The 144179-nt window shown below is 37.8% G+C and overlaps 1 protein-coding gene across 2 annotated transcripts; it reads left to right on the top strand.

The window, feature by feature from the left end:
* Positions 1–26261: 26261 nt before the first annotated feature.
* On the top strand, positions 26262–101057 carry cttnbp2nl.L (CTTNBP2 N-terminal like L homeolog). 2 transcript variants are annotated; one of them, XM_018246608.2, is made up of 5 exons: positions 26262–26409; positions 54370–54478; positions 85849–86079; positions 91673–91780; positions 98735–101057. In XM_018246608.2, exons 2-5 carry the CDS (start codon positions 54380–54382, stop codon positions 100199–100201), a joined length of 1905 nt encoding a protein of 634 aa, XP_018102097.1. In that variant the 5' UTR covers positions 26262–26409; positions 54370–54379; the 3' UTR covers positions 100202–101057. The 2 variants fall into 2 exon arrangements, with proteins under 2 accessions (XP_018102097.1, XP_018102096.1); XM_018246607.2 differs by lacking the exon at positions 26262–26409 and adding an exon at positions 26438–26660.
* The last annotated feature ends 43122 nt before the right edge of the window (positions 101058–144179 follow it).

Genomic DNA, 144179 nt, shown 5'->3' with positions numbered 1-144179 from the left:
GATGTTGCTGGATAACCCCTTCCAACATGCCTTAACTTAGATAATATATTATATTACATTATTCTGGGAAAGAGGCATAAGAGGAAGCAGACCCTGTGGTTGCAGGGGGGCCCAGGAGTATAGGGGGCACAGTAAAGCTTTAATTAATGAGCATTTTCAAAAAACCTTAGTAGAATAGGTCAATTTACCAATGTTTTGGGCCCTAAATGAAATTTGCTGTGGGGCCTAGTAACATCTAGTGTCCCCTAGTCTACATTCACTGTTCTGGGATATGTAGTCCAACAACAACTGAGTAAAGTTTGGTTGGGCAGTTGAGTACAGCAGGTTTTACTACCCCTTAAGTGCCCTAGAGATTGCTAAAAAAAATCACAAACCATTGACCTAAGCGCATGTGGGAGATACAGTGCTGTAAACTGCAAGCTTTGAGTTAATTTATTATAGGAAGACATGAAAAAACGGTCCTATAGTCCTATATCTTGTTACATAAATTGCATTTTTCAAAAAATCAAGCAAATTTAGCAAGGTAAGGTAGTCCTGAAAATAATAATTTTCTTAAGTAAATATTTTATGAATATTCTGCAATGTCTAGTCTCACTTAAACTTAGTGAGACTATTGCTGAGCTACAGGAAAGCATTCATAATCATAAAATTAAATGCAGCATCAGATGTTTCCTCTCTGCAGGATATTATATTTAGACTTGGGATGCCTGTCCTGCAAATACTGTTGCTCTTTTTATTGACTTATTGACTTCCTGACTTCCGGTCTTTTGTTTTCTATAGTGGGCTGCAGTAGCATTATTCTGGTGTGAGGAATCCTCCTATGCTTTTTAAGATATGGACCTAGATTGTTATATAGAGATTCATTTCTTGATTGTTCATTTAATTTTCTTTATATTATATGTTTTATTTCTTAATATAACAGGGGACATTCTGGTAGGACAACCCAGTAAAATTATTGAACTATCCACAAATTATTGTATAGACTGCAATGTTTGGAACTATGAATGAACAACTACTGAAGCTGAAGGGCACCAGTAGTAGATTTTTTTGTACCTAATTTAGTTGATCTGTTATTATTATTTTTCTTGCTTCAAGATGAGCACACCCAAAATCATGCTGTGTGCCATTGCCGTTAATGGGGATACTATAAGGTAAATTATTTTTCAAGGGATTTGCAATTACTTGGCTTGGGTTACAGTATACTTAGGGGCTGATTTATTAAATTTTGAAAATGGGATTTTTCTGGCATTGGTAAATTCAGGGCACAAAATCACAATCAAGACTTTTCTCAAACAGTTGAGATGAAAGAATATAATTGCAATGCAAGATCTATCAAACCTGTTGAGATGCCTTATAAGTCAAGGGCCAATGTATTTTCAGCTTTCAAGCTTTATTTTTAAATAAAACCAGTTGGAATTTCATCATGTAAAAATCGTGACAAAATATGATTACACAAATAATTGGGGTTTGTCTCCATTAAGTGCTTTACACTGGAAAACCAGATTTTTAATAAATATCCCGTTGAGAAAAATCTTGTGAGAAGAACAAGATGGATTTCTTATCTTAAAAGCCTCAAATCACAGTGTATTAATGCAGGTGTACACTTATGGAGCTTTATAGATAATTAAGTTTACTTTCCCATTATTTTTTCACTAAATCCATCAGCAGTCTGGTTATGGCCACATTTTCAGCTGTTGCATGCTGCATGAATAATTAAGCTGATGTTACTTTTTCTATTAATTATTAAGTAGCATAGTTATAATTTTTATCTTTTATTTTCATTTAATTGTGAAATCTACCTATGAATTTAACCCTGTTCTTTTTTTTTTAATCTCTTTTATTTTAACATTTCAGTAAAATAGGTACAGTCATCGTCTTCATATGATGGTACATAAGTTTAAGATGACCATTCGAGTTACCACTTTAGCATTGCAATTTGGGGGAAGGGGGAACTTTAGTACATAAAAACAGAATAAAGAAAAAAAAACTACAATAATTAACCCTGTTCTTTTAACCATGTCCTTTTCCAAGAAAGCATATTAATAGCACCATTCAGTGTCGGACTGGGACACCAGGGGCCCACCCAAAAACCTTTGATTAGGGGCCCACCAATTAATCTTAGACCAGGGGCCCACTCTTAGTACTATTATTCTTCCTTTCCTCACTCATCTTTCCTCCTTTTGTTTACATATTATAATCTATTATTCCATATATTTAGCAACTTTGTTCTCATAGAAATAGGGAATGGCCATGAAATAGGTCAAATGTCTAGCAGCATGAGGGCCCACTGGCACATTGGCCCACCAGGACTTTTCCTGGTATCCCTGTGGGCCAGTCCTAACACAATTTCAGCATTTATATTTTATTTATTATCATTTTAACTGATTTAAACAAAATGTTTATTTTAATAGGATTTAAAATATATTAGTATCATTCATAAACATCTATGCCTCCACTAACTAATGAAGCCCCAGCTGTAAATATGTTAAATGTAAACAATCTATGTTGCAAAGTTGGTCCAATTTCTAATTACTTGGCCCATGACTGTTCCTGTGCTTTTATACATTTGGTATCCAGACACAGATAAGTCCAAGTAAAAAATGAATACAGGTATGGGATCCATTATCTAGAAACCTATTATCCAGAAGACTCCAAATTACAGGAAGGCCACTTCAATAGACCCTATTTTAATTAAATAACTAACGTTTTTAAAAATTATTATCTTTTTCTCTGTGATAATAAAACAGTACATTGTACTTTCTCCCAACCAAGATATAATTAATTATTATCGGAGACAAAACAGGTCTTTTGGGTTAATCTAATGTTTAAATGATTTTTTAGTATACTTAAGATGTGGAAATCCAAATTACGGAAAGATCTGGAAACCCCCATTTCCGGAGCATTCCGAATAAAATAAAAAGCAGAGAGCTCACACCCCTAAGTAAATACCTTTTGTGGTATTAGGTGCTGCCATGAGTCAAAATTCATATGAGAGACGTACCAGCAGCACACTGAAAAATGTAAATATACAAGGTTTATTTAATCCCAAACCATACAGAAAAAGGGTAATGTTTTGGGCCACCCTGGCCCTAGTGTTGTAGTCCCCCAACACACATTTAAAATGTCAGGAAGAGGCTTGGAAAAGTACGCCACCCCTTCCCATTAGTGACATCAGAGACAAAGCTGCAGTAATGTATATAGTCCAATCCATGAAGGTGAAGTCCTAAAAGTCCAGTATGTGGTCATTTGTAATTTGACCAGTCCAAATGTTCAACATATTCCATAATAAACATTATAAAATGGCATCGTGACATTAAAAAAAAACCCATCTTTTTATATATTGAAACCAAATACCTTACAAATCATAACTATTACCTGAGACACCTCAAGCTTCCTGAGACACGTTAATTATGCGGGAAATTATATCGGCACTCAGGGTGTCTTTTTGATTCTAAAAGGAAGGCAAGGAAGTTTTAGTTATATGTATTAACATTTCTTCATTGTAATAAAAATACCTGTGCGGCGGGGTCGCCTGCCGCGCCATGGGCGGGGACGCCCGTTGCATGCTCCAGTCCCTGCGCCATCTTGCTCCTCTAAGGGCGCGCACGCGCGCCTCCGTGTTTCTTAAAGGCGCAGGTGCGCTGGCGTGATGACGCCAACGCGCAATGGCGCCAAATCCAAAAAGTATAAATAGTGTGAAAGGGCTTCCAGAGTTTGCCCGTAAAACAACTAAGTTCTTTTGGTTTCCTGAGCCTTGTGCGTCTGTCTTTGAAGTCTGATCTGATTATTTGTGTTTGACCCAGTCTGCTTCCTGACAATCCGACAATCTGTATCCTGACCTTTGCCTGCCTACAACTCTTCTGCTTAACCCTCTGTTTGATCACCCGGTTTGACTCTTTGCCTGTTTGACAATTCTGATATCCGCCTGCCTCGACCTAGCCTGTCCGACCATCCTTCTGCATAATCCTTTTGTACTGTGACCTTGGCCTAACTGACTCTAACAACAGTTGTGCCCCTTTGCCTGCCAGAACTCCTCGCCTTGCTCCTCTCGAAAAGTCCAGGTGGCATCTGAGTATGCTGAGGGCTCCTTCCGAAGCCGAAGGCGGTCACACTACTGGTGAAGCCGAGCCGAGACCAGGGAGCTTGGCACTAATTCTGGTTTAGGGTGCAGACCGTGACATTATCACGGGCCATGGAAGACAACAGTCACGAAGATGCTGCTGCTCCTTCCGCTACTACTCCTCCAACTACCACTGAAGCGCTCCTTACTACCTTGCTACAGTGCTTGGAGGATCACGAGCGGAAGCAGAACTATCTCCTGCAGGGTTTTCACAACCTAACGAGCCAGCTGGAGACTCCGCAAGCTCCTCAGTAGCTACCTATTCCTGGTTCCTCTCCGCCTATGGGTTCTTCTGCCATATGGGGTAACTATGCTAAGCCCCACGAGCCCAAAATTGTGTTCCCAGAAAAATTTAGTGGGGACAGAACAAAATATTTCATTTTTAAAGAGGCATGTAAATTGTACCTTAGTTGGGGCGTGGCTTGCCACTGAGCGATGTGGCTGTGTTTGTGAGAAGCTCCGCATGTTCGGCACTGTAAGAGGGCTATAACCGCTCGTTAAAGATAGGGAAAACCGGTAAAAGCAAACCGGATAAGGAGAAAGCACCGTCCAGATGTCAGACCTTGTCCCAGCAAGAACTTGCACCGCTGTTTGTGCGGAAAAAAACGGACCGCGCACTCTCCAAGATAGATAGAGAACAGTTTGCCGATATGGCGCACGACTCCTCGGATCCAGATAGTGAAGGGGAAGGAGATGAAGAGGTAAACATTCAAACTTACCTTGCTAACCTCCCCTTTCGATCAGACATTAAAGAAATGTTGCAGAATATGACTGCGTCACTTACAGGTGAGCTGCAAGAAATCAAAAGGGACATATTAAACATGGCAAAACGCACTGATGATTTAGAGACTAATCAAAACAAACTTATCCAGAATGACCTCTCGCTCCATTCCCAAGTTAACACCCAAGCCCGCATAATTTCAGACCTCCAGCGACAGATGGAGGATTGGAAAATAGAGGTAGAAGAAATAATATTAGGGTGAGAGGCCTACCTGAAACGGTCTCTACGGAAGAAATCCTCCCTGCCCTGCTACAAATATTTAACAGCATACTAGGCAAAGACCCAGACGCTGCAATAGATATTGAAAGAGCACATAGGGTGCAGAAGCCAAAAGCTGCCCCTTTGAATGCCCCTAGAGATGTGCTATGCTGTCTTAACAGCTTTAGGCTCAAAGAAGAGATTCTGCTCAAAGCAAAAGACATGCCTTAAAGCTATTCCAAGATGTCTCTTTGATGAAAAGAAAATCGCTCAAACCTATCACTGACATCCTAAGGGAAAAAAGCATCCCATATAGATGGGGATTCCCATTTGCTCTCATCGTCAATAAAGATGGAGGCCAAGAACCCCGACACCAACGAGCTCTTGGGACAGATACGCTTCACCAGTCGGAGGGGTCAAATGAGTTCCACGTGGCAGTCGATTTGAAGGTCCATACTGATGTTCACTTTTTGGCCTTTTTTTGTCAACATTTGGTTTGACTGTTATTTTCTGGACTGATTATACAACAACCTCGTTCGCTCCCTGGATACGTAACGTATATAAAAATGTTGTTCTTGTTGATGTTATAAGTTATATAACTCTACATATGTTTACATTCCTGTTACACATGAGGCTTATGCTTTCCCCATGGTCACTTAGATGAGAGCCCCCAAGTGCAGACGAGACTTTCCATCTAAGCTCTTACCGGCCCTGCCGTCCCTCGGCTGACAATCTCTCCCCCACACTACTATGCCAACTGTTCTATCAGCCAGAAGGAAAGCTTTTTCCTGGTTATCTCTGGCTCGGCCTTAACGAAGTTACTATTCCCCCACTTTTCCCTCTACTTCACCCTCCCCATTCACCCCCCCCCCTGTTGGACAAGGGTTATAGCAAGTAATTCAATTGTGAAAAAGGTTTATGAGACTGGGATTTTTGGTATGTTTTTGTTAATCACGATACAAAGGTTTCAATATGGAGTGTAAGACTATAAGCTATAATGTTAATGGATTAAACAATCCTGTTAAAAGGTTGCATGTTATTAATGAATGTGTCAGGTTAAAAGCAAAAATTGCTTTAATACAAGAAACCCACTTCAAAGAAGGTAAACTTCCTCATTTAAAATTCAAGCATTATCCTATTATTGCTACAAGCAATAATCCGATCAAAAAATGTCAGGACGTTGATTCATAGAGACTTACCTTTTGTTCTAAAGGATCAATTGAAAGATCAGGATGGGAGATATTTGATCCTAAAAGGTAAAATTGCAGATAAAACCATTACAATAGCAAATGTATATTCCCCCAACTCTGATCAAATACAATTTTTATGTAAATTTCTGAATACCTTAATGGTATTCGCAGAGGGCATAATTATTCTAGGGGGTGATTTTAATGTACCCCTAAATCCTTTACTTGACACATCCACTAAGAAGTGCAATGTACCCTACAAAGGATTGAAAAGAGTCAAGAAGGCTCTTAATGATATCTGACTGGCAGATGTTTGGAGATGCCTGAACCCTCATACCCTGGATTTTTCTCATTACTCGAAAACTCACCAGAACTATTCCAGAATAGACTATGTGTTTATTTCTCACAGTTGGCTTCCATACTGTAAAGAAGCATCTATCTCTCAGGCGACCCTATCAGACCATTCACCGGTCACAACTACTTTTACACTCCCTAATTCCTGTAAACCAGAGTTCAATTGGAGATTAAACAACTCATTATTTCTCAGAGAAGAGAATAAAGAGGAAATCCGAAAGATGATAGAATTGTACTTTAAAGAAAATGACTTACCTGACACCAATCCTGCGATACTGTGGGAATCCCATAAATGTGTCCTTCGGGGCCAATTGATAGCCCTATCTTCTAGAATTAAGAAATCCAGAGAACTGAAGGTTAAGACATTATTAAAAGACATAGCTTCTTTAGAGCAATCACACAAACGATCTATAGCGGTTAACACTTTTAAATTACTAGAAGAGAAAAGAATTCAGTATTCAATACTCTTACAAAGCATACCTGAGATGCAAACAAAAAACATATGAATTGGGAGACAAAAGCACAAAGCATTTTGCCACTATCCTTAAAAAATTACAACCCACTTCATTTATTCCGGCCATTAAAGATAAAAATCAATCAATCTGTCATTTAACGCCTCAAATCGCCCAGTGCTTCCAACAATTTTATCAAGATCTATACGGTTTAGATAACCCCAATTTACCAACCAATCCTAGAAAGGAGATAGATAAATTTATTAAAGAAGCTAACCTTCCTACTCTGACCCAGACACAAAATCAAATACTAGAGGACCCACTCACCCAAACAGAACTTTTGGAAACAATCCACTATCTACCCACAAACAAATGTCCTGGCCCAGATGGTTTCAATTCTTTATACTATAAAATATATTATACAGAGTTGTCACCTTATATGCTAACATACTTTCAATCTATTGACAATCACAATCAATTCCCTGACCAAGCTAAGGATGCTCATATTACGGTACTTCCCAAACAAGGCAAAGACACCTTAAATTGTGCAAGCTACCGGCCAATTTCCCTAATTAATGTGGATATCAAAATATATGCAAAAATAATTGCCAACCAATTAAAAAGTATTTTACCCCAATTGATTCATGTAGACCAAGCAGGTTTCATCCAGGGCAGAGAAGGTAAAGACAACACCTACAAAGTTATTTCCTTGATCCACTATGCAAGACACCATAAAATTCCCTCAATGATTTTGACGACTGACACCGAAAAGGCCTTCGATAGAGTATCTTGGAATTTCCTCTACCAAACTCTGAGAGGCTTTGGTCTAGGTGAAATTCTAATTAGGAGAATCTCTGCTTTATACCATGACCCCACCGCCAGAGTGAGAGTTAATAATACTTTATCCTCCCCGATACTAATTAGAAATGGCACCAGACAAGGATGTCCCCTCTCCCCTATACTCTTTGTTTTAGTGATGGAGACCCTCCTGGCCCACATAAGAAATAACAAAGACATAGTGGGTCTTACCATTGGTGAATCAGAACAAAAAAATCGCAGCCTTTGCTGATGACTTACTGCTATTCCTAACCAAACCCATCCTTACTCTCCCAAATATCATGCCCCTACTATCAAGATTCGGTAAATTATCCAACTTCAAAGTTAACCTCAGTAAATTGGAAGCATTAAATATTAATTTGTCTGACACGGTGATAACAAATATATCACAAAATTTCCCCTTTAAATGGGCCCCAAATAAAATAAAGTACTTAGGGGTCCAGATTACTGCTAACCTGACAGATTTCTACCAGATGAACTTCCCCCCTTACTAAGTAAGTTGTCCGCCCAATTGAATTCATGGAAGACCCTGGGCCTCTCCTGGTTTGGCAAGATCCAAGCCATCAAGATGTCCATAATACCACAGGTTCTATATTTGCTGCAAACACTACCTATTAGGATTCCTAAGACATTCTTCTCACAGGTTAAATCACTTTTCAACCAGTTTATTGGGGATAATAAAACACCAAGACTCAAACAGGAACTACTTACCTTAACGAAAGATAGGGGTGGCCTAGCCATGCCAGACGCTTTCCTCTACTGTATTTCGGTTCACTTGGTGCAAACTTTCCATTGGTACCTGAAACGAAAAGACAAACTATGGCTTAATGTCGAACAAGCTATAACCGACATACCATTAAGTAATCTAATATGGTCCCGAAAACAGAATGTTCTGAAGGATGTCTGCTCCCATCCTACGGTTATGCCAACCCTGGAGATATGGTACAAATACAGTAAGGCCTACAAGTTGACCCACCACTTCCCGAATTTACAACCCTTGTTACGTAATCCTGACTTCCCTCCTAGCCTAGAGCCCAGAGCATTCGACAGATGGGGCGTATTCGGAAATAAAGAAACCAAACTCTCAGATTTCTATAAGAATGGGAAAATCATTAACTTAGGTGACATCCAGAAGAGATGGGGTAGCCACTCGAGAGATGTTTGATGTTATAATCAGTTACATAACTTCCTCACTAAAGGTTATCATAAAATATACCCACTACAACCTACTGTCTGGGAAAACTTTCTGGAACTTAAACTCCCATTTTTGAGACCTCTATCTCAAACTTACAAACTACTGCAACAAAACAAAACGTATTCTAGTCTCAAATTTTTCGCTCAATGGGAACGTGAATTGGATATTACCCTTTCTGAAGCTACCAGAAATAAAATAATGTTGAATGTACATAAAACATCTAGGGCTTCTAGAATAAGGGAGATGAAGTATAAAATCATAACGAGGTGGTATTATGTACCAGCCAAGCTGCATAGTATCTTTCCTTCTTCCATGGATAAATGTTGGCGGTGTGGAGTAGGTGTAGGGACATTTAAGCACATCTGGTTCTCCTGCCCGAAAAAAAAACCCACTAAATATTGGGAACAAATTTGTAACATTATATACAACAAATACGGCCATGATGACCATACTTTGTTATTATTTCACATTGATAGTAAATCTAACAGACTAATACCAGATACCCTTTCAAAACACCTAATAAGAGCAGCCATATCTTTGATCCCTAAGAAATGGAAATCACAAGATCCTCCCAGAACCTGTGAATGGACCAATTTAGTCAAAGAGACCAGAAAACTGGAAGAGATAACTGGGTTGATACATGACTCACTGCACTGCTATAGAACAACTTGGTTGCCTTGGTTAGAATTTTATAACTTGTTGTGAAGCTCTTTTGTTATCTACCATTGCTAGGGATGTATTCCCCAAGATACTATGCATATCATTCCCAATTTAAGATGCAACTGATGTATATGAACCTTGTGTAATGGAAATACGACTTGTTATTAACCCTGTGCTTATTTTCATGGTTGTGAAATTGTAAATTTTTTATTGTCCTTTCCCCCCTTTTACCTTCCTTTCTTTCTGTACCCCTCTTGCATCCCCCTTTGAAAATTCAATAAACAGAGAAAAAAAATTGTACCTTAGTTTCTTTCCCCACTCCTTTGCAACGGGTGAGGAGAAAGTAAGGTTTATCATGACCCTGCTTCAGGGTGATCCCCAAATTTGGGCCCTCAGACTGCCAACCTCTGATCCTGCTCGTTACTCCCTCAATGCCTTTTTTAACAGCATGGCAATTCTTTACGATGACCCGGATCGTGCATCTACTGCTGATATTGCGATTCGTAAGTTGCACCAAGGGAAAAGCGATGCGGAGGTGTACTGCACTGAATTCCGCCGGTGGGCAGTGGAAACTGGGTGGAACGATTTGGCTCTACGGAGTCAATTCCGTTTGGGGTTATCTCATTCTGTAAAGGATAGTCTGGTTAATTACCCCCAACCTTCTAACCTGGATGGTATCATGTCCCTCATCCAGGTAGATAGAAGGCAAAGGGAGAGAAGGGATGAGAGGAGTACTAATATAAGATCTAATGTGGTGACCAATGTAAAATTTCCTAACCCCCCCAGGTGCGCTAAATTCAAAAAGTATAAATAGTGTGAAAGGGCTTCCACAGTTTGCCCGTGATAGAACTTAGTTCTTGTGGTTTCCTGAGCCTTGTGCGTCCGTCTTTGAAGTCTGATCTGATTATCCGTGTTTGACCCAGCCTGCTTCCTGAGAATCGGAAGATCTGTATCCTGACCTTTGCCTGCCTACGACAACTCTTCTGCTTAACCCTTTGTTTGATCACCCGGTTTGACGATTCTGATATCCGCCTGCCTCGACCTAGCCTGTCTGACCATCCTTCTGCCTAATCCTTTTGTACCGTGACCTTGGCCTAATTGACTCTAACAACAGTCGTGCCCCTTTGCCTGCCAGAACTCCTCGCCTTGCTCCTCTCGAAAAGTCCAGGTGGCATCTGAGTATGCTGAGGGCTCCCCCCGAAGCCAATGACGGTCACACTACTGGTGAAGTATATATACATCAAATATACATCACAGTATGTACAGGACTCTGACCCTACCTCTTAGAAAGGGCAGAGGGGCACGATTTATATTTTCCCTTTCTGCCCATGATCATCATGAGTTCACAGAGCAGACAGAAATACCTTGGAAGTAATAGATGAAGGCAGAAAAAAATAAGAGAGATCTGGTGTCTTAGCATGTATCCCAAATTACAAAATGTATCACCAGAATAGAGAGAACTGTAACCCTACTGTAATATATGTAAACATCCAGAGTATTCATTTATGTCCCATATAAAATGATAGTTAACACTACTGTTAATAATTTCTCTTTTTCACTGCACTTGTTCCAGGAGTAATGATTTACCATTCCTCTTGTAATAGCACTTAACGACAGACAGATAAGTCTGTTTAATAAGCTTTCAAGACTGCAGAGACTCGAAAATCAAAAAGGAGGAGGATAAAAGTCTTATGGTAGAGTACAATTACAGTGAAATCACCTGAGATCAATTTATAAAAATGACCACAATTACTGTATATATTTTCAAATAAAAATATTCTGAGCTTCAGAAATAAATGTTTAATCTCTTTTACAACCACCATACTCATAATATGCACATTCATGAGTTTGCATAAATACAGTGGAATAATTTTTGTGGCCTGCCGGCAAAAATCACCTGTGCAAAAAGATTGCCATGTGAGTGACATGTGATTTTGGAAGTCACCCTCACCCTTTTACCATTGTTTTTTTTACTAAACTACACAGTGTACATTGCATGTAATCCATTCTCCATATAAAATTATGTATTGACCAATAAATATATTTTTTTGTTGTAATATCGGTGTGTAGGCAGCCATATTAGGTTGTTTTGCCTGGTCATGTGCTTTCAGAAATAGCCAAAACTTCACAATGGAGCTGCTTTCAGTAATATTTCTCCAACTCAATTTAACTGAAAGAGTTGCGACTTGAGTTAGCTGGACTTGGATTTTTACTATTGAGTGTTGTTCTCATTTCTACCACTAAGTGGGGCATGGGAGCATTTTTTGCAGTGAAGTAAGGGAACTGTTATCTGGTAATATCAGTAAAGAGTTGCTGATGTTTATCAGAGCAGAAGTCACATGACCGGGGATACTTTGTAAACTAACAACATGTCTAGCTCCATGTCAGATTTCAAAATTAAATCTAAAAAAATATGTTTGCTCTTTTGAAAAATGGATTACAATGCAGGATTCTGCTGGAGGAGCACTATTAACTGATGTATGTTTTAATATAATTTTCTCCCATGACACAATCTCTTTAAGTTGATGTATTTTGTCTGATTAAAAGCAGCTTTTTATTAGTGTAAAAACTGAAAGAAAACAACTTTTTTACAAAATGAGAGTGCACTGATGTATGTGCTCTTTTGGAAGTTAGGATTACTGTGTTTGCCATGATTACAGCTTTCAGATGAAAACATTTGTCCAAAGCACAATGTACTTTCCTGAAATGCTAGAAAATGCCAATGAAAAAACATTATGCCCTCCACAGTTTTACATAATAATGTAAGATATATACAAAAAAAATTATATACAGTATTTGTGTAAATTCAAAACAAAATCCTGGTTGTTCCTAGAATTATGGGGCCATCTGCTGGTTCAGGTTTATGAAATCATATGGGTGGGTAAATATAAAATACTTTTCAGCTCTTATAAAGATGACTTGGTATTTATGTTTATTTGAGTGTCATTTATCAGCTAAGGAATAAACATATACAGCAAAAATGAAAGTTGTATAACTTTATAAGAGCAATATAAAAGTACATCCTCCTCAATGGAATACAGGCAATGCTAAACTAAATTAAACTAAAAAACAGTTTTTCAAGGATTTTTCAAATTCTTCTCAGGATTCATTTTGTTATTATGCTAGCATAATGAATAAACTCATTCACCACTCATAACAGGCCCATAACATTAACTAGTAGAAGGCAGGCTACTTGTACAAAAGCTTTGGTTGTTGTGAGGTGGTCGACCAGAATATTGCTTGTACTTTCGAGACATGAACTTTATCTCATAGCACCACACAACTGCAATAAAGCTATGTTTAAAGGGGTGGTTCACCTGTAAGTTAACTTTTGGTTATACAATGGCCAATTCTAAGCAACTTGTCAATTTTTCTTAGTTTTTTATATTTTTTTTTATAGTTTTTGAATTATTTACCTTTGTCTTCTGACTCTTTTAAAATGGGGGCCACTAACCCCATCTAAAAAACAAATGCTCTGTAAGGCTTCAAATGTATTACTATTGCTACATTTTATTACTCGTTTTTCTATTCAGGCCATCTCCTATTCATATTCCAGTCTCTTATTCAAGGCAATTTATGGTTGCTAGAGTTATTTGGACTATAGCAACCAGACGGTGGAAATAAATGAAAACCTATGGCAAATTATCTCAGAATATCATTCTCTACATAATACTTCCCAATTAATTCAATGGGCAATTCTTTCATGCATACCCCTTTTTGTTATCATATAAATGTATCATAAAAGAGATGGTTCACCTTTATTTGTTTTTTTTCTTCTGACTGTTTCCAGCTTTCAAATGGGGTTCACTCACCCCACCTTAAAAACAAATGCTCTGTAAGGCTACACATTTACTGTTATTGCTATTTTTTAATACTTCTCTTTCTATTCAGACCCTCTTCTATTTATATTCCATTCTCTTATTCAAATCAGTGCATGGTTGCTAGGTTAATTTGGACCCAGACAACTAGCCTTTGGAAATTGCTAACTTAATAAAAAGTTTAACTCAAAAACCGCAAATAATAAAAACCAATTGCAAATTGTCTCAGAAGATCACTCTCTAATAAAAGTTAACTTAAAAATGCTGTATTTTACAAAGAACAATGTTATAATGAACAACGCTACCTTAAATTAAACCTCTCTAAAACTGAAATGGTTCTCTTTCCTCCAACTAACACCAGTAGCATCCCTGAAGTATCCATCATAGTTAACAATTCCACTATCACCCCCTCTCCCCAGGCCCGGTGCCCTGGGGTTATCCTAGATTCTGCCCTGTCATTCACTCCTCATATCCAGTCACTTATTAAATCATGTCACTTCCACCTAAGGAACATTTCCAAAATACGATCATTTATCACCCAAGATGCTGCCAAAATTCTTATTCACTCTCTCATCATATCGCGTCTAGACTACTGTAACTCTCTTTTAATTGGCCTCCCCCTCCAGAGACTGTCACCTCTCCAGTCCATAATGAACACTGCTGCGAGGCTCATACACCTCAGCAACCGCTCCTCCTCTGCCTCGCCATTCTGTCAATCACTGCACTGGCTTCCATTACCTTTCAGAATCAAATTCAAATTAATGACACTGACTTTCAAAGCACTTCATAACTCTTCCCCACCCTACATCTCTGAACTCATCTCTATATACTCACCCACTCGCTTACTACGCTCCTCTACTGACCTACTACTCAACTCTTCTCTCATTACCTCCTCACATGCTCGCATTCAAGACTTTGCAAGGGCTGCACCCCTCCTCTGGAACGCTCTCCCACGGTCTGTCCGACTTTCTCCCAACCTTTCTGCTTTCAAGAAATCTCTGAAAACGAACTTCTTTCGAGAAGCCTACCCTCACTCTGCTTAACTACCAAACGCAACACCACATACAATACCACATTTCTCACCCACTTAATTCGATCTTGCCAACTCCCACACCTTGTGTATTACTCCCTTCCCTTTAGACTGTATGCCTATGCATAGGGCCTTCCTCACCTTTTTGTACCTGTATTGATTGTGATGTTTGTTACTCCATATATTCTATGTATGTAATTCATGTGATGTAGTTGTATAATCACATTTACTTTACAGTGCTACACAATATGTTTGGCGCTATATAAATACATGTTAATAATAATAATAATAATAATAATTAATAACAATAATAATAATAATAATATATGGAACGTTTTATCCAGAATGCTCGGGAGCTGGGGTTTTCCGGATTTTTCTGTAAGTCAGATCTTCATACCGTCTACTATAAAATCATGTAATCATTAAATAAACCTAATAGGATGGTTTTGCTTCCAATAAAGATTAATTTTATAGTAGTTTGGATCAAATACATGCTACTTGTACTTTTATTATTACACAGAAAAAGGAAATCACTTTTGAAAATTTGGATTATTATTATTTATATGGATAAAATGGAGTTTATGGGAGATGGCCTTTCTGTAATTCCGAGCTTTTTGCAAAACGGGTTTCCGGATGAAGGATCCCACACCTGTAGTAATAAAATATCACCTTGTACTTGATGGTAACTAAGATGCATGAATCCATATCAGTTTCAAAACAATCCTAATGCGTCAATTTAATGATTAAATGTTTTTAGTTTCTGTTTTTATCCAGAAAACCCCAGGTCCTAGAGGTGTAACTACAAAGGAAGCAAACCTGCCTTCTCCACAGCAGGTTTGCTGTGGAGCAAACAGCTCTAGGTTCATTGGACCATTTAGGCTGGACCGCTGCCACAGAGTGGTTAGCATCACTTTACTTCATAGGAATTGTTTTCCATAAGTTAATCAGATGTTGCATGCGTGCATATAGTTTGAATGGCTTTAAATCTTAGACATGGCTATGAACAGTTGACTTGCAAATGGTTAAAGGAGCCCTGATATGCTTACTAATAAAACAGGATCACATTTGGCTTATTAAAATAAACACACCCTTTATACTTTGTTTGCACATCTTTCTTGATTAAAGATTGATAACATTTGGACAGGCTAGGAATTTTCATGATGCAGCACATCGCAGTCTGGGTTTGACCTACTTAAAATGTGGAAATGATTTAAAGGTTCTTTTTTTAATATGAAGAGAAAACCAGATCTGACAGTTCCCTTCTGCTGACTTCAACTGCTGCCAGTGACTTGGTCCAAGTCATTTTTAGACATCTTCACAAAGCAAATTCAGCAGCTTTGAAGGCCAAACAATCACAAACACTTTTTCATTAGATTCTTTTCATTTAAAATTAAACAGATTTTCCTCACAAAAGATTTCTTTAAAAAGGGCAGCCATAACATTTTCATATACCCATAAGATCTCTGTTTCCTCATATTCAGTAACACGTACTGTAGTTGCAGTCTGTCAGAATTTTTACTTTTTTATTAATCAATGATACATTTCTAGGGTATTTTGGACAGCATAAATGTGTCAGCTCTTTGGCAATGCATTAAGAATGAATCAGAACACGATTAAGCATTGGGTTGCGATAATCTCTATAACTATGGAATATATATATATATATATATATATATATATATATATATATATATATATATATATATATATATATATATATATATATTTATATATATATTTATATATATATATATATTTTAGCACAAAATGTTAGTTGGAAACAGTAAACAGTAAAAGCATGCGTCTACAAGTTTAATTAGTGACTAAATATGCTGCTCTAAAAAAGCCATTTCCCTCCAGCTCTAAAAGGAACATTATAACCATTTTAATGCAGGATGCATATCTGCACATTTTATACTTATGTTGAAAAAATATGTAAAAAAATCATAATTTTAGCTATAGTGCTAAAACTTTAGTGCATTTCCAAAATAAAATGGTGCAGGGAGTTATATAGAAACAAATGACCTTTAGTGTTTGACCTTGTTTGCCTTGCTTTGTAACTGAGATGGACAACTGTAACGCGCAGTGATTAAGAATTTGGTTAATTTTATTTTTAGCAGAACTTTTTTTAGTTGTTAATGATGTGCATAAAAAGGATTCCCTTTAATTCTGTAATAATAACACAGTACTTTCTACTTGATCCAAACTAAGATATACTTATACTACATTTCCTGTGGTATTTTAACCTGAAAATGCAAAAAGAACTAAGGATATGATTTTTTTTTTTTAACGTTTGAGCCCTTTCAGTTTGGTAAGCATTAGCGAAGTATGAACAATTCAAACATGGTGTTTTCTTGTACTGCAAATCATTGAGTAATTTCAGTTGTTCATGTATTACATACTTTTTTGTTGTGTGTTTACAGTTTGTGCTGATATACATCTTACTTTTTAACACTAACTAGATTTGGAACGCCCAGGGATATCGGTTTGGGGCAGCATATACAAGATATATCATTTGTATATAATATACCATACTTGGTCTCGTTACTACAGGATTTTGAGACCGTAGCATAATGAATGAAAAAATATTTTGAAGGAAAACTAATTAACTAAATATAACTAAATGTGTTCAGATTTGTCATTTTATGAAAATCAGGCAAATGTGTTTGAAATGAATCATTTAATATGAAATCTAGTTGGATCACATGCAAATCCCATAAAAAATCCCAGGCAGAAGCATTGAGAAATGAATAATTTAAAATCAAATCTAGTTGGATCACATGCAAATCCCATAAACAATTCCAGGCAGAAGCATTGAGAATGAGTTGTATTTGTTTGTAGAAATTCTGGGAGTAGTTGACCAGAAAATGCAGCTACAGTTGCTCTTGTCACAGTCGGAGCAGATTTTTTAAAAGTTTCATTTACCATAGCATTTTATTAGTCATTATACAAAATGGCCACCAGGAGGCATAATACATTGTGCCAAAGTCAGTTTTGGAGAACTTTCAATTACAGATTTGCTAATAAATTACAATTTAATTCCTTTATAGTAAATTTTTTCTTATTAAACTAAATGTGGATGTCAGGGTTTTCCTAGACACCTAGAAACAATGCACACAGCTGCAAAGTCCTCTCTGCATCAGGCGGCAGCAGCCCCAAGGTAATGATTGGAGTGTAGGGAGCGGGTCTGGGTCGGCAGGGCCCAAAAACGCCAGGGCCCACCAGGTTCTTTCCTGGTTTCCTGCGTCCACAGTCCAACCTTGATATTCTGCTCATGTCCCCAATGTCTCCAAGTTAGTACTCCACTTCTTATTTGCAATTTAATAGTGACAAATGTCATTGTAAACATTTTTGAAAGTTTATAGTATTTAAACTGGCATGTCTGCAGCGTATGTAGCATACAATAATGTTATCAGCATACTACAATGTTATTCAGGCAGGTTCCATTGTTTTTTATACTGAAATATCATTGCTAGATTCTGTAGTAATGTCTAAGAATGGTAGCTCTCGGGTACCAGAGTTGCCACCTCCCAGACTGTGACCTTCCAGCAGCTGATGGACTTTAAACTTGTGTGCACAGTTTTTAAAAACTATGTCCTCAGGTCAGAATTTTCATACAAAATTCTCTGTTGCACCACAATCTGTTGTGTGCGCTTGCCTCAAAATGTGAGTGCGAGCACAAGCGTACACCTTAGAGGGAACACAATTTGTTGTGTGATGCAGTTTGCTACAGTTGTCAGGCAGTGGACAGATTTTACTGCAAGTCCATTCAGAGCTTTCTGGATAACAGGTTTCTAGATAATGGATCCCATGTCTGTTGTACTCTATGATATCTGCTAAATCTAAAGCATTACAAGGGTTATCTTCTAGAAAGGAAAAGGGAATGAACTGATGAAAGGTTCAGGTTCTCTGATGAAGGTTTTGGATTTAAAGGTCACAACACAAAAAAATACAATAAACAACAATGAAAAACAATGTTTTTATTATAAGCTCTTCTGTGCAGGCTCTCTTTAACTCTTTTATCATTTATTGGCAACTTTGTATGTAAATCTGTATGTTCAATGTAAATGCCAAAAATTGCTGGCATTTTATAAATATGTGCTATCATAATAACATGCACCTTTATTTTCACAACCCATCAAACAAATTATGGAAGGAGAAAGGTTAATTCTTATGTGAGTGCAGGTACAAAAGTACAATAACTAATTATAGAATATGGGCTGATTCTTCACAGAAGTTTAGACACAATGCATTACCAAGTTTATACAGTGAGATGGAAATTAATTTATGAGACATTGCAGTACATCATAAGCTACTGAGGAAGCAGTTGGATGACAAATGTGTATATACCCCTTCTATATACATCCTTTTTATGTTGTGTATGTTTTTTTTAAAAAAAACAATTCAGCATTGTGGGCTGGAGTAGTTTGGAGCATTTGTCCAATTTAGGCATTGGCTGTTTAGGGCTGGTCACTTTACCTATGCCGCTTTACCTGCATTTAAAGAAGGTATAGAGATCCACATTAGTTAGCTCACAACCCATGTATTATTATATATGATACCCCCATGCATACATATTTCAACAAAGTTTAAGAGTGTAAAGGTGGCCATAGACGTTAAGATTTTTCAACCAATTTTCGTGTGATCTAACAAACCTGTTAAATTATTGGAAGGTTATTGGGCACCGAACGATCATGCCTCTAATGATTTTCATCCAACATTGGTGAAAATCAGTCGGTCCAGTTAGAACATTTTCATTGGTGGCAGTTAAATGTTTCCATTGTCCAAGTGTTTGCAGGGCCAAGCAGGCAGCTACCCAAAGTTCCCTAGCTTTAACTAGATGATATTGCTTGAAATGGTATTTTTCGTTGACAAATCGTGCATTTAACGATGGTTTCAGTTTCTACTATAAAGAAAAGATCTTTTAAAATCTTAACATCTATGGCCAGCTTAAGAGTAAATGCACCAGAGCACACAACTGTATATACTAATACATTATTTTCTACTAATTCATATTTCACCTCCAACTAAGTGAAATACCATTTCACTAGACCGAATACAATAAATCCTCATCTCAACAAGCCACCAAATAATGTAATTTAAAGCAATTTTATTTTTTATACGGCTTTAGTTCCTTCAGCTGTTCTTTACTCCTCTCTCGCCTGGATTGCATTGTTTTAAATATGCAGCTTTCTTTCTCTATTTGGCTATGATACTCACAGCAGGTTTTGCCCACCACAATTTTTGGCTTGCTGCAAAGTGAATAAAATTTCCCTGTACTGCCTGTCATGGTGTTAATTGGTAATCAACTACAAGCACCAGTACTAGTTTTTTTCAGCTGTCAAGGACTAATCTGGCCTTTAAAGTCTGGCACTTTATTGTAATTGCACTGTAACACTGTAGAAAAATGCAAGTGTAAATTTCAGTTTATGGAACACTGAAACATGCTAAGCAAAATTCCAGAAAAAGGGAGTGGTGGGTTTCAAGCCATCCATAGTAGTGGTGATTGTAGTGGCGCAGAGGGGTAAGGAGGCTTGTGACCAACCAGCAGTGGGATGGGATGGTGGAGCAACGGACCTTGGGCAGTAGCAGAACTTGGCCTGGCACCTGGCACTTATATGTGCTGCCACTACAGGAGTGCAGGTGCAAGTTTCTCCTCTCAGAGAACAAACATTTTTAAAATTAGAGTTCATTACTGCCTATACCTAAGTACCATTTGGGCACAAAATGTGTAAGACCGTAGACTGTGGGGGTTTGTATATTTAAGAGATGTTATAATAAAGATATTTTTTACTTTTTAAGATTTTTGGAGTGCCAAATTAATGTGCATATTTCTGTTAGGGCAACCCATTGATACTGGGGCTCTTTCTGCACCCAGGTGCTCATTTACTACAGCACAAGTTATCCTTCAGCTTTTCATAATTTGTTATTGCTTCACGTTTGTAGCTTCAAGTGTATATTCAAGTATACAGATGACTATAGCCAGCTTTCTGTAATAGCAAGCAGATGAATCAAGCAGGAGAAAACAAGATCATGGACAGTAGTTATTGTATTGTATTGTATTAGCGAGTGAGTGGGCATTCCATCAAGTACAGGGGAAGAACGGAAAAGAGGGAGATAAATGTGTATTAAGTTGCTGTGGTTCTTTTGATGAGGATAGAAGAATTTAGTGGGGCGTATATGGGAGCAAACACGGATACTGTATATCAAGGACCTGGGTGTGATTGATATACCCTGATACTAGCAGCAGGAGTGAGGTAAGGTAATACATAAATACAGGTAAGAGGAAGATGGATGACTGAATTCTTTGGAGGCAGGCCTGGACTGGCAATCTGTGGGTTCTGGCAAATGCCAGTGGGGCTGCTGTAAGTTGCCATAGACACTCTATATTTATTGAGCTGGTGGAGAGCTGTTTTGGCCTCTATGTTTGAGCCTCTGTCAGTGATGGACTGGCCAACCAGGATACCAGGAAAACTCCCGGTGGGCCCAGGTGTTAAACATTTGGCCTATTTCATGGTCATATCCTATTTCTATAATGCTAAATATAAACAATAATAGTTTATAGAATGTAAAGAATAGAGATGAAAAGAGGTTGAGTGAGGAAAGGAAGAATAATAGTACTGAGAGTGGGCCCCTGGTCTAAGGTTTTTTGGTGGGCCCCTGGTGTCCCAGTCCGACACTGGCCTCTGTGTACCTAAAATGCCAGGGCCTTTCAGTCCAGACCTGTTTGGGAGATTGCTAGATATTGGGGCCAGGGACTGTAGATAAGCAAATGCCTGGGTACCTGAGTGGAGATATGTGGGAAGAATAGAGGGGATCGGGATATTTTAATGGCGCAAGGGAGTAAGTAAGGAAGACTGCATAAGGCAGTAGTGGTCCTGCTCATCCAAGAGATGAGATGCATATGATAATAAGTGGCAAGTGTATGAAAATGTGCAGGTAAAAAATAACAGCATAGCAGGGTAAAGTAATGAGCAGGTAATAGTAGGCAAAGTTAAATGTCTAGTATTATATGTTCATGCTAGGTAATTAAAAGAAATACAAACTGGAAGTTGTCAGTAATGGGGGGGGGGGCAAAGGCTACAATATAAAAATGGCCCAAAAATACAACTAATTTATATACATGAATTTATATTTATGAATTTATAAACAATATTTTGAATATGAAGGCTAACAGGTACAACAATCAAGTAGTAAATATATGGTTGCAATTACAGAACTCATGGTGTACCTCTATATTTAGGACCATATTTATTATGCTGTGCTAAACCAAATTTGCTGAAAAACAGTGTAAAATGCTGTGTAAGATAAGTGGCGAATTTATCAAGGTGTGTGTAATTTTTACGCCATGCGAATGCCAGATTTGCCATCAGACGTCACGCTAAGAAAAAACGCATAAAAATTGTTTGTTTTTTACACAGCATAATACATATGCCCCTTAGAGACTCAAACTATAGAATTTTTAGAATGTAAACCTACCACCCTGCAAGTGACTGCAGCCAACTGCTGTGAGGTGAGCCTTTCAAGACTATGAGCAACTCAAATGTGACATCTGTTGGCAGAATCAAAACGACACTCTTTTTTAACAAAGGTAACCTGAGACAAAAGTTAATGCAGATTTTGTCTGGACACTGTGAGAGACACTGTGAAATAACCCTGCTTGCATCTGTATGAAAGGATAGCATCTGCTTTCACTCGCCCTCCCTGTGACAAAGTAAGCTAAGCCACAATAGCAGAGGGAGGGGCTCTAACTCCTGTCCTGAAAGAACTCATAGCTGTAACTGATACACTAAGAGCCAAAAGGCCATATTTGCGTCTAGTAGGCAATATTAGAAGCAATCTTCTTAGGTCTGACCCTGTATGAATAAATATTTATTTATTTATTTATTTATTTATTTATTTTTATATGACTCTTTACAGAAATGATATAAAACACTACCCCTGCATAGCTTTCAATCTTAAGTCCCTGTCATATTTACACCTGCCTGTATAATTTAGAGATAAAAACAGAACACGCAGAGAAAATCCACACAAGCATGGGGAGAACATACAAACCAATAGAATATGGAGAAGCCACACACCACACACTCCCAAAGGTTCTTATCCTGGTGCCCAGTGATAGAGGAATCGGCAGCCTCACAACAAGGGTAAGAAGAATTTCACCGGCACACAGGAATTGTAGTAGCAGGGCAAGCCCTTGCAATTTTATTATGCAGTAGTGCAACGTTTCGGGGTCACGCCCCTTTGTCAAGCAACATACAAACTCCTTACAGATAGCGTCCTGGCTGAAGTCAGACCTCGGACTCCACAACTGCACGGTAATAGTGCCAGCCAGGGGTGCTGCTAGCATGAAGCTAGATGAAAAACATAGACAGCAAAGATTTCTATGCTCCTCAGCCAACAAAAAGTTGCTGATACAACTTTACACTCAACAAAGCCCCCCCTTTCTCTTATATACATCTGACATTAATTTATGCATAACTTTCTTTAATAAATTTAGATAAACATATTCATGTAGTTAACGTTTTCATAACTACAAAAGCATGGGAGTATTGATTTTGCTTGAAAAAAAAAAACACTTCAAATTCCCATTTAATTAATAAATACAGATATGGGACCTGTTATCCAGAATGTTCCAGAGCTTGTATTTTCCAGATAAGGTTACTTCCTGTAATTTGGATCTTGATACCTTAATTAATTATAATAACATATAAACATTAATTGAGCTTAATAGAGTGTTTTGCTTCCAGTAGGGATTTATTATATCTTAGTTGGGATTAATTACAAGGTACTGTTTTATTATTACAGGTAAAAGGAAATAATTTTTAAAATTCTGAATTATTTCATTAAAATGGAGTCTATAGGAGATGGTCTTCCTCTAATTCTGAGCTTTCTGGATAACAGGTTTCTGGATAACAGATCCCATACCTGTACTGTGCAATGGATATCACAGAAAAAAGGATACATTTAGCTGTGTGCACTGACAATTATATGTGTTATCATGTATCCACATTCCTTGGGGATTCTACAGACAGCATGGGGAGGAAGCAAATGAGTTTATCACATTAATAAGGAAAGTTTTCCAGATGTTGTCAATGCAGAAGCAGCCTACAAGGAGGTGAGGAGATATTAGCTGCTAGTTCATAATTTGTAGAAGACCTGTGGTGATGCCACTCTTATGTGACCTGTAATGTCACTGTCACACATTTTATATTTAAAACTATAAGCAGAAACAGATTTAGAGTCGCTGCCCAATAGGACACATGTTACATCAGCAGATACAGTAGTCTGCATATGTGGTGGTCTATTTATTACCACGCTCTGAGCTGTGTGTTCATGTTTGTTTTATTGGGGGGAGGGGCAGTTGTATTGTGTATGGCTGTAAGACTTTAAAGGGATACTGTCATGGGAAAAAAAGTTTTTTTCAAAATGAATCAGTTAATAGTGCTGCTCGAGCAGAGTTTTGCACTGAAATCCATTTCTCAAAAGAGCAAACAGATTTTTTTATATTTTAAATTTTGAAATCTGACATGGGGCTAGACATTTTGTCAATTTCCCAGCTGCCCCTTGTCATGTGACGTGTGCCTGCACTTTAGGAGAGAAATGCTTTCTGGCAGGCTGCTTTTTTTCCTTCTCAATGTAAGTGAATGTGTCTCAGTGGGACATGGGTTTTTACTATTGAGTGTTGTTCTGAGATCTACCAGGCAGCTGTTATCTTGTGTTAGGGAGCTGTTATCTAGTTACCTTCCCATTGTTCTTTTGTTTGGCTGCTGGGGGGGGGGAAATGGAGGGGGTGATATCACTCCGACTTGCAGTACAGCAGTAAAGAGTGATTGAAGTTTATCAGAGTACAAGTCACATGACTTGGGACAGCTGGGAAATTGACAATATGTCTAGTCCCATGTCAGATTTCAAAATTTAATATAAAAAAATCTGTTTGCTCTTTTGAGAAATGGATTTGCAGAATTCTGCTGGAGCAGCACAATTGATTCATTTTGAAAATTTTTTTTTTCCCATGACAGTATTCCTTTAAAGGGAGATTTAGGCATATCAGTATGTGAGTGGGGTGGGTTAGGAGCCCTTAAATATGTAAATGGTTGTAAAGAGTTGGGGCAGTGTGTGGGACCCCTAGGTATCAGTATGGCCATTGGGGTAGGGGAGAGTTGAGAAAGTGTGTGGGGACCTTAGGTAAGTTTATGGACATAGGGATGTTTGGACAGTGTATTAGGGCCCCTAGGTATGTGTATGACCATGAGGACAAATCAGGTAGTGTGTGTGACCTCTCTAGGTATGTTTATGGCTGTGAAGATTTAGGGCAGTGCTTGTTCAGTAAGTTTATGGCAATGGTCAGTGAGTAGGGCCCCTAGGTATGTGTATGGTCATAAGGGATGTTGGTGCAGTGTTGGGACTCAGGTTTGTTTATGGCCCTCAGAAGAGGAAATTGTAGCATCCACCTCATTCACATAAATAGGGTCCACACACACTGCCCTCCCCCATGGCCATACACTACAAAGAGGCCCACAGTTCCTCCTGCACCATCATGCTCATACACATACCTAGGGTCCCAGCACACTGTACCAAACCCACCTCATGGCCATACACATACCTATGGGAGCTGCAGTGCCCCACACTCCCCTAACCCCCCCCCCCCACATGGCTATAAACTTTTTTTGGATTCAGACACACTGCAACATCCACACATATACCTATGGTTCTCAAACACTACTACAAACTCCTATACAGTCATACACATACCCAGGGCTGGACTGAGAGTCAAAATAGGCCCTGGCATTTCAGGTACAAAGAGGCCCAATCAGCCTACACAGAGGCCCAAACAGACCCCACCAGCCCACTAAATACTGACTTTCTATGGCACTTTATAGCAGCCCTTCTGGCATTTGCCAGAACCCACAGATTGCCAGTCCGGGCCTGCACATACCTAGGGACCCCACACTGCTCCATCCCCCTCACAGCCATTCACATACCCAGGGGCTCTAACTTACATGGGATCCGCATAAACCACAACCCCACAGCAATAGCCATACCTGGGGGTACAACACTGTGGCCACTGTGGTCCAGGCACATGATGTTCACACATACCTATGGTCCCCAATAACCCCTAGAGCCACACACATGCCTAGGGGCCCAACACAGCCCCAGCCCTCCTATGGACATACTCAAACCTTGGACCCCTAGGTTGTGCCCACACAATCCCCCACTACCATACACATAACCAGGGGCTCTACACACTGTCCCATACACACCTACACAGTCATAAACTTACATAGTATCCCAAACCTCTGCTTAAAACCTTCCACGGCAATACACATATCTCGGGGTGTGATTCTACACTGCACCCCTTAGTATTCCTGTATTTCTATATTGCACATATTCTTTATTGTTCTTCCAGCTAGTGATAGTAAATGATACTGTTCCTTTATACATTGACAGTAAAGTGATACTGTTTCTTTACACTAGGAACTAGATTCAGCCTGCAGGAGACGTTACTTTTAGTCACATTGTTCCTCATCCCCGCCAGCAGGCTCCCTCCAGCCCACGGTCTGAAAGAGAATACACCGAGCCAGGCTTGGCTGAGTGCAATGAACGCAGCCTATCCCATTCGCAGCCCAATCCCTAAGGGTGAGCAGGAGAGCCAATCCGCTGCCTGTTTACATTCTGCTCTGAAAAGGAGAGGGCTGTCCTCAATGAATAGAGTTGGGAGGAAACCTTCCTTGGAGTCTGCCTGATTGTGTCCTGTTCTGCAACAAAGGAGAAGTGTAAGTGACAAAATCTTATTTCCACGAGTGTCGGGAGGCTTGTGAGTGGGTTTTGGGTGGGAACATAGAACACTGAGGGGTTAGGAGGCATCAGGAAGCATTTCTTTTTCACGGGGGCCTCTCAAGGCTGCTCAATACAGCTGTGCTTTGAGACCGTGCTGTTGGATGGTTGTGCTCAGACGCTGCACATCCTTACAAACTGCATTGCAACTGCTGCTGCCACTTTCTCTTTGTGCTGTTGGTGTGCCTGAGTGAGTAGCTTGACTGGCCAAGAGGCCACACATCTGTGTGTTGCAGTAATTCCAAAACAAAAGATGAATTGTTACAAAAATACAATTTTGCTTAATGCTTATTTTTGTGCTTAGACTGTTGGTGCTTTAGTGCAGCAGAGATTGCTTTTCTGTATTGTCATGTTAGGTGACTGTAACAACTGCCCAGCCTGGTCCTGCGCTATAGTTCCCATTAGGCACCTAGATGCCATGCTTTATCCACTATAGGGCTTTAGACTGCACATTTAGTACACAGATGTGTTTATGAAATATATTTACAGGATTACATATACAACAGAGCCCCCGTTTTATGTATGTTTTTCAGGGGCCCAGAAAAAATGTTGTGAACTCCATTAAAAATTGGTGGGACCACTAAAATTCAGGAAAACTTAAAATCAGTGGGTTGTTGAATTGAGGTTTTACTGTGATTCTGTGTGCTCAATATATGAATGTGAATGGCATACAGATGTGTTATTATTGTATTTATTGTACCAACTATTCCCATTGTGTTATGGCTTTTCAGAAGTTTACAGTACATTAAAAGTCTTAAATATAGAACTCTGTAGAATTCAATTTTTCAGACTTCATGTACATCTGGTAGAATGTTTCTGGCTGGAGGCACCTATGGTCACATCTATAAGATTGTAGTCATATACACTGAATTTTATTGACATCGGATTATTAACAATTAACTTGTATTTAAATAGCACAAGCATATTATGTAGTACTTTAAAGACAACGCTCATCATTGGTTCAGTGGTTAGTGCAGTTGTCTTGCAAGCTGGTATCCTCCAGTATTCTGGGATCCTTTGATTCTGACCTGGGCACTAGCTCAACTTTGCATGTTCTCCCCATGTCTAAAAGGGTTTCCTCTTGCACTCCAAAAACATACAGGCAGGTTAATGTCAGCTGCATGAGGAGCCAATAAAACTACCTGTATGTATTTAGACTTGAGAGAAAACTCACATAGACATGGGGCACACATAGACATTGGCCTGATTGGCTTTAGCTGCAGTATTATTCATTGCAACACCGTGTGATTTCAGAGTATGCATTTGCATTTGTTTTGTGCTTTCTTTTTTATGTAATCCCACACCCAGAAACTGCAATGAACGTTAACAGAAGTCAGTGGCTGTGATTTCTCTTTACATCAAGAGAGTGAAGTCAGATCTGAATTTTAGCTCTTGTGAACAACCCAGTTGTGCATGAGGCATTAAGCCTATATATATCTATAGAATCAGTTATCCAGAAAGCTCAAAATTACAGAAAGGCTGTCTCCCATAGACTCATTTTATACAAATATACAAAAAAATTGAATAGAAAAAGAAAGCATTAGTATGTGCAAAACACAAAGAATGCATACTTGGAAATCACAAAGGCAGGCGTCACCAACTGAGAAATTAGGGACAGGAGCTGCAGCACAGGTTTGTTATGGGATGCTGTGGGGAGGCAGGTGGGGGCAATTCATAAAATAGTTTAGTGCTGGATATTATATTAATTTGTTTTTTGACATATTTAATACATTTCGGAATCACGTTAGAGTCTACCATATTAGAACAATTATATATGGGAACTGGATGTTCACTGTATTTGACTTAGGGATGAACCACAGTGGCCATGCCGGCATTCTTGGCAGCAGCCACTTATTTTAATGGGAAACATGCTGCTTATAATAGACATTGGGGCTGAAGTGGCAGCACTAGGGCCTACCATAGGCAAGGTGTTATTGGAAGTGGTTCTCCCTGGGTGAACTATGGTAGTTAAAAAACTCCTTGTGTCATTAGCCTTGTACATTCACTAGTAGGTGGTTGGCTTTGAACATTTTCAAGTTTCACAGATTTAAAAAATATCCTGAGTTATCTGGGGCTCTAGATTACCCCATCTGCTTATACGTGATTAAAAATAAAGGGGTTGTTCATCTTTAAATTAACTTTTGGTATGAAGAGTGATATTCTGAGACAATTTGCAATTGGTTTTCATTTTTTATTACTTGTATTTTTTTTCCTTTAGCAGCTCTCCATTTAGCAGTTCAGTAATCTGGTTTGCTAGGATCCAAATTACCCTAGCAAAGATGCATTGATTTGAAATAGAGACTGGAATATAAATAGCAGAGGGCCTGAATAGAAAGATGAGTAAAAAAAGTAATGATAACTATAAATTTTAGCCTTTCTGAGCATTTCTTTTTTTAGGTGGGGTCAGTGACCCCCATTTTAAAGCTGGAAAGAGTCAGAAGAAGAAGGCAAATAATATAAAAACTTTAAAAAAGAAAAAATTATGGCCATTTGATAAATTGCTTAGCATTAGCCATTCTATAACATACTAAAAGTTAACTTTAATGTTAAAAATGTTATGTCTGCTAACTTACAGCAGTTCTAACGCATTTGTCTGCCGCCTTTTTGAAGATGGCCTGAACGAATGCAACAATACTCAGACCTTCTTGACCTTGGGTCAGTTGGTCTGATAAGCATAATATCATTGTATGGCCACCTTTATACTGCCATGTTGGCTAAGGAATCTCACATTATATTGGTGTAAGATTAAAAGAGGTTTATTTTGTTGAGAACCTCTAAATCTTATAGTCGATGTACTAATTGTTGAATGTTATAATAGAGTAAAGTGTGTGTTAACATTCAATTTGGCTCTCTTCCTGTAATTTAGAAAGCACAGAACTAGTGGCTTTTGATTTGTGACATGCACACCATAATTATGACTCAGATTATTGGAACTGTCTCACTACAGTGTAAATATTATAGAATATATTTGTTCACAATTTTTGTCCATACATGCCCAGATTACAACCATGCTGTCTGAGAGGCTGGGCATGAATGTAAACGTGGGGGGTTGTTTTTACTGACCATCCTGCAATCCTGACAAATCACAGATCATCTGTTCAAAATATAATCTTCCAGTGCACCATGTTAGCAGGTGCTTTGTGCGTCTACAGATGAGGAGGTGAAGAAGAGCAGCAGATCCTTTACACTTCCTGCAGTTCTGAACAATACAATTTGGCCATTCACATGTGTGTTTAGTTGTAGGTAATCTGTCTGTTCAGCATACAATAAAAGCAGTGCTTGGCCACCTTTGCTCTGTACTCCTTTTATATCATTTCTTGCTTAGTGTTGTTACTGTCAAAGACCAAAAGGGTATAGGCTTCAAAATAAAATAAGTCAAGTAAAATGCAGATTTTCAATCTGTTTAAGCACTGCATAGTTTAGGATTGGATATTTTTTGATTGTTTGATGCTGAGGCTTTATATAACTTGTTTTTAAACTGCAGAGCATGGTGGGGTAGCATGAAGTCAAGTTAGAAAGAAATTTAGGCTGCTTTCTCTCAGGATTATTATGTCCACTTGCACTTCCCCTTTTTAAATTTAGCTGTTCAATGCTTCAAATGCACAGTAACCTAGTTTGCATGGCTTATCTCCATCTGTAGCAGGTATTGAACTTGTCTGATGCTCACACTGTCTTCCTGTTGCTTTTAATAAATGTTTCACCTCTATGGCTACAGTGCTGAAAGCAATAAATAATGTGGCGTTCTCCAGAGTAAATGCTTATTTGTTGCCCTGGATATAAGTGATGTTTCGGATTTATCCGAAACCCATGGTGGTTTGAGTGGAAATTTGGCCAATGATTATGGTTGGGTGCGGGTCAGATTGGGGTAGTACACTTCTCCACAGCTCCCAAAGATTCCCTGTCTTGGGACCAGAGGCGCATACAGAGTGAGAAGGTCGATATGGGTTGGGCGCAGGTCCTACAATGGCAACATTTTGCTGGTTAGTGTGGGATGCAGGTTAAGGTTTTTGTGGGTTATGGTGTGATGCAGGTTGGGTTTTTCCTGACCTGCAAAAACTGGTGGATACCCTTGGGTGACTGTTATAGTATTTTATTGCATGGTTATAACTAAAGGGGTGAGATGTTTGAGCAAATATTGGACTGAGAAGGAGATGGCTTATGTAGAAGCTAAGAACAATACAGCAATATGGATGGAATGATACCCACCTTTAACCAAAAACAAAGGGAAAATAATAATCTTGGTATAGTTACCCTTAGTAGATACAGAAAGGCATATAGGAATAGCAGCTCTTGTCTTTTTAAAAACAACACAAATCACTATTTCATGTAACATACCCACCCAGTAAGTTAGTAGTTGCTTTATGCGCACTAGCACCAAAACATATCACTTTTACTGCCAGTTAAACATTTATTTTTTTTAGTGTATAATAATGTGGCAGGGAACTTTTGTTAAAGGGCTTTAATATTGCTTGAATTTTGCAATAAAGAGGCTGTGCACAAACATTTTAAATTGTTAAAGATTTTATATTTTCTTGCAGAAAGTGTCACAAATCCATTATTATTTGAGTCATTCCATTATCATTCAGATGGTAACATTAGAATGTACAAGAATCTGTTAATAATTAGCATGAGTGAAGGAGAAAAAATCCCCAGGTATAGTAAAAACATTTCAGTAAAATCAAAGTTAGTTGACTCTTTTCAGCACCAGGGTTTTGGTTGAGATCCAGCCAGGGCACTTTCTGCACAGAGTTTGTACATTTTCTCATAGATTGTTCATTTTGTCCAGGCATTCAGGTTTCCTCTTACAATTGAGAAAATAACAGTAGCACGGATTGGCTCCTGATAAAATTGAATGTAGCTCAACTAGGGAAAGGGACTGATTAGAATTATGAAAATATGTTGCTGCTTTACAAATAGAGGTCATAAAATTACTCAAAGTATATCATGGATAATATTACTATGTTAGCTCTTCACTCCCAGAACAGCCCATGCAGCTTGAAGAGCCAATTAGGCCTTGCTTGTGCTTTTACATCACTCAGCACCCTTAGCTACAAGTCATAATCTTTCAGAAATGACATGTATAAAATGATGACAGATCCCATAATGATCTCAGATGTTTACTCACATGAGAGCAGCAGCATCAGCTATAGTTACTGCTGCAATCACTTCTCATAAATAATGCCTTACATATCGAACTTGAACCTGGGCAGTAACCCATGTGAACTAAATTATATTTTTACTTTTATTATGCTTAGGTTTATCACTTATTGGTTGCAGTATTGGTCCAGTATTATTAAGGAGTCTATGAAGTTAATATTATATGCATTACTGAAAGACTTATCCATAATAAAGGATAATGTGACCCTAACTAAATGACTTGATTCCCTTGCAGTCCTCCACCAGTAACTAACTGCAAATATGAGTATACTGTACAGCCAAAGTTACACTTGTGACATTACATATGTACTAAAAGTACAGGTATGGGACCTGTTATCCGGAATGATCAAGGGCTGGGGTTTTCCAAATAACGGATCTTTCCATCAGTTGGATCTTTGTACCTTAACTCTACTAGAAAATCAAGTAAATATTAAATAAACTCAATAGGCTGGTTTTGCTTCCAATAAGGATTAATAATATCTTAGTTTGGATCAAGTACAAGGCACTGTTTTATTATTACAAAGAAATAGGAAATCCGTTTTAAAAATTTGGATAAAATGGAAGATGGCCATGGGAGATGGCCTTTCCATAATTCTGAGCTTTCTGGATAACAGATACCATAGCTGTACTAAAATGGCTACCTGTTATGGGATTTCCAAACTGGAGTCTGCAAGTTTATAGCACAGTAAAACATCTCCCAAAATCTGGAAATGCATCTTGCAATGTATCAAATGAAATACAGTATGTTACCCGACTAAAACGTGTCAGGAATTCTAACCCATAATACACTTGCTATTCCTGGACTACATCTTGCAAAGTGTGGCATGGAATTCAGAGTTGTAGTTCAAGTATAGCTCAGGGACTACTGTACAAAGGCCCTGTGTGACCTCTGAATTCAGTGATTCAAATTAGCTTGTTTCACTAATGATACACTCAATTTTCTTTGTTCAAAATTTCTGCGCATATGGAACTTTAAAGGAGAAGGAAAGGCTAAAATTAAGTAAGCTTTATTGGAAAGGTCTATATAAATACACCAGTAAACCCTCAATGTAATGCTGCTTTGAGTCCTCTGTCAAAAGAAACACTGCATTTCTTTCCTTCTATTGTGTACATATGGGCTTCTGTATCAGACTTCCTGTTTTCAGCTTAAACCTCCAGGGCACGGCCTTGAGCATGCTCAGTTTGCTCCTCTCCCCCTCCCTCCTCCCCTCCCTGCTGTAATCTGAGCCCAGAGCTATGAGCGAACAGGGAGAGACTCAGGCAGGAAGTGATGTCACACAAAGCCAATATGGCAGCCGCTATCCTAAACAAACAGAGAACACTTCTAGAGTTTTTTTCTCAGGTATGGTAAAGCATTCTGCAGAATAAATATAGTGTTATAGCTTGCACTATTGTGGCTAATCTATTGACATGAACTGCTTCAGTAGCTTTCCTTCTCCTTTAAAGACTGAGCCTTAGGAAGAAAATACACATACCTCACACATGGACATTAATTTTTCTTCAGTTAAGCCACAGCCAATGTGATATAAACAGAGAAGGTCTGTATGAATACACACACAGTAAATTACTAGAAAATATGCTTAAACTAAATGCTTCAGCTAAACTCAAGAACTTCTTAATCGTAGGCAAAATGTAAACTGAAAATCACGTGTTGGTGTTAAAGTGCACGACTGCAGTTGCCTGTAGACACCAATGAGATCTTTACTTTAATTTGTCTACGGATGATAACTAATTGTTTATTGATTGCTGCTGGTAACTGTACTGTTACAGTTTAGCACCTGTTACTAAATTAGTTTTTTGATGTGTAAACATGAGGGCAAAAATAAATCACAATTCATATAAAGTGATTTTTGAAGGAGCAATAGAATTTTTATAGCGATGCACTAAACTTAACTTTCGGTTATATTATACATTTTATTGTCTGGTCATGTATTTTTCCACTTCTTCCTTATCCTAATTTGTTTTTGCATATGCAAATTATGGTTAAAATTGAATATGCATTCAACCAACCTTAAATTTATTATGTAGATCTATTAATGTAATTTAGTTTGTACCATTTGTATGTGTGTATACACACACGCACGTGTGTTTGTGTGTATAGACGCTTACATTAATGCACTGTATGTGGGGGAAGAGAGAAAGAGAGAGACTCAAATGTTCGGAAGAGAGATAGACTTGAACATTCGGGAGAGAGAGACTCGAGCATTTGGGAGAGAGACTCAAACGTTCGGGAGAGACTCAAACGTTCGGCAGACAGAGACTCAAAACGTTCGGGAAAGAGAGAGACTCAAACGTTCGGGAGAGAGAGAGACTCAAACGTTCGGGAGAGCGAGAGATTCAAACGTTCGGGAGAGCGAGAGATTCAAACGTTCGGGAGAGAGAGAGAGACTCAAACGTTCGGGAGAGAGACTCAAACGTGCGGGGGAGAGAGAGACTGTAACGTTCGGGAGAGATAGAGGGACTGAAACGTTCAGGAGAGATAGAGGGACTGAAACGTTCGGGAGAGATAGAGGGACTGAAACATTCAGGAGAGAGAGAGAGAGAGAGAGGGACTAAAACCTTTGGGGGAGAGAGAGGGACTGAAACGTTTGGGAGAGACTCAAACATTGGGGAGAGAGAGACTCAAATGTTCGGGAGAGAGGCTCAAACCTTCGGGGGAGAGAGACACTCAAACGTTTTGGAGAGAGAATGAGTCTCAAACCTTCAGGAGAGAGAGACACTCAAACCTTCAGGAGAGAGTTAAGAAAAGACACAAATGTTGGAGCGGGAGAGAGAGAGAGAGAAAGAAAAGACACTCAAACGTTTGTGACTGTTGCTCACTTTAATTACTTTACTTTAATTTGTATTGCAACTTTTTTTTGCTTAAAATGCAGTCAGAAAGCAGCAAAAAGGCATGAATCTTGCACCCATGCATATGAGCTCTAAACAGTGATGATTCCATCTTCATCAAGCAGCTCTCCCTTCTGCTTATTTCTAAGGGTGTTGCTTAATATGTCTGAATCAGGAGATGTGGGCACCTCGCACTGTTATTGCTGTCAAAGCCATGGTGAACGTGTTTTAAACAGCAGACGTGTAGCTGTCTCAACGGGAACAGTATATTCTGAGTCACAGGCTATTTTTAGAGGTCTGATTACTGATGGTTTCAAATACTCCTATACATCACAGTGACACATACATACAAAGCAGTACATTTCAGTTTCCTTCTCCATGAATACTCTCATGGTTTTCTTGTTTTCTATACTTGACTTTTACAATACAGGCTATTTTAACTCTTAAAGGAAAACTATACCCCCACAATTAATACTTAAGCAACAGATAGTTTATATCAAATTGAATGACATATTAAAGAATCTTACCAAACTGGAATATATATTTACATAAATATTGCCCTTTTACATCTCTTGCCTTGAACCACCATTTCGTGACTCTATCTGTGCTGCCTCAGAGATCACCTGACCAGAAATACTACAACACTAACTGTAACAGGAAGAAGTGAGGAAGCAAAAGGCAGAACTCTGTCTGTTAATTGGCTCATGTGACCTAACATGTGGTTTGTATGTGTGCACAGGGAATCGTACGATCTCAGGGGGCGGCCCTTATTTTTTAAAATGGCAATTTTCTATTTATGATTACCCAATGGCACATACTACTAAAAAAGTATATTATTATGATAATGGTTCATTTACACAAAGCAGGGTTTTACACATGAGCTGTTTTACTCAGTATCTTTTAATAGAGACATACATTGTTTGGGGGGTATAGTTTTCCTTTAAGCTGGACATACACGCGAAGATCCACTCCTTTGTCAAAGTCCCAAATGAGGATCTTTCACCAATACAGCCATCTTGAGGTATGCAATATTGGGCTGATCCTAGCATGAATATGAAATTTCTACTATGCAGGCTGTGAAGACAGAGACTGCATCAACATGCTGACGCAGCCCTCCATCCAACAGCAAAGTCAAAAAGCTTCCCAATTGATATCTGCCCTATTGTTGGTTAGATATTGGTTAAGTAAGTCTGTTGGAGTGTCCCATACACTGACAAATTAGCTGCCAACTCTAAAATGTTTCAGCTTTTACATTTTATCTATAAATGTAAGAACAGGAAAATGGTTCTCTCTTCTGCGGCAGGAGTAGACTCCTGTCTGCTATTTTATGTAGTTCCAATCTGGTTAGAGGATAAACCAGTGTTATGAAATGGATCTTTTGTATACCAAGTTAATTATATATTGCTGAATTGTATGGCCTGACTGGTTTGTGTTACCATGCATGTCACCACACATAGAAGTGGCATCTGAAGAATTTATGCTACAATGAAAGTTCTGTTGCTTGAAAAGGTGCCATTATATCTATATCCTATTACAGTATATATATTGTTCTTTTTGCATTTCAAAAAATGTATAGACATTATTTTGAATTATTTTATAAAATACATATATATAAAATGAATACACAAAATAATCAGGTAAAATTATTTCTATACATTTTTTTAAATGCTTGATTGGCGAAAAGAACAATTCATGGCATGGATACCTTCAGCAAATAGAGAAGTGGGGTAGGTTTGATCTTTTACTTATTACAGATAATAGCACTTTATGTTCCAGAGATGTAGAATATAAAGGTCTCATCTGCTGACACACCATCCACTCACTGTGAAGATACATGGCATTTTAAATGTGGACCGCCCAACTAGAGTTCAGTAGCATCACAAAACAGTCTGTTGAAATTGCCCCCCAACGTGCCAAAAATAGTCAGATGGTTGGGCAGTATTATTAATGAAATTGCAATACTGCATGAACTAATTACATTAAGTGGGCATTGCCTGGGTATATGGAAGTCAGCATTGCCTATTTATCTTAATAGTGGCAACAATAGGGTAGGACTTTTAAGGGTCTGCTCACACAGGGAGATTAGTCGCCAGTCGACAAATCTCCTCTTCTTCGCGGCGACTAATCTCCCTGTGTGGCCAGACCCTTAAACACTACAGTTCTCTCTCTGAGAGGACAGCAGAAATCACATCTGTGCTATAACACAGACAGAAGGTGAATCTCTGTGGGACCGTTTAGGGACATCATTTACATTTTAACAAACTAAAGACCTCCTGTGACTTGTAAAAAAAAATTTGTCCTGGGGCCTTTGCTTTTGTAGGTTATTTAGTGACTTCTGTTATCCTTATAAATTAGAGTAGTTGGTTATCATAAGCATACCTTTTTACATGTGGCATGTATCAATACTGTTGAGTTCCAAGATTATATAGTCCACACCTATATCTATTTTAAGCACTGTATATAAGGGGCATTTTTAACAAAATGTGAGTTTTGATTTAAATAAATAAATACTCACCCACGCTTTATTCATTCCTATGAGATTTTTGTACGAGTATTTATCAAATAGTTCTAACTTTCATTCATTGATAAATATGCTTCTAAGAATCCCATAGAAATGAATAGAGCATAAAAGTTTACATAGGGTTAAAGGTCATAAACCATTTAGCCAAATCACTAAGAGGGATAAGCATGCCTTATCTTCTGTGAAATAATAGGATTGCTTGTTTAACTGCTTCTTTACCACAAATTCCATTTTTGGATACCTAATGGTATGTCCATAAATTCTTGGTCTATAGTCATGGTGTATGTTTCCAGTTGTAGTGAATTTGTGAGCAATTTTGGACATCTGATGGACACCGTATGTCTTCATGCTAAATATAGGCTTGAATGGATTTCTGAATGTTTATTTTCCCTTGTATTCCTGAATGACCCAGAGTCTTAGGGTTGATTTTTCCATTATGTATAGAAATCCTCGGGGGAGAGACTATTTATGTTTTTTCTCTTTATTTTACCATTCTGTAGAAGTGTCACAACAGGGACAGTTCTTTTAGAATAGTTTGAATCCTGTTTTGCTAAATCTAACAGTTATTTTTAGATACCAATTCAGTCCTTTGATGCGTGATGTTGAATTGATATTAAAAATATCTATGAAGGCAGATTTTTCTCTTCCTCTAGGAGAAACCTTAATTCTATTAAAGGATAAATAAAACATGGAAAACACAGCCAATTGCTTGTTATGGAAATCTTACCATCAAACCCTAAACTCTACAGTATTATTTAAAGTGATACGGTCACACATAATTGCCTCCTTTAAGTAGTTATTAAAAATAAATATATGGCTAGGAATGCAGTATTTTACTAAACTTACTGCACCAATCAAAGGTCCAGCATCTCTATAACAGTAATGATGTAGACCTACAAAGCTGTACACAGGAGTTCACCATCTTGGATTTTGTTAAGAGTCAGTGAAACTGCACATACTCAATATGCTATGGGCAACTGACGAGAAGCTAACCTTAGGGCTCTTTGAAAAGCATCAAGCAAAAAATGAGGTTTTGCCCGTCATAGAAGCTTATGCTATAGGGCTGTTTATTACATGCCAGTGCGAATTGCACTGTTTACTGAGCTGCCATGTAATGAGAATCTGTACATAATATAATCAGCCTTAAATTTTGAATTTTATATTCTATATATTCAGTATATTGTGAGTCAGTACCTAAACTCAGATGACAGCACCACAGAGCAAGTGCAGTGAATCAGCAGAAAAGAAGATGGGGAGCTAGTGGGGCATCTTTCAATGCACAGATCTTCCCTGCTAAAAGGTGGTGGTTTCCAAGCGCTGTTACAGAACCCCAAAACACAATGTGTAGCATTTCTACCCTAATTCTTTTCTAAACCTTAATTCTTCTTTTTACTCATCTTCTTTTTTTATGTTAAATTAGATGTTCAGACTTCATATATTTATATAGTTTATAGGTGCAATGCATACAATTACGTTGACTAAAAGCTGGCCATATACTGGAGTATCCTCTATATGGTATTTGTCCAATTGGCCGCAGGCCAAACAGATAAATTCTGTATGTGTGACCTTACGCATGCATGGCCACCTTCTATTGCTTGTTTATTCGGGCTGACAACTTCAATGCAACTGCAGGAAGTGTAGAGCAGATGTAGGCTTTTCTTCTCTTAAGTACCATGCAATAGAACCATGCAAGCACAAAACATGCTAATAACTGAAGAAGAGACCCAAGGCTTCCCTAAGCCTGCATTTTGTAATCTATAAAGTCAATAAATAAAACATTTTACTAAATGTAGGAGTAACAAGGAGAACTAGACCCACACATCACTACAGAGCTTCATCCTGGTGGCACAAGGCAGCCCTGTCCTTATGTTAGGAGTTAAATAAAGGGCACTTTTGAACCCTGCTCCCAGCAGTGCTCCATAATTTGAGCAGTTATGAAAAGTAGCTTTGTGCCTCTTATTACCCGTCTCTCATATATACAGCACTGCCAAACACAGACAGTGCTGTGTTCATGAGGATTGCAGCACATTTCAACCTGCACTCAAAGATCAGGATACAAACTGTAAAAAATGTGGTAGTTTGTGCTATTTTTTTGTACCCTGAGCACCATCTATAAATGACGCCTACAACATTTTCAGCAATGCAATGTTTGCAACTAACTAGTAAATGGTACTTGCTGTTTGTTTGCTGTAGATGACCTGTTGCACACTTTGCAACTTTTTACTTCATAACCCTAGTGTATTATATAGATAATATAACTTATATTTGCATTTTTTCTGATTGTATAATGTACTCTCACAGCCAGGCAGTGGATTGATAGCCCTTTAAACTGGGAAGGCAGATAATGTAAGAACAAACACTACAAAAATGATATCTAAAGACCAAATAAGAACTGCCAAATTTATAACATTTAATTTAAAGGATATGTTCTCCTTTTTCAAACTCCTACCAAAGTGGTATAAGAATTACATTTCAAAATCCATTATTTATCAAAAAATTATCCATTAATATTATTAAGGATTAAAGTGCAAGCTTAGGGGTATCGGCAGCAAGTCAATTTTCTGTTAGGACAATATGGGCTAGTTTGCATACTTGGGCTGCACTCATTCACTCACACATCATCAAACTCATAGTGTGCTGGACAGAGGCATAGGGAATGGGCATGCAGAGTTACAGATCTCTGTGTTTACATGGTGAATGAGGGGGATCAGCGACCCTTTCAACGTAGGAGTAAGACCAATGGCACTTAGTGGTAACCAGGGGCTTTAATTATTAATCATATTTAAAGGATCCATTTTGCCACATTAATGTATTTAGAAACTGCTTATTTTGCTAAATCCCACAAAATGGTGGGGCTTTTTAAAATGTGAACATTCCCTTTAAAGGTGAAGGTCCCCTTGCAATAGGAACAATTTAAATAATGTTTGTTCAATAAAATGCAATCAATTTGTAGGAGTTTGGTTTTAAAAGTATATGTCAGAACCCTAAACTTTTGTAATATTTTATTTGGTTGTTGACCATTGGGCACCAATAAAATTAACCTTAAATACATAATGGTTGCTGCTAGGATTGATCCATCATTGCTAACAAACTAGATCCATTTTATGTGTTCTCTGAGCCTGTTATGCACAAGTGGCTTCAAGCTTGTAGAACTAGAAACATTTTTCTCTGTTTTTTACAGTCAAGCTACATGATATATGAATTGTACCATAGACTGCATACCGAGGGGACAATGGAATTGTTTTTATGCAGAGGTATAAAACTTTAAAATCAGTGCTTTTAAAGCACTTTTGTATTTTATGTATTTTCTATATTTAATAGTTGTGTGAGTTTTTGCAGCTACTTTAGACTAATATCAGTCTTTCAACTCACCAGCTGCCATTCAGATCTGCTGTTCAAGTTGTGGTAGGGTAACTGACTATTAAAGCACTGTCTCTCCAGTAGACCATTCTCTTTTGTATCTTTATATTTTAAAGCTGTGCTGACACTGCTGCTTCCTCTAGCTCAGCACAGCTTTCTAAATCAACGGTGGCAAACTATCGGGTCCTGTCAGTGTACTGACATGGAATCTTCATGCTGACTCAAGTAACTAAAACAGACACTGAAAGTTAACTGTGCAGAGTGGCATCTGTCGGATAGGATATCTGTGTTGTCAGTTAACCTTATAGGCATCTGCGCCATAGCTCTGAATCGGAGCTGCTAAGCCGAAAGCCTAATATTGTCAGTTTAAATATGCTAATATCTCAGAAAACACAAACATTTTAAACGCTAAATAAGTTGCAAAAACACTACTAAGTTTGCATAAGGGATTCTCTACTCAAAAGCAGTTCTAAGCATCCTTCCAAAATACCCAGTATACAAGAATTAAACATTTTTTTTAATTATTTATAAAATGTAATTGCTATTGAAATCAGTATTTCTTTATCAACATATGTGAAACAGTGGCATCTAGTAGGAATACAATCATAAAGAATGTCATAATACTTGCTTGGCTTTACCAAGTGATCCTTCTAGATTTGCTTGAATGCCAAATACCTTTATGAATGGATAATTGTCTATTGTATGGTATCTTTAAGTAATATGCTTCTTTGAGGCTGTCTAGCCTATTTTTGCATTAGTCCCAAATCTCAGTGGTAAGGCAGGTGTTACCTCAGTGATTCAGAACAGTGTGGGCGGAGGTGTGGAGAGTTGGCATTGCTTTCCTTGTAAAGTCCTGTCCAGTGATGCAATATAATGTTTATACCTCGGAACTGAAACTTCAGATCTGAAATGGAGCCAAGTCTGAGGGCGGATGTCAGTGACGAGACACAGGGTGCGACACATATGGTTCATTGCTTCTTAATCTCTGTCACCATAGCAATAAACATATGTATTTTGAATGTATCTGTACTAGCCATTTAAAAATGGGAAGTAAAGTAGAGCTTTTGTTATTTTGAATCATTGGTCCTTTAATTTCGATAACTTTAAATTCTGGCAACCCCTTTAAATGGCTAAAGGCATTTTCGACGCTGACATATACATGGGAGAGTACTCCTGATCTGCTTCCTTCCACAACCAAAGTCAGAAAGACACAGCATATGTCTGTTTATTCACATATGAGTATTTTGGTGAAAATATACAGGTATAGGATCCGTTATCCAGAAACCTGTTATCCACAAAGCTCTGAATTGCGGAAAGGCAATAATCCAAATTTTTACCAATGATTTGCTTTTTTTCAGTAAAAAAAACCAAAGAGTAGCTTGTACTTGAGCCAAACTAAGCTATTAATAATCCTTATTGGAAGCAAACCCAGCCTACATGATTTTCTAGTAGACCTAAGGTACCAAGATCTAAATTACAGAAAGATTCGTTATCCGGAAAAAAAAACAGGTCCCCAAGCATTCTGGATAACAGGTCCCATACCTGTATTATATTTGTACACAAGGGCACAGAGCTTTTTGGAGGGAAAGAAAGTGGATTGTCATTTTCTCTCTCTCGCCGGAGATGGATGACACCTTGTCTCACAATGCCCTTAAAATTTTCCGCTAATCATTTTATACCCACCCAATTTTAATGCTGTAATATAATTATTTCAAGATTAAGAACATCCTGAATTCATCAAATCAAGAGACAGCAATTACCGGCCCACACATTATCTAGTGTGGTCAACTTTGTATTAAAAGTTAATTTCAATTAATTTGCTTTAAAAAAAAAGAGGCATCCAACCCTTTCTCAATCTGCAGTAGAATCACTTCACTTTTTGTCTACAGTGACCACTTTAGTGCTCGCTGCAAAAAAAAAAAAAAAAAAAAAAACTCCTCAAAAGGAAGCCTCCTTTTTTATAATTTCAAGGGTCATCAGGTCCTGAAAAGTTTAATGATGTACAGGTATGTATAAAGCTTCAGTGAGTTTATTATGGTCACCGTCTCACAGGTGATTGAAGTTTATTGAACCAGCGTTTCAGTGTCAACAGAGACCTTTATCACATGACACCCTGAATTTCCTCTACTCTATTCTAAATAATCTTAAACTTACCATCCTTAATGGTAATGGTTGTTTTCAGATAGAGCACCAGAAATAACGACTTTTTCCAATGACTTTCTATTTTCTATGTGTGACGGTTTTTCTAATATTGAAGTCTAAAGTGTCATTTCTCTCCTTCTGAAGCAGCTCTGGGAGGGGGGGCCAAATTCAATGTAAAAAAAAACTTCGACATTCGATATTCAAAGTCGAAGTATTCCAATTCGATGGACGAATTTTGAAGTTTTTTCTACTTCGGAATTCGACCCTTGATAAATTTGCCCCTTGATGTCCTTTAAATAACAGATATCTTGAAAGTTAATACAAGTGAAGTACAGAAATAACTAGTATATATCCCCTGGCTTTTGTTGAATTATAAATAGGCTTGGGTGAATTTGACCCCCTTAGTTTCGCCAAAAATTTGACGCCGGCGAAATGTCAGCGACGTCCATTAAAGTCTATGGGAGTCAAAAAAAATTTTGACGCATGGCGTAAAGCCATACAAGTCTATGGTCGTCATTTCCAAGGCAAAACAAGGCGAAAAAATTTGCCAATTCCTAATTTTAACTCTTAGCAGCCTACACTCGTTTAGGCTTTTAATATTTGCTGTGTTAAGCCCATTTAATACAAGTGGACAGAGATTAGTAAAGCTAGTTTAACTAGTTAAGCAGGCTCAGAGGATCAATGAGCTACATTGAAGTGAAATTGTAGGCCCATCTCAGTAAGCATTGTTCAGGTATGCTATTAAAATAGTTTAGGAAACCAAACAATACAGGTACAAAAGTACCTAATCTTCTCACGGGAATACCCATTATATTTATTACTGAAAGCAAGGCATTAACAAAAATACACAATAGGAATGCACCCGGTGCCGTTTATTTACATGTATATTTTACCTCACTTTTTATGAGGTGATAAGTAGCTGTAAAACTGTGCAACCATCAACCCATGCATATTAGTTGACAGCAATGGGCATTTACTAACTTATTATAATACATGTTTGGCAGTGAAAATATGCCATAGGAAATATTCTTTGTAAATACCCCCTGGTATTTAAATCATTAATATGTTGCATTTGGATTAAGACTTGTAAGGTACCTGATGCCACTTATAACTAAGAATAAGGAATTACAGCTGTTGTTTTTTTTTTGTTTTTTTAGAAACCTTATTAAATTTATGATGAAGAAGTTTTAGTCAGGGTATCTATGTTATTCTTATGTTTCCTCATTGAAATCAGAATTTCTTTATACTGTGAACTGGTTTTTCTTGCTGGCTTTGGCAAGATCTGATGTCCTACAGGAGGTCTGCTTAATGCTCAGCTACAAACCCTAAGCTTCGGGACCCACAAGGAAGCCTATGGGCAGATTTACTCAGATGGCAGAATGATTTCCAGCAGTTAAAATGTTAGCATACATGCTACAAATGTTTAATAAATCCATATATTTATCAGAGTTCTAAGTAGTTGAACACCACTATGTTTAGCTGCAATTCGAGTATTATGCCTCCAACATGTCACTCCGTGATGCAAATTGTTCCAACTTGTAAAACAAGTCTAAACAAATGCAGAACCTTTATAAATTGACCCCATGTCTTCTACCTACACAATTTTTTTGACTCATTCAGAAGTGTTTGTAAAATGTCAGAGGTCCTCTGCACTCAACCCATTATCAATATATTTAAGACAGAGACATTTTGTGCATACTGCTACTGAAAAATGCCTTATCCTTTAAACAAAACAGGGATTGTTTGTCCATATATTGCAATATATTTAAGCTGGCCAACTACGTCATCTGATTCATTAAGAATTCTATTGCTTCATTTTACAAAGGGACTAAGTTTTACCTGCAACTTACTAGCTGCTTTCAAAGTAAATTTCCCTTGTTTGTTTATACATTATATATATATGTATCACTGCATAAGCAAACTCTTAACAATCTGGTATTTGGAGTATCACTGATAATCAGTCCCATAGTTTGTTTAACACAAAGGCTGTTTAATTTGGCTGGAAGAGAGAGATGCTTGTCATAGTTTAAATTTCTATTATATTTAGATTGTGTATACAGCTCTTCTTTCTGATGCTGCACAATATTATAACTGTCTTACTTCTGTCAGTATGTTTGTGTTTTAAGGGTGTTACCATAAAAGCTCACATTTAATTGTATCTGAAAACAATATGTAAGGTTTTGTAAAGTTGTCTTATTAAGGGGCAAATGGATGTACTTCTCCTTTGAGAATGTTAGGCTAGGGCCAAACTATACAACTCTTGACCTGTGAAGAAACACAGGCCAAGAATCTGCTGCTCCACTGCTCCTCATCTGCTGCGCTGCCTGCACCTGGAATCTATAGCGCCACTTGGGTTCAGGCAGACATGGCGGATTTTGGCACTGACTGAGACGCAAGATTTTGCATTTCGCACTAGAATCTGCCACGTCTGCCTGCACCCGAGTGGAGGTAATGATGTGTATAACGATTTCATCCTAAGGCTAGCCCCCGCGCTCCTCTCTTGCTGCATTGGCTGTACCCAGAATCATAACATCCGCACAGGTGCGGGCAGACACAGTGGATTTCTGCATAAAATGCAAAATTTCGCCTTTTGGAGCCAAATACACCACCTCTGCCTGCACCTATGCAGAGGTAATCATCCTGGGTTCAGGCAGCCGAGCAGAAGAGGAGCAGCAGATTCTCTGCCTGCGTTTCTCTGCAGGCCGAGATCCATATGGTAGTACCTACTTGATTTTACATTTTTTATGCGTAAATACAGCAGTCATAACTTTGTGGCTGGGGTTTCAGATATAGGTTTAACATCAGAGCATCAGTTAAACATCAATTATAATAAGTTCATCCTTAGGTTTTAAACTGGACTGTAATTTTCAAGGCATCAGCTGGATTTACTGGAGATGGTTAAAAAAGGACATACTAAACATGAACTGTGCCGTTTCTTCCACAAAATACAAAACAAACACATGCTAACTGTACCTTACTGTCCTGTGTGGGGATTATATCATATGCATTGTATGTATTTTATCTTCTTTTTAGTGTTCTTCTCTAGTCTATTAAACATTAAACCTTCCTGAACAGAATAATGGTTGGGAAAAGACAGCTACATGACGTTTTGTGGCCTCGGGCCATGTACTCCGTTTACAAAAGATCCTGGTGTGTGTGCTCTGAGCTTTTAGTAAGCTGAGTGGAAAAGGGCCCCAGGAGATCAAAATTACTTAGAAAGAGGTAGAAAAGCAGAGCAGGAAGGCTGTGTGTGTGCTATTAGCCATAGCAGCTTGTGTGAAGGCTTATATTTCAGGTGTAGGAGGGTCTTGCCTCGCATGGAGCAGTGAGTGGAAAGTAGAGTAATTAGTTATAAATGAGAAATGTGTTATTTGAGGCATAAGGCTGAGCTTCCTGTACATTTTATATTTTGAAACTTTAAAAGCACAGCAACCTCTGTATTCTTGAGGGATCGGGCAATTCCTGAGAATAAGATATTCCACTGCCAACAGTGGATAAAATAGCAATTCGTTATCCCGACTTGGCAATTAGACAGAAGGATGTTATAATATGAGACAAAGAGTCTTTTTAAATGGAAGCCCCACTGAGCTTCTTGGCCAGGTTAAAACAATGTTAGGGAAAATGTATCTTTTAACAAACAATACATGTATTTCAGTCAAGTGCTGCCACATATCTGTGTCTAGTAATGATCAGAGTCCTATCAAATATAGTATAACTGGCATACAGCTCAGTGAGCAGTTTTGTTGGATCATTGTGTTAATATCAATTTTAATAAAAAGGCTGAATGTTATTGCACATTCCTTCTAATGAGAAGTTGCTAGAACTATCTCTGTTTACATCCGCAGGATACTTAGGAACAAATTCCACATACAATTTCTGCTTTTCTAACCTTATTTATCGGGTTATACAAACACATACTGGCAGATGAGCACTGCCGTCCTTTTCATTCCTATGATAAGTTTTTATTGTAAATGGCAAAACATGGCTGAGTAAACATACAGGAATGTGCTGGTATTTTTGTGTTTTATTTTGATTTGGAAGGGCTGCTTATCTACCTTGTCATACCAGGCACACAAGCAATTTCTCTGAGACTTATATCTTTCTATCTCTTTTTAAAGATTGTGTCATTTGTGGGCTTATGGCTAATGGCACACAGAGGTGCTGCACTATATCCACTCCTTCTCGGTGCCTTAGCGCACATACAGAGCGGAATATAGAGTTGCAATGCATACGCTTGTGCTTTTGCCCCAAAATCCACTCTCTACTCTGTGTATTTGCTCACAGGCTGATGCCAAGCATGCCAGTGCATCAAGTAGAAGGAGAGGATGGGAGCACATAGACATGGGTGAAAAAATACTGGTGACCTTCCCTCTGTGCCATTAGCCTAAAGGGGCAATATACACTCGCTTTAAACATGAGCAAAATAAAAAGGACTTGTGTAGAAACTGTATTCTGTCTATATTTTAATTACAAATATATATGTATATATTTAACATACTAACACTAATAAGAGCAAAAGAATAATTGCTTACATTGTACCTATTTCCCTTTCCCTAAATAAATATATATATATATATATATATATATATATATATATATATATATAGCAAGTCCAAAAACTGGAGCACACTCTTCAATTAAGGCAACTGCCCAGGTGCTGGTTAAATTACTAGCTTGTACATATCTCCACAAAAACCGCACACATAGGACTTGTTAGTGCAAAAAATGAAAAAATGTTTTATTCCGACGTTTTGGTTCACATACTGGAACCTTCCTCAGGTGGGGTCCCTAAATATATATATATATATATATATATATATATATATATATATATATATATATATATATATATATATATATAAAAACTGGAGCTGGTGCACACGGCAAGTAAGAGTCCAGTGCCAGTTCGTACAAAATAGTATAATACCTCCAATAAAAACCGCACCAAACAGGTCTTTGTTATTGTGTCAAAAATCAAATTTATTTATCGACGTTTCAGCTCTGTAGGTCGAGCCGTCTTCAGGAGTAAGATGGCTCGACCTACAGAGCCCAATGTTGATAAATAAATTTTGATTTTTGACACAATAACAAAGACCTGTTTGCCGTGGTTTTTATTGGAGCTCTATCTATCTATATATATATATATATATATATATATATATATATATATATATATATATATATATATATATATATATATTTTTTAGGGAAAGGGAAATAGGTACAATGTAAACAATTTATTCGTTTGCTCTTATTAGTGTTAGTGTGAGTTGTACAACCCCTAGTACTAACCACTCATTAGTCTGAAATTTGGAAATTAGGATAGCTGACATACGAGTGGAAGAACTTGACTGGTTTGCCCAGAGTCCTGATCTCATCCAAATTGACACTTGTGGAATGAATTGGAACGTGGACTGTGAACCAGACTAGCTATCCAACATCAGTGCCCAACCTTACTAATGATCTTGTGGCTAAACGAAAACTAATCTCACAAGCAGTGTTCCGACATCTAGTTGAAAGCCTTCCCAAAAGAGTAGGACTTTTTATAGAAGCATATAGAGATTCAACTTTGCAATAATACCGTAACCTGGGTTTAATAATGAGATCATGGACAGGATGGTATGTGGATACTACTAGTAATATATTGAATCTTGCAACTGGCATTTGCTTTAAAGAGCAGCTAAGGGACAATAATGGTAAAGATTGACAGTATTAAGGCATTGGTCCTTTGGTAATGAAGCTCCACAAAGACAAGGAAGATTATGTAATAAAAGGTGCAACTTTTGCTTCAGGTCTAATTACCAATAACAAATTTTCAGCAAGTAGCATTTACAGGTCTCCTGTTTAAAAGCACCTGAGCAAACTGCCTATTTTATTACATATGGTGGATTTTTTTCCAAGGGTCCCCTTCATTTACAAGGCCACTAAGTTGCTTGGTCCCCAGTTTACCTGGTGACTTCAAGTGTATTCTCAAATTGGTACATATGTTCTAGTAGGTCTGGACTTAAGTCTAGGCTTAGGTCTGGGGTGTCAAGTTCACAGAGGCCCAAACAGCCCCTCCTCATATGCCCAGTAAATAGTAGTTATCTATGACATCTTATAATAACCCCTCTGGCATTTGCTTGGATCCACAAATTACGAGTACAGGTTTGTGCACTAGTTAGTTAATGAAAGTATTATGACCACCACTGTAAATTATGATTAAAAAGGCCTTAATAAAAAAAAAATGCAAAAGCCCATTCCAGTTGATCTAGGATGGGTCCTTGTATAAATAGTCTGTGAAAAATTCTGTGAGGCAGATATAAATCTCTTCTCATCCTGCTGACTTGAGTTTGTTTTAGCAATACAGAATACATTTATCACCTTATTACGAGGCAGTGTGATTGCACACAGCCTTGCCAGTCAGTTTCTACCATAAACTCAGTCAGGCCTCATTAAGTTTAATAGAGCCAGACTTTCTCAGGTATCCGTATGTAACACTGTGTTATAAAGTAAGCTTTCGGAGCTTGTGCCATCCTGACAGCATGATAATCATAATGAATACTGATATGGAGTGTTAAAGCGGAAACCGCAATGTTGTTGAAAAAAAGAACTCATCAGACAACATTTATTCTGTGACAAAAAATAATATTTTTTAAGCAGGGTGCGTTTTAACTTCCATGTGAATGTGTTCCATTCATAGAGAGTGATGGCAGTGTTGATTGGCTCCATTTAACAGGGCAACATAGAAAGGCCATTGTTGCTTGTAAAATTAAATGAAAGTTTGCTATTTATATGGGATGCACCATTTTGGTTGAATGCTTGCACTTTTGCTGCATTTAATACTTTATCAAAGGTCGATTTTTTTGAGCTTTTCTAGACCTCGAATGAACTCACAACTGGAATGGTTTCTAACGTAAGAAAAAACTCCAATGTAAAAAAAACTCGAATTCTTTTTTTATATTGGCAGTGAAAGACACCTTATTGTGTTCATGGCATATTTGAATGTTTGGATTCATACATTTCTTTAAAACTTTGCTATATATTTTGTGTAAGACTATCAATAATATATAGTTACATAGTTAAATCGGGTTGAAAAAAAGACAAAATCCATCAAGTCCAACCCCTCCAAATGAAAACCAAGCATCCATACACACACCCCTCCCTACTTCCACACAAATTATATTTACCCATACTTATACTAACTATAGACTTTAGTATCACAATAGCCTTTGATATTGTCTGTCTTAAAAATCATCCAAGCCATTCTTAAAGGCATTAACTGAATCCGTCATCATAACATCACCCGGCAGTGCATTCCACAACCTCACTGTCCTGACTGTGAAGAACACAGTGTCTAGTCTGAAGGGGTGGCCTCTGGTACGGTGATCCTCTTTATGGGTAAAAAGGTCCCCTGCTATTTGTCTATAATGTCCTCTAATGTACTTGTAAAGTGTAATCATGTCCCCTCGCAAGTGCCTTTTTTCCAAAGAAAACAACCCTAACCTTGACAGTCTACCCTCATAATTTAGGTCTTCCACACCTCAAAGCAGTTTAGTTGCACGTCTCTGCACTCCCCCCAGCTCATTTATATCCATCTTAAGGACTGGAATCCAAACTGCACTGCATACTCCAGATGAGGCCTTACCAGGGACCTATAAAGAGGCATAATTATGTTTTCATCCCTTGAATTAATCCTCCCTTTTTTATGCAAGACAGAACTTTATTTGCTTTAGTAGCCACAGAATGACACTGCCCAGAATTAGACAATTTGTTATCTACAAAAACCCCTAGATCCTTCACATTGAAGGAAACTCCAAACACACTGCCATTTAGGGGCCCATTTACTTAGCTTGAGTGAAGGAATAGAGGAAAAATAGTTTGAATTTCGAATGGTCGAATATGGCTACTTTGACCATCGAATGGGCTACTTCGACTTCAAATCGAACGTTTCGAACTAAAAATTATTCGACTATTCGACCATTCGATAGTCGAAGTACTGTCTCTTTAAAAAATTCTTCGACCCCCTAGTTTGCCACCTAAAACCTATGGAGGCCAATGTTAGCCTATGGGGAAGGTCCCCATAGATTTCCTAACAATTTTCTGATCGAAGGAATATCCTTCGATCGATGGAATAAAATCCTTCTATTCGTTCGATCATAGGAATAGCGTTAAATCCTTCAACTTCAATATTCGAAGTCGAAGGATTTTACTTCGGTCGAATATCGAGGGTTAATTAACCCTCGATATTCGACCCTAGGTAAATGTGCCCCCACGTGTATAACTTGCATATTATTTTTGCCAAAGTGCATAACCTTGCATTGATCAACATTGAACCTCATTTTAATAAATAATATAATATAATAGAACACGGGTTACCGGCTCTGCATTTCTGTTACCTCCCAAATGCTTGACCATGAAGGATTATACAGTATGCAAGTTGATAGCGTTTACCTAAAATAGAGGTCATATCGAGCTTTATAAATATAGGGCAAGTTGTATGTGGTTATATTTATTTAATCTCAGATGCCTTTTTTGCATCATTGTTCTTGAAATGTACGATGTGACCTCAGTACAACCCTCCTGACCCAAAGATCATGTAGCATAAATATGTGAAAATAAATACAGCTATGTTGTTAATGAGATATGTGCATTAAAGATAATAGTATCTTATTCAAAATTGCCGAATTAATTATGTTTCTTAGCCCTTGTCAATATAAATAAATACATATATATATGTGTATAAAAAATTATTGTATGTATAACTTTATTACACATATGCACTATACGTAAAGCGCTACATGTATATGCTTTATTTTAGAATCTTACAATGTCAATAAATAAGTACAAAGTAGGAACAAGGACCCTGCTCGTCAAGCCTACAATCGGAAAGTCCTGTTTATCAAAATTTGTATTTGTGTCTTTTTTTTTCTTATTTTCGAATAAACTCACATTTTAAATAGACAATTTTTAGTGAAATAAGCTAAAAAAATGTAAAAACTCAAACAGCTTCCATTAACTCATACATGGCCTTGCAAGGGACATCACATCTCATTAATCTACCACTGGGAATCAGAATTGTTGATCTGCAAAGCAAATGATGTCTGTAGCACTTAACTTGGCAATAACAAGACAAATAGATAAGAACAGCACTAAATTATGTGAACAGTTTACAAACTAGAGATACTGTGTATGTATATGGCAGGTGCACATAGACATTCAGATAGTGTTTTTATTTATCTGGAATTTTCTGTTTGTAAATAAATACAGCTAAGTATCTGATCTCACATGGAATTGCTAACTATATTTTATAACTTATGGTCCTGGCCACACATAAAGTTATGTGTAATGCTTTTTGGCCTTCATATAAATTTGACATAAACAGTTAACGCATATATATATGGAATCATGTTATGGGGAAAGATATATAAGTAGGTTTCATTTCATGAGTCTGCAGTTCACTAATGATACATATTTCATTTGAATGACTTTAAATAGGTGCTTCTTAAAAATAGAAGAAAATACTTTTGAACACCAAATGGCTTTGTAGCTAAACCATTTTGTTTTCTTTTAGGAAGTGAGAATATGATCATTTTAACATAGCTAGGGAGCCTGTATACAGACACTTAATACTCCTAATTCAGCTGATCAAAAGCAGAGGGGAGACCATAAAATGTACCAGTTGCTAAAATATAGTTTTGGGGCACTATTTGATATTGATTTTATTATTATGTATCATACATATATTATATTGTATACTATTGTATGTATGTATAACTATTCTGAGATTATTGTACCCATTACTGTAAAATATAATGTTATTGTAAATTACTGAGGAGTTTCATGACTATATAGTCATATATGATCTACTCTATTTTGCAACAGGGGGTACTTTTTTTCAGTGAGTCACAACACAAATGACATTATTAAGTACCAACTAAAGCTGGTGATTTTACTAAGCATTGTTTATAAGGATATAATTTACAGGATAGTCATGGCTCTGAAGACTGGTTCAGAGTGCAAGTGTCACGTGTGTGTGTAAGATATATAGTGACTAAAGTACCCCCTCTTGTAAAATATAAGGATATTATAAGTTACCGAGGAGTTTCATGACCATATAAAAACACGAGGCCGAAGGCCGAGTGTTTTTATACAGGTCATGGAACTCCGAGGTAACTTCTAATATCCTCATATTTTACAACTGGGGGTACTTTATTAATTATAATACACAAGTTTCAGTGAGTCATGTGACAGAAATGACATCAGAACTCACCATTTATAACTGATGACATCAGAACTCACCGTTTATAAGGATATAATTTACAGGATATTCATGGCTTTTGTGTATTATATATAAATATATATATATATATATATATATATATATATATATATATATATATATATATATATATATATATATATCCAGATAGAAGAATGAAGCAGCACACGATTCTTTGCAAAAGTGTATATTACAGATATAGCATCAATACAGCTGTATTGATGCTATATCTGTAATATACACTTTTGCAAAGAATCGTGTGCTGCTTCATTCTTCTATCTGGATATTTCTAGTGGGGACGTGACGGGGTCCCCCATAGGAGCGTGCACCGAGATCAACCCTGACTACACTATTGAGAGTGCTGGGGCGCATTTCGATACTATATATATATATATATATATATATATATATATATATATATATATATATATATAATATATATATATATATATATATATATATATATATATATATATATATATATATATATATATATATATATATATATATATATATATATATACGCACGCACGCACGCACACACGTACACATACACACACACTGCCAAATTATTTTTAACAATAGCAGCATATGGCATAAGTAGTTTGTATATCTTGACTCACATACTTGATGTTACATGGACTATATGAAGTGTTGTTTTACAACATTTACTCAGCAGGATTGCAAACTGTATTAATAATGAACGTAAAAATTTTGGCCATAAGTGCACATTTCTTTATTGTAAATGTAAAGATCAAAAATTTTACGTCCTGGACAAGATCTGGATAAAATCCTATGGGACACGAAATGTGACGATTTGGCTTTTCTTTTATCTCTTCATATGGTGTACTGAGAGAATGCCACTCCCTTGCCTTGGTTCTTACACTGAAAGTAAGTGCCCTGGAGTGGGATTATCGCTTCCCCAAAATCAACACAGGCTATAGTAGAGGGAGGTGGAGTCTTACAAGACCATTTCCTTTAATCCTTCCCAAATATTACTAGAGGTTTATTAGTAATAAACCTTTCTGAAAGCTTGGCAAGGTTTCAAAAAAAATCTAACCTCTATGCAATTTAAAAACCTTTCACTGACTATACCTTGCCCCACAGTTGGCAGAGACATGGAATGGCAAATATAGTAATATTAATATCAATACAGGGAGTTCTCTAGTAACATACACCCAACTTACATACAACTCATACTTACAAACAGATGCTATTACAGTAATGTACTGAGGTTTACATGGCCTTTATTAGCATTTAGCTTTAATAAACTACCTGCCCCAATCCCCTCTTGCATGTGTTGTCTACTGCAAAGGACAGAAAGGTAAAAATACATATACACAGAAAGGTAAAAATAAATACTATGTTAAGACAAACATCTGTCTTGTTGCATTTAGTAAGTAAATGTATATGTTTCAACTTACATACAAATTCAACTTAAGAACAAACCTACAAATCCTATCTCATACATAACCCGGGGGCTGCCTGTATTTAAACACGTAAATAATATAAGGTTACAAGTTACCTATTAAAATTGTGTACATACCTCCACAATTTGAAACAATTGAACAATGTTATTCTCATTATTTCTACAGCTAATGTACTTTGATTTGTGCTTCCTTTATTTAGTGGGGACACAATGAACCTAGAAAAGCTAAGCAAACCAGAACTACTGACTCTGCTCAGCATCTTGGAAGGGGAGCTGGAGGCAAGAGATCTAGTCATCGAGGCAATAAAGGTATGTAAAGGCTTTCTGTCAATATAGTGGTCACATAGACTAGATGAAGAGGTCGCAAGAACATAGACATAGCTTCTTAAAGGGAAAAATAAATCCCTGTTAAAGTCTATGTTTTATTTATTTGTCATGGCATAGGCTATGGGATAATGTCCTCATTATGCCCAATTTACCTTTCTAGCATCTTTAAAACCATAGTCTGTGTTGTTGCATTGCAGTGCCACATCCTTTGCCACCCCCCCCCCCCTTTGCCACATCCATTGTAATCAGTGTGTCTGATCTCACATGGAATTGATAACTATATTTAATAACTATTGGTCCTGGCCACGCATAAAGTTATATAATGCTTTATTGCCTTCATATAAATTTGACATAAACAGTTAACGCATATAAATGGAATCATGTTATGGGGAAAGATATATAAGTAGGTTTCTTTTCATTTGCATGTTGCTAGTTGGAAGTTGGACACTTGTTATGCAGCCAGCAAGCCGTGCTAGTCATTTGACTAACAAGCTGGTGATATTAGGAGCAAGCCTAGTTTGACAATCCTGATACTTATTACTTAAATGCATATTCAACGAAAAAATGTATTCTAAAATTACAAAGTGAGTTTGTAGTCTTCTGCAGGGGTGTAGACCTTGCCATCCAATCTGGCAATACTTATCCAGTCCTTCATCAATTTCCTGTTGGAGCCCATTTACCATTCAGCCAGTGATTGATCCAATCAGCGGGTCAAAGGATATATGCATATGTCTAATCTAAAAATGGTGGAGATAGATTGTGATTGCAAATTACTTTATTTGGATCTAATCAAAGCAGAGTGTTTGTAGATTATAGACAATATTAGTTGGAAGTAAATTGGCCTTCGGTTTGGTGAAGTTTTCAAAAATAGATAAACTAGGATTAGTGATGGGCGAATTTCTCCCGTTTCACCTTGCCGAAAAATTATCAAAACTCAAAAATTGACGCCCTCGTCAATTTTGACGCCGGCGTTAAAGTCAATGGGTGTCAGAATAGTGTTGGGGTGCGGCGGTTTTGACGCGAGCACCAAAAAAATATTGAATTTTCCCAGGAGTTTTGCGAATTTATTCACTTGCGGCGAATCGCTATGATTAAGCGCCGGAGGGTGCGAAACGCGTAAGGTGGGATATGTGGAGTGGTATGTACTAAATACTTTTTAAATGTGAATTTCAATAAATTATTCTTATTTTTACTCTAAGAGGCCTTGGGACATATATCTTTTTTGATATAAACTTTTTGGATTTTGACTGCCTTGGAACTGGGGCTGGTCCCTTTGGCCATGCTGAATAGCTATATGGACTCCCGATCTTTCAATAGATGTATGTGAATTCTCCTTTAACCATAAAATGTATGTTTTTGTTTTTATTGCCATAATAGCATACAATATACTTGCTTTGCTTCAATCCTAGTTTGTTTACGTAGGTGTGCTGATGGAATCATGCATTTAGCATTCCAGTTCACCAGAACTTTGTACTGTACACCTCACCCTTGTTTACTTCCAGTAGGCCACAATGACTGGGTGGAATGTGACATTATTTTGCTCAGTTCTTTTATCATCAGAAAAATGTGTAACTATGTTACAAACTTGAGTAAGGGCTTATACTCTAGGGCAATAAAATGTATATGTATGAGGTGAGTTTTTACTGCACTGTAAATGCATAAAAATGTGCAAAGAAATGGAGCAGTATTCACAAGTTTTTTTTTTGTCCTTTCTGTTGCATATTAAATCAAATTTTTTAAAAATAACATGTGCAATGTTCTAGATTTGACGCATAGTACAATTGCATTATAGCCACATTTACATATACATTTACAGTTATATGAAAAAGTTTGGGAACCCCTCTTAATTCTTTGGAGTTTTGTTTCTCATTGGTTGAGCTTTCAAAGTAGCAACTTCATTTTAATATATTACATGCCTTATCGAAACAGTAGAATTTCAGAAGTGACATAAAGTTTATTGGATTAACAGAAAATATGCACAATGCATCATAACAGAATTAGGCACCCCAACAGATATATTACATCAATACTTAGTTGAGCCTCCTTTTGCAAACGTAACTGCCTCTAGGCGCCTCCTGTAGCCTTTGATGAGTGTCTGGATTCTGGATGGCGGTATTTTTGACCATTCGTCCATACAAAATCTCTCCAGTTCAGTTATATTTGATGGCTGCTGAGCATGGACAGCCTGCTTCAAATCATCCCATAGATTTTCGATGATATTCAAGATATTCAAGTGAGTGCAGAAAGGGCTTCTTTCTCATCACCCTGCCATACAGATGTTCTTTGTGCAAATTACACTGAATTGTAGAACGATGTACAGACACATCTTCTGCAGCAAGATTTTCTTGCAGGTCTTTGGAGGTGATCTTTGAGTAGTCTGTAACCATTCTCACAATCCTCCGCACATGCCACTCCTGTATTTTTCTTGGCCTGACAGTTTTACAGCAACTGTGCCTGTAGCCTTCCAATTCCTGATTACATTCCTTACAGTAGAAACTGACAGTTTAAACCTCTGAGATAGCTTTTTGTAGCCTTCCCCTAAACCATGATACTGAAAAGTCTTTGTTTTCAGATCTTTTGAGAGTTGCTTTGAGGATCCCATGCTGTCAATCTTCAGAGGAAAGTCAAACAGAAGCACAACTTGCAATTGGCCACCTTAAATACCCTTTCTCATGATTGGACACACCTGCCTATGAAGTTCAAGGCTTTACAAGATAATCCAACCAATTTGGTGTTGCCAGTAGTCAGTATTGAGCAGTTACATGCATTCAAATTAGCAAAATTACAAGGGTACCCACATTTTTGCACAGACAGTTTTTCACATTTGATTTAATTTCATACAACTCAAAAAACTGCTTCACTAAAAATCTTTGTTCAGAAAACACCCCAGATGTTCCTGGGAAATGAAAGACATATCACTGTTATCTTTTTTGTTGAAAGTGGAGTAAATTATTATGCAGGCTGAGAGGAGTTCCCAAACTTTTTCATATGACTGTATGTATTATGCATATACAACAACACTTTTACGCAGCTCTTTACTGAGATTATAAATCATTCACATCAGTCCCTGTCCAGTGGAACTTGCAATCTAGTCCCTGTCCAGTGGAACTTGCAATCTAAGATCCCTATAACATTCACACACACTAGGACCAATAAATCACACGCCAACTAACCTGGAAACCAGAGTAATCAAATGTGAGGAAACACAAACATGTGGAGAATATACAACCTTTTTTCAGAAAGTGCCAAAGCTGAAATCAAACTCGGCATATACATTATATATACAATATATAGCCTAATACCTCATATAGCATTTATGTTTAATTTTGATATAGAGCACAAGTGTTTGGGTTGTTTCTATCTTTTGCTTAGCTGCTGCTCTTAACTAATAGAAGTTCTATGCAATGTAGCAACATCTGGAGAGCTGTTGATTGTGTGTGCAGTTTCTTTTTTGCAGTTACTACTGTTTATTTGAACAGCTGCTTCCGCTCCATTTTTAACCCCCAGTGTGTTACTTTTGCAGTTAACTCTTCTGCATTTAATTTTTTGACTACAGTGCCCAGTATTTCCTCAAAGCTGATGCGTTTTAGGAAGGCACTGAGAGTTATATTTTAACAACAGCTGGAATTCCAGTCATTTAATTAGATGGCATTCACATTGGTCAGCCTGACAAGCAAAGCCAGCTTTCATGGCATTGTCAGCCTCATCAGCACCTTCCCTAATGAAGTAAATATCAGCACAACTGGCCCTTGAGGGCTAACAGCAGATGGAATGACATAAAGAGATTATTAATGATATGCACATGATCATAGAGAATATAGTGCCTGCTTGGAGGATTCAGTGATCCCAAGACAAAAAAACGTTTTCTGTTGTCTTAATCACTTTAAGGATTTCTTATCCTAGTACTGGATGAGCTTCTTTGCCAAGATGAAACCTCAGAGCTGATTTAAATGCCTTAATAATGGCTCAGAGCAGTAAATATTTAAAGGGGAAAAGTAAATATAATTTCAAGCAGCTTTGCTAAATACATCATTTAAAAATATACAGACGTTTCATGATTTTTAATGTTTTTTTTTGACAGTTCCCTAAGCCTAGCCCCTTGCTCTCCTGCTGATCTGTCTGACTATTTTGCTGAGCTGGCTGACTACTGTTACTTTGTATCAACAGCCAGCTGTCCTCAGCCTGCATCTTCCAAACCCCACAATTCCCTGCACACATGATTTCAATAAGGAAAGGAACATCACAGTGCATGCTGCCTGTAAACTGTGGAGAAGTTGTTACAATTTGTAACATCAGTGTTTTAGTCCCTCCTTCCCTGCCAGGATTTCAAATAAAGCAGAAAGAGAAGAACTGTTAAACAGCTGGATTTCAGCATAGAAAATAGCATTTATTCATACTTTTTGAAGAAACTGGTAACTGTGATTTTATCAAATTATGGTTTGAAAGCTGGAATTCCCCTTTAAATTAATTTGTTAGAAACAGAGTTTGTTTTTGTGCTTTGCTTTTATCACCCGCAGTGGCCCATAAGTCACTATAAACTGAGTGCAATTCCATAACTACTGTGTTATTTCTACAGGCTACTTAAGATTAATTAGGGCTTTCTAAATGCTGCAGCTTACTCTGATATACTGCGACCCCTGAGTGATAAAGACAGTTGAAAAGATATATATATATATATATACATTTTTTTTTACAAATATCTTTCTGGATAACAGATTTCTGGATAATAGATCCCATACCTGTAGTAAATAATGTGGTTTACAATGTGAGAAATAAATCTATGGTGACAACAGATTTACACCGTTTCCTGTGCTGCATCTGAGCCCAAATAAAATAATATATTGTTCATTATTCAGTGAGGATCAAAGTGACTCATTGTAACTTAGGCAAAGGAATGTGTAATGATATGCACAACCAGGTATCCTTAATAACTTATACAGTAGCTGTTGTTGGTTTGCTTGTCGATAAAGCCATTTGTCAGGCCAACGCTACAGGATTCCCTTAATGTTCTCATAAATCTCTTTAACATTAAGTACTAACAGAAATCCTTCTTCTCTAAAAGAGGCATTGCTTGCTCACAGTGGCTTAGAATCACTCTGCAATGCATTGAATTAATTACCATGAGATGTACCCTGGGAATCTGGCAAGTCTTCAGCTTTCTGTTTTAAATATAGTGACACCTATTAGATATATGTATACACACACACAACAGCACCATTTATTATGACAACTAGAGAGGTTTTTCTACATACTAAGATCCCACGTAAATGCAGTGGCTAAGAAGGAATGTTCTATGCACTCTTAAGCTGGCCATAGATGCGAAGATCCGATCGTACGAATCATCGTACGATTGGACTTCCCCATCTCCCGACCTGCCACTAACCATTCAGATCAAAGTCTTACCAGTCAGATCAAATAAAGTAGTTAAAGAACAGATCAGCCAATGTTCTGCCCCTGACAACAATCGTACGATATCCATGTCCGACAAAGCTAGTGACAGTCTTCCACTGAAAATCGTACGATCGGCAATACACGCAGAGATATTATCTTCAGCCGACAGAAATTTTCTAACCTGTCCAATCGACCAAACGACCGATCTCCGCCAGGCGAAAAATGTCAGGACTCTCCACACACGGTCCGAAAATCGTACGAATCGAAGATTTGTACGATCGGATCTTTGTTTCTATGGCCAGCTTCAGTTGGCCATTTACAGTATGTCCAAATTTTGGCCCTCTGGCTGTTCCAAACTAAAATTTACAGCATCCCTGACAACCAAATTTTTTAACAGCTGGAAAGCTTCAGGTTAAATTCATTATATAAAACACACGTGAGGTTTTGGTGTGTGTTCTTGTTTTATTGTAGATTTCATTATTATACTATTGTATCTGTTATAATCCCTCAAAGTAACTTTGGTAAATCGCCTTCAGTAGTAGCAAAGCAGTTTATACTGTATATCCATGTAAAGCTTCCATAACCAGATTAGAAAGGTCTTAAAGCTTGAACCAGCCACAGAATAAGAATTGCTTAGTGTGCTGGGCAGTGACTATGTCAGCATCTGGATCTGGTTCTTTTAAAAGTAACAGACTGCCAAGTAAAGCAACAAAGGGCAGTTCAGCAAAACTGAGAAACATTTGTGTTAAGTTCATGTGTTCTATATTGTCAGAAGGGTAAATCGTAACCAAGAACCACCAGCATTCTTCTTATTTTGTACACCTGGTTAGCAACACTGATATTTTTGCACTGCACTGATAAAAGTGATATTTTTTAACCTTACCAATGGTGGCCATACAAGGACAGATTAAAGCTGCCAATATTGGTCCTTTAGACCGATTCGGCAGCTTATCTGCCCATGTGTGGGGGCTCCCGACGGGTCCTCCCGATCGATATCAGCCCAAAAATTGGGCAGATATCGATCTGTCAAGTTTGATTTTTCGGACGATCCAGGGATCGGATTCAAACGATATTGCCCAGCCGTTAGTGGGCATATCGGGTTAAGATCCGCTCGTTTGTTGACCTTGCCAATCGAGCGGATCTTATAGTGAATGGCCACCTTAACTCCCCACTCACACCCTAGGATCAAGGAAGCTTGTTTAAAAGCAAATCTTTTTCTACCAGCCTTTCGGGCAGATTAACTAAAGGCCGAAGTTAGTTTTTTTTTCTTTTTTTTTGCCAAAATTTACAGGGACATCGACAATTCACTAGGGGAAAATCTCAGCGCTAAAGAAGTTTTGCCAGGTGAAATTTCGCTCAGGCGTTACTCCTGTTTCCCCAGGTTCTACCTGGCAAATTGATAAGATGCAGCTACATTACATCCTCAACATTAATATGTCACTGATATCATATCCTGTATGCCAAAAAAGTAATTAAAAAAAGACAAAACATTGGCGTTTTTTCATATTTTAATGTGGTATTATGTTTACAAGTTGTAACTGTTAAATATATGTTATTTATACTTATTTTAACCATTTGAGGGGCATGCGGCATTTGTTTTGTGAAAGGTTCATGTCTAGGAAAATAGAGGATTTCTTTGGTAAATACCCGTATTTGCTGCTAAATAATGTCTGACCAAGTTGTGTGAAGTATGGCGCAGTTTCCCGAAGCTAAAACTCACCCTTTAGTAAATTAGCCCCTTTGTCTCTGGTTAACAGTAGGGAGGATTCCATTATATTGGAAGGGGGGATAACTGGGAAGAATAATTTGATTCACTGCTTTTCCTTTCTACCATAGCTTTGACTAAGGATATTTACCCCCATATATGTATTAAAGTCACTAAGTATGCCCAGGAGCAGTAACCCATAGCAACCAATAAGATGCTTGATTTTAAACAGATGACCAGTAAATACTACCTGCTGATTGGTTGTTACTACTCCTGGGCAAACTTTAGTGCATTTTATTACATAACCCCCTGTTTTTATGCAGTACTTCTGATTCATGTGGTCTAGCTGTGGACAGACTGTAGCAGTGCTATACCTTTTAGTACAAGCTTTATGTGTGAAAATAACTTTACTGTGAATTGAAGGGTAATGGCACAGGAAAATTAATGAAGGACAGATGGACTTCATGGATAGAATGCTTAAACGTTTCTGTACATAGGTCTACCTGTCACTGTTCTGTGTACCTCAGCCAGGGTGCTTTTTATTTTATAGCACAGGTAAAAGTGACAGGAGAGCAGAACATGTAGCAACTATCCTCCGGGTATTTATAAGTACATGTGTATTCTAAAGCTGACGTGATCATCAAGTATATATTATATGGAAAACTCAGTTTTTTGGAGTTTACTACTTTTGATTTTCACTATTCTGGTGATAAATGGTTAAGATTTTTTGTTGCACTGTAGTTAAACAAGTAAAGGTACTACACCATCAGGACTTTGCAATCCTAATGAAACATGTCTTTAGCCTCACCATTGCAATACATTTTGTTTTATAATAAGTGTATCTCACACGTCTCAAGACTATACAGACTGTGTCCCAAAGTTCTTTATTTGCCTGTTTCATTTTTATATGTATAAATATAAAAATTATATTATGTTACTTGCAGAAAGAATTGTGTTAGAACCTAATGAATCGCACATTTTCATTATGTTATGATACACCATTTTAAAAATTTTCAGCAGTATACTTAGCTGTATTTTAAACTAGTAGCAATTCTGGTGAGTTGAAATAAGTACTGAATTTGTTTAAATATGATTTGACGGTTTAAGATATTTATGCTTATCATTATTCTTTATATATTCTTTTATATTAAACAATCAAAGAAATTCGAAGCTAAGGGACTGGGGCTGTATGTACCTCTTTGTACGTGAAATGCCAGGGCCTGTTTTCAATCCCAGTCCAGGTATGACCACAGCACTTTATTGCCATGGCAGGCGAGGAGATTTGTTGACCCATAGGTAATCTGCACAATCTCCTGAATATTTTACCCCTAACTAACATTTGTTACGGTGCATATAAACCGATTTTCATGCCTTCTTCATCATTTTTTTATAATTACACTGCACGCATAAAGTGTTTGTATGCAGCTATCCCCATCTTAGTTAGAGGAAATGTTTTCAGGACATTTTGTGCCCATGAGTAGGGCATATTCTTCACAGGTCAGAAAACTTATCTGGTATTGCTCTTAGCTGTGTCTCCAAAGAATAGTTAGCCATCTTCACTTATTCCAGTGAACAACACATACTCTGTGCTACTGTAAATGACTTGAGATTAGGGGCCAACTTAAAATATAAAGTACAAATACAAAATAAAATTCAAGCTACATGGCAGGTAAATAATGAATTCAAATTGACATTACATGAACGCATAGAAAACTGCATCACAATTTATTAATAAGCAACCCTGTAGCTTTATCTTCTTTCACAGATGTAACCTTGCTTCCTGCTAATGTTTTGAGAATGTTTTACAAATCCTCAGTTTAGCTACTTAGCAGCAATTCAGAGAACAATGAATCTGTTCTGATGCTGAGACACTTGGGATCATTGATAAACAGTAGGCAAATATAGGCAGTAACCTATGGCAACCAATCAAATGTTTGCTATCATTGTTCTACCTGCAGCTGGCAGAAAAAACGAATTACTGACTTATTGCTATGGGTTACTGCCCAGGTGCAAATTAGCCCAGTGTTCTTAAATGACCCCCACTGACTTCCAATGAGTAGTCTAACATGATCAAAGATGATCTGTTGTGAACAAATTTGAAAGCATGGATAATTGCGTATTATATGGTTAAATGCCATTCATGGCTCATATAGCATGAAAACAGAAATGCTATCTATCTATTTATCTCTCTGTCTTTCATCCATTACTGGTCCTACAACCTAAATGTTCTTTTTTCGTTAATATTGCCTACTTCCAGCTTCTTAGGCTACTGACTCACTGAACTCTCCCAGGCCCCCTTTTCCAGCCTCTCTTCCTGTTTACTATGTCTTGTATCATAATGGCCTCCCTTGTACCGGCTGAGATGACATTTACAGGCACAGAACGCCTTTCACACAGAGCTGGCTGCGTGCCCACAGCAAATACAGTAAAGGGAGGCTCACTTTCTCACTGCTTTGCTGATCTAGTTGACTCTTTACCCTTTCACTTCCAAAGGAACTTGAAGCAATTTGCCTCGGATCCAGGCAGTGCTGTTTTCAATTCCATACATTCATATTAATAATATTATCTTTTTACCAAAATTGATTTTTATAGAGTAGTTTAGCCATGCACAAATACCAACATCCGACATATAATAAAATGAAAGGATACCATGATAGGTTGTCTGTGCTGCATGGACCAGATCCCCCCCCCCCCAATTCTCACAGAACAATCAAACCCCTCTCTCACCTTGTTCTTTTGTGAAGTGATGCATTCTTGGACTTGCAGTACCTCTGCTTTCCAGAGAGTCTATATTGATAATGACTGTATTGTAAAAGGTTCCTTAAAAGCAGACACAGAAGACATAGAATTTGGTTTAGAAGTGGTTTAAATACAGATACACATACAGTCCAATTATATAACAGTGGCTGGTAGAATAATGCACACGTGATTTTTGAGGTGAAAAACAAAAATGTCAATGCATTATACTTTTTTAAACATAGAGGGATTGTGCTTAATAAAAGTAGTGTTTCAGGTTGACTCTGCAAAAACCCGTCTAGCCTTGCCAATATGTTCCACTTCCTGCTGCCTCTTTGCCCAGGCTGTGCATGGATACCAGTGACTTTCAGCATACTGCACTGTAGACTAGGAACCAATCAAAAGCTAGACTGACCTGACAGGGCACTACTTATCTTCGCTTGTGTGACTGCAGGGCTGTGATTGGCAGTCCTCCTCCTCCTACTGTGCTTCTGGCAGGCACCCACCCCACAGAAAGGGGCCATAGCAAATCTATAAGGCGCTCTAAAAAAAGGGCCGTTTTTAAAGATAACATTAATGTTTAGCCAGCACCTTATGTTATGCTATATGTCTCCTTTAAGGGACATTTATTAACTCTTACATTTTCTTTTTGTTCCATGTCAAACTTTTTCCACTGATGTTGCTGCATAGAAAAAGGTTTTTCATGGAATTTAGCAAAGACTGACAATTTTTAATACTTTGTTTTTATTTGTCAAAAATTTGGCATACATAAGTAAAGTACAGAGTGTAAAATTAGTACTATTCCCCATCGATTCCCTGCCATGGGAAGCCCCTACTACCATCCAACAGCTATAAGTAGTGCCCACATTTAAATACCTGGGAATAGTAATCCACAGAGATCTTGAACAATACATGTCCCTTAATATATCCCCCATATTAACAAATCTTAAGGGGTGTCTTGCTGCATGGCAGGGGCTCCCTCTGTGTCTCCCCGGCAGAATAAATATTTTAAAAATGGTGTTTCTTCAGAAAATTTTGTACGTTTTACAACGCTGGACTCCATGGTAAGGAGTTACCTATGGTATGGTGAAAGACCAAGACCAACAGAGGTGGCTAGCGTTACCCAACTTTCATATGTACTTCCTGCCCAGTCAACTGGTGTTTGCACACTGATGGATGTCCCCCAAACTAAATAACCAGGCCCTGGTACTTGAGGCCACGGTAATAGACTCTCTAGAAGCTCTAGCATGTCTACCATATAGAGGTATATCTCCCCGCTATAAGACAACGATTCCCATGCGAACTGTCGTGGACTCTTTTTTTTTTTATAAAGCACTTAAAATAGCCCAGGGCAACAAGCTGGTATAGTCAAAATGGACCCCACTGTGGGCAAACAAACACCTACCACACTTCCACTCAGTAACAGACATAGCCTGGGTGAATGTAGGAATCAAAATCTTGGAGTCTAGGAATGACTACCCAATTTTGCCTAGAATGCACTTTTAATACTTACAAATGTGCCATGCCTTCAGATCGTTATTTCCCTCAAGGCCCCTCCAAATAACTGAAACTAGTTTAGAGAAATATCTAAGGAAGCAGGACCTAAAAAAAAGTGCTGACCTATATGTATGTCATATTGATGGGGACTAACACCTCTACACTCAACAAAGTCAAGCACAAGTGGGCTGACAAATATCCCAGAACTGGACGAGGAAATGTGGACTTAGTTCCCCGGCTCACAATATCTGCTAAAGACAGATACATCCAAATTAAATTCCTCTATAGATTGTACCTTAACTGGACTTAGTTCCCCGGCTCACAATATCTTCTAAAGACAGATACATCCAAATTAAATTCCTCTATAGATTGTACCTTAAGCCACATAGGATAGCTAAAATCTACCAGGGAGCATCAGATGTATGCCCTAAATGCTTGACTGATGTATGTTCCTATTACCATGTATTCTGGGATTGCGCCCAGATACAGAGGTTTTGAAGAGAAGTATTGGCATACATAGAACGCATGTTAGACCCACCCATTAGCCTGTCTCCCAGACATGTTCCTGGGGATCACGGGAACACTACCCATGCGCAATTACACAAAACCTTGCTACCTGCAGCTATTTTACTTTGCTAAGAAATCGATATTATTACAATGGAAGTCCGTATCGCCCCCCCCCATCGAGGTTCTGAAAAAAATTAGTTAACGAATCCTTCGCTAAACAAAAACTAGGATATATGGCACGAGGAAGCCCTGAAAGCTTTGAAGGAATCTGGGGCCCATGGTTAGACTGTCAAACCCCAAGGTGTACACAGATACCCCTGTCTACCTAATGCCCCCCCTTGTGGGGCCTAAACATGCCAACTGGGCTCATGCTTCTTCTTCTCTTTTCTTCTTTTTCTTCTCACTCTTCTTCTGTTATGTATGTGTGTTTAATAAAACTGTTAAATAAAAACTTGCCCTAATATCCTCCTCAAATTTAAGTTTTTTTAGTAGGAGTTTGTTATAAGATAGACATTTTCCCATTAGATCCAGGAAGACTAACATATTTAAAAGAAAACTAAAGATGCATCTGTAAATCACTTTCACTGCAATTTTGCTACAGATAAAATTGCAGCCCCTTGTTTCTGGAGAAATTAATAGCAATAGAAAGCTGATGCTTATGGGCAGATTATGAACCATAATCTGTCCCATAGTGGTAGATACAGTATTACTAGATATTTTGAATGTTTAAATAGCTATCTTTATAAAGGGACATTGACACTACAGCTTTTAAAAGGAATATGCTGCTTCCTTGAACCAATTTAATGTTTTAAAATTAAGGAGAAGGAAAGTCATCATGCACTTGTGGATGCCAAATCTTGGGCACCCCCAAGTGATTGTATTGACTTACCTGAAACCCCGGGCTATACCAGTGAGCACCTAGGAGCGATCCCCTTCTGTCTTCTGCTTTATTCGCGTGGTTGCTCATGCGCAGTAGAATGAAAAGCCGAACTTAAGCTAAAAAGTCAGCTGTTTTGTTCAACCGTGCATGAGGTTGGCCTGGGAAATTTGAAGCAAGAAGATGCCAAAAGAGGATCGCTTTGTGGTGCTCAATGGTATAACCCCGGGGCCAGTACAGTTTTCTGCTGATAGGAGCACCGGTCCAGGGTTTAAGTAAAGTCAATACAATCACTTGGGGGTGCCTAACATTTGGCAACCCCAAGTGCAGGATGACTTTCCTTCTCCTTTAACAGCATGCCAATTCCTTACCCCCAACATTTTCTTGTGATTTTTGGGGGTAGCAAAAAGTCCTCATCAGGCTATCAGTTCTTTACCCTAGAGCCAACAGCACTGAGAAAAGAGAAGTTGCTGGCCCCGTAAGTAACAAAAAACAAAAGAACAAAAATTAAATGGTGCAGAAAAAAACATCTTTACGTGTATACTGACACTTTAGTTTGGAAAATGCCAGTATCCTTGTAAACTAGTTTTTTTTTTTTACTTATATTGGATATTATATTGATTGTGTTTAAAACTTGATATAATAATATCGTTCTTGAGTTTGTAGTAAAATAGTTTATTCTCCTTTATTCTTGTGAGCAGTTTCCTGTAATTATCTGCAGTCAATACTTATAGTAACCCAGCCAGTACTTCCTTCCCTGTTCTTGCTTGTGGAACAAAAGTATCTTTACAGTACTGTGCAGTTTAAATTAGACAATAAGATAACATTTGCCAGAAGAACTTTTGGAATTAACTCTTATATTTATTTCTGTGATCAATATTAACATCGTAAAATCATAAAATGAAGCAGTCACTAACCAGTTATACTTCCTATTATTGTATTTTATACCACCCCATGCACACACTATGGTCAATAGATTGAGGACGTGCTTTCTAATTATTGAAATTGGCTTTTTAAGCCACACCCCTCATCGGGTGGAAGTGGTGACAATTTGCTGCTTTCTACTTTGTGACAAAGTAGTTTGCTGAAAGCCCTTTCCAGTTTTAGAAGGATAATAGTTATGTGCACAAATTACAGTTCATAAAAAATCAGTTTGTAGAGATCGGATCGGGAAAACTTCGCTGTACAGAATCGTGACCTTAGCCCAACTGAACAAATGTGGTTTAAATTGAAATCTTTTGTGAGGCAGGTCTGATCCCCATCGTCATTATCCGACCTCTTTCATGAATGGAAAAATAGCCCACCAACAATGTTCTAGTGGAATGCCTTTGCAGAAGAAAAGAGTGTAAATGCAGTTTTAGGATCAAGGAGAAGGCCAGCTTTACATTAATACACTTGTTTTTGGAAGGATTACACAGGCATGTGTCCAGATACTTTTGGGTATCTAGGGAAAATTGTTAAAATATACTTAAACAATAATCACATGGACAAAGATATTTAAAATATCATTTTACAACTGAAAGGATAAATTCGTTTTAATTAAAAGTAATTGTCTATTAATTGTACATATCTGTATACTCCCATTACCTCTTTCACTATGGGAAGCAAACATGTTGGTGTTGTTATATTAATTTTAGAGTGAGCAACTACTATGGTATTCTGTATAATAAGCTATTTGTGCTGAGCTATCTACAATGGTATTCAGTATGTTGAGCTATTACCAGGGCAAGTAAACATGTCTCATACTTAATTTGTAATGTATATGTATGTTTGTTTTTTAAAGGTTTTAAAAAAAACATATCTAGTATTTTCTCGTCTTTGTGGTTGGGAAAACAGATTTACAGACTTAATATTCAAAAGTCTTTACTTAATCTCATTTTATAAAATAATTCAACAACTTTTTTTTATCCCCAGTATCAATAAAGTTGAGTTTAGTTTCTAGTAACGCAGGCATTTGAGCCCCCCCCCCCCAGATACAAATGTGACATCATTCAGACTATGCCTAACCAGCTGCTTTAATTGCTTAACACAATCTACATTAAGGGCTTTAGCACACGGGCAGATTCGGGGAGGAAACTTTGGGCGACTTCGGAAATCGAAGCGTCGCGAGTGCATTGCCTCATGCGATTTTTGATTTTAGTAGGGGGAAGGCAGTTTGTGGATATTGTCGCCCGAAGAAGAGGGGAATCCCTGAATCTGCCCGTTTGCTAAAGCCCTTATGGTGATCGATTCACTTAAATCCATACTTTAGATCTACTACTTTTAGTACATGATCAGCTCCATCAGGCTTTCTAGTGAGCTGCCAGTCATGTTTTGCACATGATATAGTGTGGGGTGATATAAAATGCCTTACCCCATCTCCACTAAAATGTGACACATGCATAGTTTGTCCTTTGCCCTCTGTCAGCATTTTAATATTTTACAGATATATTTCTGAACATTAATACATTCGCTTTGGTAATTTATTCTTTAATGTTATGATTCTTATAAAATTCATTAAGTAAACAGGACTGTACTTTGGATCATTCTAAGATTTGTATTAAGGCAGTTATTTACATCTGGAAATCATCTAAGGTCCCATGATCTCAGCAGACTTGCCAATTCCCATGATAAGAATGTTTATTGTAGCCATCTGCATTTTTTAAAGATTACACTCAGTCTTGCAGGTCATGAATATAAAGTTTCAGCATTGCATTGGTCCCCCCCTTTGTAAAAGAATAGACTGTCCTCTGTTGCCATGTAATTTTGAATGTGTAATATGCAGCATATCATCATCATCATCATTTATTTATATAGCGCTATCATAAATGATATTTCTATTCAGGTTGGAGAAAATAACAATTCTTGGAAAATGGGAGGGGAAAATGTAATCTGCTACCCCATATTTAAATTAATATACAGTCATATGAAAATGTTTGGGAACCCCTCTCAACCTGCTTAATAATTTACTCCACTTTCAACAAAAAAGATAACAGTGGTATGTCTCATTTCCCAGGAACATCTGAGTACTGGGGTGTTTTCTGAACAAAGATTTTTAGTGAAGCAGTATTCCAAGATCTAAAAACAAAGATTGTTCAGTATCATGGTTTAGGGGAAGGCTACAAAAAGCTATCTCAAAAGGTTTAAACTGTCAGTTTCAACTGTAAAGCTGGCCATAGATGTAAAGATTTTTGAAAGATCCGATCATCATCGTGAGACCACGATTTTCTCGAAACGATCGTAAGAATTGTCCATCAACTAAAAAGACCATTTCAGGCAATATTGCCAGGAAAACAAAGGGTAGCTGCCTGCTTGTCCCTGCAAACATAGATAGATTGCACTGGAACCGATAAAGATTTTTTAACCTGGCCGTTCAATTTTCTGACAGACGTCGGCCGAAAAATCGCAAGATGTACGATCGTTCGAATTCCACTAACCGCACGATAATTTCGAAGGATTGGTCGTACTTTGGTCGTTCGGCAAGAGAAATCTTTGCGTCTATGGGGAGCTTAAGGAATGTAATCAGGAAATGGAAGGCCATAGGCATAGTTGCTGTAAAACCCAAGGTCTGGCAGGCCAAGAAAAATACAGGAGCAGCATATTCGGAGGATTGTGAGAATGGTTACAGACAACCCAAGACCCTTTCTGCACTCACGCCACAAACAGAGTCGCTTGTTGTATGCAAAAGCTCATTTAGACAAGCCACAGTCATTTTGTAACAAAGTGCTTTGTACTGATGGGGCAAAAATTTAGTTATTTGGTCATAACAAAAATCGATTTGCATGTCGGAAGAAGAACACAGCATTCCAAGAAAAATACCTGCTACCTACTGTCAAATTTGGAGGTTCAGTCATGCTGTGTGGCTAGTTCAGGGACTGGGGCCCTTGTTAAAGTCGAGGGTCGGTTGAATTCAACCCAATATCAACAAATTCTTCAGGATAATGTTCAAGCATCAGTCACAAAGTTGAAGTTACACAGGGGTTGGATATTTCAACAAGACAATGACCCTAAACACACTTCAAAACCTACAAAGGCATTTATGCAGAGGTAGAAGTACAATATTCTGGCATGGCCATCAGGTTCCCCAACTTGAATATCATCGAAAATCTATGGGATGATTTGAAGCAGGCTGTCCATGCTCGGCAGGCATCAAATTTATCTGAACTGGAGAGATTTTGTATGGATGCATGGTCGAAAATACCACCATCCAGAATCCAGACACTCATCAAAAGCTATAGGAGGTGTCTAGAGGCTGTTACATTTGCAAAAGGAGGCTCAACTAAGTATTGATGTAATATCTCTGTTGGGGTGCCCAAATTTATGCATCTGTCTAATTTTTGTTATGATGCATATTTTCTGTTAATTCAATAAACTTTATTTCACTGCTGAAATACTACTGTTTCCATAGGGCATGTTATAGATTAAAAATAAGTTGCTACTTTGAAAGCTCAGCCAATGATAAACAAAACTCTGAAGAATTAAGAGGGATTCCCAAACTTTTTCATATGACTGTATATTATGAATTACAAAAGTGATCCTCAAAAAGCCATTGACATATTTAACATTTCATCCAGCTGATCCATGTGTGAATATTAGTCTTTGCAATTATTCCTGTAAAGGGAATGACCATCTTTTTCAGGAAATCTGTACTCAAAATAAAGCGGGCAATAGATGTGCAGATTTTATAATTTTTAATCTACCATCAACCATTCAGATTAAAATAAGTAGGACAAATAACAAATCAGACAATGTTTTGGCTATTAATTGACAGCAATCGTACAAAAGTTATGTTCCACAAATATACTGTAAGTGACAGTCACCCATTGATATTGTCAGATAGGCATTACAGATAGATATTATCAGTAGCCAATATACAGTAAATTACTTTAACCTGTGTGATCGACTGAAGGACCGAATGCCATGGTAGGAAAAATGTCAGGACACTCCATAATCACAGTCAGAAAATCATAAAAATATTCATTTCGTAGGGCTGTATATATGCTTCTATGGCCAGCTTAACAAAAGTGGGTCCAACTGTAAAGGCCACACACAGTGAGATCTGAGTTGAATATTATACAACTTTCTAAAATAAAGGCTCACAAAAAGTGAACTCACTGTAAAGACCAGACACAACTATTGCAAGATCTGGGGTGAACTGAATATCACATATCTTGCAATTATTGCAGAAAAATAGTTCAGTGTGTGAGGTGAATGGTACTTGCAACAGTTCAGACTACAAGAGAAGCAATTTGTTCAAAATTGAATTAATGCCACAAAGCACATTTCTCTAACAAATAATAAAATATACTGCCACCTACTATGTTGCTATGGAAGTTATTAATAATACTAGTTTATTTTTCCCTACTTTTCTACCAGCAAAAGTAGCCTATTGATTGACCAAAATAAATTGTTATTTGAAGGACTTAGTGTATAGATATTTTGCCTTGTTTTCAGTCTGCCGTTGTTGCCCCAAAACCAGATTTTTGTGGATTTTCACATTAGGAGTTTATCAGCTTTTCATTAACTGAGACTGAGCTGCTTATGTTAATGGTATATCTTTCTCGGCCTTGAGCTGATGTATAATACCTCTGTGTTGCATTAAGCAACAGCTTTATACATCTGATATTGTTACACTAATAATGTAGATACAAATAATTTATAATAAAGCATAAAGATGCTATTCATTTGTATTCATTAATCAACATGAATGGTCCCTGTAAAAAAATATATAAATCACCCAGTAACGAATGAAGACAGAGAAATAACATTTTAACTTAATCATATAAATTAGTGGGTGCTACTGAGTCCTTATCATGAATTTTAACTATTGTTTTCCCTTTTAAACTGCCAAATAGCATCGCAGTTTTTAAATGAAAGAGTTGGGAGAAATGTGTAACAACTATAGAATCTTGAGCAGCAGGCCTTGCTGTCTATTGTCAAAATAAACATGAAAGAAAAGTAAACTAACACGTGGATCAGTTTTTAGTCATTGGACTGTTTTACATTGGGTTCCCCTGGCACAGCCCTGGTCCTTCTATTAATTCAGAGAGAAATATGCCCTGGTGTGCAGAGTAGCAGAGCGCATAAGCATCAATATCTCTGCTGTTGTGTTACTTGTGTCACATATCCCATTGAAACATGTTTATAATTAGAAAAAATACTCCCTGTTTTAAACTATAAGGCTGTAAAAGGCCAACATGGAGTCCAATGATCTGTATTTTGTAGCCTTCTACCTTTATATGGTTGTGGCACTTTTGAGTGACTTCTCATATGCCTATATTTTACATTTGTACACTATTCCCTGCCACATCAGAGCACAGCAAAACTATAACAATGCAAGTTGCATAATGATTACTAATTAAAACTCTATGGAAACATTTTTGGACTTCTATGGGAAAAAATAAACATGAATCTACATGATCATCCAAAAGCAGTGAGGATTTGTTAGAACAGAAATCTGTGTGGAAGGTCCTTAGTAGCTAGGAATATGTGTTCAAGCTTCCTGCAATAGCTTGGGGCTTTTTAACTAATTGTTTTATATTTAGAATTTTCAGTTCCTTCCTTGTTTTTGGCAGCACAAAGCTGCATAATGTAACTAAATGAAGGTCTAGGGAAGCACATAAACTGGAATGTGAAAGGTGACTTGTTCTACCATTTCTCACTCAGTTTTGGTCACAAGATAATTCAGCACTACAACTGACAACAGGAAATAGCGAGTGTAAAGGAAGTAGCTTCTCTTATCTCTGGCAAAGTGCATCCTACAGATTCTTTTTTTATTCCAGATTTCTTTAACATTTAATACTCCTATTTAATCATGTTATGTTGTTCATTAAACAGTTACCCAGAATCCATGACTGAAATGTAATTGCAATGCATTTAGCATAGTGCTTATTAAAACTGATAGCTGTGCTGTGTATGTGAGGGTTATTAGCTAGACATATGGAAACATAAACCGGCTGTTATCCATGATGCTGTTCATAAGACCTCTGTTGTAAGTTCCAGTTTATAGAAACCACACTCTCCAATTAAGCTGCAAACATTACATCATTCATATATGTTAGATCATCCTGTAGACCGTTTTACACTAGGCTATATAAGTAGAGGCTAAACAGACTCAAATATCTGTTTAATTCTTGACACCAAAATGGAAATAGAACAAACAAAATTCCACTGGAGAGCAATGCAAGTGCAATATCTTTGTGGATTTATTCAGAGATGCATAGCACATGAACCACACAGATATTGCAATTGCATTGCTCTCCAGTGGAATTTTGTTTGTTGTTAAACCTAGACATGGCCAAGCAATAGGTCAAGGATGTTGCCTAGTAAAGCTCAATAACTCTCAGCGTGTCATCTAATTAAGATGTTGGCAAAAAGTATAGCAAACTACAGACACTTAAACAGCATACTGAACACTGTATTATGTAAAACTTATAAAGCATATATCTTGGTGTAAAGTCTTAAAAGTTGAGACCAACTTAGAATGATATATGTCAGGCACTTACAAACCACCTATAGCACCAGTCCTAGACTAAAACTAATAAATAATAACAAAATTCTAATAAAAAAAATAAAAAAGTTGAGAGGGAAAAAAGTACAATATAACAAATAACAAATACACCATTCATATTGTTAAGGCAAAAGTTGAGTCCTTCAGGTTGTCTAGTTTTAAGGGTAAATGTCCATTTTCCTCTCTTTTATTAAGATTGCATAATTTATGGGTGGGTGAGAGGAGTTTAAATTAGAACTGGTATGGGACCAATCATCCAGAATGCTCGAGATCTGTGGTTTTCCAGATAACAGATCTTTCCATAATTTGGATCTTCATTATTTATATCCAACAGGCATGTTTTGCCTCTAATAAGGATTAATTATGTCTTAGTTGGGATAATGTACAAGGTACTGTTTTATTATTACAGGGAAAAATTTAAAGGTTTTGTTCACCTTGGAGGTAACTTTTAGTAAGATGTAGAAAGTGATATGCAATTGGTTTTCATTTTTTATTATTTGTGGTTTTTGAGCTTTTTATACAGCAACTCTCCAGTTTGCAATTTCAGCAATCTGGTTACTAGGTTCAAAATTACCCTAGCAACCACGCACTGATTTCAATAAGAGACTGGGATATAAATAGGAGAGGCCCTGGATAAAAAGATCAGTAATAAAAAGTTGCAATAACAATGCTTGCAGAGCATTTGTTTTTAGGTAGCGTCAGTGACCTCCATTTGAAAGCTGGAAAGAGTCAGACATATAATGAAAAAAACTATAGAAAATATATATATTTAATAATGTGTGTGTGTGTATATATATATATATATATATATATATATATATATATATATATATATATATATATATATATATATATATATATATATATATATATATATATATATATATTACAAGGGAAAGTTGTGCTCACCACTTATTTGCAATGCGGGCTGTGACCACAAAATTCATATAGACAAATACAAGAGGTCCTCTGCACTCAACCGATTATCAATATATTTAAGACAGAGACATTTTGAGTATACTGCTACTGAAAAATGCCTTACCCTTTAAACAAAAAATACAGGAGCAGTGACCAGCTCCATGTTGTAGCTCCCACCCCTCCCAGCTATTGTCAGGGGATCCCACTGGTGTCTAATAAAAGGGCATCCAAGTTTGGGAGTTTGGGAAAGCAGCTAGTAAGTTGCAGGTAAAACTTAGTCCCTTTGTAAAATGTATAATGAAGCAATAGAATTCTTAATGAATCAGATGAAAATTGAGCATAGGACTGGCCAGATATGGGATGACTTTGACATAGTTGGCCAGCTTAAATATATGGCAATATATGGACAAACAATCCCTGTTTTGTTTAAAGGGTAAGGCATTTTTCAGTAGCAGCAGTGGCGTAACTACCGAGGAAGCAGACCCCGCAGCCGCGGGGGGGCCCCGGGAGTACAGCGGGGCCCGCTTCCTCATTAGTATGGGGATGGTGCTGGCAATCTAGATAGCTACGCTTCTCCCGGATTTCAGGTGCACTTGGCTGCTGTGTTTTAGCTACAGAAGCAGCAGTCAAGTGGCGAGCAACAGCATGGGAGGGAGCTAGAGGCGAGGCGTGAACACAGCCAGGGTTAAAAATTAAATGTTGGAAGCCCCACCTCCAGGCTGTGACTGAGGCGCGCATCCATGTGATGACGCTAGACGCGTCATTGGAGGAGTTCCGAAGCAGTTATTCGCGGGGCTCCAACAGTGGTGGATCGCTCAGGCACCCAGAAACTGAGGCGTTCTGAGGAACTGCCTGAGCCTGAAAAGAACATGAAGAGGAAACGGCCTGGCGATACCTGCCACTGCTGGGCTCTCCTGCACTGAACATCAAAGAGGAACTACTGGGTAATTAGCACAGGCCAATAGAAAGTGCAGAAAAAACAGGCACTGCCCCAGTACAGGCAGAGAGAACGGGACATCTGGTGGATCAGCTCATTGGTGACCTTGCCAGCATTAATCATCTCCAGAAGAGCAGTGATGGAAATCTGATTACAGAGATTTGAATTTCCCGCCCACACCCTGGGTTTGTTGTTGGAAGGAAAGCCTTTATTCCTGCTATAGGAACGTGTCTGAAAGAAGAATGACATGGCTGCTCGTGGCATGCAGACCCCTGTCTTCCCCTGAACTCCCACTGTCAGTGCAGTTACTAGTAAGAATTGAACTGCAGTTTTTATTATTTGTACTGTAGTTGTTTGGGCACCCTGCTGTGAGTTATGGGGGTATTTATACACAAAATAGGCATTGTTCCACCCTGCTGTGAGTTATTGGGTATTTATACATGGAATTGCCACTGTACCAGCCTTCTATGAGTTCTGGGGATATTATACATGAAATTCTCCCACTATTATGTGCAGAGGGGGCCCTGAATTTTTTTTTGCAGGGGGGCCCTGGCATCCGAAGTTACGCCACTGAGTAGCAGTATGCACAAAATGTCTCTGTCTTAAATATATTGATAATGGGTTGAGTGCAGAGGACCTCTTCTATATATATACACACAGGTATGGGACCTGTTATCCAGAATGCTCGGGACCTGGGGTTTTCCGGATAACGGATCTTTCCGTAATTTGGGTCTTCATGCCTTAAGTCTATTAGAAATTCATTTAAACATTAAATAAACCCAATAGGCTGGTTTTGCTTCCAATAAGGATTAATTATATCTTAGTTGGGATCAAGTACAAGGTACTGTTTTATTATTACAGAGAAAAAGGAAATCATTTTTAAAATTTTTTGATTATTTGGATAAAATGGAGTCTATGGGAGACAGCCGTTCCGTAATTCGGAGCTTTTCTGGATATCGGGTTTCCGGATAAGGGATCCTATACCTGTATATATGTGTTTATATCTATATATATATATATATATATATATATATATATATATATATATATATATATATAGTCAGCCATTCTTTAACATACTAAAAGTTAACTTACAGATGAACCACTCCTTATTATTTGGATAAAATGTAACTTTCTGGATAACCGTTTTCCGAATAGCAGATCCCATACCTGTATTGTTCTAAATAACCTGTGCGTGTAGTATGCAAAAAGTGAATAGATAGAATAAAACCTTTGCGAATGTAAGATACTGTTCATAAAAATTCAAATAAACCTTATATCATTCTGTTTAAGCTTTTTGGGCCAGGCTCTTGCCGTGACTGAAAATATTCTAGCACAGTGTACAGTGATAAGCACTGGTGTCTTGCAGTGCTGGGGTCTAAGTTTGATTCTAGCCAGGGCATTATCTGTATTCTCCCTGTGCTTGTGTGTTTCCTTTGGGTATTTATTTTCCTCCTGCAATCCGAAAGCATACAGGAAGGTTAACTCGCTCCTGATAAAATTGATTCTAGTCTGTGTCAATGTGATAAGGAACTTAAAGGAAAACTCATGAGTACTGGTGCAGTGAAAGATTATAAATTTAGTAGAATAACATATCCTTCAATTTATTGTGTGCAAGTACAGTACATCCTCCCATATTTTGCTATGTTATTGATGGCTCTCGGGTGCTGGAGAATGTGGCAAGCAACAAGTTACTTATGTAAAATTAGTTTGTATATATAACTATAATACACAAAAGCCATGAATATCTTGTAAATGATATCCTTATAAACGGTGAGTAGTGATGTCATCAGTTATAAACGGTGAGTAGTGATGTAATTTCTGTCACATGACTCACTAAAATTTGTGTATTATAATAAATAAAGTACCCCCAATTGTAAAATATGAGGATATTATAAGTTACCTCGGAGTTCCATGACCTGTATAAAAACACTCGGCCTTCGGCCTCGTGTTTTTATATGGTCATGAAACTCCTCGGTAACTTATAATATCCTTATATTTTACAAGAGGGGGTACTTTATTCACTATATAATATGAGAATGAAGTAAAGGATGTAATAGGCATTAAAGGCATAAAGGGCAATACCTAGCAGAACACTGGGGTCATAGTGTTCCTTCACAGTGTCACATTAGGGTTGATCTTCTAACACTGGGCAGATACGTATAAATTGTGGGACCCATAGTAACCAATTATACCTGTAAAAACCTAATCTAAGCGAATTGTTAATCTGTTAAACAAAGGGTAAAGCATTACTGAGACCCAAAACAGAGGCACAAGTTAACTGGAATTAGTGGTTCACTCTGTGAATATATTTATTATGAAGGTGATAACCTTTTAACATGAAATCACTTATTAATCATGTTTTCTTATATGAAAACCAAATATTTAGAAAACTCAAAATTACAGAAAGCCCATCTCCAATAGAGTTGGAGAAAATAAGCAAATAATTCATTTTTTTTTTAATAATAATTTTGTTTCTATTCTACATAATAATATTTTTTTTTCTCTGTAATAATAAAACAGTACCTTGTACTTAATCGCAACTAAGCTAACATATCTATATCACATACTATATAGCACATACTATCAGTGCTGTATTATAGATTAACATGGACTTTATTTTTACAAATATATGTATATATTTATGTATATCCTCTACCCCTCCCCCCAAAAAAAGTGACTTTTAAAATAAGGTAAGAATGTGAAGCAATGTCAGTGAAAGCTTCAGCCTGCTGGGGTGCTGTTTTTTTTTTTTTTTTTTCTTCTAAAGAATGAATAATATACAGGAAACAGGAACCTCCTGTACTAGACATTATGAGGCAACACTTTTACAATACAGCTACGGCACACCCTTTGGCAATGTAGTGCCAAAGGTAGTTATGCATGATTGCAATATTTAAGAAGGGTGTGTATCACATACAATATTTTTAAGTTATTGTGCATAATGTATGCAGTAAATGAGCATTCCCTTGTAATGGTGTCTTTAATTAGGTTCAGGAAGTGTTAAGGGTCTTAATTTGTTTGTATTTAAGAACTTAAAGGAAAACTATACCCCCCAAACAATGTAGGTCTCTACAAAAATATATTGCATAAAACAGCTCATATGTAAAATCCTGCTTCATGTAAATAAACCATTTTCATAATAATATACTTTTCTAGTAGTATGTGCCATTGGGTAATCATAAATAGAAAATTTAAAAAATAAGGGCCGCCCCTTGGGATTGTAGGATTCACTGTACTCACAAACATACCAACAATACATACATGTTAGGTCACATGAGCAAAAGAGTTGTGTCTTTTGCTTCCACACTTCTTCCTGTTACAGTTAGAGTTGAAGACCATCACGAAATGGTGGGTCAAGGCAAGAGATGTAAAAGGGCAATATTTACATAAATATATATTCCAGTTTGGTAAGATTCTTTAATATGCCACTTAATATGATATGAACTATCTGTTGCTTAAGTGTTCATTTTGGGGGTATAGCTTTCCTTTAATCAGCAGATTAACGTCAAAGATTCATTTTTACTTTCTTACCACATGTTAATGTGAGTATTAACAAAAGTCCCATTGCACACAGGATTTTTTGTCACAGAGGGGCAAATTCACTAAGATGCGAAGTTGCGCCAGGCGCAACTTCGCCGCACTTCGCCAGGCATAGTTTCGCCAGCGCTCCGCAAATTCACTAAAATCCGAAGTTGCGCACAGGGGTAGCGTAAGATTGCGAAGTTGCACTAGCATTGATTCGCTATATAAAGCGAAGTTACGCTAGCGAAGGCTAATTTGCATACGGCGCGAAATTCAAATTTCAATGGAGGAACACGTATCTGCACTACAAATGCCTAGAAAACCTTCAAATCACCAAATAAAAATTTTATTTTGCCCTACACATGTGCCCACTGTCTAGGTAAGTTGCCATGAGTCAGGAAATGTAGGGGGGAGGAAGGGGAGCCCCAAAAAAATTTAGATCTTTTTCAGCCTATCAGCCATCATGTAGAAAACACGCCAGCGTTTTTTTGGGACTTAGAAAAAAAATTGACTTTTTTTGAAACTATCCCTATCTACTCTATTGCGCTTCGCCAGGTCTGAGGTGGCGAAGGAAGTCTAGCGTAAAAGGTAGCGTTCAGTACACTGCGCAAGTTAGTGAATTTGCGTAGTTTCATCGCTAGCGAAGATTCGCCTGGCGTAAGGTTGCAAAGTAACACTAGCGAAACTACGCCAGCGTTCGTTAGTGAATTTGCGCAGTAGCGAAAATGCCAAACGCTAGCAAATTAACGCTAGCGTTCGGCGCTTTGCGTCTTAGTGAATTTGCCCCAAAGTTTCTTGGGGAGTTCTATTGATATCCAAATCTCTCTCTCTGCATAAAATTTATGCATGTTATTTTGGTGAGCAGATATCTCCTGCGAGTAGTCTGCTATTCAGCCATGTCAGCTCTTCTAGATTTTACGGGAGTGAAACGGTTATCCCCCACCCAATTCTCCTGGAATAACTCCCAGTCACCCACTTTCCCCATAACTTTGCCCCTAAATCTAACCTCACCATATTAAAAGCCTGTGAACCATCCCGTATTGTACCTGAGTGCTACAATATTTAAATACAGCTTTTGGCAGAGAGAAGGACATGAATGGGGCATGACTTGGACTTAACATGGCATTGCCATCGACATCCTGTATCCGGGAGGTTCTTTCTCCACAATTCTTTATTTATGACTCATAACTAGTCATAATAGTCTCTGAAACGTAATGATAATCTTTTCATTTTTAAAATGTTTTAATTAGCTTTAAGGCATGATGGTCCACATTATGAAATACTGAAATCCAAGTTTCAAAGCATTCTTTTATATTAGTTCCATACCAGTGCATACAGTACATTATGCATATTTTTAATATCTGGTTAAAAGAAGTCCCTCAATGTGTGATGTGCAAAGTAAAAAAAAGTAGCCATGAAGAGCAAACGTTACTATGGCATGAAGCTAAATGTCTCATGATGTCAGATTCTCTTTAAAAGAAAGGTCAATAAAGTGGTTGTTCACCTTTAATTTAACTTTTAGTAGTATGGTCAGTTGGTTTTAGTAAATGGCCAATTCTTAGAAACTTTTGAATTGGTCTTCATTGTTTATTTGTCATATGCATAAGTTATTTGGCACCTTTTTCTGAACCTTTACAACTTTCAAACTGGGGTCACTGACCTCAACAGCCAAAAACTATTTTTATGTGAGGCTTTTCTTTTGATTTTATTGTATTTGTGCCTTTTAATTGTTATATTTCTATTCAAGCTTATTCATCTTCCATTGTCTAATTCACACTTTCTAAGGTACCTTGGACACTAGCAACCAGATGCTAGAAACTAATTCAAAAACCACAAACAATAAATAAATGAAGATTAGTTGCTAAATGTCTCAGAATATTACTCTCAAAATTATTTTTTACTAGAAGTTTACTAAAAGTTCATTTTTAGGTGAATAACCCCTTTAACATGTTTTCCAAACTAAACATAATTCAATAGAATTTTTAAATTTGGGACACGTTTCCTGATATTTAGATGCTGATTTATTAATTTATGTTGCTCCCTCAATATACCTCTGTTGCAGTTCCAACAGGCCCCAAGGGGAAGTGGGCCCTGGTGTACCCTATGCATGCCTTGTAGTTATGCCATTGTGGGAGAGCGCGTTGTTGTCTCCTGGAATTTTCCTAGTTTGCATGTCATTCAGAACATGCTAACTACTAAGTGACAGCAGAATCCAGTGCTTAAAGTCTTTCATGAAATGTTACGGTTCTGTGAAAGGGGTAGTTTAACCTTTTTATTAACCTTTAGTATATTTTAGAATGGCTAATTCTAAGAAACTTTTCATTTTGCATTGATTTTTTAAATATTTTTTTAAATGATTTGCCTTCTTCTTTTGACTCTTTCCAGCTCTCAAATGGGATCACTGGCCCCACCTGAAAAAAACATGCCCCGTAAGGGTACTGTTTATTGTTATTGCTACTTTTTACTCATCTTACTATTCAGGCCCTTTCCTATTCATATTCCAGTCTCTTATTGAAATCAAAGCATGGTTGCTAGGGAAATTTGAAAATAGGAAAATGCAAACTGGTGAGCTGCTGAATAAAAATCTAAATAACTCAAAAAATACAAATGATATATGAAAACCAATGGGAAATTTTATCAGAATATCTTTCTCATACTAAAATTTAATTTAAAGGTGAACAACCCCTTTAAAGGAGAAGGAAAGGTTAAAACTAAGTAAGCCTTATCAGAAAGGTCCATCTAAATATACCAATAAACCCCCAAAGTAATGCTGCTCGGAGTCCTCTGTCAAAAGAAACACTGCATTTCTTTCCTTCTATTGTGTATACATGGGCTTCTGTATCAGACTTCCTGTTTTCAGCTTAAACCTCATTGCCCTGGGCAAGAGCATGCTCAGTTTGCTCCTCTTCCCCCCCCCCTCCTTTCTCTGCTGTAATCTGAGCCCAGAGCAGGGAGAGACTCAGGCAGGAAGTGATGTCACACCATGTTAATACTGCAGCTCCTATCCTAAACAAACAGAGAGTTTCTAGAGCTTTTTACTCAGGTATGGTAAAACATTCTACAGAATAAATATAACATTCTAGCTTGCACTATTGCAGCTAATCTATTGGCAATAAAATGTCTCCGTAGCTTTCCTTCTCCTTTAAATGAGGGTGAACTTCTCTACAGAAGCATGATTTGAGACATTGTTTGAAGGATGTAAAATTGTAAATATAGATTGTATGAAGAAGTGCAATCTAATGTAACATGACCTAATTTGGTTTGGACAAGAGAAGCCAACCCTTGAGCAGATTCTGGTTAGATTTATAATTCACACCTGCCTTTGTATATGGCAGAGATATCCCATTATTTTTCAGATTTGGCAGTGCACCAAAAACTCCACAAAATATTAAAATGAATACAAAGTCAAGTTCAAACCCTAATTTGCATCTAAAAATGTGGACAAACTTGAAGATATTGCATCATCCGTTCACAAAATTCCGTTGCCTTCCTTTATCCTTCACTGTAATATCACACGACATTAAGGTTTCCGATTTGATTTAGCTCATCATTAAGAATGCAGCTGAGTCTGAATCTTCCAAGTGCTGGAATTTGTCTGAAGCCTGAAAAGAATCCTTTATTCTGTGCATTCCTATTATTCGTTTTTTTTCCCCAAGAAACTGGTTGCACCAAATGGTTTCATAAGCTTTAAGCATTGCTGCTGTTTTCGGTTGTCGTCTTTTGTTCCCTGCTGCACAACAACAAAGCTAGTGCTTTATTAATGTACAATACCAATCCTGCTTTATGTAATCTGTCTAATATATGATACTTTAGGGAAATGATAACTGAATGTGTTTATGGTTAGGTTTCATTTTTTTTTTTTTGCTGTGCCTTTTGCAGTAGCACCTTGTTGGGCAAACACATTGTTCCTTTGTGTGTAAAGATCATCTCTTATTTTTTAAAGCCATTATTTGCTAGAACAAAAATTTTTCTTTGTAGCAATGACAACAACTGATGTAAATGTATCAGTTCTGTGTTTCCTTGTGTGCTTTACAGAATTATGGGGAACTGTTTTTAGAAAGCTGTAAAACAAGCTCACCAAGTCTTTGAAAACTGGTACTTTTGCTGTATTTCTTAGGAGATTATACCTCCCCATCTCTTTTAAAAAAATTCCCACCACTGTGTGTGTGTGTTTCAGGTTACAGCATTAGTAAATGGGTTGTGTATTGCCCTGCAGACATTAGGCATTACATGCTTGAGAGCATTCCATTTCATAGCTGGTGTTGCTGATATACTGTGATAGAGTGCACTTCCTGTTGTCCTTCACTAAACACAGCTAAGATTCTGCTTCAGTAATTCATTGTTCGCTACTGAAGCTGTTTGTCTGAAATTCCTATAAAGTGGAATCCACGTATAAAGGGGAATAAGATATTCATGTAGGCTTTTTTGCACTTATTGCATTTTTTTTTAAAAAAGTTAATTGCATTTATTTGTATCTTTCATATGTCCCAGTTCAGCAATGTTGTCTGTTTATAGCCACTACAGATCTAAGGGCTGTGTGTCACAGGCAAGGCAAGTAGCGATATTTATAAAGACCCCTATATTTACCTTTAAATGGAAATCGGTTTCTCCAAAGAAGGTGGTTACATTTGTATTGATGCACTTAAAGGGTGTTTCATTGTTTAGTATGTTATAGAACGGCCAATTTTAAGCTTAACTTTTCATTTGGTCTTCATTATTTATTTTTAGAGTTTTTTTTATTTGACTTTTTCTTTTGACTCCTTCCATCTTTCAAATTGGTGTCACTGAGCCCACCTAAAAACGGCTAAAAATGGATTGTTTTTGCTACTGTTTCTATTCAGGCCCTCTCCAGTTGATGTTCATATTCCAGTTTCTTGTTCCAATCAGTGCATGGTTGCTAGGGTAATTTGGACCCTAGCAACCAGATTGCTTGCAAACTGGAGAGCTGCTGAATAAAAAGCTAGTACACAATTATTGAAAAATGAAAACCAATTGCAGATTGTCTCAGAATATCACTCACGATGCCTTACTGAAAGTTAATGCAAAGGTCACCCACGCTAGAGGAGATTAATCGCAGGACGACTAATCTCCTCGTGTGTCATGGCCCTAAGGGTTCAAATTTGGTTTGATAACCAATCAAATCTTTTCTGATGGGTTTAGTGCATTCCTAATGTCCAGGCAAGTAGTAGCAGCTTCCGCCTATATAAATATTGTTTCAACTGTGCTGAAAATTAATAACCTCTGTTTTACTGATTATTTAGATAAAGTCAAATTATTGCAATAGACAGCTTCAAAGCAGTATTTTCAAACTGCATGTGTTTTATTAGCAAATCTTTTCTGATGGGTTTAGTGCATTCCTAATGTCCAGGCAAGTAGTAGCAGCTTCCGCCTATATAAATATTGTTTCAACTGTGCTGAAAATTAATAACCTCTGTTTTACTGATTATTTAGATAAAGTCAAATTATTGGAATAGACAGCTTCAAAGCAGTATTTTCAAACTGCATGTGTTTTATTAGCAGTGCAACACACTAATAATAAACTGCTAATAAAACACATGCAGTTTGAAAATACTGCTTTGAAGCTGTCTATTCCAATAATTTGACTTTATCGTGTACTTTTGGGAGTGTGGCACAGGCTCCTAGGAATTCACAGCGATACAACTACTGAATTTTACGCTGGGACCAGTAATTTGATTGTTACTGATTATTTAGAGAATAAAACAAATGAAACATTTTGACTAAGGATATTATTTGTTTATTTTTTTCTCAGGCAAAACATAAAGACCGATTTATTGCAGAACGATATGGGAAGTATAATATCAGTGATCCTTTGCTCGCACTGCAGCGGGATTATGAGACACTTAAGGAGGAGAATCATGGGCAAAAACCTCCTGTCTGTTCCAATCCACTCTACATCTTGAAAGAAGTGATGAAGCAATGTAAAACCATGCAAGAGCGGATGCTAGCTCAATTGGCCACTGCAGAAAGCAGGCACAGAAAGGTGAGTCTTTCGGTGTGCTCTGTGTTTTTTTATTGGCAGTCCTTGGTCATGGGAGCTCATCATGTCCAAAATTACGTCAAACCAAGAACACAAGGAATGAGCAATAAGCATTGCATGTTTTAACAGACTGAGGATTTTAATCATAATATTGTTATACACAATAACCATCTGTAAATTATATCCTAAAGTGCTTAGTGATGCCATTGGTTATAATTAGAGCTTAGTGATGTCATATCCTTCACAACTTACTGAAACTGTGTATTATAATAAATAATGTACCCCCTGTTGCAAAATATAAGGATATTAGAAGTCACTGCAAAGTTCCATGACCTGTATAAAAACACTCGGCCTTTGGCCTCATGCTTTTATCTGGTCATGGAATTCTTTGGTAACTTATAATATCCTTATATTTTACAATAGGGGGTACTTTATTCACTATATAATAAAAATGATAAGCCACTATATAAACCTTGTATAATGGTCCTGATTATTTACCTGGTCATATTTAGCATAGACTAACACCTCCGTTCCTGGTTGCATTTTTATAGGAAAATGGGTCATTGGGTCTCCAAACCAGTGCATTGGTTCTACAAGTTGATACTGGTAATTCAAAGGAAATGATCCCTGGAACTTCCAGTGGTACCATCATCTTGTTGTGTACTTACTTGTACTTTTTATTTTGTTTATAAAAATTTTTAATTCTGAAAAATTTGAGTTTTTAGTGAAACTACCCTTGAAAAACTAGAATTTTTGAAAAACACAACTACACCTTTAATAAATATCCCCCTAATGTCAACCAACAAAGATAAACGTGGAAATTGCCAACCTTTTTAAAATGTGTATGTGTTTTTTCGTTTGCTTTGCCGTCATTTTTTCCATTATGTGCAGCATAGTAATTATTACTTAGCAGCTATGGCTGCAGAACTATCCTTGAAGGATTGTATTACTGTTGCATATCCTTTGTTGCCCAGATCTTTTCTAGACAATTAAGTGAATTCTTTCATCTCCCTCCAGTGGCATTTACTTGTATTGCACTAGTAGAAATGGAGAAGTTTTGCTGAAAATGTATTGCTGCTTGGGCTGCATTGAGCAGTGGATGGTACAGTGGCCTTTACTGACAATTGCCCTGTTTATTGTAACAATCCTGTGAAAATTCATTGTGCTGATATGGTATGAAACCGTGTTCAACACAAGCCTTATTCATTAGGGTGAGGTCACAATGTGGAGTTTTTACATTGCATTTTTCCTCTTGGCTTTTTTCACAAAAGTTTACTAAAGTTCTTCTGAATGGAATTGTGGAGAATGGGGAAAAAATAGAAATGCATGTTGGGAAAAGAAAAGTACAGGCTGAAAAATGCAAATTATAATGCGTGTGTGGTTTCATTGGCGTATTTAAGCTCGACTGCACATTTTTTAAAACGCAATGTAAAAACGCAACATGTGAACTTGCACTTAAACTTGAGAATGAACAGAGCTGTATATTTAACTGATGGTGTCTTAAGCTGATCTGGTCATAAAATGTCATTGTTGCCTGGATCAATGCATGTGGCTTGTGGAGAGATTTTAGGGACTTGAAGCCCAGCAGGCAGTCCTTATATACTCTGCTGCAGGTTCTAAGCCAGGGGTGCAACCAGTATACCTTTTCTTATTGTTTGCAAATATCTGCATATCTGCAGGACTATCTGCATATGGTGCTTTGCAGAAGTACCACCACCATCACTTGCTAAAAAGTACATCTTGAAATTGCTTACCTTGTCATAGTGATTTCTATAGAAGCTGCCTGAATTCAAATTTACATCTCTCGCAACTTATATTTTAAATTTCTGGGGTTTTGTTGCATTCTGTGGGGATCTCCTCATATAGGGCTAGCCTGGATATCCCAATGACATACTACAAGGCCTAAGTGAGAGGCCATGCAGAGTATTGTAGCCCGCTTGCACACCCTGGCCTTCGGCAGTTCAGCGCCTGGTGCACGGTGTTGGAGGGATCGGCACCCTCCTCAGCAAACGATCCAAGAAAACACTGGCACTCAAAGGCAAGCAAATGCAGGGTTATACCCTTGCGTATTTTATTCTGCAAACGTGCAATGTTTTGGCGGTCCGACCCCTTTGTCAATGCTCGACAAAGGGGTCTGACCCCGAAACGTTGCACGTTTGCAGAATAAAATATGCAAGGGTATAACCCTGCATTTGCTTGCCTTTGAGTGCCAGTGTTTTCTTGGATCTAAGTGAGAGGCCCCCTTTTAACCCTTTCCCTGGCAGCCATTTTGTCCTAAATGAGAACATCTACTGTCAAGCAGTTCTTTCACTTTAAGGGCCTTTTCTGGGTGGGTCTTTTAGTTTACCCAGGAAAACAATATATTGTTTTTTAAGGACAACCTGGTCTTTCAAAATATGCTAGAAATTTGGTGTAATTCCACTTCTGTAAAATGATGTAGGTTTCTAAGTGTTCAATAAAATGAAAAAAATCATGTTTCACATAGTACAATCACATATATCAGAAATATAATTTATTCTATTTACGAGAACACAGCTGATTTAGAAGGTTCTATGTCTCCTGAATGCACAAATACCAAATATATATAGTTTTATGAAGATATCTCACTTGTATAGATCAAAATCTCCAGGCAGTACACTACCAAATTTCCAAAGCACCACTCCACAAAATGGCTTCTGATTTCAAGGCCAAACACTCCACTAACAGTAGATTTACCCTAGAAAACCACACATTATTAGAAAGAGCAGATTCTGGCAAATCAAAAATGGGTAAATATATCTATGTACTCCAAACTACCAAGTTGTAATTCTTTCCTGAATTTATATTTTTTTATAGAAATTGGTGATTTTTTTTGAAAAATGACCTCAAAGCTTCCAATCTACATCATCATATCTCCCACACATCATTACATACCAATGTAAAACACTCTCAATATGATTTGCCAGGAGTCCACTAACCAGTTTGATGCCCAATATGTATAGGTTTATAATTCCAGATACTGCAAAATCAAGCATAGTTTTGGGGGGGGGGGAAAGTTAGAAAAAAAGTAAGGTCGCGACCAGAAAACCATACATTTTTGGAAAGTACACATTCCCCCGAATCCAAATTAGGTATGAATGTCTTTCTACTCCGAAGCACCAAGCCGGAAACCTTTCCTAAATTTGGTGACATTTCCAAAAATCACCTCAAAACTTCCACCCAGCAGCATTGTTTTTTCCACATACTATAAGGTATCAAAATAAATCACCCAAAATATGAAAGCCTGGGGTCCTCTGAACAGTTTTATGCCCATTATGTAAAGTTTTACCTAAGGCTTGGTACAGTGACCACAGTCTCTGGAATTCTTCCCTTTGTTCCAACTCGAAAACCCGTTTCTCCTCTGGTAAAAATTCAGTTATCAGTAGTCCATGTGAGTCAGCGCTTAAACAGAAGCTTAGGGAATAAGATGTAGCAAGAAGACAATCTAAGGAGCAAATTCGCCAGTAATTTCGCTAGGGAAGTGGACCTACTCTAGTGCTACTTCGCACACTTACGCCAGGCGAAGTTGCGCTATGGCGAAGGGACGTAATTATGCTAATTCACTAACTTGCGCACTTTACTGAACGTTACCTCTTGCGCCAGACTTGCCTTCGCCACCTCAGACCAGGCGAAGTGCAATAGAGTAGTTTTCCTTTTTTTATTGTGCTGAAAAAGATTGTACATTTTTTTTGGGGTACCCTCCTTCCCACCTACATTTCCTAACATATGGCACCTAAACTATATAGCGGGCACATGTATAGGGCAAAATAACAACTCTATTTTAATTTATGAAGCTTTCCCAGGCTTGTGTAGTGTAATGTATTTGCTGCTACATATACGTCCATTGTACTTTAACTTGGCTCCGTATGCAAATTAGGCATCGCTAGTGTAACTTCGTTTTGCTTGACGAATTAACAATGGCACAACTTCGCTACCGGTTGCCTTCCTGAGCGCAACTTCGCAATTCATTGAATTTGCGTAGCGCTGGCGAAACTACGCCTGGCGAAGTGCGGCAAAGCTGACGCTGGCGCAACTTCGGATCTTAGTGAATTTGCCCCTAAGTGTAGTGAGTTTTTCTTTTATTATAATTCAACAAGTGTCCACTATTACCATACGGTGTACATTTTACTTTATATGGATCACCTTAGGTGTGCTTATGGGACCATACGGTGTACATTTTACTTTATATGGATCACCTTAGGTGTGCTTATGGGTGGGTACTCACAAACGTTAAGCTTATCTGCAGGGTCAGACTGTAGTTTTCAGGGCTGTATTGTACTAGTGGAGAAATGATTGCACATTTGTGTAGATTAAAAATAGGCACATCAAATCCCTTTCCTTTGTCTGTGTTGTCTCCCATTTTTTTTGCGGTTACACTTCGACCAGCGTTGCCCCCACGTTCAGTGTAACACTTCTGGGTCGCTTAGGGATGACGTCAACTGCTAACTACCTAAGCAGGTGGCATATAGGGGCCCCAAAATGAAGGTAGGCAAAGGTAGAAAAAAGTAAGTTTATCCCAGAAAACCATATATTTTCGGATAGTACACATTCCCCCCGAATCCAAATTGTGTATGCATGTCTTTCTACTCCAAGGCACCAAGCTTTCCTAAATTTGGCAATAGAGGCAGCTGTTTTTACATTTCTGAAAATCGGCTAAAAATATTGCAATTGGCCACATTTATGTGTGCCACAAGACCCTCCTAACAGCACAAAGACCCCCCCAAAACCATATATTTTGGGAAAGTACACATTCTGACGAATCCAACAAATATAAAGACGTCGTTCTACACCAAACTACCAAACTGCAAAACTTTTCAAAACGTAGAGGTTTTTACGACATTTCTAAAAATCGCCTAAAAATTTTGCTTTTTGCCGCATTTATCTCACGCAATGTTTTACGTACAAATAGAAATCACCCTAAATATGGATGTCAGATATCTACTGAATAGTTTAAAGCCAATATGCATAGATTTACCAAAATATGTGGTATGTACGGACCCCAAATGCAAACGTGCATATGAATGTTCATGCTCAGCTTTATGTGCCGTAAGACCCCCAAACTGTAAAAAAAAAAACAGAAAACCATATATGTTTGGATAGCACATATTTTCACGAATCAAACAATTTGAAATACATCTTTCTATACCAAAGCACCAAACAACAAAACTATACTAAATATACATAAGAAAACAGAGCAACAATGATAAAATGTCAGCTTTTTGATAAAAAACAAAAGTGTAATAAAATAAAGAGCCAAACAAGGTACGTGTTTGGCAGTCTGAACCCTTGTCTGCCAGAACGTACGGAGTACATGCTTGGCAGGCAAAGGGTTAATTTTATTCCATGTGGATTTTTAAAAGGAGAGGGCAAAACCATAACTAGGAGAGAATGATGTGAATCAATGATGTGAATCAATGTATCTTAGGTTCTACTGTCTGTATGTATATGCTACTGTACGGTTACAATTTCATTAGCAAGCTCCTGTCATGTTTTTACCTGTATAACTGCATATTGGCTCTGTGTGTCGGATAGCATTTAAACACTACTGTCTTATTCACCGTGTCTGTTGTATATGTAGGTAATACTGGATTTAGAAGAAGAAAGGAGGAGGCATGCTCAGGATGCAGCGGATGGAGATGATGTGACATACATGTTAGAGAAAGAAAGAGAGAGGCTGGCACAGCAGGTAACACAGAGTCCACTGCTTGGTAAACTTAAAAAAAGAACAAATTCTTTCATGGCATGTAATTTCATTGTCTTCTCTAGGGGTTGGGTTGGCTGTGGGAATATTTAAAAAAAAATAATAATCCAGCATTTTCTTTCAGTATAGTTAACATTATTATTTTAATAATGATGACGAATAATAATGTCAATGTCATTAAAGTGATTTCCTTTTATTACTGGCTGACTAAAACATTTTTTCTTTTGAAGTAGTATATAGTTCTACTATAACTTTACTCCTTTTTTTTTTTATATATACAGTTTTATATAACCATAGTGCCTTAACACCACACACACACACACATTTTGAAAGTGCTTGGTTGTCAGTGATATTTATTTCTAACTTTCATGTCATAAATAGGGATGCACCGAATCCACTATTTTGGATTCGGCCAAACCCCCGAATCCTTCGCGAAAGATTCGGCCGAATACTGAATCCTTATTTGGATATGCAAATTAGGGGTGGAAAGGGGAAAAAAGTTTTTAACTTTTTTGTTTTTTGACAAAAAGTCATGTGATTTCCCTCCCCGCCCCTTTTTTGCAGATTCGGTTCGGCCTGGCAGAAGGATTCAGCGAATCCGAATCCTGCTGAAAAAGGCTGAATCTTGGCTGAATCCCGAACCGAATCCTGGATTCCGTGCATCCCTAGTCATAAGGTTACTATAAAAAAAGTCATGATTAAATTTTCCCACTATAGGTGTAGTGTAAGTTTCCAAAATATTATAATTTCTCAAAGAGAATGAAGAGTTAGGGCAAGCCTTAGTGCTTCCTCCTGGATGTCTCCGTATAGGAGCCACAAGGCCCCCTGACAGTATAATGGGCCATGGACCCCACTGAGAAAGCACTGCCTGATATGAAAAGAAAGCTTCGGGGTTTGGCGACTGGTATGGAAGCTTATGAAGCCCAGCAAAATTGCAAAGGGCAAGTAATAGAGGCCTTTCTCTCTCTCTCTTTGGTCACAGGAAATCCTGTGGCAGTTGCTCCTCCCACAGCTTCATTGGCTGGTGAACCCCGCATTCCCCCACTGCCTCGCTATAACAGGCCTGCAGAGGCTTTGTGACCCAGTATGAGAATGGGCAACAGCTGTCTGGGAGAAGAATTCCCCTCTGACCTTTGATGCCATGGCTTTCCCCCAATCCTTTCAGACTGTGTGTGACACCCTGGGTCATGTGGCTAATGCCTCTTCCCGTCTCCTACTGATCCGGCAAGGGAACCACAGTGCCAGTGAGTACGCAATTGACTTTAGAACTTTAATGGCTGAAACTAATTGGAACAGTGAGGCTTATGGGGCTGTCTTTTATCAAGGCCTGTCGAGCAGACTCAAAAATGACTTATTCTCGAGGGATCTCCCCGAGTAATTGCAAGACCTGATTGCTTTATTTATCAAGGTAGACACACTGCTCTGGGAGCATCAAGCCAATAAGGAGAATTGCAGGAAATTCCAGCCTGTACTGGTTCCATGCTTTTAAAGACCTCTCCTGCCTGTTCTTCCTTCACAACCATCAGTCACTCCTCCGGAGGAACCTATGCAGATTGGGAGGGCACATCTCTCCAGAGACGCACGGCTGGTCTGTGTTTATACTGTGGCGGCCAAGCTCATTTTGCATTATCTAGGCGGCATTGAACCTGCACCCCAAGGGAACTCTCACCAGTTTCTTCTGCTGTTTCAGATTCAGTAGCATCCATGAAATTTGCGGCAGATCCAGAATCAAGAGATGCAGAACGTCTTAGAGGCTAGATTCTAGCCTCTAAGACGTTCTGCATCTCTTGATTCTGGATCTGCCGCAAATTTCATGGATGCTACTTTCGCCAAGCATGGGGGTATTTCCCTGTTTCCCCTGTCTACTCCCCTGTGGGTCTTGGCAATTGACGATAGACCATTAACTACTGGAATAATTTCTGAGACAACTGGTGAATTACCTCTGACTATTGGAACTCTGCATAAAGAAAGTCTGTTGTTCCTAATTATCAACTGTCCTTCGGCTCCTGTGGTCCTGGGTTTACACTGGCTTCGTCTGCACAATCCCTCGATTGACTGGTCAGCCAATCAAATCTCTTACTTTGAAAATAACTATTTACCCACTTACCCTATACACCGAGTGTCTATCTCTTCTGCTGACATTCATTCCCTGCCAGCTGTTTACAAGAACTTCTCCAATGTTTTCTGCAAGAAGTTAGCGGAGTTCCTTCCTCTGCAACGCCCCTACGACTGCCCCATTGACATTCTCCCTTGTAATATGCCTCCCAGAAGTCGCACTCCAGCCGAGACCTCCACCATAAAGGAGTACATTCAAGAGAATCTCCATAGGGGTATGTCCCTTTTTTTCTCCTGCTGTGGCTGGATTCTTCTTAGTGGAGAAGGATGGGTTACAGTACCTCCCTGTATCAATTACCAGGGTCTCAGCAAGATCACGGTTAAGAACTGATACCCCCTGCCTCTCATCTCAGAGCTCTTCAATTAACTTATTCGCATACATGAGGGGGATGAATGGAAGATGGCATTTAACACCAGGCATGGGTCATGAATGCCTAGTGATGCCCTTTGGCCTCTGCAACACCACTGCCATATTCCAAGAATTTGTGAATGACATCCTTAGAGATTGTGTGCGGAAACTGGTAGTCGTATACTTGGATGACGTTTTAATCTTCTCCAAAGACTTTGAAAGTCATCGCTACCAAGTGAAGGAGGTACTCTCTCATTTGAGGAACAATTCCCTCTTCGCCAAGTTGGAGAAGTGTGTCTTCTCCAAAATTCCCTTCCCTGGCTATATGATCTCCTTGGAGGGATTCGAGATGGACCCCTCCAAAGTCATGGTGATTCTGAAATATCCTCTTCCCATGAGTACCAAGGCCATACAAAGATTTGTCAGATTCTCAAATTATTACCGGCAATTCATTAAGGGGTTCTTCTCCCGTATAGCCCCAATCCTGGTCCTCATCTGGAAGGGAGTAAAGCCTAACATTTCCTTAAGAAATTCTCCCTTGCTGAACAAAATTACGATATTGGCAATCACAAATTGCTGGCAGTGAAACTTGCTCTCAAGGAGTGGCATCATCTCTTGAAAGGTGCACCACACCCTGTTACTATCTACATGGGACCATCGAAACTTGGAATTCATACAGACTCTCGAGACTAAATCCCCAGCAGGCTATGTGGGCTCTCTTCTTCTCACGGATTAACTTTGTCCTCACCTATCACCCTGGTTCCAAGAATCAGAAGGCAGATATCCTGTCCAGAAGTTTCATCTCTGAGAATTGTCACAGTGAGGATCAAGACCCTTTAATTCCTTACAGCCTCCCTATTTTCCCAATTTACTAACCTAAGTCTGTCTGTCCTTTCCTCTGCTCCCCCTGATACACCCATTGGAATGTTGTTTGTGCCACTTGAACTCTGCCTTCCTATTCTGCAGCAAACCACTGTTCCAAGCAGGCCGGACACCCCGGTACTAAGAAGACTTTAGAGTTAATATGTTGTCTCTTCTGGTGGCCAACTGTACGGAAGGACGTCAAAGACTTTGTCGCGTCTTGTGCCGCTTCCAAGCCTAGCCATTTACGTCCTAGTGGTCGATTGCAACCTTAACCCATTCCTTCCCTTCCTTGAACTCACTTAGCCATGGACTTAATTTTTGAGTTGCCACCATCAGAGGAAAACACTGCTATATGGGTAGTTATTGACCTCTTCAGTAAAATGGCACATGTCATCCCTCTTAGGAAACTTCCCTCGGCAGTTGAATTCTCTCAGCTTTTCATCCAATATATCTTCAGTCTACATGGCTTCCCAGTGGATATTGTTTTGGACAGAGGTTCCCAGTTTGTGTCCAAGTCCCTGTGTAAAGATTTGGGTATTGTTCTTCACTTCTCCTCTGCTTACTATCCTCAATTCAATGGAGCAGCTGAGAGAGTAAATCAAGCACTGGAACAGTTCCTGAGAAGTCACGTATCCCTCTGTCAGGATGACTGGTCCGATCTACCCCCTGGGCAGAATTTGCTCATAACAATACTAACCATGTATCCACTGGTAGGTCGCTATTTCTGACAATGTATGTATGGACAACATTCTCCTAGCTTTTCCTTTCAAAAAAATGTATTCAAACTCCTATTTTATCACATTAGTCAAGCAAAATGAACTTAAATTACATAAATTATTTGAATCTTGTTGCCTTCAGTCTGGGAATTCATAATTATAGGAAGCAAGCAGGAGCCATACATCATCTCAGAATCATGTTTGTGCACCAGAATGGGGGACCCGATGTCCATCCTCATGCCCTGGCTACACAATTATGCCTAAGGCATAGAAGGGGGGCAGACAATATTTGTTTGACAGCTGAGATTTTTAAATGAGCTTACAACAGCTATGAATGCTTTAATAAAAAACAGAAATTGGATTTCATGTTTAATTTGAAAATTATTATATAGCTTTTTAGGTCTATTATACACTTTAAAATTTCCTCTTGTTGGATGTTCCAGCTGCTGATGATCATGAGGCCCACATGTCTAAAATTTCTTCTGCCACTAAGACAAATTTGGAGAAAAGTACTATGTCCTACAAATACTGTGCTGAACCTGGAAGTCTTCTCCCCAGTATACAGTAGGGGAAAAAGTTTGGCTTTTCCTGAGATGTGAATCTCCAATGTTTTTCATGTGTCTTTGGTAAAACCGACTATCGCTATTTGCTTCTCCTCTGATCTGCCTCCTCCTTCTTCTGTCACCGTAGATGACGTACAAGAATATGAAGTGGAATAGATCTTGGACTCAAGATTCTCCAGAGGGTCACTTCAGTTCCTGATAAATTGTAAGGGTTTTTATCCAGAGGTATGTTCCTGGATAAATATACACTGATGTCCATGCTCCCTGTTTGTTGCGGGAATTTTACAAAAAGTTTCCTCATAAGCTGGGACATGGTGGTCCAGTGGCCCCCCTGGGGGAGGGTATACTGTCAGGAGCGCCCCAATGAGGAGCGTGCCGCTTCTTAGGCAAGATGGTGTAGCCGTGTTGTGGGCGTGACACCAATGTGCCAAAAAAAATTAAGAGACGCTGAAGTCACAGGTTCAGTGCCCTATTATAGGTCAGCCCTGGTTGCTGCTTAATTCTTCTAATATTGATTCCTGGATTTATGACCCCTCACTTTTACCCTGACACTGATCCTTTGCTGCCTGCCTCCTGAATTTCTGCCTGAACTTTGACTTCGCTCACTTCTGAACCCTTTGGCTACCGTGAACTGGAATTAACCCTAGTGCTTCCTGCTTGGTCCAGACATCTCCATATAGGAGCTGCAAGGCCCCCTGACAGGTGGAAATCTCTACAACCTCCATCACATGCTGAATGGATGGCCCTAGTAGAAGAGAAAAGGAAAATAGAGGAAATAACTTATATGATATATAATAGAAGTAAAAAATATTGGAACATATGGAAACCTTGGCTTAAACACGTAAAAGACAAAGGAACATTAAAACAATAAAGTTGTTCTCTACTAGTACAAACCCTTAGACCAGGGGTGTCCAAACTTTTTTACAACGAGGGCCAGATTTGGTGAAGTGAAAATGTGTGGGGGCCGACCATTCTAATTGTTCCATTATCTGGGAGCACAAAAGAAAGGGAGGCCCCAAAATGGACAGGGCAACTCTAATGTACAATAGTTTGTTTCAGCTTATACTTGAGGGGATAATAAATAATTATTTACCACACAAATCAGCCCTGACAAGCTTCCTGCATCTGCACCAGAACGATTACATAACACTGTGCCTAACCATAATGCTCATACAGGCCTGGACTGGCAATCTGTGTACAGGCTACTTGCCTGGGACTGGCAAACTTCCCCCCTTTCTCCTCCACCCCTCTGTAGCTCACTCTGACAGCCAGAGAGAGAAGTTGTGGAGGAGTGTGTTGTGTGAGTGCAGAAGAACAGAAGTCTCCTGCACAGACTGACTCTGACTGAGTTTTACCTCGTAGTCATGGTGAATGGCAGCACACTGCAGCAGGCAGCCTCTCTCAGTCTCCTGAGACGTCCACACGCTGTCTCCCCAGTCCCCACCCAGTTTCCAGAGGGCAGGCTTACAGTCTGACTCCAGCCAGCCAGAGTGAAGCCGTGGGGAGGGGGGCGTGCCTGGGCAGCACAGCTCTAGTGACGTCCACACTCTCACACACCCAGTCTCCTCACAGGCCAGCCAGCGAAGTGGGGGGCGGGGCATGCCGGCACAGCAGCAGCAGCAGCAGCAGTCTCTCTCCTCTCCAGGGACTGTAATCAGAGGGAATGAGGTGCCTGCCGTGCTGGACGTGGTGACGTTTACAGCGCTGCGCCGCCTCCCAGTTAGTTAGTTGGTCTGCGGTCGCTGGGAGATTAGGTCTTGGCTTGCTCCCTGTATCTTTTAGGAATTTGATGCGGGCCAATTTAAAATGGATCGCGGGCCGCAGTTGGCCCGCGGGCCGTAGTTTGGACACCCCTGCCTTAGACTTTAACTTGCTATTATAGGCTTAAACTCCACAATTTTATATTTAGAATATGTATTAGAACCCAGTTTAAGGAATATTGCTGTATAATGAGTGGTTAAAACTTTGTTTTCATGACTTGTATACTACTTGAGTTAAAAGTTCCCTCCCCTTTTGTTTTCTGTATCTCCCTTATTTTTGTTTATTTCAAAAGAATATAAAAAAAATTAAAGTCCATGAACTCAACTTTCCCGGTGGCCAGTTTGCAGATTCTCTAGAAAGGTCAACATGTGCATGAAAAATGTTGTGATAAAGTATTTTGTAATTGTCGTTCTTGCTATGTTTTTAATTGTTTGTTGCTGTACATGTATGCTGGTGCAATAACAAAATTCTAGTGTAATCTTACGTGGCTTTGCTTTTTTTTAAAAAAAAAAACTGTTACATTCCTACATGTCTTATATTCTTACATATATATTTGTATCTCTATATTTAGCTGGAATTTGAGAAGTCTCAAGTTAAAAAATTGGAAAAAGAGCAGAAAAGGCTTTCTAGTCAGCTGGAGGAGGAGAAAGCCCGTCACAAGCAACTGTCATCTGTTCTTATGAAAGAGTGTACAAAAGCCAACAATAGGGCAGTGGAGGAAGGACAGAGAGTGGAAGATGTTAACCTAAAGCTGGAAAAGGTTAGAAACAAAGTGAGCCAGCTAGAAGAAGAGTTGTCTCTTGAAAAGAAACGAGGCTTGCAGATGGAAGCACAGGTGGAAAAGCAACTTTCAGAGTTTGATATTGAGAGAGAGCAACTGAAAGCCAAGTTAAATAGAGAAGAAAATCGCACGACAACTTTAAAAGAAGAACTGGAGTCCTTAAAAAAGTCCTTGAAAGAGCTGAAGACCACCAACCAAGTTCCAGTGCCTTCATCCAAGGAAATAAGTGAGCTGGTGTCTATTGGTGTATCAACAGAGAAAGCTGACTTCGTTTCTGTGTCATGCCAGACCGAACCCTTCCAAAATGAAAAATGTCACACGGATGTTTCTGCAAAATCCAATATCCCCTTTTTAGCTCCATCTAAGATTCCTCAGCCATATTCCAAAATAAATGGGCACTGTAATACATCAACACAGAACAATGAGCCCATTTTAAAATTAAACGTGGGAGACAACCAGAAAGAAAAGTGCAATGCATCAGACAGTCTGTCTGACAATGGGAACTCCCCAGTCAGAGTAGAGTCTCCTCTGCATATGACAGGACACCTTTCTTCAAGTGGTGCTTCTTCCTCACCCATCAGTACAGCAGCTTCCTCCTTAACTTCTTCTCCATGCTCTTCTCCAGTGCTTTCACGCCGTCTGATTGGAGCAACAGCCAACAGTCCTGGTTATCAATCTTCCTACCAAGTTGGTATCAACCAGCGCTTCCATGCTGCCCGCCACAAGTTCCAGTCTCAGGCAGAGCAAGATCAACATGTTACTGGTTTACAGAGCCCCCCTTCCAGGGACTTGTCTCCAACCTTAGCAGATAATTCAGCAGCCAAGCAGCTTGCACGCAATACTGTGACTCAGGTGCTATCCCGCTTCACCAGCCAACAGACCTCCAGCAAACCTGTACCTCCCAACAGCTCACCTTTTGGCACAGATTATAGAACCCTTGCCAATGCTGCCTCTAATCAGAAGAGTGATGGAAGCCATTCCCCAAACCCTTTGAAAGTTTCTAGCCCTCTCAGTCCTGTATCACCTGGAATTAAATCACCAACCATATCTCGGGTTGAACGAGGAAACCCCCCACCAATTCCTCCAAAGAAACCAGGGTTAGCTCAGTCTCCAGCATCTCCCATACCACCATCCAAAGCAACCAACCAATCATCTGCTTTGGCAGCCTCAGTGGAGGTTTCAGATACCTACTACTCCAATAACGGAGTCTTCACAAATGGAAAAGAAATTGAAATCATGCTTCCATCTGATAGCTAGTTTCACCCCAGTCTTGTGAGGACATTGTTCCATGACTTAATAACACTGTCAGACCATTGTGTCTGAATTGTGCTATACAATTAAGATGATCAAAAGTATGTTATTTATTTTAATAATCAAAAACATTTTCCCATATCCCCGATTTCATATTCCTTTCCTTTTTCTGTGGAAGTATTATTTTTAATTAGAAAACATTTCCAGGAACTTTCTGATAACCTAGAGCATAAAATGCAGTCTTAATACCCAATAGAAAAGCAAAAGACTTTTTTTTAAAATTCATGCATCTTGAGTGGACAAGAGTGTTTTAAAAATTGGGTTGCTGATAATTAAGAGAACCAAGTAATGTCTGGCAGTTATAAATTTATCTCTACCAGCATCTTTTGATCCTGATTACCAGATATCTGTGATTAATTGCCTGCAGAAAGGTCTGTCGGTGTATTTCAGAGTAAGTAAACAACTTTGGTGTGGGAATCTATACCAGCTTGCCAGTATATATATATATAAAATCTCCCTGCAGGCAGCACTCCGCTTGTAAAATTTACGTAAACAGTTTAAATATTTTAAAGAAAGACCAGTAACAACAAGATATCTGTGTGTGTGTGTGTGTATATTATATATATATGTGTGTGTGTGTGTGTGTGTGTGTGTAGAGAGAGAGAGAGAGAAGGAGATTTTGTATTTCGTGTTCTTTAAGCTTTAATTAATTAACTTCCCAATTCAATTAATCCTGCGTTTTAACACTTTATGCACAGGCACTAGCGCAGCAGTAAGGATGTGTGAGCTCTCCAGTGGTCATGGTTGCTTGGGGCTAACCATACTGCTGTAGTTGTTAAATAAAGAACCAGTTTGCCAAATGTTTCCTTATGTAGCCTTTAACTGTCTAATAGATGAACAGGTTTACGTAAGGTTGATGGTTTATAACAATACATACTAGCTGTGAACAAAAATGGACTGATCTGCCTGAATGTTAAACAGCCTGCTTAAAATTATTGGGAAGTGTTTCTCTTGTTGTTTTAAAATTATTGCCATTTTCAGTTCAAAACTTTTTAGTGCTTCCTTTCCTGGTAAGTGAAAGAATATTGCCAGTGACCACTAGGTGCTGCTGTTGACTTACCAGATCTAGATTTCTGAACCAAGGTTTAAATGCAAAGGATACAAAACACAATTATATCTGCATACAAATGTTTGCAGAACCCTTTATAATGAATTTCAATATTATTGGTGATGTCAGAAGAAATTGTGTTAAAAAGACATTCTGCAATATCAGTAAAGGAATCCATAAGAGACATGGCAGTGTAGAAACGCTAATCCTAGCATTTTGTTCCTATAACGTACAGGTTATACCCTGTGTTTGGAAAAGCATATTAACGATTGAAATGAAATAAGCACACTAATGCACTGAGTTACAAAATTAATACTTAAATATTAATGCTTAAATATTTTTTTAAAAATTATATTTACTTAGTTGTATGTATGTGGTGTCTGCTCTACTATTAGGCAGTTAAGCATTGCCTGTAACGATCTTAAGAAATTTACTAATTTGTTCTAATTAATTTTACACTTCCACATGGTTGGGCAGAGTATAAGGAATCAGTATACCATAGCTAAAAAAAATGCACTGACTCAATGACTGACCACTCACCACCCTCAGTTATAATTCAAAAGTATACCACGTAAATGGGAAGCAATATAGTAAGTAGCGGAGTTAAAAATATTCGTTGCCATAGACCTAAGAATAGGTCCATGTTATGCTCTATGTTCTTGGTGCAAATTGAAATATGCTTACATTGGAGCCCTGACAATTAGCTGCTACGTTACCATTTACATCACTATGTCCTCCAGTTAGTTCCCTACTTGCTAGCCACCCTTATTTTGGATATTTTTAAGAGATGCCAGCAATTTTTTCATATCTGCAAGTTCAGTTACAGCAGATGTACACATGATGTATTATAGGTAAACACCTATATATATTTAGCATTATCAATTCTGATTTCAAAATCTCTTAATATTTTTAAGAGATGCCAGCAATTTTTTCATATCTGCAAGTTCAGTTACAGCAGATGTACACATGATGTATTATAGGTAAACACCTATATATATTTAGCATTATCAATTCTGATTTCAAAATGTATAACATATAGGCATTGCCATTCAGCTTGACCTGTGCAGTAATTATGCTAGTGTTATTCTTCCCACAAAGTGCCTTTAAATGTATTAACAATCATATTGAGAAACTGTTCCTGTATAGCAGGGGTGTCCAAACTTTTGGCTTCCCTGGGCCACATTGGAAGAAGAAAAATGTTCTGTGGCCACACTCAAAATACACACAAACACTAATGCTAACTTATGATTTATTTTATTGTAAAAGTAAAAGAAAAAAGGGTATCATAAACCTAGTGGGATTTTTGACATTGTGTTTGAGAAACTAATTTATCAATATCTGGTTGAATGGAAGTAGTTGCAATTCTCACTGAATTCTCAAGGTGCTCATCAGATAATTCTTATTGGTTCTAATTTTACTCTTAGGGGCAGATTTACTAAGGGTCGAATATCGAGGGTTAATTAACCCTCGATATTCGACTAGGAACTAAAATCGTTCGACTTCGAATATCGAAGTCGAACGATTTAGCACTAATCCTACGATCGAAGGATTATTCTAACGATTAAATCCTTCGAATCGAACGATTCGAAGGATTTTAATCCAACGATCGAAGGAATATCCTTCGATCAAAAAAACGCTGGCAAGCCTATGGGGACCTTCCCCATAGGCTAACATTGACTTCGGTAGCTTTTAGCTGCCGAAGTAGGGGGTTGAAGTTTTTCTTAAAGAGACAGTACTTCGATTATCGAATGGTCGAATAGTCGAACGATTTTTAGTTCGTATCGTTCGATTCGAAGTCGAAGTAGTAGTCGAAGGTCGAAGTAGCCAAAAAAACACTTCGAAATTCGAAGTTTTTTTAATTCGAATCCTTCACTCGAGCTTTGTAAATGTGCCCCTAAGTGTGTTCATTCTTGAAAAAAGTTGCTCACAAATGTAGTCGCTGCATATATCCCTAGCATAGTGGGCGATACTGCTGAAGAATGCTTATCTGCCTTTGTAAGTAACCAAACGCTCACTTGCTAACTGCTTTTCCTACTCTAGGAAGCCACACACCACACACCCCATGTAAAATTTAAAGCACACATGCACACAATTAGGGACCGCGTACATACGCTCTCTGTGCGTGACATTGCAACATTATATTTCCTGGATTGGCGGAAGTTCAAGCTGGGCCGCATTCATATCCATCCTGGGCTGCATGCAGCCCTCGGGCTGCAGGTTGGACACCCCTGCTGTATAGCCAGTTGGATATCTACAGCCTGGAAGTGAAGATATGTATTAAAAAAAATGTACCAAGGGTATTTATTATTGTTGTAAACATTATTTTGAAATCAAGGCTCTTCGTTTGAACATTAGCAGAATTTATTAAACGTGTGATGTGAGATTGGTTGTTTCACCAGTTTTCATCTTAAATTCCTAAGGAGATTTTTAAAACTTCATCCAAGTTTAATCAATATATTGACTTGGATGAAAGATTGCGCCTTCCAATTTTATAAGTGTAGTGGATCGATTTACATAATGGATAATGGAGATCTGTTTAAATTTTGAGGGTGGAATTTAGTTGCAACAATTGCATGCAGGGACAATAATCCATATATATTACTAAACACTCATGTGACATAGCTATCTGGATACAGTTTTCAGGTCGGCTTTTAAGATATGCTCTTAACATTACAGCAAGCTTCTTCCAGTGAAAATACGTTGTACTATCAGTAACTGGCAAAAACATTACTGATCCCTACTGGTTCACTGCAAGAGAAATAGAACTGTGCATTCCATTTGATTAAATCATCGTTTAAACTCTTACTTTACTTTTTTTTGTAATGGGAAAATTAATGCAGCTTTGGTTATGAAGAGTATAAATTGTGAATGTGTGACCACTATTATATCTTTGGTTTTTGTACAGGATTAACACATTATGAAATTATGAATAAATAAAAAAACAAAAATAGACCTGCACTGGTAATACACCCTGTAAAGGTCTCCTGATAAATATGGTTTTTCATTCATTGCTACAGGCCCTAGATGAAATACCTAAAGTACAAGTGCAGTATCCTTGTCAATTAGTAATTTAAAAAGCAATCATCATCTGTATGAGTTAGACAGTTATTTTATGAGACATTTTGCAACTGGCCTATATTTTTGGTTGTTTGGACTGTTTGATATTCTGTTGAGACCTTCTCCTAGTTGCTTTCCCATGTGTCATTCAGAATTAATAAACACAAACACAGAAAGTTTAAAGTGACCCATACACATAGAATTTCTCTAAGAACAGGGACACACTTATCAGTAGTGATGTGAGGGCCAGCCTTAAACCCACAGGTTATCGCGTTCGGGCCGGCTATAAAAAATCTTTGGGTTCTTCTTCTTCTCTCCCTGCCCTCGACCTCACACTGCCAGCTTCTTGCTTCCATCCCTGAATTTATAAACTTGCGTCTGCACCGATGTTATTATATTTCAGAACATGAGTGAATGATACAGTAGTTAAGTATGGTTGGTACTATGATTGCATGTAGCTTGAGTGAGATGTGGTTCCTTCTTGTTGTCAGCAAGCTGCATTGCTGGGGATAAAGAATGCTGACTATAATTCTAAATGAAATTGCTTATAAATTCAATTTACCCTGGGCCACTGACAGCCTCCTTCAGAGATAGCTGCATGCCAAACAACCAAAACACTGCTTAAAGTACAAAGTGATTTTGTTTGATATGTTCCTTTACTTACTTACTGCACATGCTGAAAAAAGAGATCATGATAAATTGAAGTTAACTTTAATTATACAAAAAAAATATTACATTTGAATACATTTGTGTATTTCCTGTTTTAATTGGCAGCCATCCTGTTCTCTCAAAAATATCAGTCTGGGCATGAGTATAGTCCATGGATACAGTCTATCCTAAACTATATAGTCTGTCTCATAGACTCTTTGTTGATACTTAAATTTTAATTATTTTTGGACAGTTACTTGGTCCTCTGTATTTAAAACTCTTGATTGTCCTTTACTTTCTTTCCGGTATACCAGTATTGCATACTGCTTTTATAGAAAAAAGGCTACCTGTACATTGATGTGCTGATTTGGGAATTCGAAGTTAATAGAGTGAAAAAAAATATTTTTACTTCTGTTGGTGAACAAGCTTTGTTCAGTTAAGATTATGTCACACAGGATGATTAGTAACTAATACTTACCCTATAGAAATTAATGAGATCTGTTTCTAACTAGCTAGAAGTAGCAGCTGTTAACCTCACTGTGTGGCATCAACCTTAATTATTTTATAATTTTTGAAGCTTTATCACCAATAAATAGAGCTGCACCGAATCCAAGATTTGGTTCGGGATTCGGCTGAATCCTTCTGCCCGGCCGAACCGAAACTAAATCCTAATTTGCATATGCAAATTAGGGATGGGGAGAGAAATTGCGTGACTTTTTGTCACAAAACAAGGAAGTAAAAAATGTTTTCCCCTTCCCACCCCTAATTTGCATATGCATATGCAAATTAGGATTCGGTTCAGTATTCAGAGAATCTTTCACAAAGGATTCGGGGGTTCGGTCTAATCCAAAATAGTGGATTCAGTGCATCCCTACCAATAACACCAATCTTTATTAAATGACTTGTGTGCCTTCAAGTTTTGTAGCACAATGGAAATCTATTCCTAGTATAGCCTTATAGCAGGTCTCTCTGTACCTTCTGTAAAACTGAAGTTACAGTGACCCTTTAAAGGAGAACTAAACCCTAAAAATGAATATGGATAAAAATGCAATATTTTATATAGTGTACTTATTGCACCAGCCTAACGTTTAAGCTTGTCAGTATCAGCAATGATCCAGGACTTCAAACTTGTCATAAGGGGCCACCATCTTGGAAAGTGTCCCCGACACTCCTATGCTCAGTGGTCACTGAGCAGCTGTTGAGAAGGTAAGCTTAGGGGTCGTTGCAAATGATGTTGGCCTGTAATTAAAGCTGATGTTACAGGGCTGATTATTAAATTCGCATGCTAGTTGCACTGGTTGACATGTAGTAATTATCTGTATTAATTACTAATCTGCCTTATAGTATGACACATTTTAGTACAGGACAAGGCTGTCCTTTAAAAAAAACTCCCTTCTTGAAGCTCTGATTTATTTTATTTAGTAAATGATAAAATATTCCTTAGATCAGCAACTTTTTTAATACCTACATTTTCTGTCAGTAAGTCCTGACACGCACAACTTTTCATGACGTTCTTAAAATTTCTATGGTTCATAAATGTTAATGTGCAACAGTTTTTGGTGCGAAGCCAGAAAAATCATACATTGATCTTAACAATAATTCTCCACATGTTACTGAAGTTATTCAAGTTATATGATAGCTTGGAATCAAAACTTCCTTTTTATTTAGTACAGTGCTCAAATGTACACATATTTTAGAGAGAAATTGGTGGTTAATTATAAAACCAATTAAGATATTTAGTGACGTTTGGCAATGTAGTTGAACAGTGGGGGTCATTTATCAACACATGCCCATTGGCATTAACCCATGGCAACCGATGAAATTGTTGCATTCATTGTTCTACTTGCAGCTGGATTTAAAAAGCTAATCACTGATTGGTTTGACTTGGGTAACAACCCATCGGCAAATTTGCCCAGTGTTGATAAATGAGCCCCAGTGGCTTTTGATGAATATGTTGCAAGAAATGAGTGGCTTCAGTTGACCACTGAACTGATACAGGTATAGGATTTACTATCCTTGTTTTACAAATACTGTGTTTTTTCCCATAATTTCGGGAACACCATTGGCTATATTTATCAAAAAGTGAAGTGAGAGTTTGCCACAGTCCTCTAGAGTGAAATTCCGCCAGCCTCCATTAATTTCTGCCGATAAAAGAAAATATATATTTTTTTAAAATGTCATCATTTGCTTAAAATGCACTCTGTGGGAAATTGCCTTCCTGTAATACAGTGTTTTCTGGATAAGCGATCCAATACTGGTCGTATAAATGCAGCAATACTCTGCTTTCCCATAAAATAAGTATAATGTATATGTTTCAGTATGCCACATCATGCCGTGATTTCTCATATGGGTTTGCATTATCAACTGCAAACTTATATAACCACATTAATGGAGCAGCATGTTTGTTCTGAATTCCACTTTTTACTGTATGTTTTAAGATTGTCTGAAAACCTCTTGCATTCTTTTGTCACTTGCTCTAAGCCAAAGTAGTAGCAGCTAGAGATCTGTGAGTGTGATGTGTGTGCTCTAACCGAGAACATTAACACACATCCCCCTTTAACACGTTATTAATACAGCATTAAATGCTTGCACTCAATTTATACAAATTCGATTTTCAAATATACCATATAACTAAAAATGGCCTTGAATATTTAAGCTCTCCAACTTCATTAGGCAGTCCTAACCAGTTGCTGCATGTCACATGGTGTGCTCAACATTTGCTAGTTTTAGTGAAAGTTGTGACATGACATACTGTATAACTTGTAATGCTGTGTCCACACAATGCACTAATCCTTACCCATAACTTTAATTGCTAATGTGTGTGTGTGTGTATCTGCTACACCTGGAAGTCAGAAAGAACCTCACTGCACCAGTGAGAATCTAAACACAATCATAAAACTGTCCCACTGCACCCCATAGTTCTCTAGGTTTTATAGAGCAATGTTTCTTTAACACTCCAAACCTGATATTGCTTTACTACAAATCCCTTTATGCTTAAACCTTGATAATATGTTGAAGTATTCTGGGATTTGTAGTCCAGCACAACCGAGTAGTGTTTAAATGGCCTTTAAATATTCATGACATTTTTACTACCTTGTTTTATCTTTTGCTTTGATATTTTATATGGTGATTTTTTTAGAGCGATGGATTTAAATTGAATGCATCTAATTATTCACAAACACAGCTATTCATTAATCATTGATAAATCATCCCCAGTAACAATATGGTAAATGTTTGGAAAACATAGTAGTGTAGGTCAGTCACTCTGATGCTGAGGTGTTATCTAAAAAGCCTGCCATAGTAAGACTCGCAATTAGCAATTATCACTTCATTACCAGGAAATGGTAATTTATGCAATATAATTTGGGGTATTTTTTTCTCCAACAATATATTGTTAAAGGCTTTAACATTATTTGATAGGTGATGCCTATCCAAGCACATAGCAAAATAGTATTGTTCATGGTTTGGGCCTATGGTTCGAACTTGGGTATCTAAGCATGATTGAGTGGGCGCTTCAGCACCTGGTGATTTATGCCCATGGATGTTACCAGTAGAAGGGTTTCTATTGGAGGCTTCACAGTTATATACTTACATATATACAGTATATATGTTTGTCCCCTTCTAACTTTTGTGTGCTCACTTCCTGATGATAGTATACATAGAACTGCCTGAATGAATAGGTATATACACCCTTGTTTGTACTATGGGATACAAACATTGCTTCATTGACCAATATACGATATTGCAGATAAAACACATGCAGTGTATTCATTACTTTAATATGGAGAATCAGAAAGTGTTTTGTGCTAAGCACTCTAAAGATACTCTAGTTCTGTTTAGTTGTATTTTGCTGCAGTAACATGGAATGATTATTAGGGATGCACCGAATCCAGGATTTGGTTCAGGATTCGGCCAAATCCTTCTGCCCGGCTATTTCGAGTAAAATCGCTTGACTTATTGTCACAAAATACAAAAGTAAAAAATGTTTCGCCCTTCCCACCCTTAATTTGCATATGCAAATTAGGATGCAGCTCGGTATTCGGCCGAATCTTTCATGAAGGATTCAGGGGTTTGGTCGAATCCAAAATAGTTGATTCGGGGCATTCCTAATTATTATTAATATTATATAGTGCAGGACATCATGTTTTACTGGGGAGCTTGGTTAATTAATTTAGTGCTAAGTGAAATACTAAAAACTGCTTTTTACAGCATCACCGTGACAGATTCTATTTACAAACCAAATTGTTGTATATAAATAAATTTGTATATATGTGTATATCTATATATGAATATAGGACTATTATGTATATTTCATAGGAAACACTGTCTTGCTGAATAAAAAGCTTGTTTTTCAGGAATGGTTTCAATGAGAGATGATGCCTTTGTTTTATGCTTTTTGGATTTTTATGCATCTGCTTTTGGTAGAAAGTCTCTTAGATCCTTTGTCAGATCTCAGATTCTTTTTGATTTTGTGCTACTAATCTTGTCATCCAATTCTGAGTGTGTGCATCTCCAGCACTATAATATGTTTCACAGTCGACAGAAACTTAACTGGTGCTACTGATTATTTAAAAAAAAAATAAAAATAAATAACTATTGTGGACTCACGTGAGCTTGTAGAGTATAATGTAGAATTTTGCTGGTAATCTTGGGAGTTAAATCTATATTTACATACCTAGCGCCTACATAAAGGGATCATCTACACAACCATAATAGGCTGCATAGGACACATATCATTAGTTAAGTGCTGGCACAGTTTTGCCAAGGCAATTTTACTGCACTTCAGCACTAGGCATTTAGCTGAGAACCATTGTTTTACATTTCATTCAAGTTTAAAAAAAAATATTTTAAGGCGAGCTGTCAAGAAAACTAGTGTGCTTATTGACATATTAAACATTTCTGCCGTTGCATGGGAAATTCGGTCTCAGAATTCCATTTAAATTACAGTTAAATCTGATGTGACCATTGGTATTCTGCAAAAAGAAGACGCCAACACAAGAACGCAAAAAGTTCCTGGGGTGCAAAATATGGGCCGTGATTGGCTATTGGTAGCCCCTATGTGAACTAGCAGCCTATAGAAGGCTTTGTTTGGTAATACACCTTGTTTTTATGCAACTAAAGCTTGTCTTCATGCCAGGAATTCAAAACTAAGCACCTTTTTTGAGGCCACTGGGAACAACATACCATGGGTTAGTGAGCAACATGGTGCTCGCGAGCCACTGGTTGGGGATCACTGCCATAGACAATATTTTGTAGAAAGGATATTTTAAAAGTATTTAGCAATCACATCAGTATGAGAAAACTCAGGAGTAATAAATACAATTTTGTCAATTTTCAATATCGGGGGGAAAAAAGTCACAAAACCCATATGGCGGGTTTTTTTCATGGAAGATAAGTATCACACAAGCAAAGATAACATTGTTCCATTTGTTTTCAATGAGGTTGAAAAATTTTGAATCTTCTGAAAAAAATTATTTTGTTTGAGACCATTTCCACTGACTTCTATAGAAACTCAGCAACTTTAACTTGCCAAGTTTTTTCACCCACATGTTTTTTTTGCATAATGAAAAAAAATGTAGTAACAAACAGCTTTTCAATATACACTCATTAAAATTTGCATATGTTACCGAAAGCAATTTGCCTATTAGGCAAATTTGCCTACTATTCACTGCACTGTTTGTTCTGACTACTCAAATTCAACTTTCCTCCAGCCAAGTTCCAAAATGCCATGCATGTTCTGTAACAAAAAAAAAGCAGAGAAGTAGGAGACTAATGGAAGCATATAAGGCATTGTGGCACGCAGAATCTTGGATCTTGGGATGAGCTGATTTCTTTGGTCATATATGCAGCAAAGAGAATACAAAAGACAGATACATTATGTATACATATACATACTACTGCTTACAATAGGAATTACATTTGTCAATTTAAAAATGCAAATTTTGCTTATAATTAACATTTCCATTCAAAAGAAAGTATACCATAGTGTTCTGCCTTGTATCTACAAACAGATTGTGTAATCCTTCTCAAGATACCTCTCAGCTGCAGGGTGCTGCCGTTTGTAATTTTATATAACTTTGGTTCATTAGGTGAAATTTAGGAACAAATTAATCGTATAGATTGTAAATTGATTTGGATGTCCAGTACCTCTGCAATATAATGAAATACAGGGTCATATGTTTAGGGTTCTGTTACAGAAACGTAGATTTATGCAAGAGTAATTCTTAGTAATCAACTACTGTAAATATTTCTGTATTAACAATTACCCTAGATTGCAAGATTGATGGTGGACCTTGAGTGAAGTTAAAGCAACTGCTAATATGAATGATGAAATTGGTTGTATTGTGGTGGATTTGTCACTTTTTAATAAGTGCCTTTTGTAATGGCCAATATGTAAATATAACACTATTAGAGAAATGCAATATGTCCTACAATATCCAATAAAGATTCTTATCCATCTATTCTGTGTTTTATGTTTTAATACAGAGGAGTATACTGTGATGCCCCCTTTTGTAAAATATAAGAATGTCATAAGTCACTTCCACAACCATATAGAGCTTATGGAATTTTGAGGTGACCTATAGAATACTCGTATTTTACAACACTTAAATGTTGGTTAGTGATAGCTTCAGTTATAATTCGTGCTTAGTGATGTCATTTCTGTCACATGACTCAATGAAACGTGTGTGTTATAATAAATAATGCACCCCTGTTGTAAAATATAAGGAGTTTATAAGTCACCTCCGTAACATTTATGCCTAGAATCTTAGCACTCAGCACTTTGTAATGGATCTAAAAATCCAATATATGGCACTATCCCCCATATGTAATATAAGGCACTAAGTTTGCCCAGGAGCAGTAACCCATAGCAACCAATAAGATGCTTGCATTTAAACATTAAATTCTACCTGCTGATTGGTTGCTATGGGTTACTGCCCCTGAGCAAACGTAGAGATACTGACATCAGAAAATAACCTTTTTTATTATCTATCATAACATTGTCTTTGAATGCTATTTATTATTTTGCTATAAAAGTATTTGCCTGATGCTTTTATATTACCTTTCTTAACCCCATGTTCCTCTATGTGGGGGCTGCCATATTTGTGCAGCAGTAGTCCGTTAGCATTAGAAACTGACTGAGATTAAGAAGGGACAGTCAGGTTGGCAAAACAGTCAGGTCTAGGAACTTCAAATAACAATTCCTTACAAAAGCAGATCTATCAGCCAAAAAATTATCAACATGACCTATAGGTAACTTTTAATGTAGATTAATATTTTGAAAAGAAAATTTTTACTGTCAGTATCACTTTAGTGCCTTATATTACATAACACTATAAGTGTCAAGGAGCACAGTCACCATAGTAAGTTAGGTTGAAAAAGACACATGTTCATCTTAAGTTCAAGCTTTTAACTATCTGCCTTACTTGTCATATTTGTGTCTTCCTTCTCCCCATCCCATTAATACAACACTGCTAAATGCTGGGATTGTATTCTTGGGGCAAACTCAAGGTCTCTGTGTTCTGAAATAGATCAACGTCATGCAACAATTCAATTAGGCACATTGCACCAGTTTTTTGCACATTGCCTTCTCATTCATAAATGACCCCTTAGATCTATGAAATAAAATACAATGACTAAATGTAACTTTTTTTTGTGTATTTGAGTACTGCTCCCAGATGTATAAGAGAGCAATTCTGGTCCGATAAAAAATACCATGTGGATTTGAGTGTAGTTTTCTATGTCATAGAAAAATGTGAAACTAATATAGGTCAGATGTAATGGAAATAAGGCTAATTTGTAAAATCCTGTGGGGCTCATTTATCAACACTTGGCAATTTTGTACTAAGGCAGTAACCAATAAGTTTTTTCAGCCAGTTGCAGGTAGAACAATTAAGGCAAATATTTGATTTGTTGTCCTGGGTTACTGCTTGCTTGTAGGGGCCAAACCATCATTCATGAAAAACTCTACATGCCACATATTTAGGTAAAATGGTATAGAAAGCCAAATCCAAACGAGAACCACACAGGTTTTCCCCCAAATGCAGCACAGAGTCACTAAAGCAAATGGTAAAAAGAATCCTTAGAAAATACCCAGAGGAATTGATTTATATCTATGCTCATGTATTCACATAACCAAGTTACAGTAGTAAAACGTGGAAAAGATCAACAAAGTTTTACATGTAGTTCTATTGTAAGTGGTTAATATTACATTTTTATTTGTTAATACAATTCAACATCCATACAGCTAACTATTTAGCAATGCCATTTGTGGGTGTTTATTTTTTATCATTTAATTTTTTTATTTTCATCTTAAACAGGTATGGGTCAAATACATAAGTAAGAAGAAAAAAGTGAATATAAAGGCAAATATGAGAAAAAGAAAGGAAAAGAGAATAAACAGGAACATCGTTGATCCATATTCTATCAGCATCTACAGACATAGCAGATGATTATTTAATAACATTTTGTATGGAAAAGAGCCATGCAGATCTCCAATGGACTCAAATCTTAAAATTGTCTCTTGGAAACTATTTTTCTTTTGCTAATTGATTGTGTAATTAGGTCTAGATTGGAACTTTAAATTGCTAATAATTTGCACATCAAAATTGTATTTTTAAGGGAACTAGGTGCCACCATCAAATATTAATAATTGACTTTATACCAATGGTGCAACCGAGCATATTGAAACCGATGGGCTTCTATTCTTCCTGAATTTAGAGAGCGTAGCCCTTGATCATTTGTTATTTCACATCCCCATAAACACTTCCCCTTATGTTCAAATATCCAGACTGCACTGCTCCATCTGAAACGCTGGGTTGTGATTGGTAGCAGTGGGCCATCCACTTTATGGATGGCCCACTGCTACCAATCACAACCCATCGTTGGATAAAAATGTCATCACATTGTCGGTGTTGTCCTAACCACAGTGATCCCCAACCAGTAGCTCGTGAGCAACATGTTGCTCTCCAACCCCCTGGATGTTGCTCCCAGTGGCCTCAAAGCAGATGATTATTTTTGAATTCCAGGCTTGGAGGCAAGTTTTGGTTGTATAAAAACCAGGTGTACTGCCAAACAGAGTCTCAATGTAGGCTGACAATCCACATAGGGGCTACAAAATAGCCAATCACAGCACTTATTTGGCTCCCCAAGAACATTTTTCATGCTAGCGTTGCTCCCCAACTCCTTTTACTTCTGAATGTTGCTCACGGGATCAAAAGGTTGGGGATCCCTGTGACTAGCAGGAGTAAATTTCCAGTGGGACTTTTTTTCCCAGCCATGACAATGCCGCCAGGAAAGGTTTTCTATTGATTGCATCATGCGCACCCAGTCTTTACTGCAGTAGTGGTGATGCCAGTCTAAAACCTGTGTCAGGGTGATCGTTTTAGTGTATGTATTCATTTCTGTCAAAACGAATCCCCTTTAGATTTAGGCTGAACTATTATTGTTCAGGTTAATTGAAAACTTATGAAAATAAATGGGGAAAATAAATGAGGATACGGTAAATCAGGCATGAGGGGATTCACCAACTTCTCTCCTGACCTAATGATGTAGGGGAGCGCTCAGAATCCTGTGGGTTCCTGGCTTGAATCCAAGCTGAGCCAAACACACCATTTATTTTTATCAAGACTTGATCTGAATGGGAGGTAGCCTTATATCTGGAGGTTATTGCGTGCTGACTGGAAGTCATTTTTGTACCAGCCCTTTGCTGGTTCTGCTAATGAGGAGAATGTGATGGGTTAGGAGCTAGGGTTCTGTGGGGCTAAGTATGATCATGTATCACTTTGTTGGCATAAATCAACCCTGCAATTGCTGTATCAGATTCCCTGGTAGTACCTGGATTATCAGGCCTACTAAAGTTCCTACCCTCTTACTCCTCTGTCTAGTCTGGGGGAAGCTCTGCCATCTTCTCTACTCTCTCAGGGTGAGGAGTCCGCCATTAAGCTTTGTCGTAGTGTGGGGGAGATCTGCCTGCTGGTGTGAGTAGTTGGTATCAGGTCTGCATCACAGGAAACAGGCGGGGCAGATACTTTGTCTAGGCTGCAGTAGTCCGCATGAATTCCCAAAATGGTGGCTTCTTGTAAGCTGCGCACTTCCTTCTCCTGCAGCAATTCAGTGAAATGTGAGTTATTTTGTTAAGTCAATTTCAAAATCATGTCCTCCCACTGAGATGACCAAGTAATGCCCTGCATTTAGCTATCTATAGCAGCAGGCAAGTGGTTTCTTATTCAGAAATTCAGAGTTGAATTTATCTCTTGTTTGCCAATCTCACTCAGATTCTCGGAGCATTTCTGGGGCTGCTGCCATCTGAGACACAGTCACAATGCTGCCACCCCTTGCCTGTTCTGCACTTAAACTTTGGCAGCGGAGTGGGTCAAGGGGGGCACATGCAAAGATTGCTATTGAGCTTTATGCAATAGAAGAGATTTAAAAATTAATGCTGCCTGAGGCAAGATCTAACCTTGCCTCATGGAAGGAGTAGACGCACTGATTCTCTTGATTCACTTGCACTGGAGGGCTCATGTCTCCCACTGCCATTACAAAGCCACACCCGGTATTCAGCTTTTTATATTGGTAGGGAAGTGGTTTCTTTTTCAGAAATTCAGGAGTTGAATTTGTCTCTTGCTTTCTGCTCTCAAGCTGATTCTCAGGGCATTTCTGGAGCTGCTGCCATCTAAGACAACACTCATTAGTTTAGTCTTCAGGGTATATAAATCAAAGGGTAAAAGTAAACTCTTATAATAATATTAATATCAAATAAATAATTGACTGAAGAGTTGTCTCTTTGGTAAATATGCCCCATGGTCTACAGAAAGAAACTATATTTACTTTTTTGAAAGTTGTTTTTGTTTTAGCTGCTTAACTTTCCTAAACAAGTTACCATTGCCAAAAGTACCAACCAAACCCCTTTCCTGTACTGTAGTAACTTATTAGTTTGTGGGGTTGTGACTGGGGATGAATAAAAAAACATATTCTTTCATAGATGTAATTGTTACATTTTTATTTGGTTGATTTTATTAGCTTTATTATGTGTTTTTCACATTTCTCCAATTTTTTTTTACTGTTATTTTTAGTACTCCATTTAATATATGATAGTTGATGTGAGTACACTGTTTGTCTTTGTTAAACTTCTCCATAAGTTCTTACTATTTGGATAATAATGGTGTAATGGGAGTATTGAAAGGTAATTTTTTTTTATTTACTGGATTATCACCACTGGAGGGCAATATTTCCAAAGTAAAGTCACAAACTGACTGAATTCTTAGTTTCATAGCACAACTTGCTAAAAATAAAAAAAAACATCCAAAATCCAAAAACAAATACACTGTAAACAGTACAAACTTTAATTTCAATTTCCCACCTCTTACCTAAAAGCACAAAAGTCCATCTCCGGTTTTAAGGTCTGCTAAGTTATCTCTATATGTTTTTGGAGAGACAGAATATATACACAAAAATAAGTTGCCACTTCAAAGTGAAATTAAATAAACTAGTGCACAAGGTACTCCTTGTATACAGAGTACAAATTATTCATACAAAACATTGGCATAGTAATCTAATAATCTTTGATCCAAAAGTGTCTGTCAGGGGCTTTCCTTTTTACAACAATTAAAAGCATGCCTGCTTTTTATCTTTGCTTTATGCTGGAGTGCCCATAAAAAGTATACAGGTATGGGACCTTTTATTTAGAATGCTAATGAACTGTGTGTTTTCTAGATAAGGGATCTTTCCGTAATCTGAATCAACATACCTTAAAGTGATACTGATACTAAAAAACTACTTGGTGGGTGTATCATTGTAATATGATAGTAGTAAGAACATGATAAAGAACATGATAAAGTGCAGATGTGCTCATAGAGAACAATTGCATCAAATGGCTATTTATTTATACAATGGTGTACTATATTCAATGACTACTATAGCAAATAAAATGGCATTAGGGCATTAATTCAAGTGATGAAAACTTTATTCTGACTCTGTATAGGTCCCTGGTAAGGCCTCCCCTTGAGCATACAGTGTAGTTTTGGGCTACAGACCTTAAGAAGGTTATTAATAAGTTGGAAAGAGTGTAGAAACATGCAACTAAACTGGTAAAAGGCATGGACCAATTAAACTATGAGGAAAGACTGTCATGGTTGGGTATGTTTTTCTCTGAAAAAAATGAAACAAGGGGACACGATTCCTTTTTACAAATACATGCAGGGCCGCCATTACAAATCACGGGGCCCCGTACAACAAAATGTTCGGGGCTCCCTGGGCCTGCCCACCCTGGCCCCCAAGCCCCACCCCTGATCCCGTCCACTCTGCATCACAGTTAAAAGACCACACAGACATCAGCGCTAAAAAAGGTAACCCCCTCACACACACAAGTTATAATAAGCTATTGGTGAAGAGGGCCCCCCTATAAGTTAAAAAAAAACATTGGTGCCAGGGCCCCCCTTACAAGTTAAAAAAAAAATTGGGGCCCCAAAGAATATTTTATAATAAAACATTGGCACCAGGGCCCCCCTTACAAGTTAAAAAAAATTGGGGCCCCAAAGAATATTTTTTTAAAAAAAAAACATTGGCGCCAGGGCCCCCCTTACAAGTTAAAAAAAAATTGGGGCCCCAAAGAATATTTTTTAATGAAACATTGGAGCCAGGGCCCACCTTACAAGTTAAAAAAAATTGGGGCCCCAAAGAATATTTTTAAAAAATTCATTCATTGCCCATAAGCTAGTTATAGAAAAACAGCAGTAAGTTGCAACTTTTGAGGTGATGTTTTTACATTTTGTGAATTCTGCACATTTAGCAAAAATGTATGGTTTGCTAATTTGCAAAAAATTACATATATCATTTTTTTATACAAATCAAGAAAAATAAAGTCCCAAACCAAGTGTGCTCTCCAGTTCAGTAACACGTAGGTTCTCTCCAATCTCCGATAAGTTCAAATGTTCCAAAAAAATGCTACTGATCATACCTTGAAGAAAGGAAAATGGAGAAAGAAACAAGAAAATATAGTGCAGCATTCTTAGTAAAATTACTCCTCATGGTGATTCCATTCACACAATTATCAGTGTTCTATTCCCCACCTCAAACCTTTAGTGCTAGTGAAATTTGTTCCATATATACTCAAACACCATCAGATACAGTGGCTAGCCACTCACAAAGGAGACACGCTGCAGACACCAGCGTACACACTGCGGGAGAACTGCTCTCAAAAAAGTAATGCTGCAGACATCCCAGCCAGGGGTGCTTCGCCAATGAGGCAAGTTGAGGCCGTCGCCTCAGGCGGCAGCGCCGCACTAGGTACCAGGGGCAGCAAAAATGCTGCTCCTGGTACTTTAAGAGCGAATTTCCGGGGGAGGGGGGGCAGCAGCAACTGCTGTTGCCTCAGGCGGCGTAGGGGCCAGAATCGCCCCTGATCCCAGCATATATTGGGGGAGATTGGCTTTTGATTTTTAAGTGATTTTTAAAGTGGAAATATTGTGAGTGCAATATATTTTTAATATTAAAGTACCGTAAAACTCTTTCTGCACATGCCACTCTTTGTTGTCCAAAGGAAGGATTCAGGGAACAACTGCATCCTTGATATGTGAAATAAATTTCTGGCCATCTGTGAGTATAATCTATTACCAGAAATGGGGTTAAACCATATTCACCTACCCATTAAAAACTTTTTCTTTACTAATGAACACAGTGCACTATATCTGATGGTGTTTGAGTATATATGGAACTAATTTCACCTGCACTAAAGGTTTGAGGTGGGGAATATAACACTGATAATTGTGTGACCTTGAGGTGTAATTTTACTAAGAATGCTGCACTATATTTTCTTGTTTTGTTCTCCATTTCCCTTTTGACGAGGTACGACAAGTAGCATTTTTTGGATAATATTTTTTTTCCATCATTATGGCATATACAGTAAATTACATATATTGATAGAATGTGTTGAAATGTCAAATAGGAGAAAATCTTTTTGGGTCTCTAGGAGTTGCATATACTAATGTGGGGTTTGTGTTTGCTTAGAATAGATGTGAAATATAAATTTAGAACAGATTTGCTTATGTACCCAAAAGCTTGTGGTAGGTAAAATGTTGTAAAATGCACTTTTTTTTAATTTTTAAAACATTTCTGCAATAGCTGAAGCGTCAGCCATCACAAATTGTATTTGTACAATTTGTTGGTGATCTACATGCTGCATAGTTGTGTAAACCTATACATATTGTACATCAACTGTTAGAAGACCCCTGGCAATATTTATGAAACAGAATAATACTAACTTAACGTATAATTCTTCACTAAGTAATGCAAATTTCAAAAGTAAAAGTAGTAACCTCCGCTGTATGCTGGCAAATGCACGGAGTTTGTCAGGTAAAATGGGAGACCTGGAATTAATTGCATGCTCTAAAAATTATGATATAATTGGTATCACTGAGACCTGGTGGGATGTAACATGTGACTGGATTGTGAATTTAAATGGTTACACCCTTTTTAGGAGGGACAGAGGGATTAAAAAGGGTGGAGGAGTGTGTTTGTATGTAAAGCCTTAATTAAAGCCATGCACTAAAGAAATAACAATAGCTGGCACTGGTGAGGGTGTAGAATCACTCTGGGTAGAGATTTTGACTGGGCAAAAGGTAACAAAAAGAATTATCATTGGTGTATGCTATAAACCACTTCTTATAAGTGTCGAGTATGAAGCCGAGCTACTCTTGCAGATACAAGCGGCTTCACAGCTTGGTCAAGTTGTTGCTATGGGTGACTTCAATTATCCAGACATTGACTGGTGTAATGGGGTTGCTAAGACAGAAAAAGCTAGTAGGTTTGTAAGTATGCTGAATGACAACTTTTTATTCCAGCTCGTTCAAGAACCTACTAGGAATAACTCTCTTTTGGACCTTGTAATAACTAACAATACTGAACTCATCTCTAACATTTGTGTGGGTGAGCATTTAGGGAATAGTGATCATAACATGGTCTCCTTTGAGATTCTGTTGCAGAAGCAATTCTATAAGGGAGTAACTAAAACACTAAATTTCAGACGTGCAAACTTTGACAGTATAAGGGCATCTCTGCAACATATTAAGTGGGAAATGCTTTTCACAGGGTTAAACACAGAACAAAAATGGGAAGTCTTTAAAATGCTGCTTAATAAATATACTTGTCAGTATATTCCACTAGTAAGCAAGGAACGTCGTTGCAAAGCAAAACCTTTATGGTTCAATAGAAGGGTTGGTGTTGAGGTGGGTAAGAAAAGACGTGCTTTTAAGGCTTTCAAGTTAGCTGGTACAGCCGAAACATTTATAAGGTACAAGGAGGCCAATAAATCATGCAAAGAAGCTATAAGGCAAGCTAAAATTGCTATAGAAAAGGATATTGCAGCAAGCAGTAAAAAAAATCTAAAATTATTTTTTAAATATGTTAATAGTAAAAAAATGAAGCAGGAAGGGGTGGGACCCTTACTATCAGAGAGGGGTCAGCTGGTTGATGAAAACAAAATAAAAGCGCAGATTCTGAACTCATATTTTTCATCTGTCTACACAAATGAGGAACCAGTAAGTGAAGGTTTCCTTCTTAACAGTCCCAATTCTAGTAATACAACTAATGATGCATGGTTCACACATGAAGAAATTCAAAAGAGACTAGAACATGTTAAGATTAACAAAGGTCCAGGGCCAGATGGTATTCATCCCAGGGTAATTAGCGAGCTTAGCTCTGTGATTGCCAAACCTCTTTACTTAATTTTTCAGGATTCATTGAGATCTGGCGTAGTGCCTAGAGACTGGCGAATTGCTAATGTGGTGCCTCTATTCAAAAAAAGATCCCGTTCTCAGCCTCAAAACTATAGGCCAGTTAGTCTGACGTCAGTGGTAGGAAAGCTTTTCGAAGGGTTAATAAAGGATAAGATACTGGACTTCATAGCAAATCATAATACTATGAGTTTGTGCCAGCATGGTTTTATGCGTAATAGATCTTGCCAGACTAACTTAATTTCTTTTTATGAGAATGTACAGTAAGTAGAGACCTTGATTCTGGGATGGCAGTGGATGTGATTTACTTAGACTTTGCTAAAGCATTTGATACAGTGCCACACAAAAGGTTACTGGTTAAATTAAGGAATGTTGGCCTGGAACATAGTATTTGTACCTGGATAGAGAACTGGCTAAAAGATAGACTACAAAGAGTGGTGGTAAATGGAACATTTTCTAATTGGACCAGTGTTGTTAGTGGAGTACCGCAGGGCTCTGTACTAGGTCCCTTGTTTTTCAACTTGTTTATTAATGACCTGGAGGTGGGCATTGAAAGTACTGTTTCTATTTTTGCAGATGATACTAAATTGTGCAGAACTATAGGTTCCATGCAGGATGCTGCCACTTTGCAGAGTGATTTGTCTAAACTGGAAAACTGGGCAGCAAACTGGAAAATGAGGTTCAATGTTGATAAATGCAAGGTTATGCACTTTGGCAAAAATAATATAAATGCAAGTTATACACTAAATGGCAGTGTGTTGGGAGTTTCCTTAAATGAGAAGGATCTAGGGGTCTTTGTAGATAACACGTTGTCTAATTCTGGGCAGTGTCATTCTGTGGCTACTAAGGCAAATAAAGTTCTGTCTTGCATAAAAAAGGGCATTAACTCAAGGGATGAAAACATAATTATGCCTCTTTATAGGTCCCTGGTAAGGCCTCATCTGGAGTATGCAGTGCAGTTTTGGACTCCAGTCCTTAAGAGGGATATAAATGAGCTGGAGAGAGTGCAGAGACGTGCAACTAAATTGGTTAGAGGGACGGAAGACTTTAATTATGAGGGTAGACTCTCAAGGTTGGGGTTGTTTTCTCTGGAAAAAAGGCGCTTGCGAGGGGACATGATTACACTTTACAAGTACATTAGAGGACATTATAGACAAATGGCAGGGGACCTTTTTACCCATAAAGTGGATCACCATACCAGAGGCCACCCCTTTAGACTAGAAGAAAAGAACTTTCATTTGAAGCAACGTAGAGGGTTCTTCACAGTCAGGACAGTGAGGTTGTGGAATGTACTGCCGGTTGATGTTGTGATGGCTGATTCAGTTAATGCCTTTAAGAATGGCTTGGATGATTTTTTGGACAGACATAATATCAAAGGCTATTGTGATACTAAGCTCTATAGTTAGTATAGGTATGGGTATATAGAATTTAATTAAAAGTAGGGAGGGGTGTATGTATGGATGCTGGGTTTTCATTTGGAGGGGTTGAACTTGATGGACTTTGTCTTTTTTCAACCCAATTTAACTATGTAACTATGTAACTATGTAACAAGCTTTGCGTAGATTTCCAGATAGCTTTTAAATACAACTTAATTTAGCAAAAATGTGCCCTATGTTACTTCAGCGTAGAAAGACATATCTACCTATTTTGAACTCAAAATACTTTCCAATATAATGTTTTTCAGGTACATAAAATGTAGGAGGTATGTCTGCAGTAGTCAAAGGGTCAGCAATGATTTTTAGCATTTTTAATTTTTGTGTCCACAGACATCCACAATCCTTTGCATGAGAGTCGACAAATTGTTAAAATGTATTCTGGCATTACAATTATGATAAATTGCAGATAAAGTAAAGTTTTCAGTTGATTTTCAGAAATGTTGTTGTTGCAGTTTGAAAGTCATATATACCTATTTTAAATTCATCAAATGGTGTGCTTTCCAAAAAACATAGTATTCTGAGGTAATTTACTGCCTTTTTGGCTTTGCAATATAAAGTATTTTTGTTTCTGGTATAGTGATGTTGGTTTTTGTTCTATAGAAGTCTGAAATCTCTATAAAAGTTTAGATAGTTGGAGCAGACCCCACTTGGGAGATTCTGGGTTTCCATATCAGTTGTATATTCATTTATATAAAATATGTTTATGTAACACAGAAAATATGTTTATGGTATATTTATGCTGCACAAAAAGTCTGGCACATTTGGAAAGCATAGATTAGAAAAACATGATAAATAATTTTTATAGTTTTTACAAAAAAAAATATGGGGGATGTCCATCCCGTAATTCAGAGCTTTCTAGATAACAGTTTTCCCAATAACGGATCCCATACCTGTATATGGTTTTATAAGGCAAACAATATATTCCCCCCAGGAAATGTAGATAATTAACTGGCCTTTAATGCAAAGGCAGTGCAAAATCATATGCTGGTTAAAAGGTTAATAATCGGTATCTTTTACATGGTTTTAAGATGTGAGGTGAGCAGGGACATAATAAGACCTCCCTTTCCCGAGCACAATTTTTCCATGAGACCCCTTCACCATGAAAAGGGCCCACAATCCACCACACCTATACATCCCTCAGGAGTCTATGGATATGCACAAAGGTAATTTGGAAAATGCTAGAGGGGCTGATGTACAGTAAGATGCCATAGTCAAAATTGGGTGCCCTTGGGGGGGCCTTGAATTAGTGAATTTTCAAGTATAAGACAAATGTAGTAGAATCACTCACCCAAGTAAAGATGTGGCCCAGGTGCTCCAACCCTAGGCCCTCAGATTAGGGGAGCGGACAATCCGTATACAAAGCACATAAATGTTGGTGCCGGGCACACTGGTAAACTCACGTATTGATCAGACCAGAAAAGTAGTAAATTAAAACTTGAAGCTTTATTATATAGTCATCTCTCGCCTGATGCGTTTCGTGTCACTAGGACACTTAATCATAGGCTGGGGGGCATGCCCTTGTGGGGGGTGTCTTTGTACTTGAAATGCCAGGGCATATCTGAATCCCAGTCTGGTCTTGTGAATCGGCAATGATAAGAATGCAGTGAGGAATCATTTTGGTTCTAACTTTGCAGCAATTAAATTTATTTTGCTGCTATTTTCATTGAGTGCTCTGCCTAGCCACAAATTAAAATATGAATTTATATATTTTGTTTTTTGGATGAACATATGTATTTAAGAACAAAGTAACTCTAAAAGCACATATCTAATATAGGTAAATCTAAAACAACTGGACTTGCTGAGTAATCATTGAAGATGTTTCACTGCTGCTCCGAGCAGCTTCTTCAGTTCAACTGACTGGTGTGGGAAATTCTCAGAATATAAACTCTTCCATTAATTCAATCACAATGGAACATTGAAACTCTTCAGAGAGGTGACATCTGAAATTTACAGAGGTGTTTATTCTGTATAGTTACTGTGATAGGATTACCAAGGTATGCAGCTCCTAGAAACAGTTGTTACTTGTGAGAGTTGCATGAATGGATGTGTGAAGAGTTCTGAATCAGCCAGGGTACAGATATTAGAACAGCATTGTATGTAGCAGACAGGTGGTGTCGAAGGCCCCCTCCTCTGTTCAGGGATGGTTTCTCCACCTTGACATGAATCGCCTCTTTCATGCCTCTTTCAAACCAGTGGTCTTCTTTATCCAAGATTTGGACCTTGCTGTCTTCATATGAGTGTCCCTTGTCTTTTAGGTGTAGAAAAACAGCTGAGTTTTGCCCTGTAGAGTTTGCCCTTCTATGCTATAATCTCACAAGTAACACCTGTTTCAGCTAAAAGTGTCAGCTGCTTGGCAAGTGCCAGAACACCTCCTTCTACCTTACTACACAATAGAGTAGAGCTCTCAGTTCTCAGTAAGGACCCGAACATCACTATCCTGCCAGCAGATAAAGGGCGATGCACAGTTGTGCTCAACACAACTGAATATCACTGTAACATAACGACACTACTCAGTGATAGCAATACATATGATACCTTAAGGAAAGACCCAACCAGTGGTTACAAGAAAAATAGGTTGCCTACAACAACTTGAAAAGGAGAAAGCCATCGATCAAGTTTTATACTGACGCCTGTACCCCAGAGAAGCCATACCATGCTTATACGGACTTCCCAAGATACACAAAGAAGGAGCCCCACTAATGGCCATTGTCAGCAGCATAAATTCAGTGACATACAGCATTGCAAAATTCTTGGCTAACATTTTAGCTCCGTTGGTAGGTAATACAGTGCATCATATCCAGAATGCCAAAGACTTTGTAACTAAGATTCATGGAGTTGCACTAGAGGCAGAAGAAACAATGATATCATATGATGTCACTTCATTGTTCACATGTATACCTACAACAGAGGCAATTGAGACTGTACGAAATCGATTGCAGCAAGATAACACCCTCAGCAGCAGAATCCTAACCAAGTATGATTTTTGCTAGATTTGTGCCTTAACACCACATACTTCAAATGCAAGGAACTTTTTTAAAGACAGAAACATGGCTGTGCAATGGGTTCTCCAGTCTCTCCCATTGTAGCTAACTTGTACATGGAGGAAGTGGAAAGGAGGGCCTTACTTACATTCCAGGCAACTACACAGAGTCACTGGTTCAGATATGTGGATGACATTTGGGTTAAAATCAGATCCAATGAAGTGGTGGCCTTTACAGAATACATTAACTCGGTGGACAATAACATCAAGTTCACAAGGGAAGATGTCCATGAGAACAAACTTGCCCTTTTGGACTGTTTGATATGCATCCAAGAGGGGGGGTAACTTGAAAACGGAAGTATACAGGAAACCCACTCATATGGATAAATATCTGTTGTTTGATTCCCACCATCCACTGGAACACAAACTGGGTGTCATTAGAACTCTGCACCACAGGACGGAATGTGTGGCGACTGATACAGAGTCATATAGATAAAGAGCATAAACATCTGAGAGGAACTATGAAAGCATGTGGCTACCCAGACTGGGCCTTTGTCAAAACAGCAGCAACCAGGCCCAATAGAAATAACCGCCCAGACACACACGTCCCTGTGTTTTTCAAACCTAGCAACACATTGAGACAAAAACTGGTACACCCAAAGGATCCAACACCAAAAGAAAAACAAAGCAATGTCATATACACAGTCCAGTGTAGCAAGGAGTGCACATATCTATACATTGGGGAGACAAACAACTGCTCACCAAGTGAATGGCTCACCATAGGAGGGCATACTCTACAGGGCAATACTCAGCTGTCTTTCTACAACTAAAAGACAAGGGACACTCCTTTGAAGATAGCAAGGTCCAAATCTTGGATAAAGAAGACTGCTGGTTGAGGCGTGAAAGAGGCGATTCATGTCAAGGTTGAGAAACCATCCCTGAACAGAGGCGGGGGCATTCGACACCACCTGTCTGCTACATACAACATCTGTACCCCCGCGGATTCAGAACACTTCACACACTTATTTATGCAACTCTCACAAGTAACACCTGTTTCTAGGAGTTGCATGACACATTGGTAATCCTATCATAGTAACTAGACAGAATCAGCACCTCTGTAAATTTCAGATGTCACCTCTCTAAAGAGTTACAATGTGCCATTGTAATTGGATTAGTGGAAGAGTTTATATGCCGAGAATTTCCCAACCAGTCAGTTGAACTGAAGATGCTTCAGATGTAGTGAAACGTCTTCACTGATTACTCAGCAAGTCCAGTTGTTTTAGATGTACCTATACTAGATATACCATGACCTGGATGAATGAAAATCTTCCTTGTCTAAAAGCACATAAAAAATAATCAGTAATAATTTGTAAAATACATGTTTACCTTTTTATTTCCTGGATATTGTTACACTATGGGGTAGTTTTATCAAAATTAGAGTTTGCATTTTTTTCTCCATTCGAAAAAATATGTGAACACAAATATATGTTTCAAGATTTTCTGAAACCTTAAAAGGGCCCCCCCCTCAACAACTGGCATATACAAACTGTCAAGTTTCAATTGAAGTCAATGGGAACGGTGTCTAACAACTTTAGTTTTAGCCTAACATTCTCTCGTGTGTTAATATCCTTATTTTCTTAAATAAGCTGGTGCTCAAGGCAAAAAAATACAGTCATGGACAAAAATTCATGTATGTTAAGGCATTCTGCACCTACATTACTAAAATCACTGTTGGAGCTTTAAAATGGGAAAGGGTAGAAATTTTAACAATAAATACAAAACGACTCCCAATCGCAGTGTGTTCGCAATCTAGCGATCACCAGGCTCTCTTCCACCTCCAAAATGTAAAGTTTCAAAAAAATCGCTGTGTACCTCAAAAAAATTTGAGGAGGGAAAAACACAGAAAAGTAATATAGTGTAGTATTTTAAAATTATAACACCACCATATAAGTGTTCAATTACTCATTACGTGTATCCCATAAAATTATTATAGTGAACAGTGGGTTAAATGCAGCAAACAAGTGATCCGGTGTTGGTGAGGTGGGATCTACCACAGAACAATCCTAGTGTTTCTGGTGGTATATCATACTCACAAGAATTCAAGTAAAACAAACATATCACAGCATGAATTCTGTTCCTGAGTTTAGTCTTCCTTTCCTCTTTCTCCTTTATGGGCAATAAGAAGGCAGCATGTGTAGAAGCGTAGTTAAAATTTTAATAATAAATAAAAGTTTGCACTCACAAGCATGGAAAATTCATTCGCGTAAAAGTCAGTTTTAAAACCAAATCTGCTGCTGTTAGCCTCACAGTTTCTCCTCCGTATCCAGCGTGTCTGTTCAGCGTTCGCCTGGATCCACTGCACTTGCCCCAGCTCCGCAGTCCGTATGCTTCTACACCTGCTACGTCACCACTGACGCGTTTCGCCGTTTAGGCTTCTTCCAAGAGCGGTGACGTTTCCTCTAGAGTGTCTCCTTATGTTGCCCATATGTTTTAAGTATTGTACTTTATTCAGTATGTTTCAATATGCATATAAGTCATTTGAAACACAGTATCTGCATAAACTACCTAATCATCTTATCATCCAATATGATACAAAGTACTATATTAAAAACAATTTTGCAACAATTTATCACAGGTTAAAAAAAATCAGGTTAAAAAAGCCCTCAAATTGAAATCTACATTTAAACCAGAGGGAGATAATGATTTTAACCTATGAATCCACCAACTCTCCCTTTGTAATGTGCTGGTTACTAAATTTCCTCCCCTCCAGTGTTCCTTAACCCTCTCAATCCCAAACCATCTTCGACCCGATGGGCATTTATTATGTTTTTCACAGAAATGTCTTGAGACCGAATGCTTTAAATTTCCTTTAGTTATATTATTTAGATGTTCACCAATTCGTTTTTTTAGCTTTCTGTTCATTTTACCCACATATTGGAGGCCACATGCGCACTCCAAAATGTAGATAACATTGACCATATCACATCTTATTAGATCTTGAATTTGGAACACTTCTCCAGTTACATAACTTTTAAATGTCTTAACTTTAACCCCAAATCTATAAACTTTACATAGACTACAGGGAAAATGGCCTTGAAAAATGTCTTTATTAGATTTTTTGTTTTTATGTGTATAAACCAATCTTTGTTTTAAATTGGGTGCTTTCTGAAAGATGATTTTAGGTTTTGCTGCAAGGACAGATTCCAGTTCTCTATCTGAGCTAAGCACGTTCCAATGTTTTTCAACTATTTTTTTAATAGCTCCTGCTTTAGAATTATATTGAGTAACAAAACAAATATTACAATTTGCCCCTTCTTTTTCTTTTTGTAAAGTTTCTTTTTTATATTCTAGCATTTTATCTCTATTTTCCCCTCTTACTGTATTTCTTATTTTTTGTATATCTATCTCTTTATAGACTCTTTCTAAAAATCTTGCTTTCAGAACATCAGATTGTGCATCATATTTCTCTATTTTGCTACAGTTTTTCCTTATCCTTCTAAATCGTCCCTGTGGTATGTTTCTAATCCACTGGGGGTTGTGGTTACTTGTAGCCAAAACATAATTGTTGGTATCAACAGTTTTAAAATAAGTACGTGTGAATTTGTCCATTTTCTATATAAATGTGTAGGTCCAAAAAATCTATTTTTTCGGAACTGTAATTTAGTGAAAATTCCAAATGAAAATCATTTAAATTTATTTTGCTCATAAATTCTAGTAACTCTGTTTCTCCTTTATCCTACATTTGGGTCCGTTTACTAAAGTGTGGTAAATCTGACTTTAGGTTTCCGCATGTTATCGCTGAGAATATTTTTACGCCAGAATATTCGCAGCGACTAAGTTTACTAAACAGCGATGCGCTCAGAAGTCATTGCGATCACTTGCGGTAACTACGTTAACGTACCAGCTTACGTTAGCGGTAATTTTAGCGAGTTGCGAATTTTCTGGCAAAAAATTAAGTTTTTGCAAATATTTATGCTATAAAATAGTCTTGTTTTATGGCGGTTATTATGGCAATTTTTACTGTGACATTTATGGCCAGAAATGCATCTTAAAAACTCATAAACCTTATTGACTGATGATTATACCATCCAACAACATCACCAGAGTAACACCAATCAAACATGTCTGCATCATATAAACCCTTCTCCAATAGAATCATAGGAACAAGAAATGATACCAGTCAATCTCTTTGCTTCATAGAAATGCACAGTTTAATGTAGCCAATCATAATGAAACCAAAAAAGCGTAGAGGCTGACGAATCCTTGGACTGTGATGCCGCTGCCAATAATACGACTCTGAGCTGAAACTGCTGCTGTTGCACCAGATAGAAGCAGAAGCCAAAACATCCTGTCAGCAATAGCTACAGATCTGTCTCCTGTCAGCAAAGAATGATGGGTAAAAAAAAACCAGTATTATGGGATATTTCCTGCCCCTTGAGAATTTTCTGGCGAAAAAAATACTTTTACACCACTACATAGGTGGCGGTAAAAGTTTGCGAATATTCTGGCGTTAATTTTGTCTTTAGCACATTTCGCTGTTTAGTAAACCATGCGTTAATGTGTACGTAGCGTTGTTTTCAGTGAATGCGATAACTGGCGAACAATTATTCTTGCGCAAGAATATTCGCAAATTTATATTTACCGCAGGTTAGTAAACTGGCGATAACATATTTGGCGAAAATTCTGTCTATATATTGTGCGAATATTTTTAACGCACTTTAGTAAACAGACCCCATTATAAGGACATCATCAATGTACCATTTCCATAGCAACAGGCCCGCGCCCAGTTTCATGGGTTCTAAAATAAATTTCTCCCAGAAACCCATGAACAAATTAGCATAACTGGGCGCGAACCGTGTTCCCATGGCAGTACATCAGACTTGCAGAAAATACCCTCAATTGTACCAAAAGAAATTGTGATTTAAAATGAATTCTATTCCTGTGATAATAAATTCCTTATGTCCTTGATCCAAGCTTTCATCTTGTGTCAAAAAGTGTTCAATTGCTTTAATACCTAGCTGGTGTTCAATGCAAGTGTAGCGTGATTTAACATCCAAGGTGGCCAGGATCCAATTTGGGTCCCATTTCAACTCTTTAAGGATCTTTAGTACTTGTGTTGAATCTTTTAAATATGAGGGTAATGTGTTAACATAAGCTTGTAATTTTGTGTCTATATAATGAGAAAGGTTGCTAGTTGGAGAGTTAATTCCAGAAATTATTGGTCGTCCTGGAGGCATAACTGGATTTTTGTGAATCTTTGGTAAAATATAGAAAAGGGGAACTTTGGGGTGTTATATTAGTATATAATTTCTTTCTGTTGCATTAATTATATATATATATATATATATCACTATTATAATTTTATGGGATACACGTAATGAGTAGTTGAACACTGATATGGTGGTGTTATAATTTTAAAATACTACACTATATTACTTTTCTGTTTTTTCCCTCCTCAACTTATTTTGAGATACACAGCGATTTTTTTGAAACTAGAAATTTTAACATTATCAATCTCAGTGCCAATCAGAGCTCTTATTTGGCACCCCATGACCTTTATGCATGCTTTTATTGCTCCCCAACTCTTTTTTACATTTGAAAGTGGCTCATGGGTAAAAAAGGTTGGAGACCCCTGATCTAAACTTTTCAGGACAATGAACATCAGAGAACATTAGAGGTTCTTAACCATACACAAAGGTTTATTAAACACACAGAGGTAGTACTGACACAGTACAGCATTGTCATAGAGGTATACCGGTAACAAGAATAATCATTGCCCCACTTTTTTAGGGGATACTCATAGTTACATAGTTAAATTGGGTTGAAAAAAGACAAAGTCCATCAAGTTGAACCCCTCCAAATAAAACCCAGCATCCATACACACACACCCCTCCATACCTTTACATCAATTATATATACCCATATCTATACTAACTATAGAGTTTAGTATCACAATAGCCTTTGATATTTTGTCTGTCCAAGAAATCATCCAAGCCATTCTTAAAAGCATTAACAGAATCAGTCATCACAACCTCACTGACCTCACTGTGAAGAACCACCAACGTTGCTTCAAAAGAGAGTTATTTTTTTCTAGTCTGAAGGGGTGGCCTCTGGTGCAGTGATTCTCATCATAGCCCGATACCTTTTCCTTACTGTGGTCCATTTGCTTTTAGGCACAGAATCTCCTGGCAGAGCTACCTCCAATCTATCAGTTCTATTGAGGAGCTCAGTGCTGTTCTTTCTGTCTTATTGTCTATTGTGTACTATTGCAGGTGCTATACTTATCACTATTTAAATACCTGTTCCCAGACTTTCACTAAGTGCTTTAGGTTATTTTCCTTTACTGGGGCCTTGCATCCCCAGCTCACAAGCTGCATTAACTCTGTTTAGCAGGTGGAGTCATGAAAGAAGACCATATGCTCCCACTTACTATATGAAACATGAACAGAAATAGTCACAACCTATTAGCCATTAGGGGAACTCCAGGCCCGGTAGGGGATTTCACTTTGTGGGTACATCCCTGACATAAGTAAACAAAAATATAACTTGATTCTAAAACAACCAAAATGTTGAAAATCTTGTTAGCATCCTTCAGGTGTGGTGATCCCCATTATGGAATGTCTATTATTCAAAAAACCCCATGTCACAAGCATTCAAGATAATAGAGGACATGCCTTTATATTAGCTATCGACACACTATTAACAAGAATTCGTTTTTTATATAAATTGAAACCAGAAAAAATAAATTAACTTTTAATGCATGCTTTTCTTTGGTTCTGTCCCTTTGACAATCCATATAAACCTGTTTGGACTCTGGCAACACATTTATCACTTGTTATCTTATAATGGAGGAAATAATTGAAACCCAATATAATATTAATAAATATTACTGTTGATTGGGCTGTAGTGTTGAAATGTTTTGTTGAATATTTTTCAAAACATTGACCAACATTTTTTCAGCCACTTAGCCCAGAATATATTTGTTGCTTACAAACCACCAAAATGTGTCCACTTTCTAAACTTGAACTGAACTGAAGCTTGACACTAATGTTGATCAATATGCTGATTAGTAGAAATGGTAAGCAGTATAACACAAATGTGCAGTGCAGAATTTCCCAATAATAAGAACAGCATGATTTCCTCACTTCAGTGGAGCCTCTGTGGGAGCTGTCATTTCCATAGTTATTTTGCCATTATTATCTGAAAAATGCATATTTGGGGTAGAATTGTAAACTATGTTGAGTTGTAACATCCATTTTTCACTGGTGTTCTTTTTTTAAACCTGGTGTATTTCCCCCCAGGTTCTAATAGGGTCTTGAACTACATCTGATATAACTTGACTTGCAACTCAGAACAAGTGGTTTTCATTCTTTATGGGAAACTATACCCCTGAACATTGCTATAAATCATATACCATAGCCCATATGGAAAACTGCTTCATCTAAATAAAACTATTTTTTTTAAGAAAAATACTTTTCTTGTAGTATTTGATATTGGACAATCCTAAATGAAAATTTCAAATTTAAAGGGGTGGTTCACCTTTCCGTTAACTTTTAGTATTTTATAGAATGGCCAATTCTAAGCAACTTTTTAATTGGTCTTCATTATATATATTTTTTCATCTTCTGACTCTTTCCAACTTTCAAATGGGGGTCATTGATCTCATCTAAAACAAATGTCCTGTAAAGCTACACATTTATTGTTACTGCTACTTTTTATTACTTATCTTTTTTTAGCTCCTCTCCTATTCATATTCCAGTCTCTTATCAAATAAATGCATTGTTGCTAGGGTAATTTAGACCGTGGCAACCAGATTTCTGAAACTGCAAACTCGACAGCTGCTGAATAAAATTCTAAATAACTCAAAAATCACAAATAATAAAACATTAAAACCAATTGCAAATATCACTATCTACATCATACTAAAAGTTAACTCAAAGATGAACAACCCATTTAAGTACCATGGACCACCCTTTGGCTTGTATAATTCACTGTGCTCACACACAAATCAAGGGCACACGCATGCAGACCATAACAAGATTAGCTCAAGATAAAAGATGTAAAGGGGCAATATTTACAATTACAGTATATATGCCAATATGGTAAGATTATTTAAATGGTAACTTGATATAAATAATATAAGTATTTATTCTGAAGGTATAGTTTTCCTTTAAGGTTTTCAATCTAAATTGGAATGGAATGTTGGGATACAGCTTTCTGTGCTCAGGCCTAGAAATTAAAAGGGATTTTTTTTTCACCAGGATTCGGATTCGGCCGAATCCTTCTGCCCAGCCAATCCGGCCAATGCATATGCAAATTAGGGGGGAGGGAAGTTGAGTGACTTTTTGTCACATAATAAGGAAGTAAAAGATGTTTTCCCCTTCCCACCAATAATTTGCATATGCAAATTAGGATTCGGATTTGCTTCGGTATTTGGCTGAATCTTTCACGAAGGATTCGGGTGTTCGGCCGAATCCAAAATTGTGGATTCTGTGCATCCCTTGAAATTAATATCCATACACCTGAATCGGTAATAACATGTCTATCTGCATATCACATACCAATACACATACTTGCATACAAATATACATCCAATACTGTTTGTTTTATAGGTGTACAGTTTTATGGTCAGGATCTGGCAGCCTCACAAATTTCTCTCCATAGGGCTGTACCACAGTTAAGTGGGGAGGAGCTATAAAACTTTCTGTGAAGTATCAAACATTTCTTCTACCAATATTAGCTTCAAAACTATTATCTGGTGAAATAACTGACTTTGGCTCATTGCCCGAAGTTCACACAGATGCATTTCTTAAAGGGGTGGTTCACCTTTAAGTTAACTTTTAGTATGTTATAGAATGGCCAATTGTAATCAACTGGTCGATTGGTTTTCACAATTTATTTTGTGTAGTTTTTTAATTATTTGCCTTCTTCTTTTGATTATTTCCAGCTTTCAAATGATGGGTCACTGACCCCATCTAATAAACAAATGCTCTGTAAGGCTAAAAATTTGTAGTTATGCTCATCTTTCTATTCGGGCCTTTTCCTATTCATATTCCAGCCTCTTATTCAAATCAATGCATGGCTGCTACAGTAATTTGGACCCTATAAACCAAATTGCTGAAATTGCAAATGGGAGAGCTGCTGAATAAACAGCTAAAGAACTCAAAAAACACAAAAATGAAAAACAATTGCAAATTGTCTCAGAATGTCACTTTCTCTGTCACACTAAAAGTTAACTTAAAGGTGAATAACCCCTTTAAAGGTCTGATACTCTAAAGTACATAGAAAGATACAGAAAGACAAATAATACAATCTGACTAGGAATGCATCTTTAAGACATTTTATTGTATTGATAAGATATGTGCAGATATTAATTGAGATTACCAAGAGTTTAATAAAATCTGAAGAACCTCAAGTTCAGTGAAGTACCCAGAATAAGTAAAGCTTGCCATTCACAGCAAGATCTGCTTATTTAGCAAAGGCATAAAAGCAGGCCCAGACTGGCAATCTGTGGGTTCTGGCAAATGCTATAGGGGCTGCTATAAGGTGCCATAGAAAGTCAGTATTTAGTGGGCTGGTGGGGGTTGTTTGGGCCTCTGTGTGGGCTGATTCAGCCTCTGTGTACCTGAAATGACAGGCCCTATTTTAATTCTCAGTCTGGACCTGCATAGAAGTGGATCTGCACCCAATTTATGCTGGCTCCAATCCAACGATCTGATCTTGCAGTGAGGCTCACAGGGAGGGCCCATACATGGGGAGATAAGCATCTTAAATCTGCCCATGTGTGGCCAGCTGTTTACAATAAGCTACAGGGGCTATTGTGCTACCAGGGTGGAATAATCTTAAAGTGCAGAGTTTACCTCACCTTATGGCTAAAGGAACTTTGAATACTTAAGATTGCTAAAGTCACTAAATCTAGCTGGTAGGAACAGTATATGATGTTTGGGGGCTCCACTGCAAATCATTTTAATTTAGTGAAAATGCAGGTTTGAAATCATTACATTTTGTGCCTGTGTTGTACAGTCAGCTTCCATTATGTGCTAAGAAAAGGGAGTACAGCTGTTCTAGAAAACTTTTCCACTCTATGTTACTGATACTTGAAGGATTTTAGGTGTGAATATGTTGCAAAGATGTTGCAGATGCTTGTGTGGGACCACACATAAATGATCATAAAACTTACCGTGGAACAAAGGGATGAGAAGTCCTTTGAACTAGACACTGTAATGCATGTTCCTGGAGCGTGTACACTTTAGCACAGGTGGACTCCAGATGCAAATATGAATGTACGGCTTCATGCAGTGCACCTTTCCTTTGTACTAATAGCATACAGTTGTTAATAAAAATGTATGGATCATATTTTTGTAGTTCATAGTACATACAACTACTTATTCAATAATAACTACTCTATTGAATAAATAATACATAGATCAATTAATTTGACTATCCAGCATATAATGAAATGATCAATTGTACTGTTTTTAGAAACCACTAATCACATTTCTCTTGTCCCTAAGGCATACCATCATCACAGGCAGCAAATTCATCAATGCCATGGACCATCCGCCATCTCCCCATTAAGGTCTACATGTAAACCATCATCCTTAGCTTGTTTAGTCTGAGGCTTAAGAGTTATTTAAAGGGAAGTAATGATTTCTTTATGAAGGTAACATTTCTTGTCAGGGAGGATATCGTGGGGAGCTTACGTGTGTCATTTCCCAGTGAGAGATGAGTGAATGATTGAGTGTTACATAGCTATAGAAACAGATAAGTGTGAATACCCTCACAGGTACAAGATGGCTGATCAGTGAAGGAGAGATAAGAAAAAATAACTTGGATATACTTAACATTCTTTAATGGGTGTTATGATTAAAGTTTTTTTCCTGAGGGTTTGCAATACTCTATTAATGTGATACCCTAGCAACAAAAACAACAACAAAAAACAATAAACATTTTTCGCAGACAAGTTTTATAAGACAATCTGAATATGTAAAATCGCGTTCAGGGAATGTTACCTGGAGTAGACATTAATTTAGAGGATCATTTATAAACATTCTCATTTTAGTGGTTTTAGAGGTTTTTGAAACCACAAATAATCGAATTTTCTCTACAATCACTATTGGCAGTCATTTATAAAAAGATCTGAATATAAAAAGTACAAACAAAAAACTCATGGGCTAAAAAGTGTGAGAATCTCTAAAAAAAATTGTAGTTTATTTTACAATTACCTATTGTGAAAAATATTACTGGAGCCTTCTAACATACATACAGTACAGTAGAATCAATTACAAATGTTCTGGAAAGAAGGGTGAGAGGTGAAAAACAGGAGCATCCTTCCTACTGCATTTAAAAAGCTACGATTTCATGTAGAGATCAATGTGAGCAGTACTAAGCAGAAAGTAAGCAATTTGAAAATTTCAAACTGTGTTTCAAGCTGCTATAGTTAATGAAAATGATGAGTACTAACTTACTGTTAAATTAAATACTAGGTATTGTGGGTCGAATTACTCTATATAGCCAGTGAGAAACAGATTTTGCTCCCTTCTATTTTATGCAAAGTAAAGTATTGCTATGCATTAGATGGGGCCTTCCCTTCCCACTGTCACCTACTGGAGACAATAATGGCATACCATAACTTACTGTGAAGACTAAGGGGATATCTGGTCTCCTTGACTAGAAGTAGAGATGTAGCCTTACTTAACATTTTCTCTCAATTAAGAAGAGGTATGGGACCCATTATACGGAAAACTGTTATCCAGAAACCCCGTTATCCAGAAAGCTCAGAATTATGGGAAGGCTGTCTCCCTTACTTTTTCTCTGTAATAATAAAACCGGACCTTGTACTTGATCTAAACTGAGATATAATTAATCCTTATTGGAGGCAAAACAATCCTTCTGAATCCTTCTGTGTAAATGATTTTTAGTAGACTTAGGCTATGAAGATCCAAATTACAGAAAGATCCACTATCCGGAAAACCCCAGGTCCTGAGCATTCTGGATAACAGGTCCTATACCTGTATAATTATTCTATGCCTGGAAGTAGAATAAAAAACGTCAACATTACATTACAAATGTGATAAATGTTTATTGGTAAAAATGTTTTTTTCTGACATGCTCTCATTATTCTCACCTTATTCACTGAAGTACTAAAGTTTCATATGAGCTGTCAGGGCAATACCAACAGGTTATGAAAATCAAAAAACTGCCACTTTGTTCTTAAATAAAGGAATTCATACCAAAAAAAAAGTTTTCCCACAAAGCCCTCAGTGAATACCCAAGACTGATGATTGTTTGAAAAGAGTGGCGATGACATGTTACATTTAATGTCTTCCGTTCACAGTAAACACTTCTGGCTTGTGAAATATGTAAACCCAGAGTGTTGTTGTGAAAAGTCTTCATGCAGTGGGCTTAACATGAGCAAACAAACTCCTATCCCCTGTCTCTTTTTCCCAATGCAGCTCTTCTTATGTCAGGACTGATAACCCTTGCAGGGGACAGCACAGAGGCAGAGAAACTGATGGCAGACAAAGACCATTTGGTTGACACATTGTTTTATACATGTACTGGGTATAAACACTCATTGTGTTTAGCTCTGTGAAACCATCATCAGAATCCCAATTCAATTATATTTAAAGTGAAATCGGTTTTGTTTTGTTTTTTCTAAATGTCAAGTTTAGAATAATTTTGATAGGGTAGTGTTATCATCCACTTCACTGACACAGCTGAATTCAACAGTCCTGGAGACAAAATAAAAGTAGAGATAGATTTGTCGGATTTCCCACCATGTTCACAAACCTCTTTCTCCACTATCACTCTCTCTTTTAAACACAGCTTTCAGACTTGTCTTCCAATATTTTTGACATTTTTTGTGAACTTGTCTATACCTCTTCCTAAGCCTGTCAGTCTATATAAGGTGACTCTCATCCTTGTACTAATGAATGTACATTTCACAGATTTATCTCCTAAAATTTCAGTTTATTCTCTAAGCTGATGAATTCAGAACTGCACGAGTTATACCCATTAGGTGTTGTCTCCTGTTATAAGGTAAAAATGTTTTAGTTTTAGTGTCCCCAATATCACTTGCACTTGCACCAACCACATTCAGCACTGCTGCACTACACCACCAACTTTAGCCATGTGACTACTATTTTCATCATTGATCTCGATGTCGAGCTGTTCTCAATATGTTCATTAGCCATTTCATAGTTTGCCTTTCAATGTGCATGCACTGCTTGCTGATCACTCTGATGGATGTTGGGAATAGAAGTGACACAGCTAAAGGTTGTGGCCAACACTGCTGAGTAGTCCTGTAGTTCTAGACATGCTATGGGTGCACAGATAAGTTGCGGCAAATGTCAGTGACATGTTGGAGTGGGGGCTGTTTACTTATACTAAAACTAACAATTTGTCAGGGAGGTGTTATTTCCCTTTTAAATAAAGATTTATAAAATATATTCATTCAAAATGCTAATATTGTCTAACTGATTAAGCAAAAACAAGCAAAATAATTAAGTTGTGAAAACATTGTAAAAACATGTTTTGTCACCTATTTTATTTTTTTTTTTTATTTAAAGATTTTTATTTTCTGTTAAATTTCAACAAGCATAGCATTAGCACATGTATGGTCATGTAAGTTGTAGAACTGGTTACATTATCACAGGTTGTCATGACATAGTCGGCAGCATTTCTATACATGAAACGTTACGCAGCAAATAAACCTTTATATTTCCCAACTGAACATGTCGTTGTCTTTATTATCATCAATTGCCTTCATTCAACCCGTGTTGCATGGTCAGGATTGCCTAAACCGTTAATGATGCTTTTCTATAGTTCTCAGAGGGGAAAAGAATATACTAACAAGAAAGAAAGGGAAGAGGTAAATGGGGGGGGGGGGCCAGAGGGTGAGCGCAGGGGAGCCAAGTCCGTGAGTCAAGTCGTTTCCATCTGAGCTGTCACATATTCTGCCCAGGGGAGCCATAATAGACCATTTTGATAGTCCTTGCCCTGCAAATATGCTCTGATGGTTTCCATTGTTCTGATCCAATTCACTTTGGCGAGAAGAACCGTTTGATTTGGCAGAAAGGTGCTCTTCCATTTGGCCGCCCTTAATGCTTTTGCTGCCGTAAGTATGTGTGTCGCTAATTTATTGGATTCAGAGGTTTTCAATGATTGAAGAGGTAGGCCCAGAAGAAATGATAATGGCTCGGGCTCAATGCGTTGATTGAAAATATCTGATAGAATATGGGCTACCATCTTCCAGAACTCCTGAACTATCTCGCAGGTCCACCACATGTGATAGAATGTACCCCGCTCTCCACATCCCCCAAAGCATTGCGGAGAGTGAGTGTTTTTCGATAGATGGGCCAACTTTGATGGGGTCATGTACCATCTAAATATCAGTTTATAGGCTTTCTCCTGTATTATTGTGCATACTGATGTCTTACTGGCCTTCACCCAGATCGTCCGCCATTTCTCATGTTCAATTGTCTCTTGTACATCTTCTTCCCATCTGGTCATATATAGTTGTCCTGAGGTGGTATTGTCTTCAGAGAGCGTATTGTATAGGCGTGAGATCAGATGAGCAGATTGGTTCGAGGAGTTGCACAGGAGTTCAAATTGTGTAGGGGTCGGTGACGAAGCATTACCCTGCAGAAAGGTGTGGGATATAAAATGGCGTATTTGTAGATATCGGAAGAACTGACTGTTCGGTATCTGTAGATTATCTTTGAGGTCCTGAAAGTTACGAGTCTCTCGCCCTTTGACCAAGGTTGCACATAGGTGAGCTTTATTGTTAAGCCACGGGAGAAAATCTCGTATGTCTACCCCTGGTGGAAAGTTTTTGTTTCCCAGGAAAGTGCAAAACAGTGAGTTGCATGGGGATAGGTGTAGTTTTTCCCTATATTTGTCCCAGATTTGTATGGAATGCATTGTAGTAGGGGGAAGGTGCTCAGGTATAACTCTGTCTTTTTCCGGGATCCAGATGATCTGAGCCATTACAAGTGGTGTCAGGCTCACATTTTCAATTTCGAGCCATGGCATGATCGGGTCCCTATGCATAGCCACCAACTCAGACAATCTCGCCGCCATGTAATACCTAAATAAGTGTGGCACCCCTATACCCCCGATGTTTTTCGGTTTAGTCATTATGTCCAGTTTGATTCTGGGGCGCTTATTATCCCAGATGAACTGTGTGATGGCCTTCTGCAGGGAGTTGGCTGTCTTCTCCGGAAAGTGTATTGGTAGGACCCTGAAGAGGTACAGTATCTTAGGGAGCAGTGTCATCTTCACCGCTGCGATGCGACCAAACCAAGATAGCCCATACTTTCTCCAAGTCTGCAAACTTGACTTCAAGGAGGCGATTAGTGGGACATAGTTGCTTGTCACCTATTTTATGTTGCCATAGGGAGAATGGAGTTTGGAGGACACGGTGCAGAGCAGAGGACAAGGGGGGGAAAGAAAGCTATAAAAATGTTGGTGGAAAATGTTTAAAATGTTTTTTTCTTCTTCATTTTTGTCATTTTAACTACATATTGACAGAATTATCTGCTAACTGTTTTTATTTCACCAGCTGGCGCAAGTGTAGGTGAAAAATGGCGGTTCAGTTGGTATTTTGATGGACCTCTGCGAATATGAAGATTGTATTTACACCCCTTTTAACACCACTCACAGCTATCTTTGCTACTATCTCCCCCCAATGACTTGGCAATGTATCTTCCACCTAATAAGTGCATGGCTCTGACTATGTACTGCAAATGTTTATGCAAAATTTTCTGCATGTGCAACAAAATGTATTGTGTGTGCACAGTGCGCAGCTTGCAGGGAATATTACTGCTAATTCTGACTGATCCCAGTACAGAGAAGACAAACTGTGCCCTTTTGTACTCTGTGGCCCACACAGCAAATAATAATGGTCATTTAAAAGGCAATATTGACTGTGGAGGTTGTGAATTGCTTTTCTGTAACTCCCTTCATTCCTGTCAACAGATATTGAATGTTGGCAAGAGATGTAGATACATAACAGTCAAAGTGCCACAGGGCAAACATGACTGATTTATGCCATCCTCAATATAACCTGTCACTAAAGTAAAGTATGCATAGAAAGATCTTCATCATAGGGCAGCTTGATGCTACAAGTAAAATATAGAGTTTTAAGTTGATTGCCAAACCACCACCTTTTACTATTTTATCCCATTTGAATATATATCCTGTGCTATTTCATTCTAAAGATGAGTTGAAGGTTAATTACAGTGTGCCATGTGCTTCCAATAATACTTATGGGAGATTAACTGTAGATGCTTGCCAAATTCTAAAGATCCGTGGCAAGAAAAGTTCCCTTGATGCAGGGAATGGTAAAATAATCACACAGTAAAATATAGTATATACAGAGGCGTATCCACTAGATATATCAGAGCAGAAACTTTCCACATTAAAATGCTGTATATCAGCTGTGATCCTTATATCACAAGTCAAAAGGATATCTGAATCTCCTATGAGAGTTGCAAAATTGACATCTTGCGTTAAAGCAATAATAATACTGAGAAGGAAGTTTAATGCATATAAATGCAACTTTGTTTAATTTAGACACTAATTTAGTCACTGTCAATAATAAGAGATAAAGGATCCTTAGGAAGTGTATTGTTCACTGTGACTCTTCTACACTAAATTGCTGCATTTGGCCTCTAGATTAGTGATGTGCAGGCCGGTCCAATACCCACGGGACCCATAGGTCGGGCGGGTTCGGGCAGACCTCAGCACACCATTTGCGAGTCTGGGGGGCGGATTCAGGTTTGAGCTATTCTGTCTGCTCTCCCCACCAGCAACCTTATATTGTTGGCTTCCTGCTTTATAGATGCATGCCCCACCCGCCCCTTTTGTGATGTCATCGGTGGGTCAGGTTGGCGTGGGTCTATAAATATAGGGGAGAAGGCAGTTGCGGGCAGGTTCGGGTCTGCCGCGGTCGGGGTCTGGTTGCGTGAGCCTTACCCTAGGCTTTTTTCTAGACTAAGGGGCATGTTTGCTAACACTGGAGATAAACATCACCAATGATGTTGTCCACAGCAACCAATCAGATCTTTGCTTTAAACTCTGCGCATAGTATAGAAGTGGCATCTGGTCTAACTAACCTTCGGGTTTTATTTTACAGTATGAGTTGACTGATACATCATGTTACAACTGTGAAACAACAAACATCAATTATATCTGCACATAGTAACATAGTAAGTTTGGTTGAAAAAAGACACATGCCCATCAAGTTTAACCTTCAAACTCTATTTTAACCTGCCTATCCAAAGTAAGGCAAAACCCCCATCTGAAGCCTCTCCAATTTGCCTCAGAGGGGAAAAAAATTTTCTTCTGCAACCAAGTTTCAAAAGTCTATTCTTGTTAAATCACAAAACAGAATTAGTTACCTTGCATCTGATTTAGAGAGGGACTTGAACAAATAAAGCAATACAAAAAACACAGGCAATTGGTTTGCAAGTAACAATGTATATCCTAGTGTAGTTGTTCGGTTGTACTTTTTTTTCTCTGTTGCCTTTGAACACAATATTTTGAAATGGTAAACAATTGGATCCTTGTAGGATGTTTTAACCTTGCTTTCCTCCCAGTGTCCCAAAGAAAGAGTTAATTCACTAGCAATATATGGTACTCCTCTTACAAACTCGTGTGAAATATGGCTACCTGCTAGTAAAGGGTGGCTTAGAGACTCTCACATAACAGAAAGTATACTGACCTGGTGTGTACTTGGCTTACTGTGTAGTCAGCAGCTGTTTTAAATTTATAAACCGTGGTAGGTAAGGCCCTTGTGAGTGCACCCAATCAATCATTTGTGTTTAGTGAAAAGAAATCAGAAGGGTAAAAGCATGGATAATAAGCAGGTCCCTTCTACGTGAAAAATATCTCAGCTTTGATTAACGTCCACCATTCTAATGAAATCTATTTTTTGCCAAGTTTCTCAATCCCTCAGCTGTATGGAAGCAATGTTATGTCATTCTGTGGTGCATGTGTTATGTGTTAGAGTTGTGTTTACCATTACCAGCCACAAAATGCTTTTCTGATTTTCTCAGACTACAACTTCTCCCATACACTACCAGCTAGATAAAAAATTTGCAATCTTTGGATTAACAGGTGCTTACTCCTGGTTTAAAAGTTGTAACAGATGACAACAAGAGAAAAATAAAGTATCTAGTAGTTTTCACTTAAATGGGCAAAAAAGCACAAGCAATCTTTAATTAAATAAAATGTTAAAGGGGTACTCCACACAAACATAACTTCAGCTTTTTGAAAAGTAAACATACTTTCAAGCAACTTTGCAATATACATCAATTAAAAAATATGCAGACTTTTCATGATTTTTAATGGTTTGGCACAGTTCCATTAGCCTAGCCCTCTGCTCTCCTGCTGACCTGTCTGACAACTTTGCTGAGCTGGCTGACTACTGTTACTTTGTATCAGCATCAATCTGTCCTCAGCCTGCCCCTTTGTCTACCATCAAGCTGAGGTACTGTTTTACTATTACAGAAAATTATATTATGTTAACAAATTTGAATTCGTTGCTTAAAGTGGGCTGTATGTAAGCACTAGAGATTTAGAAAACAAACATGGCAACAGAACATTTCGGGATAGCACTACAATTGCTTTTATGGTATTAAAGTGAATTAAGCCATAATAAAGTGCTAACATTTGAATAATCTATATGTTGTTATCCAGTGCTAAATATTGTGGAATACCAGATTAATAAATGCTATGGATACTTTTTTTTTTATTTACTTGTTTTATATACCTGGTACATTCAGCTTTACCTGTCAGCTCATTCACAGTGTTCTGTTTTAAGATAGATCAGGACAAAAAGTGTGTGAATAACATTTGTTGGGAAAATTCCAATGACTCTTACAATAAACAGTGGTCTTTATCTTGGCTAGTGGTTCAAATCAATTTCAGATCTTTCCAGACAGGGTCATTAGCATCCTATTTAGTTGATGCTCTTTTGGATTGCTAATTGATAGTCTTACAGGGCTGAATGTAGCCTGTT

The sequence above is a fragment of the Xenopus laevis genome, chromosome 2L, assembly GCF_017654675.1.
Source record: "Xenopus laevis strain J_2021 chromosome 2L, Xenopus_laevis_v10.1, whole genome shotgun sequence".
NCBI classification, from domain to species: domain Eukaryota; kingdom Metazoa; phylum Chordata; class Amphibia; order Anura; family Pipidae; genus Xenopus; species Xenopus laevis.
The sequence above is the reverse complement of the archived record's forward strand: the minus strand, read 5'-3'. Positions and strand labels throughout refer to the sequence as shown.

Excerpts from the sequence above, each read along its gene's own strand:
- cttnbp2nl.L (XM_018246607.2), top strand. The coding sequence starts at position 26,575 with ATGGTTGTGCTCAGACGCTGCACATCCTTACAAACTGCATTGCAACTG. Across the intron at positions 26,661-54,369 it reads TGTGCTGTTGGTGTGCCTGA|TGGGGACACAATGAACCTAG; the intron begins GTGAGTAGCTTG and ends TCCTTTATTTAG. Across the intron at positions 54,479-85,848 it reads TAGTCATCGAGGCAATAAAG|GCAAAACATAAAGACCGATT; the intron begins GTATGTAAAGGC and ends TTTTTTTCTCAG.